Source organism: Prinia subflava, chromosome 14, assembly GCF_021018805.1.
Source record: "Prinia subflava isolate CZ2003 ecotype Zambia chromosome 14, Cam_Psub_1.2, whole genome shotgun sequence".
Classification (NCBI taxonomy): Eukaryota; Metazoa; Chordata; class Aves; order Passeriformes; family Cisticolidae; genus Prinia; species Prinia subflava.
In genome coordinates, this window is record NC_086260.1 from 3288766 (window position 1) to 3431998 (window position 143233).

At 45.3% G+C, this 143233-nt stretch overlaps 3 protein-coding genes across 8 annotated transcripts; 1 reads left to right on the forward strand and 2 right to left on the reverse strand.

Moving 5' to 3' along the window:
* Positions 1-1287: 1287 nt before the first annotated feature.
* PPP4R2 (protein phosphatase 4 regulatory subunit 2) lies at positions 1288-28271 on the reverse strand. Its single transcript, XM_063411911.1, has 9 exons — positions 28089-28271; positions 27328-27409; positions 11398-11568; positions 6842-6935; positions 6018-6055; positions 5619-5693; positions 5105-5248; positions 4562-4830; positions 1288-3610 (listed from the first exon to the last, which is right to left on the reverse strand). Exons 1-9 carry the CDS (start codon positions 28120-28122, stop codon positions 3300-3302), a joined length of 1218 nt encoding a protein of 405 aa, XP_063267981.1. The 5' UTR covers positions 28123-28271; the 3' UTR covers positions 1288-3299.
* A 4046-nt stretch (positions 28272-32317) lies between these two features.
* Positions 32318-52817, reverse strand: GXYLT2 (glucoside xylosyltransferase 2). Its single transcript, XM_063411910.1, has 7 exons — positions 52514-52817; positions 45947-46136; positions 45619-45750; positions 39711-39962; positions 38628-38751; positions 36157-36329; positions 32318-35554 (listed from the first exon to the last, which is right to left on the reverse strand). Exons 1-7 carry the CDS (start codon positions 52687-52689, stop codon positions 35372-35374), a joined length of 1230 nt encoding a protein of 409 aa, XP_063267980.1. The 5' UTR covers positions 52690-52817; the 3' UTR covers positions 32318-35371.
* Positions 52818-56490: 3673 nt separating this feature from the next.
* SHQ1 (SHQ1, H/ACA ribonucleoprotein assembly factor) lies at positions 56491-95524 on the forward strand. 6 transcript variants are annotated; one of them, XM_063411768.1, is made up of 13 exons: positions 56539-56636; positions 57609-57683; positions 58723-58905; positions 59362-59426; positions 59937-60059; positions 60649-60797; positions 61500-61612; positions 63504-63631; positions 68881-69035; positions 70089-70142; positions 71952-72075; positions 74802-74922; positions 94346-95524. In XM_063411768.1, exons 3-13 carry the CDS (start codon positions 58763-58765, stop codon positions 94992-94994), a joined length of 1824 nt encoding a protein of 607 aa, XP_063267838.1. In that variant the 5' UTR covers positions 56539-56636; positions 57609-57683; positions 58723-58762; the 3' UTR covers positions 94995-95524. The 6 variants fall into 6 exon arrangements, with proteins under 6 accessions (XP_063267839.1, XP_063267840.1, XP_063267835.1 ...); XM_063411769.1 differs by lacking the exons at positions 57609-57683; positions 94346-95524 and adding an exon at positions 75277-75780 and having other exon boundaries at positions 56491-56878; XM_063411770.1 differs by lacking the exons at positions 57609-57683; positions 94346-95524 and adding an exon at positions 75820-78486 and having other exon boundaries at positions 56493-56878.
* The last annotated feature ends 47709 nt before the right edge of the window (positions 95525-143233 follow it).

Genomic DNA, 143233 nt, shown 5'->3' on the forward strand with positions numbered 1-143233 from the left:
TTTTTTAGCCCTTTTCCTGCATCCCCCAGGCCAGGCATCAGCTGAAACACAATTCCAATTTACTCTCCCAGCTATGAGTATTTCCTGCTGAAATGTTTAAAAACAATACTTGGTGTTGCAGAGGTGCTCCAGCCTTGGAAACTTCCAGAACACAATTTTTATATTAAAAAAATAAGTTCACTTTGTGTGAGTCCACAGCAGATCCAAAAGGATTTTGAAAAGACTGTCAGTCGCTCCTGGAGCTGGTCAGCAATGCAAAAAGCAGCAATAATCCTTGCCCCAAAGCTTCGTGCTGCCTCAGGCAGCTGCAGGCAGGGACACAGCCCCAGAGGTCCATGGGTTTGCTGTCCTCAGCTCCATCTGGGACGCAGGAGGATTCCAAGCAAAAGGATTCCAGGATTTATTTGTCCTCCAGCAAATCTCTCCCACTGGGAGCAATGCCCTTGCGTGGTCTCGCAGCAGAAGTTCCTGTCCACAAATTAACCCTAAAATCCAAAAACTTCTGCTCCATTCACTTTTGGAACATTTGAGATCCAAATCCAGTCTCTACAACCCCAAATCCATGCTGCATTACAAAGCTCTCCCCAGGGCAAGCTTTCAAGTGTTCCCTGAGGTTTAAAACTCCAGCCTGACAGAGAACCCTCGATACCATAGGGACATTTTTTATTTTTTTTTTTAATCAAGAGCAGAATTAATCGTTGACTTTGACCTTGTACTCTGAAGAATAAACTCCATTTCACTTCATACTCTGGTCCCATGTGATTTTTTTGTAGCAAACCCACTCACAAAGGCCATCAAGCACCTGCTGCTGCTTTTGTGGGGTTTAACCCCACGTTTCCTTCAGGCAGCAGAAGGACACATCTGAACACAGCACAGGGCAGAGCCAGGGAATGGTTTGGGTTGGGGCAGATCCTAAAGACCATCCCAGCCCTTCCCCTGTCCCAGGGTGCTCCAAGGCCCATCCCTGGCCTGGGACACTTCCAGGGATCCAGGGCAGCCTCAGCTCCATCACTCAGGACTTCCTTCCCCATTTCCAATCTAAACCCACTCTCAGTCTGAAGTGCTCTGGGGTGTGTAAATAGGGAATTTAAAGCAGATTTCGTTAAATGTAGGGTACACATTTAGGATTATGATCTTTGCTGTGATGCTGAAGCAGTATTTCAATTATTATTAGCCTTTAAAATAAGTTGCAGATACAGAAATGGGTCAATACCTTGAAATCCCTCTGCAGGTCTCTGCAGGAGTGGCACTAAGGCTGCTCAAACAAACATCTGGAAAGGTCACAGGTGCTTAAAGAACAAGTTTATTGACAATATCGTCACAAATAAACAATCTAAAGAAAATTTCAGAAATCTCTAAACTTAGAAATTTTAAAATTTTCTCATTGGCAAAATATTAAAAAAAAAAAAAAAGAATTGTAAGATGTCACTATATTCTTAAACTTTCCCTAATTTCAATGTATTGGTTCAGTCCTTGAATTTGATAACACACATCCAACCCTTCAGCACAATGAAAATGAGTCAAAGTACAATTTTCCTTCTCCAAGGGGATCTCGATCAAGATTTTTTTTTTGCAAGCGTCTCCCTGAATCCTGTCTGCTCACAACTTGATAGGTAACATCAGCAAGAAATAACTTTATAAATAGTCCAACTGAGCCAAATTAATTCTGGTATTAATCAAAACCTAAATTTCCCCCAAACAATACAAAGCAGACCATGTAGTACAAGAAACTATCAGCATGCATTTTAGAGGTCATTTTTGTACTTCAGGTACATGAACTTAAAACCAAAGAGGGACAAGTGTGATAAAAATGTACTCAGATATTTCATAACATTAATATTTATTGCTTTATATGAATACTGTATTGAAAGCCCAAGCATTCAGTTTACACACAGAAATTATACAATTATATACCGTTTCACAATGGCAGTGAGCACTCATTACAATCTACAAAAAATCTACTTTACAGAAATTTAAAAATTCTAAATATCAAAAAGGTACAGTTGAAGAAACAGGTATAAATTTGGCAGCCAGTAATTGTGACTGGGAGGTTGCAGCTTGCATGTCTTTAAATATGGGAACTGGAAAACATTGAGTTTAAAGCAGTAGTTTGTGCTTTGAGCTGGTTTGAAAAAAATGTAACACTGGCTGTCAAAGTAGCATGTTCAAAAATATTTAGTTCACTTCCAAAATGTGATACAAATCGTGGTGATTCCTCTGCACCCTTAACCTTTGTAGCTGAGGAACGTGAGCATGGTCACATCTCCATCCTTCCCCTCCCGTGGTGTGATCAGCCCGAGGCCACCTGCAAATCCTGGAGGGACTCGGGCACTTCTCTAAGATATTCACAAGCTCCAAGAAGCACTCAAAAAGGCAAATACCTGCTCGTTTCTTCCAAGGGATTTTATTTTCAAACATTTCTTCTACAAAAGTTTAAGCTAATGTTTTGATTACAACGTTCTCAACATAAAGCACATTTTCTCATAAATAAATGAACTCCTTTCACTCAGGCACCTCAGAAGTATACAAAAATGTTGTCATTGGAACAGTTCTCTCGGAATGTGTTTGCTCTGGTGTTTTCAACAATGTTAGTACTTCCAGGGTTTCATTTGGGCCACATTTCGTGTGTTTTGTTTTCCCAGAGGCAAAGCAAATTGCCCTGAGAGGTGAACTCAGTCTTTTCCTATAGAAAAAGTATTTGCTGTATTTGTCTTTTATAGAAACAGAAAAATATACCCTTTCCCCCTTAGAACAGCGAGGGTACACGGAGGTGTGCATGCTGTGTGGAGGTGTGTGTGTGAAATGGAACACGTTTGAAACACACAACAGAAGGTTTCTTGGTGTGTATTTAAATAAAAATCCAGAAACCAGCCTGAAACCCCGAATTTCACATGTCAAATGTTGAAACTGTAACCAAAAGATGAAGTAACTGCTAGAGCTGTCAGAAAAAGACAAGACAAAAAGCTTTCTTGCTTACATACAACTAGGTGTGGTGATCTCCAAAAAATTTGTCAAAATTATAATTACCTTCCAGTTTAAAAACTTTTATTCTAAATAAAAAAAACTATACACAAACCACTGATTTGACCAAACGAAAGTTCAGCGGTAAGCAGGACCTGAAGGAGCTGGTATTCACAGTTCTTATCATGTACAACTCTTTCAAGGTTCAATCCATGGAGAAGTTTATTTTACAACCTGCTTCTTTTTGTAAAACTAAAGGTCCACTTTATTACATAAAATTATTTATACAGTGTAAAACCGGAGCCTTATGGAAAATACTGCCTCTAAGTTTATTTAAATTAGTCTTGCTCCATCGGTTCATCTGCAGCTTCTGTGGCCTCATCGCTGTTTTCCATCGGGGTCTCTGAGGAGTTTTCTGGAGTTTCGCTGGTGTAGGAGCCCAGCTCTTCTGTGTCACTGCCAGCTCCTCCAGAGGCAGCAGCACTGGTGTCACTGTCAGCAGAGTGGGAATCCTTCTGTGCCCGGGGCTCCTCAGACTGCTCCATCTGGCTGCTCTCCTCACAGCTCTCTTCAGCCGCGCTGGAGGAGTCACTGTCTTTGTCTTGATCTTTTCTGTCCGCACCAACGTTTCTGGGAGACATGAAGGACTCTAGGAACAAAGAATGTCCAGTGTTACCAAGGGATCTCCAACACTCCTTAATCCTGCTGCTTTCCACTCTGAGCTCTGCTGAGCAAAACTTCACAGCACAGCCCAGGGCAGGAAAAACAGACAAAGCCCAATTTTATTAGAAGATGTAAAGAATTAGAGCCACCTGATAGTTTGTCAGGATATCTGAACTATCCCAACACACAATAAAAAAGAAGTTATTTTATTTAACAGGTAGCTTCACTTAATTAAGCTTCACTGGATAAAGACAAAGTTTCAGAAGTAACTTTCTCTGGCTTCCCCACATCCTCATTTGCCTTCAGAAGCAGCTTTTTGGAAATTCTGAAACCATGGCTGTTTCAGGTGTACAGCTACCACAATCTACAGGAACACTGTACAGATACATGAGCCACAAAAAAGAATTCAAAGGAAACATTGAAAAATACATAAAAAATAGATTAGTCTCTTAACTGCAGTTATTTACTTTTTTTATCTTAGGTATAGAGCCTGCCCTAAAGTGAGATAACTTTTACTCTCAACAGGATGTGGAGACATTGTTGCTCAGCCTCCTCAGTGAAAGAACACAAATTTGTACCTATATTTACATAAATTCCATAATTAATATAGACAATCAAACAGAGCTATGACCCATCCCTGTTCTGGAGAAAGGATGAGAACACCTGATGATACCCTGACACAGGGATTCTTGAAGTCTTGGTGCACCCTGATTTAATTCATGGCCTCCAAAGACTCTAAGTACCTTTGCCTAAGTTTCATATTGAGTGCAGGGCCAAGGAAAAAGAAATAACAGAATTGCTAAATTATGCAAAACTGAATTACGAAGCAGCTCTTCAAGCACAACTGGAGACCTTCAGCCATGCCAGCAGCACTGGTCTCCAGCAAAGAAAATCCCAACTCCCTGGAAGTACAAGAAGACAGTGAAATGTGGAATACCTTCCTCCTCTTTCTCTGTACAGTGCTGTCTGGCACAGGTAGCATCTTTTTCTTTATCCTGAGATGTAGAGGATGCTTCTGTCTCTTCCCCCATGCCTGAAGAGACTTCACTGGAGGCAGTTTGGTTTGGTGCATCTCTGGCTTCCCCTTCCTTGTCAAATTTGAGTCTTTTTACCTCATGTCCTTCTGCTTCTGCAGGATCATCCTCAGAGTGCTTATTTTTCACCGGGCTGCTCTGAGCACCTTCTGATTCAGACGCTGGTGATTCACTACAAGCAACAAAACCAGATGCAGCTTTTACTGAAGACAAACATCCTGTACCTTGTCACACTTAAAGAAAAAAGTAGCAACTACTGTGATTTAAACCCATTAAGTGATAACAACAGAATTTGCTTCACTTATTACATAACAAACCTCCAAGTCATCACTCCTGATTTAAGACTCCATTATGCACCCCTTAGAGGGCCAGTCTTTTTTATTTTTAAAACATAAACAAAAAACCTAAGAGTAATAAAAGCTCAAAATACACTCCTCCTGACAAACCTGTGTTTCTTCTCCTCTGTTTGCTGCAGGCTGGGCTCTTTATGCTCTGTGCTGTCTGGCAAACCGTTGGTTGTCATGGGAGTCGACAGCGAAACCTTCGTCCGACTCACAGGTCTGGGGGTCCCAGGGCCATTTACATTCGATCTTTAAAATTAATAATCAAAAGTTAATCCAGCCTTGCAACTTAGTAATTTGTTCCTATTTGGCAGAAAGTAGTTATACCCTTCCTTTAAAACACCAATAAAATGAAATAAATTGATGAAGGGTTTTGCTGCTTTATATTGAATAAAACATGCCTTGCCTACAATGTGAAAATCTGATTAAAAATTTTAAGTAACAAAATAAATTCTCAACAATGAGGATAGAAAAATCAAAATACAGGGTATATGGCATACACGTTCATGCCTTCTCTATCCCCATTCCCCAGTATTCCCTGTCACACCTCAGTTTCATGGGTATTTATTCCCAGAACTCCACTGCTTTTATCCAGTAAAACCCCTGGAACTAAACTCACCTGTCAGAGTACCCTGGTGAATTTCCGGGGAACATAACGCCATTCATCCGATTTAAACTACTGGAGTTATTTTTCCTAATAAACAAAACAACAACAAAAGGTTATGAATAAAGGAACTTTAAATCACTTAAAGCCTGTTTGCACAGAATTTTCCAATCCCAAACCTACAACACTGTTTTATCACTGTCAGTACCCAGGGGCTTTTTACTTATTACCAAATTATTACATTTGCAGAAACCATCCCTGCTGATTGAACTATGGATACCAAAATCTGAACTCTGCATATCTGGCTTTTAGATAGAGCTAGGGGTGGAAAGAGAGATACATCAGACACACACATGCATCCTCCCTGTTACTAACACAAGCTTGAAGTCTCATGGAAAAGAGGATTATACTCACTCTGAAGACGGATATACACAGCTGACAACCATGACATTCTGTAATATACAAACAACAAACAAATCAGGAGTTCAGAAACAGAAGCTTCAGCTCTTGACAACATCCCAGAACTTTGAAGAGTTACAAGATTTTGGTCCTATCTGTTAAAATACCTCTGCTCCCTCTTACAAGATCAGGATTTCATTAAGTTTATTACTGTCCTAACGAGACCAGGACGTTAAGCCTCAGGCCCAAGTGTCTGTAATTTCTAACTGAGGGATCTCTGGAGAACAAAGTATTTAGAAATGCTGGAGTATCCTATTGTGGAACCACACTTTCCAAGTCTTTTCCTGGCCTCTGAAGGATCTCATGTTCTGACACAAGCTATGAAATGCCAGTGAAGACACCTGTGTGCTCTTCTGAAGGCTCCCTCTGCTACACCACATTCATTAAACAATGAAACAAAAGACACTGGAGGGAAGGGGCCTCCATTCTTCTTCACCTCTGGATCTGCTCTGAAACCCAATGTGGGAGGAAATTCCTGATGGAAAGACTCAGGGTATTTCATCTGATGATTTCTAATTAGGACTGCACACAAAAACTGCCAATACACCCTCCACATGTGGAGCACTGCAAAACGACTGGCAGACACAGCAGTTGCAGCCCTGAGATTCATTTTTATGTCTGCTGTTATTTTGAAACTGCTTTTTGCTGCTGAAAGGTATGAAAGAAACTTCAGAGCAGCCACTAGCTGTAGTGTGGCTCTGAGCCCCAAGGAAAGCAGCAGACCTTTGGGAGCAATTGGGAAGTTATCAAGTGTGGCTGTCTCTCAGAGAAATACGTACCTTTTCCACACCTCTTAGAAATTTGTCTGTTCCTGTATAATTCCTCCTAGGATCTGTCAGCAACTCACAGAGTCGCTGGATAGTGAAGGGGATGCTGCAATGAAATAGATTGATAACAATTTAATTATATTTTAGTAAGTATGACTGTTAGAAAGAAACATTATTGGTTTCTCTCCCTTACTGAGAAGGTGGAACAAAACCAGTGCTAAAATTTGTTACCAAGAGCAATCAATACTGGGTGGCACCTCAAGGCTTCCTTCTCTCCTATCTCATAAAAAGCTGTTTCCTGTGCTCACCACCACAAAACCCAAGCAGAATCACAAATGCTTACCCCACAACTCAAAGGATTTATTTAAACAACAAAAAGGAAATCACATCATCAACAGTAAACTTTCTGACTGTACTATTCCAATATACAGAACAGAAATTTTAAGGCATTCAAAACAAATTGGAGTCATACACACTAGAGCTAAAATAATCTCAACTTGTCGTTTATTTCAGGTTTTACAAAACATGGTTACAGAAAAAGCAGTAAATGCTGGAGTTAGTAGAACCATTATACTTCAGCTGTTACAAATAATCTATTTTGCTACAACTGGACAATGTACTCATCTATCAAGGAACAGACCAGGAAAATAGTAATAATAATAATAATAGAATAATAATAGTAAGTGATGTATAAGCCCATAGGAACCCCGTAAACACATATTTGTTTTTGACAGTTCTCAGTTTTATCCCTGCTGAAATGAGAAACAAACCTTTCAGTTTAGCAAGACTTTACAGACAATTCCCAGTTACCTGAGGTGTCACACACTTTCAATCCAAGTTCAATGTCACATTTTAACAAATTTCTGCCAAAAGTATTTCAGTATCTGCCAAAAGTATTTCAGTATAATTATGAAATACCATGCATTTTTACAGTTAACTATTGGAAGCTGAAGCCATAAGAATTAAAAGAGTTATCTAAGAATATTTGATACAATATAATATTTATGAACCATTTTGTGGTTGGGAATACAACTGACACCAAATCCAGACTGACATACGTTTGTGTATATTCCTATACTGTAAATATTTGTCCAAATTCCACGTTTATTATTTCCTGAGGAAGTACAGGGTATCTGCAGCCTGTGTCATGGGTCTCCAGCTTTGCTCATCAGCTAAAAAGCCACATTAGAGATGCCCAGATCTCCACAGCTCAGTGCAAAGAGGTCAGCACTGCTGAAATTCATCATCCCACATGACACTTCACTTGAACTAAAAGCCAGGAATACTCACAGAGTGACTAATATCAACAATTTAATTATGTTTTCCAGAACTGCCCAGACATTATGTTACTGAGGAAGTCCTAATCCTCAACAAACCAGAAAAACCACAGGTACAAGTGTTCCTTCTAATTCAGTTTATTACATGAAGGCTCTTAAGCTTGACAATAGTTCTGGCATTATTAATTTCCCTTCCCTTGCTCTTCACTGGTCAACCAGCAATCTTTGACACCCAAATTCTTCATAAAATCATCAAGCTTAGAAGAGACCTTTAAGATCAAATCAATACTCACAATATTCAGCTTCTGCACAGTGCCTTATTTTAACATAATTCCCAGCTTTTAAGTCACAATAAATTTACTTTATCTGTATCTTTCCATATAGGAAAAATATTAAGTTGATCTTGCTATTTCTTGTGGTGGTCATTTTGGTTTTGGGTTGGAAACTCACAATGAAAGAGATTTTGCTATTTTTTAATAGAATAGACAGTAATTCAAAAATCCATTTATTCAACAGAAACAAAAACATACAGATTTTTAAATTATTTTCCATCAGCCAGATCTGTAAGACATCCTGGGGAATCAGTACCTGGCTAATTTGGGTTTAGCTGTACTTAACTTGTCCCCTGGAATGCTGACATGTTTTGGAACATCACAACGTTAAATCCCCGAGTAAGACAGAAACCTCAAGAAATGTGCAGCCTGCAAATAACTCCAGAAGGAAAAGCTGTGTTCCTATTTTACTCTCAGCTATAACAAGTTAAAAAGAAAAAGGAAAAAGCCAACTCATTTCCCTCCAAATTCTTCACAGCAAAGTGAATTTCATGCATCGAGCAGCAGATGGCACCCGGTGTCACACAATCACCTTCTACATTTACAAACGATTTTAGCTGCCAAAACCCAAAGTTAACTCCACCTCAGGAACTCTTTCTAGTGAAAAAACTATTGTTTAAAAATAGTTCAACTTAGTTAAATATAGTTCAACAATAGTTAAAATGATTTTAAACAGAAGCAGTTTAAATTGGTGTACATCTATAAGGGATCACCAATGAAAAGTTTGTGAGCTGTGTGAGAACTGATTGTAAATGCTCAGAAATTTAATGAGTTCAGCACATGAGCTGCATGAATAGTCCTGATCTGCCCACTTAAGGTAACCACTTCAAATTCTGCACCAATACACTCAGAACTGCACTCCCAGCACTACAGTCCAGAGTGAACTACAAACCATAAATTCATTTGGACAGGATTGAAGAGGTACCTGGGAAAATTACTTGTAACAACTACATTAAATTGTAGCAAAAAAGCCCCCTGGTAAATGAAATTTGGATTATGATCTATTTTATTCATGCTGTGAAAACGTCTCTGTCAGAGATCCCCAATAACTTATCCTGGAACTTCCTTGTTTCACTAACAAAGGATAAAAGGATAAAAAAAATGGCAGAAGTTCCTACTCCAAAGCAATTGTAAGAGAATTGTAGAGAGAATCTGGCTCTGCAAACCTGTGCAGATACCATGTCAAGTAAGATATAGACAGGTTAAAAAAGCCAGTTTGTGCTTTCTGTAAAAGGCACTTCAGCTAGAAAGACCCCAAAACAGGGGTCATTCTTAATGTGTTACTTCAAATTAAAAGTTTCTACAAATTTGCTACTTTGAATGAACTCTTTCCCCCTCTCTCTTAAACAAACACTAATAAAAATATCCCAATAATAAAGTCACATCAAGTAGGTTCCCTATCTGCCCTGGTACCCTGAAATGATACCCACAGCTCTAGGGAAGCCTGAATATCCAAATCACAGCACCCCAAACCCACTGCTGCTGCTGTTTGGACAGAACTCCACATGATTCAGATTTTACAGTCACATCCTCCGTGTGGGGGTTACAGGATATATTAAATGAACCACTCTGCAGTTCCAGATCCTGAAGCATCCCCAGGCTTTGTTTCCTTTCCTTAACTAATGGATGCAGTTTGCTTCCTCCAAGCCTGGGAGCTTCACTGCAAAGTCTGAGGGAGCTGAGCACCCCCAAGTGTTCCAGCAAAGGATGAAAACAGCACAGGCACAGCCTGAGCCCCAGACTCTCATCCAGAGGTTTGCTCAGTGCACTTGGGAACAACAGCAGATAACAGCAGCCCATTCATTAGCTGTCCCTGGGAGAACATTACCCATTTTGTGGGCAACGAAGCATTAACAAAAAGCTGGGGGAGGCGGGAGAGAGGCAGACTTGAGCATAAAGGATAGGTTTGTTTTTAAATTCCTGCAGTGAAGCAGACTGGGATAAATATTGGGGAGCTGAGAACAAGTTGAATTTCACATTCTTAGAAGTCTCCTACATGAGACCAATTGTGGGGGAAAGAGGAGATCTGACTTAAGACTCCTAAACTGCAAATAAATGAAGTAGCATGGAACAATGACAGTATAAATTATAAATACAGCATCAAATACAATACTAAGAACATGTCAGTAGCCCCTCTGAACCTGAAATTTCAGAGTTATCAAGAAGGCAAGATTTAGCACATGCCCATTTACCAACAAGCTGAGAAAAATGCTCAAAGTCTCTTAACAAGTACTGAGCACCACAACCAGGATGACTCAGCTTACAGCAAGTATGTAATCCAGTTTAGAAACAACAAAAATACTACATAAGCTAGTAAAAAGGACACACCAAATAGGACAAAAACATCAGGAGCTTTATTTGAAAGGAAACAAAAACTTTCAGAATCAGGAAACCAGCAAAGGGCACAGATACATTTCAGTCTAGGACACTGTTAGCAACAGATCAAACACCCCATGTCCTTCATCAGGATCACTTCAGCTATGAATTTGAATCTGGCATAATTCAGTAATTCCAACCCAGGTACACCTTTGCCTCCTGGTCACACCCTGTTTCTCACAGCACAATTTCTCCAAAAGCCCGTGAACTGCCACAAAACAATCAGGAACTGAACACCAGAAGATCTCTTTACATTTGCTATTTCAAAATGCACTAAAAGAAATCTGACTTTACTGTCTATTTAACCCCTTAAATGTACACAGTAACATGATACTCCACTGTTTTAAAACTAACTACATATTGAAAAAACAAAGTGAATTACATCATAGCATGTCACATTTCTCATTCAGTGACACAATAATAAAGCTCACAAACTGCTGCAATGTATTTCCAAGGTCCCTACTTGCTTCTGCTCATCTATTCGAGAAAGCAAAATGAAGTCACAGAGACAGTACAAACTACAATGTTAAAATCTGGGGAAATACGTTTGTTATCCTGATTGTAGAAAACAAAGGATACATACCCATTAAATCCAGTGACAATTTTCAGGATTCTTTCTTTCATCTCTTCAAAGGGAATATATTCCACATTTGGATTGGGGGGCCCTCTTGGTTCAGGAGCTGAGGTTCTGAAATCATCCATGACTTTCTCCAGTTTGAAAATAAAATAACCTTTAAACTGAGACCACTGAACCCTGCATAAGACACAAGCAGTGAGACACAGGCGAGTTAGCCCTAAACCCAAAGCACAACAGTGTAAGTTTATGTTTGCATAACAACGCTCACCCTGGCAATGCCGCTCCTAAGATAAACGAGGCAGTAGTGTAAAGTAAAGCAGTGCTGTTTTCCTTCCTGAATTTAAAGCATGGCAACTATTTCAACAATTACATTGATCAATGTAACAGAAACCAACTGCCACTAACAGCAGGGAAGCCATTTCCTTAAAGAACCAATATCCACTGACAATGCAAACCTAAACATGAAATATATACGTGTCTATACAATGTAAATGGAGCCTACAGTGCTGCCTGTAGTTTTCACTGAGTTCGTAAGAGGTGGAAGAGGGGATACAAACAAACAAACAACTCCCACACACACACCATAAAAACCCACCACACCAAAGCACAAAGGGTTTCAAGTCTAGAATCCCAGCAACAGCATTATCTGCTTCCCTCACAAAACCTTACCAAAGGCCTTTTGTAGCTCCACACACCTTAAAAACATTTCGTGGTACCTCTTTTTCTCAAAAAGGCAAGTATTTTCTGTATCACAGTTGGCACTTGTTGATGAATAACTGAGCAAACAACTTTGACTCCTGATAAAGATTCCCACAGCAGGAAGCTGTTAAGACGTTTCCAAATTACCTCCTGCCTTACAGCTTCAAGTGTCATCATTTATAAAATTCTAGACTGAATTTTCAAGCAAGCAGGTCCCTCTCGCTGGGTACAACAGCTGAGCTGAGCCAGCCCTGCACAGAGCAGCCACAGGGGACACTCAGGGCGTCCCTGGGACGGTGCCTGTGTGAGCAGCACAGGGACCCACGTGGAAGGAACTGATTCAGTTCAGGATCGATTTGTTTCTATTCCTGTTGATGCAGGAGCTTGCACAGCTCCAGGACGGAGGAAAAGAAGAAACAGGGAGTAACAAACCAACAGTAAAGAAAGAGAGAAATGATTCTTGACATTTATCTGTAACACACGGGCTGAACCCAAACAAGTGTAAAATGTGAGCCCCTGGACAGCCCTTCAGCTCCTGCTCAAAGCAATATTAAACAATATAGAAAACACCAAATCCCACAGCACAGGCCAAGGAAGCTCTATCAGCCTGCTCACACCAGAAAAGCAGGGCCACATCATCTTTGCTTTAATTTTCTCCTTTGTCTCAAAGAAATAACTGTGAGATGAAAAGGGGGGAATACAGCTCAGGTTTATCTACAGAGATCCAAACACAAAGCCCTTGTGCTTTACTAGGAATCATAAACTTGCAAGAATAGGGGAATTCCAAAGAGGAAAGCAAATCTCTGTTTTCCTTCACAAGAGACCTTTAGGCACCTGACAACAGGAGCAATCACAGGATTCAGTGAATAATAATAACAAAAATTAATAAATAAATAAACATCAAGGTCCCCAAAGGGACTGGCATGGATTGAAGAGCACCACTGAGTCTCACTGGGTTGTCTCAGCATCCTACACCCAAAGCAGAATACCACAATGTTCCACTGTACAGCATCGGGCATTACTACTACAAATGTTGAATTAAAAAGCTGTACAGTTCTGCAGTGTTGTCACCATGAAACCAAAGTTAGTAACAAATCACAGATTTCATACATAAACACACCACAACCACAGCAAATAACCCCATGAGAGTGTGGGATTATTCCCCACAGAGCATCCCAAGAGCTCTACTTGCCTCATGAAAGGGGATTCCACTATTATTCTAAACATTCTTTGACAACCTCATTTGGATATATTTCCACACTTTAAAACTTGAGCTGTTATTTGTTTTCATTCTTACTTATTTCTTCCTAAATAATAACACTTATCTTTTCACAGACTATTAACCCATCAGTGTTTGAAACAAATCAACAACTTGATGCTTAAAATGGCAATCTATTGCCTGAAAGCAGCACCCTCCAGCTCCTTTACAATGTTGAAACTACAGAAAACAAAGATTGTAACATTTTTTCCATATTGGGAAGTTGAGAAAACTATCACTTGGATTTCAAACTACACATTTTAATTACTACTTCTCCCATTACAAAAAGAACTTCCTCTGCAACACACTGAACTACTGACACAGAAAGCATCTCTCAACCTGCATTCCAAACCAGCTGCTGACTGCAGACAGGTAACACAGCACAGGTTACACAGAGGCAGCAGAGTTTCAGATTGAACTTATCCTGCAATCACAGGGGTGCCCACAGCTCACCCAGCCACAGCCAGCTGAAATCAACCCAAGCAGCTGCTGTGGAAGCTGTGTGAGCACAGCAGAGGGGGCTCAGCACAGCTTTGCTGCTCAGATATTCTCTGTGTTTCTCCAGCAGGCTTTTCCAGCACTGTTGGATTCCCTGCTGCTGGGGCTGAGCTGCTCAAAGGCCACTGTCACACTCAGTGCAATCTCAGACAGAACTGCAATTCAAACCATAAACAGCTGTCCTGTGCATCTCCTGACAGCAGTGCTGTTAAAATAATGAACTCATTTCTGACCAAAAAACCCCAAAATTATTTCTGCAGAGACACTAAAATTTTTTCAGTTCCCATTCACTTGTGGAAGTGATCAAAAGTGTCACAAGAGCCAAGTAACCTTTCCTGTTTCACCAGTCTAGGAAAATGACGCGTACAAGTTGGCATCAGCTGAACTTTACAAACCCACGTGTCTCATCCACACAGAAAACCAGTTCCTTCATAACAATGGGTACAACTACTTGGCAATACAAAATTAACATTAAAAGTCACATATCCTACTAGCTTTCAAAGCAATCTTTATCTACACCTCTAGAAATTTTAAGTTATCCCCGTTCACTGAAAGACTTGTTGCTCAGAAAGACAGACAACAGAAGAGACAAACAAGTGTCAAATATCTGATTTTCAAGAACAAAAATATTCCACATGTATCACAAGCTTCCTGACAAAGATCTCTACTTTCTCTGCTTTGTTATACAATGTGAGAACCCAAAATCAAGAGAAAAGACCAAAGGCCAATACCAAGAGCCAAATAGAAGCAAAAGAAAATTCTTCTACTCTATGCTTTATGTACAAGCTCATTAAGTTTTATACACTGGAAAATAACTGATAAACATCTTAAGTTCTGTAAGAATAACAAATTGAAGAAATTCCATGGAGAAAATACTGTTTTCAGAGCATGCTTGTTTATAAATACTTGCTCTTCCCACTCAGGATTGCACATAATCAGCCTTTTCTTCCAAACCATGCTCTTCCTGTCCCCTACACTAGCTTGGGAATTTGTATCAGCAACTTGGAGGGCTTTTAGAGCCACTCAAAGAAAAAACTTACTGAGAACGCTTCAATGTTCTGAAACAACACCTTCAAAAATAATACTTAAAAAAATTAGCTGACCCCAAAATGTTTTGGTTCAGTGTGCTTTCATTCTAGAGAATGATGGCTTTGTAGTTATATACATTTTCTGTACATCAAGGCACCTTTCACTGCAAAATCTGGGTCACCCTGTGTAAATGTACTTGTGTAAAAAGCTCTCCTGGGCTAATGAGCCTGGAGTTCCACATATACTCCAAATCATTTAGGAAAAAATACCATCCTAAGAGTCCTCTGCTTCCCTCCCACCAGCTCCTGCACCCTCCTTCCCTTTTATCAACCTAAATCATTTGCTCTGCATATAAAAAAATCAAGAAGAAACGGATTTCAGGTAAAAAGCAACTAAAAAGCAAAAAAGTCAAAGGCAAAGGAATGACTGAAGAGAAACAATCAATCACAGCACTTCAGAACTACACTTGTATCCAAATAGATACCACCAATTTCACATTTTCCCAGGACAGACACAAATGCTGGCAGTTTAACTCAAAAATTTAATTTTTTTGTAAAAAGCAGCTTTAAAAGTCAAGCAACAAATGACAGCATGGAAGCTCACAGAGTCCAACAATTCAGTCTTTCTACTTTACCTAAATATTTTATACATGCTAATAATATGCTTTAAGGTATGAGAAGATGTTTAACACCCTAATATTGAACCCAGTGCAGTCCCTGACCTTGCAATTTCATTAATCATTAGAAACATAAGAGAAAAATGGATGGAAGAGATTTCAGTATTCCAAGACACTCAGTTGTGTTTTTAAAGTCAATCAGGCAAGCAGACAGCACCTGACCAAACAGCCAATCCTACAAGCAACATCAGCAAGCTTTGAGAAGATTTACATATAATTAGAGAGACAATGTGACAAAAGGCTAGGAAAGGGTGAGGGAAGACATGAGACATGAAATGAGCAAGTAGAGATTAAATTAAAGTACAGACTATGCAAAAAAAAAAATTGCTAATAAAATACTTTTTACAGAAAATCCCCCACAGAACTACATAAACTCCCAGAATGGGATCAAAATTAGTAGGTGAAGATAAGGAACTTAAACTCTAATACGAAAGCCACAAGGGAGGGGTAGGGAACTCCACAGTCAGAACAGAGCAACAGTAACACACTGAGTCACTGAGAGTTCATGAAGCAGCAAAAATACCTCCATTGCACGGGAAAGAATAATAAAAAACAACAACAAAAAGAACAGAGATTAATTTAGACACAATCTAACATTGTCAGAGCAGAGCCACGGAAGAACACAACCCTAAATAGCTCTGCTCTCTAATAAAAGCAATCAATCTATTTCACACCTGGACTTGAATTCCATGATTTGCTCTTGGAACTAATCCATTACTACAGATCAACAGAATTTGCCAAGCAACATCAACCAAGTTTAGAAATGCACCAATTCTACTTGATGAACAGCATCTCCAGCAGGGAACAAACAGGCCACCCCAGACAGAAAGCAGGGCAAGCAATCTGATGCAATGCTTTGATTTCAAAGAATTAGTAGCATAAAGTTGAGCAAGGAATGACTGCGTCTCTACTGACATGATTTGCATAGGATTCATCCTTCCAAACAAAATTGCATTTTACATGGAAATAATCTAATCATATCATTCCCAGAGTGTCAAACACATCCTCCCATTCCCTTATCTCCTGTTCATGCAAAATGCTCGTCCTGGAGAAACTGTGAGAGCAGCTTTCTCTCCTACCACAATGGTTATTGAGGAGAAGCAGCTCAGCATCTGCACTACTGTGTGTCAGAATTAACAGATATTTTCTTCTGACCACTGCACAAGTGTTTATACTTGATTCTTTTGCCACTTGGTATAGTGACTTTGGGAGGTGTCAATGAGAAGAGAAAAAGCCTGAAATATTTAACAAAGTTGTTTGGGCAAGACCTGACAAAATGAAAATCCCTGCTATTTTTAAAGGGAAACTATCCATGTTGAACAACTTACATGGTTCCCTCTCACATATTTAGCACTGCAAGGTTTTGCTATAACAGTGCATCCCTACACCAACACATGACTTGGAAACGAGGTGGAGGTTGGGCTGCCAAGTCTCCAGGAGTGCAGGAGACAACTCTGACTTACTCATCTCCCTTCCCAAAAACTGTCATAAAACAGCAGAAGAGCCCTAAGGGAGTGCATATGGCTCATACACTTTAGACAAACTCTAAAGATTTCAAGGTTCAAACTCCAGTAAGACTCATTGAAGCAAAGACAGACAAAACCTAAAACTGACTGAAGAACTGGAGGAAGAATTCAGAGTGCCTGAACCAAGGCTAATTCCTGAAATGGAAGTACTGCAATTATTCCATAAATCTTTCTGGAATTGCCTTACAGATTACAGGTTTAATTAAGAAAAACATTATACTGAAGAGATGTTAGGCTTCCAGAGGCCCAGCTATGTACTTAAAACATGAAGAGTCCCAGGAGTCCTGGTAGGATGTCTGTCTTCAGATTTCACAGTGTTTAAGTTCATTACAAAATTACTTGATTTAAATTTTAAGAGGATGCCATCTGTTTTGGAGAGATGCTGAATACCACACAGAACATAAAATGAAACCGAAGTAGATCATCTATTGATTCTGTTCATTGAACAGGCCATAAAAGAAATATCAGAACTTCGTAAAAGGAAATATTTCCCTCTCTACACTTCTACTATTGGCTCTCTGACAAGCAGAAAAAAAGAAAACAAAAACAAAACAAAACAATCCCCCACCAAATTAGTCTATTTAAGATGCAAACACTTTATGTCCAGCTAAACTGATTTTCAGGCAATGTCCTCAGAACACACGAAGACAGAACCAGAGGACAATCTCTGAGAGAATCACATAACATGGAACAAGAGATGTGAGTCAGTGGTATTACCTTTGCCCCCCAATTTTTGCTGGCTTACACGACACCCCCACAAGAGACCTGCTAGTAGGAAACAGGTGTTTTGAAGTAACTTGCCAACTTCAGTAATTGTTTATTTTGTGCCTTGTTCTTGAGCTCCTAGGAGATGAAAATACACTCCAAGACACAGTCATTTCCCCAGGCTGTCAAAGCCAAAACAAAGTTTCATCCAAAACAAGTAAATTCCTTTACTATTCTGGTCTGTCAATGGGATCTCCAGAGCTATTTGGAAAGTGAAAAAGCAGAGAAAATGAAGTGCACTCAGCAATCACACACCCAATTCAAACCCCTGGCAAGGCAACAAACTTTCCAGCATGCTCTTCCACAGCCTCCATGCAAGATGTATCCAACAGGAATACTGAGGACTAGATGGAATATGCCTGCTCAAATCCAAGACCTGCGTCTGTCACCAGGGAGCACAGAACTCATGCCAGGTATGAGGAACCCCAGTGTGGCTCCCTTCCTCCAGGCTGTGCAAAGAGCAGCAACGGGGAGGCAGTGCTGGAGCCTGCCCAGGACTGCGTGTCCTGTCCCCCTGCCTGTCCCCTGCCTGCCCTGTCCCCCTGCCTGCCCTGTCCCCTGGCCATGTACCCCCGCCCGGCAGTGCCTCAGCACTCAGAGCAGCTTCCAGGGATCCTCTCCAGCCTCTCGGAGCTGCAGCTGCCCAGGAAACCCCTGGACTGCAGGCCTGAGGGAGAATGAGACCAAGGCCATGCTCAGCTCTTCCCTCGGGTATCTCTCTTCTACTCCTATTCCCTCCACCTTTTTGCCATTTGACATGTTAGCTTTCACACATAGGAAAGGAATTACTATTTCATTACTTATGATATAAACAGATTGCTTCTTAAACAGGTGTGCTTTCGATTTTTTTCAGAAAATACCTCTGAAAATTTCTGGGATAAAAAGCTGCAGCACTGAACTCGCACTAAGAGGGAGATGAGCCATGCTGAGGTTCCCACAGGGATCCCAGGACTGTGCTGGCCCAGCACACACTTCACCTTGTCCTTGGTCTACACCACAAGGGCTAAGCCTGCTCTGCAGCTCCCAAACATTCCTGTGATCCCACACACAGGGAGGTGAGGCAGATCACTGATCTAACCACAAAATTAACGCTGGAGATAAGGCAGAGTCCCACGTGTGATGTGACTAGCAGGGAGCTGAGCCATTTCTTTAGGCAGCAGCACTCATTTATCAGGTAAAAGAACATATCTCACCTAATTCCAATCTTGTGTCAAATATTCTTTGTACTTTAAACTTATTTTCTATTTCCCATGCTTTATTTTAATGGTATTCTGATGCAATTCCTTTTAGTGTCATGATTTTGCACGCTGCTGCTTTTTTCACCATTCACACAGTGCAAATTAAAACGGGAAATTCCAAACAATGACAACAGATTTACACAGTAAAATCCCCCGTACACCAGTGGAGATTGGCTTCTCACATGCTTCTGGGAAGCAGACAAATGCCTCAAACATCAAATCAAAGCTTGAAGTGCTAGATCCTTTATGAGTGTTTCTAAATGAGCAATCAGTTCTAAAAGCTGAGGTGCTCCAGGTAGGGTGAGTTTCCTGGAGCACTGTGCCTTGCTGCAGAGTAGGAAAACACTGGCAAAGCACTCGTCCTGGGGGAGCGTCCTGCTCTCCTTCACCTGATAACTCATGGAAAATTAAACACTCTCACATTTTATCTTCAGTAGGATTTTACCTCATGTTACCTTTCACTTTAATTAAAAATATATTGAAGAGTTCAAAGGAGGGAAAACTGGTATTTCCCACAAGCACAGGAGGTGTTTTTCCATTTTCACTCGCTGATTGTTGTCAGCCTAAATCCAGTCTTTGCTCTCCTTGGGAGCACAATGAGCTCATTCCAGAACCAGGGAAACTGTCAGAAAGCAGAACTACCTCTGCTTCAGTAGTGTGAGCATTCACCTCTGCTGCAAATTACTACTGCTCTTGCCAGGAACAACAAAGATTAAGACTTAGTTACGGAAACAGGCAGCTGAAGAAGACATTAAAGCACTATCTGTAATCATCAAGGGACTAATTCTGATCTCTGTTGATAAATATTCGGCTGACTCTAACAGAATGCAGCTGTCCCACAGAACAGAAAAAAAATTTCAGTCCAAAATTTTCTGGGAAGTACAACTGTGAATACAGTTATCAAAAACCAAGACTGACCACAGAACAAAAAAGTACAAGATTACAACATTCTTCATTCAAAGATTAACTTCCTTGCAGCAGAGTAGAAAGCAATCCAGGACAGCAATGTTGCTTCACGTAGCATTGTTGTGCCCAGAATAACCAAATCCAGCCAAGAAATGCTGTCACTGTTAAAGGAGCTGGTCACCTCAGAGAGCTGCAGGCCACACAGAGATAACATGATCAGATGTTTACTGTATCAAATAATAAAGCTGGGAAACCAGATTAGGAAAATGCACCCTGTGCAGCTACTCCTGGATCTCTCTTGCAGTGAGTCCCTGTGCTTGTCACCTTGTGCAGCGCCCCAAAAACCCATAGGTTTCACTCCGGGCTCACTGCAGAGATCAAGGGAATTGTACTTGTTACTGATTCCTTCCACAACCAGAAACAAAAGCCACCCAATTGGCTTTTCCACAAGGTAGTTCAGCTGACACATGCTAAGCCACCCTACCCACAGGTGACCTAACCCACAGGCATTAGGTGTTCCTGCCACTTCCAAGCCAAGCATCACCAGGTATTGCCATCATGGAAATCTTGTCATTGTCTTCAAGCAGTTTTATTTCTAAGGCTGAGACCTGTCAGACATCCATCAGCTTTGTGGAAAAGCAGCACCAGTCTGGTTGAGCCACAAATTGATAATCCACCTTTCTCAAGTCAATCACACTGCTTTGTACCCCTCCTTCTGTGTGCACTATTGCCTTGTTCCTTCCCCCCATGTGCCACAAGGCACAAACCTTTCCAAAAGCTTCAGACAGCAAGAACAATCAAAGCTCAACAATTACAAAGGTAAAATTGAAAAACATCCTTGCCACTGAGAAGTGTAATATGGAGTGAACAATACCCAAATGCTTGGGAAAGTCCTTCAGATGGAATACTAACAAGCACAGCCCCCACTGAACAGATTTGAAGCCCTCTGCAAAATATCAGAGGTCACACCGAGGCAGCCACTACACCAACATCACAGAGAGGTGAAAGTACAAACCAAGAGAAACCCTGAGGATGACAACAAATCCTATCAAGCAAGGCAGAGAACTGAGGAGAAGGATGACCACAGAATACAAGTAAAAGTGATCATCAGAAACACGTGCAACCACATTAACTACCACAGAATACATGGGGAGGTTTTCTGTGCAAAGTGCCAGAGACTGGCTGCCAAAAAGATTATCAGGAAATGTGCTTACAAGAACGAACTGTGTATGGCAACAGAGAAGGAAGGCACACTAACACTGCAAATCTGAAAGGGCAAAGAGCTACATTTGTGACTAAAATCACCCCCAAAACCTCAGTGCTGCAATCAGAGTTTGCCTTTTGCCTTTCCTTACGCGTGTATTCCATAGAGAGTAATGTTTATTACGCTCAGTTCATCACACACATTTTATAATGGCAGTTAAAACCTGACCTTTACACTGTAAACCCCATTCCCAATAGATATGAAGTGGCAGCACTTAAAATAAAACACTACAACAGTGTTTCCCAAAGCAGCAAGTGATTTCATCGATACCACCACTGACTGTTCTGAAGTAATACAGCTACACAATATACACACATACAGAAATCTTTGTTTATAATAGAGGTAAAAGAGCAAGGAAGCTAAATTAGTGTTGACATAGGTACATCAGCAGGATTTCTGACCAAAGATCCTGTCCTTTCGAGACATCAGTGGATTATGAAACAGAAAAGTGTCAGTGGAATGGGAATTAGTGGGGGGTAATTCCAGATGCTGAATGGAATGGAGTTAGTGAGGAATAATAGTGGACAACAATGCAAGGAAGTTTACTCACATCTTTTGCTTTACTGAGAACATGGAAATGGAAGAGGTTTACACTATCAAAGGCACACAGCAACTTCTTTCAGAAAAATATGATCCTGCTTATTACAACAAAAACTTGAGAACTGTTTTATTTCATGTTTTAAAAAAATCCTAAGGAATTACATTCCCCAAATAGGCATTAAGATTTTCAGAAAGTAAGTTGTCTCCAAATCAGAAAAAATGCTAGGACACACATGTCGAGCAAGAAAACTGCTCGTTGAATAAAAGCAGAGGACATGCTTTAGGGAAAAAAACAGATTTAAATTTAAGCATGTGAAATAAGCCAGAGGACATATGGCTAAAAAACCCTATACATTTGTAACAAGAGAAAGGATATTATACAAGTGTTCAGAGTACATAGTTAAAACACTTACTGAGATTCAAACTTATTCTTGTAGGAATTCATGGCTACTGTATCTTCATTTAGCTCTCCTACAGCTGACAAACTATTTCACTGCTGTAATACACTAACAGAAAAGTTAAACTGATTCAAAACAGCTTAAAAGTGTAGTAAGAAAAAAATTCACTGCTACATAAAGGTACATAAAACAGCATCAAAAGGTCAAAAGTATTTTTGCCATTATCTTTGGTGGCACTGCAGTTATGTAACTTACATTTACAGTTATGTAATTTACCAAAGGCAAATCATCCCTGATCCACCTGACTGACTGCCGAGGAGGGAAGAGCAGGAACGCTGCTGTTCAACCTGAGCGAGGCACAGCAGCGCAGCCTGCCCTGGCAGAGCTGCAGCCCCCGTGCAGCACCAGGCTCCACTGCAGCGCTCTGGTGCCAGGGATTCAAAGTGCAGCCACACCCAGCTCCAAACGAGCCCACGGCAGGGCAGCCCCGGTGCTGGCGGGAGGAGCTGAGCGCCGTCAGTGCTGTGACCGAGGCTGCTGCGGGAGGCACGGCTGCCTCCAAACACAGGCTGGGGTGGGGGATCCAGCTGCTTTCACCAGTGAAGGGCTAACTGCAGCCAGGGAGCAGCAAACAGGCTCCTTTCTGAGAGGCACCGGGCCCAGGATGCCTCAAGGGAAATGTTCTTCACAGGGCACATGGTAAAGCAGTGAAACAGGGAGCCAAACTGAGGCTATGGAATTGCCCTGACAGGAGATTTTCAGAAATGCTGCACAAAGCCCTAATCAATTTTATTTAAATTTGGAATTAGCTCCCCTTGAGCACAGGAGCTCCAGTCACCTCCAGAAGTCACTTCCAACTATTCCATGATGACAGTACCAATGTCCAGATCTGCCCTACAATCACATGAATTAAACTTAAACTCAAGAAACTGCAAAACCCACTTATGTTGGCCCTCAAGGAAACATGCAAAGAAACAACTTCTGTTTTCAGGCTCAGATGAGGTTCAAACTAATATCTCATAGCTTCCAAAAGAATTTCACTACGGGAAGAAATAAAACCAGAATGTATTTTAGTGGTTGTTTATGCTGCTCTAAGGGGAGGAACGGGTGTAACTGCATCACATCCTGGGCAGTGCTCTCTACTTAAGCCTAGAAGGATTTTACAATTAATCACTTCTGCCTAGGAACTGCATTACTCCAGATTTTGGTACTTCATCACTTTCTGGATTCCTTCACTGTAACTAAGTTTCTACATTATATTTTCCACTACAGTAAGCCATTAAAAGTGCACTTTATAGGTTCCCTGCCCCAGGGCAGGAGTGGGGGAAATGCATAAAAAACCAACATAAAATTTTTGATTACTTTAGTTTTCTAAGTTTTATTTTTCACTTTAGAAAAATCGACTCTTCCTTTCCAGTCCAACACATTGGATTTTCTTGGTGAAGTACCTAAATAAATATATATATTTATATATTATAAAATATAATTGGGTTATAAAATATTTTTGCTATTTTTATAAAGGGGAAGAGTGACTCTAAACCAAAGAGAATTTCCTGAGGTGAGAGAAAACATTTTAAATACAGGACACAAGATCATAATTGATAAGTGATCTTCATATCTATTTTTAACAATTCTTCAGAAACAACAAAAAAAATTCACTGTTGCATTTCACTTCCAGTACTGCAGTGCTCTGATTTCCATCCCATCCCTTAAAGCTCTTTCTACTTCAGAAAAAATAGATAGGTGGATTTCTTATTAAAAAAAAAAGGGCACAAAACCTCATCCTGTTTCCAGAGGTCTTTCAGATACAGTTAAGTACTACGAGGAACAAATTTCCTCTCTCTTCACTTTCCTCAGGGTAGCAAGTCACACTGATCTGTTACAAACTGCAGACAAGGAGGTTATAACAAACTTCCCTGACTGTATTTGGTCTCACTAAGGAAACTCCATGTTAGTATCTCAGTAAAAAGTCTGGTTAATTGAAGAGTATGTTACTCCTCTGAAAAGAAACAAAAAAGAAAAAAAAATATTCAACGCAACTTTAAAAAGGTTGAATAACAAACTTTATATTATATTTCACCTAAGGCTAAGTCTTACCATGGCAACTGTTAAGAAACAAAAATATTTCACAGCAGCCAAGCAATCAGACTTCTGCTTCTGTCACGTCTAATATGGGAAGTTTAGACTGGCTTTTGTAAACGTAGGCCATAATCTCACCAGCAATTAAGTGAATGGTTAACTTTGCACAAGAGGAAAACTTCCAAAAGATGCAGTAAACGCACATCATTGCATGATCAGGATTTTACTGCACAGCACTGATAACACAACTAACTTACACTGATAACAGAACCAAAATTAGCAACGTTTTTATTCCACACCTCCCTTGTAAGGGAAGAAGACCTCTCACTACAATGAAGATACTACGAGCCTTATGATAGCTGCAGTGGTGGCTTTAGCACCTCTCACCCGTTGTTCCTCCCTTCCCCATCTCCCAGTTGCACTGGGTTGGAAGCAGCAGCTGCCAGGGACAAAACACGGGGATCAGTGAACTGAGCCCTGTCCAGAAGGGCGGCACTGCGAGAAGCTCCAGCCCCAGGCTCCCGTGCAGCTGCAGGCGCAGCTCCACAGCCCAAGGGAAACGGAGACCCAGGGGCTGCCCCAGACACCCGGGAAGATCAGAGCTCACCCAAACCTGCACCTGCCTGCTCCAGCTCCCTCAGGTGAGTCAGCACTTTGGAACCAGTGGGGGTGGGGAGGTGCCCAGAGACCTTACCTGAGCCTGGGCTTTCCATCTGCTGGGAGAGCTACGCGTGCCATGATCAAGCTTTGAGAACCTAAAATTCACTTTAATTTACCTCATTACTACCTTTCAAAGTAATTTACTAAGTCACCAAGATCTGCTGCAACTGTGTCTGAAAACGTATGGGGGATGAGAACTTTTACCCCAGGGTGCAGACTGCAGTTTATCCCCTAAAAATCAGTATTCATGAAGTTAAAAAGCTGAAAAAGTCATGAAGACCATATAACTCTCCTAGAACTAACAACTGAAAGCAAAACTATTTCACATTTCACTTGTCCTGATTTGCCTGAGTACTTTTTGTTTGTTACACTAGGAACAGGCTGTGACTGAGTAAGATCCATTGTTTTTCAATAATCAAGTCTGCAAACCATGGGTGTAATTACCCCTGACTAAACCATCCCTGCTGCTTGGTTTTTTTTAAACCATACTCTGAACTTTGTAAAAACCCTAACAAATGTCACTGCAAACTAGTATTTTAACTTCTCATTCCAAAGTATCTATTTATTAATGGTTTAGATTCTATTACATAAAGTTACTTTTGCATGGGTTAAAATAAAGGTTATCTATAGAATTTTAAATTTACATGTATTTGGTAGATTTGTCTATTCCAGAATACTTGGACAATGGTCAAGCTGTACCAGCTTAAAAACACATTAAGCTCTTAAAAGGCATATTATCAATCTTCATATGAGTGACTCCCATGAGATTTTAATTTTTATTCAATTTTTCCCCTGATATTTTGATATATAACAAATCAGTGAACACACAAGCATGTTTGATGAACAAATACAGGCTTTGGTAAATAATCTGAAGCAAATTTAATATTATAAAACAGTATTTCCATGCCTATCTCCAGATTATATTAGACAATTCTGATGTTCACATCCAATATCTTTTAAAAAATAATTTAATGCAACTGAAAGGTTTAAGAAGGCTGAGAAGAGCCACAGACCTCAAACCACAAAGAAAACTCTGGAAACACAGAAGGCAGGATCTGTATATCAGATGACAGATCCCAGTTCAGGGTTAAGTTTGTAAAAATAAAATAAAAAATAATAAAAAATAAACCTAGATTTCCTAAATGAAAGTAACATCAGAGAGGAAATAATGTTCCCAAGAACTCGCCCCTATAGAATCACTTTTTAAAAATTACTTTGGAATATATGTGATAGTGGCAGAAACAGTGAAAACAACCTGAAGAAATATCTCAGAATGGGAAAAATATTTAAAATGTATTTTAGTATGGGCTTACTTGGGTGCTTTTTCTGTATAATAAGCACAAAACCAAAATACTAAGCATTACAGCTGTCTATGTCTGTTGAGCATGAGCCTTCTACTCAAAGAGCAAAGTACATTTCAGAACTTGTTTTTCTCTCTAAACCATTAATCCAAGCAGCACTAGCAAGCTACCCAAAAAAAAAACAAAAAAAGAAGAAAAAAAGAAATCCACCAAAACCTCTTACAAGTTCCAGGGACTCTAGAAACTGAAACAAAGCCCGTGCGGTCACTGGCTGGTCACAGAACACTGGTAAAAGCCCGTCTCCCCTGCTGGAGCCGTAGCCTGGCACTAGGCCTCAAAAACAAGGGCGCCAGATAGTGAGCCACGCTGCGACAGCGCGGCCGGGGAAGCCTTTCCCCTTCCTGCCAAATAGCGGGCCACAAGGAAGTCAGCAGCGGCGATCCCGGGAAGGAGCGCGGCTCCCTCCGACACCTCGCACCTCCCGGGAACCCTCCGGGAAACCCTCCGGGAAACCCGGGCAAAGGGAGGGAAACTCCCGCACCGGCTGGAAAAACACGGAACTCACAGCAGCCCCACACACCCCGTGTGCAACAGCACCTCCGGAGCGTCCCCGCTTCGCCAGCGGCGCCCAGACCTACAAAGCTCTATCCCGACAATCGCAGGGTGGTTACAGAGCCCAGAAAGAAACAATCCGAGCTGCTGGTATCTTTATGTAAATAACACAATTAGATACTGAAAACACAGTTATACAACAGGGTATAGCACACACCGCAGCAGCAGCTCAACCTGCCACTTACAGAACCTGAATCGCTCTTAGAAAGCCAGGGAAAGCAACAGGTTTTTAGTGTGCTGAGCAGGATCAGTAAGACCTGACAGACACCCCAGAGCAAAGCCTGTATGAGAAGTCTCCCCTTGTCAGAGCAAACTATCAGCAAACTAAATTAATCCACACAAAATTAAATGGGAAAGAAGGAGAGCTTATTTAGCTCACTGAAGCAACCTAGAGGCAAAAAAGAATCCTGGTAGAATCTCACTGGTGTAAAATGTAAGAATTGTTTTAAGTCACAACTTAAAGGGCCACCAAAACAGTCACACTTACATCGTCTCTCCAGTCTTAGCAACATGACAAAGAAACTGATCCAGTATTGGACACACTTCCTTCTTTCCTCTCTTCTCAAAATCTGTTGGCATGAGAACGACACAAAAAGAATGGTAAAAGAAGACGGGACAGAACAAAATTTCACAATAATTTGCGATTTGCTTCAACTATCAGTACAGCTCCCACACAAACACTGTTGTGCTCTCACAACGCTCCGGCTCTTCCCATGAACTCCACCAGTTTCCCAGCCCTGAGAAACACTTATTATTTTTCCTGTGGAGAAACCGCACGCACCAGAGTAGCAAAAGTTGATTTGCAACTTCTTCTGAGCAGCTAGGGCACAGAAAGAGGCCGATTTCCTCAAGCTGAGCCCAGAACAGAGAGGGCTGGGGAGGGAGAAGGGGACAGGTCCGGGCTGGGCCGGGATGCGGGGGAAGGGGCCGGGATGCGGGAGAAGGGCCGGCCAGACCGGGGAGCCCAGGGCGGCAGCCGGGGAGACCCGAGAGTCACTGATCCCCCTCACGCAGCCCCGAGGGTCGTTGGGTAGGGAGAGCGGGGGCTCTGCCCTCCAATTCCCCATAACAATCCCCCGGCTCTCCCCACCCCGCGGGACCCCCACAACGAGCAGCCCCCTTCCCACAGCGCGGGGACCCGTCACCCTCAGCGAGGGGCGCTCCCCCCACAGCGTCTAAGGGACCTCAGTCTTCCCCTCGGCGCGGCGACACCGCTCGCCCACCCCCCGCCGCCAGCCTCGCCGCCACCTTTCAGCGCCTCCTGCAGCCTCTCGACGTCCATGATCCGCCCGGGCGATTCCCCCGCGGCTCCGCGCGGCTCCCCCGCCCCAGCGCCGCGCAGACCGGGCCGCGCTCACAGCCAGACCCCGCGCTCAGAGACGCTCCAACATGGCGCCCGCGCCGTGCCCGTGCGCGGCCCCGCGGCCCCGCCCGCCGGGGGCGGGGTCAGTGGGCGGGGCCAGCGGGCGGTCCCGCGGCAGGGGCGGGGCTAATGGCGGGCCCGCGTGAGGGGGCGGGGCGGGCCGGCCGTGAGGGCGGGGCGGGACAGGCGGCGGGAAAGGCTCGGCCGCGGTGTCCTCCCGACTGACCGGCACGGACTGCCTGAGGGCGGCTCTAGCCTTCTTTCCCGGGCGCGGGTTATCGTCCTCCTCATGCCGGCCCCGCCGTGCAGATCCTCGGGGGAGAGAACGCGGAGCCTTCCCCCCTTCACGGCCCGGCCCCTCATGGAGCTCTTGTTCTTTCCTCCCCTCTTCCAGGCTGAGAGTGACCGCGCTACCCCCGCCCACCCCGAGTCCCTGCTTGTGCAAAGACGTGCCTGTCTTTTTATTCTCAAGAAGATCACAGAAGATCCCCAGGTCGAAGGGGCCCCCCATCCAGTCCAGCTCCTGACCCTGCACAGACTCCGAACACTCCCATCCCGTGCATCCCTGAGAGCATTGTCCAAATGCTCCTGGAGCTCTGGTAGCCTTGGGGCCGTTCCCTGGGGATCCTAGGCAGTGCCCAGCACTCTCTTGGGGGACAAATCTTTTAATATCTCGCCCAAACCTCCCCGGCAGCTTCACGCCATGAATCGTGTCACTGGGCACGAGAGGGAAGAGATCGCCCCCTCCGCTTCCCCTCACGAGGATGTTGAAGACGGCAGTGATGTCTCCCCTCAGACTCCTCCAGGAGACTCCTCCCGCCTCTCCCACCCTGCCACACATTCCCTGGGATGATCCCCTCATCCTGCCACACATTCCCTGTGCTCCTGGGATGATCCCCGCACTCCTGCCACACATTCCCTGTGCTCCTGGGATGATCCCCGCGCTCCTGCCACACATTCCCTGTGCTCCTGGGATGATCCCCTCATCCTCTGCCACACATTCCCTGTGCTCCTGGGATGATCCCCTCATCCTCTGCCACACATTCCCTGTACTCCCGGGATGATCCCCGCGCTCCTGCCACACATTCCCTGTACTCCCGGGATGATCCCCTCATCCTGTGCCAGCACCCGGCTCTGAGGAGAGGAGTGAAGCCCTGGCAGAGCTGTCACTCCCTCCTGCCCAAGGTCCCGGGGTGAGACAAAGAGCAGATAAGAGGCTCTAGCCCAGCCCCCTCTAACTGGGAAACATTTCAGTTCACAGCAAATCACCTTTTCCTTCCATTTTCAAAGCTGAAACATTTAAACGTAGTCCTAGAACACAAAAAGCTTGTAGGTAGTTTCATCATCGGTTGGTTGTGTGATCTCAGGCAAATGGGTGAGGCAATCGCACCTGAGCTTCTTCATTAATGAAACATAAATGATAATTACTCCTTGTAAGGTATTTGACACACCTTGTAATAAAAATGTACACAGGATGATTTCATATTGTGTCAGTTCCCAGCCTGCTTGTAGAGTATTCACTGAGACCTAGTAATAAGAATAATCACCTTGTTGGGGAAGATGTGGTGGTTTAAACATCTAACTAAAGAACAACGTGAAACTGTTTTACAATCCACGCTGGGTTTTTTTCTTGCACTAAACTTACACAAAGCCTCCTTAAGATTTACGTTTTAGATTTAAAAACATACTTTTTGAGAGTTATAGACTATCCAACCCCTGGGCATGGATCAATAATTAAAATTATTTGTAGTATAAGACCAGCAGCTACTTCTGCTTTCAGTAATAAAGCTTAGATTAGGTATCTAGAGATCCCTGACCCAGTTTGACTTAAAGCAGTTTCCCTTCACTGATGTGTGACAGCAATTTGTAAGGTATTTCCACCCAGTTTGAACCAAAATTGATTGTTGTGCTTTAAAACAATCTGTAGCAACTCAATACAGCATTCAAGTGAGATGCAGCAGAATCCAGTGAGAACAGTAAGAAAATGAGAACAATCTTATATTTCAAGACCCACTTAGGTCTGTACATCGATACACATCAAAGGATTTACCAAAGGAGCATAAAGATTTTGTTTGGTTAAATTTATAGCTGCAGAAACCTGAGTATGGTACAATAACTTGATACTAAAATTTGTGGATCTCTGAACCATCCAAAGAAGGAAAGTTGTTTTTATTTCTGTGAAGTATATCACAGCTACCTTGAGACAAATTATGTTTCTCCTCTGAGAATATGACTAAAAATCTTTATTGTGCTTTTAAAAAATCTGGAAGACTTGGGAGTATCAGAAGATGAGAACAGCTCACACACAGTGCCTTAAAGAAAGGGGCTGAAAACAGAAAAATGGTATTTGTGGGAGTTGGTGTTTCTTTTGAAAGATTACCCACAGGAGATAAAAAAACCCAAGGAATAGTCAGATGTGACAAACACTCCAGGCTTTACCTGCCTCAGCCACTGACCCACCACATCCCCACTGATTGTCTCCTATTAATCCAAGAGCCCGTGGCAAATTGGCTGGCACAGTTTTCATTCCAAGCTGTATTTCACACCTTCCTCCCAGTAAATCCCTGGGACAGGAGCTTCCTGACATCACTCTACAAACTGGGACCAATGAAGACTAAAACCGGCCTTGTTTTCTCACCTGGAGCCTCGGGTGTGAGAAACCACGGTGCCCTTTGGAAGTGCTGAGCAGGAGGAGATCTTTCCTTGAAGGTGTGAACCCTGGGAAGGCACCTGTTGTACACAGTCCTAACCCTCACAAGAGGGAATTAACATTTTCAGGAGCATTCAGGAAAAGATGCTTCTACAAGAACAGGTCTTTAAAATAAAGAGCTGTCTCACTTGTGTCATTATTTCAGTATTAATTACCAAAACTATACACACACACTTTGGGCTATAGTTTTCATAAAGTAACAGCAGCAATTAAGGTATATTTACAGAAATGTGAAAGTCAAATCAAAATATTTTGCCTCAAAAAAAAAAATTAACTAAGTGCTTTGTTCATCTTCAATGCTGAGTCTCGTTTTGGTGTTTTGTCTCCATTTTCATCTCAAAGGAAGTGTTGACAGTTTGGTTTGTATTCTGATCTAGAATGAAAGCAAAATATCCCAACACTGCTGTCTTTTGAAGCTCAGATAGCAATTAATTACCTCGTGCCAGTGGCTGATCCCAGCACACACAAGCACTTGCCCCAGGCAAGTGGGGGAATGTTTCTAGCCTCAGTAAGGACGATCCTGGTGACTGTCCCATCCTGTCTCACCTCTGTGAGAACTGTGAGAAATTGTGAGAGGTGCTCACAATTTCCTACCATCACTTTTTATTGTACCTGATGGAGAGGAGAAAAGGATTCTCTGACAGTTGATACAGTGTCAAGATATTTTTTTCAGTTGGTTGTACTTTATTCCCAGCTTGGGAAATCTCTCTTCTCCCCACAGCATACTGGCTGGAGCCACATTTGAACATGAAAACCTTTGGATCTCTGAGCAGTGTGACTGAGTGTGTAACACACCCCACACACTCACAGCCTTCCCAGCACCCCCACACTGGGTTTGGGCTGGTGTTTTACAGCTGGCCCACCTCTGCCCGTCCATGCCAATGACAGCTTTATTCTTATTCAGAGAGCTGAGGCTGAGCCAAACACATCACCCAGCTGGGAACAGTGTCAGCACCAGGGTCTGGCTGAACAGACAGCCCAGGAGCTTGTGTCACACAGAGATGTCACAAGCAAGGACAGCACAGCAGTGACCATACAAGAATGTCAAAAAATGCATACAAAGGAGGGAGGAGAAATGATGCTAAATGACCTCCAAGGAGTGAAACAGTAAAGAGCAAAACCTCCAGTTTTCTTTGAGAGAAGGTTCTGATCTATGCTCACCATAACACAACTGGAGCTGCAGCATGACACACGAGCACTTTGGGAGAAGTTAAATGTGTTTGTCTCTTTATATCCAATATCAGACTCTTGACTACAGTAAAACTGTAAAACAGGAACATTTATCTGTGTTCCCTGCTGTCAAACCCTGTGTACACACACTGTAACATCACATCTACAAAATCTATCCCAACCAGACCAGCACAAAATCTTGTATTTAAAAGAAAGCTAGCAAATTACAGAGCCTTCTGAAATTTTCATTTATTTGTATTGTAAGCCAAAGGATCATCCTCAACCCAGAAATGCACTGCTCAGCCTCCTTGGGAGCTGTAACAATCAGTGCACTTGTCAGAGAAAAATCCACAGGCAATTCAGTGACAGAGAAAAGGGACATTTTTTACACACACGCTCGTGCTGTGCACACACACACACACTGAGCAGTTTCCAGTTTCCCCTGTAAGCAAAATGCTGGTAAGCTCTATCCATTATACCACTGGAAATAACTAAAACACAGGAGAGGAAGGGGAAATGAGGACATAAAGTCTTTGTAAGTATTTACACATCCCATTATTAAGATAAATGAAGGCTAATTAACATGGAATTAGCCACAAGTATGAAATACAAAATGAATTAAAACTGGTTTCAAAGTAATATGAATATTACAATCAACTACTGCTAAAACTAGAACATAACATGGGTTTGGAAGCTGGAGTGAAATATAAATTAAGAATTCTAACAACAACAAAAAACAAAGTTACATAATTGTTTTAAAACACTTTGGAGAGCCCAAATTATTGCTTTTTTCCTCAGAAAAAGCCCAGCAGGGGGGAACCTCCCCCATTCTTCCTGCCAGCTGATATTACATTAACAAGAGTCTTCATGTTAAAGCAAATACTTCATATATTTAATAGCTGTTGAGAACATAACTCAGTTCTTCCTAAACAAAATGTAGCACCTCCTGTGAACATAAAAAGCATTGCTTTAATCTCTAATCAGTTCATATGTAATAATGCCTTTGTTTTGTAATGAATTCCACTCCTTCATTTGAATGTGCCCGTAGTTGCAGGGTTCTGCTGAATCACAGCTTACACAACCACAGCCTCCCAAACTCCAGAGCCTCAGCACTGGGGCTGCAGCTGTCTGGGCAGCAGGACTTTGCTCTGCAGCTTTCTGTGGCTTGGAGACACCGTGGAAATCAGGAATTCAGCCTGCCCAGCATGCAGCTCCACCAGCTTCATTAGACCTGCGTCAGCTTTACCCTGATACTTGAAAATAAAGACCAAAAGCAAGCTAATACTTTATACATGCTCTCAGAACTGCTGGTCTAAAGGTTTACCTGTCATACATTATTTTAAACTTTTTAAATCACCAGCTTTATCTTCTTTTCTCTGCCTTCTGGTTCTGAAATCTTCAATGCTCATTTGGGCTATATTTCAAACTTCTCTCAGTAAGCAGAAGTGTATTCTTGTTTAAATTGGCAACTGAAACTTCAGCTGAAATAGAAAATCCTAAGGCAAGTTGGAAAGGCATCTCTGCTCAAGTTTAAATGACTTTCTGGCTCCCAGGCTTTCAATCACAACAGTAGAGCTGCCTCTGTCCTTCAGATGTCAATTCACACTCTGGTGGCAAACACTGCAGATAAGGGCTGGAGTCAGAACACACTGCTTAATCAAGCTGTGATTAAGATTTGCAGCAGAGGTGCAAACAAGGTTTCTGTTCCTGTCACGCTGTGAGGTCCAGCAGTCCTGCTGCCCCTAACTCCAAATCCCTGTCTCACCAGTCCCCCACTCAGCTGCTGCAGCCCTGCTCTCTGCCAGGCTGTGTCACAGACACTCCCACACTCCAGGGTTTGGGAAAAGCTCCCTGGAACTCCATCCCATGCACAGGCTCTTATCTGGCAGCCTGGGATGGGATAAGGTCGTGTTTTCCCTCCTCTCAGGAACTGCCACAGAAGGATAGAGAAATGTGCAAGATAAAAGGGAAACTCCTGGAGTCTGTTTTCTTATGAAACCTTGCATTAGTCCTGACTGGATAGGGGAGAATGCCCAAAACTGCAATTCCTCAGAAATCCTATTTTAACTTTGGGAATATATCCTTTTCCTTATCCACAGGCAACAACCATGCCTCTCTAACAAATGTATGATACATGTACAGGACATCCCATCTGTGCCAGTTTTCCTCTCATTAGGGGAAGGCTTCATTATCTCACCCTGCTCACCCCACTCCTAGTTTGCCTGTTAGATACAAAAGTGAGCAGTTCCGAGTCGTGGCGGATGCTTTCTGCTGAACAGACTTGAAAAGTAAGATAATTTTCTCTGCTGCTTCCTTGAAACACTCCTACACACACCCTTGGGGCTTACACCTAGAAAATGCCCTCTGGGAGGCTGCTCCTGGATCACTGCTCTTTAGGAGTGACTGCTCTTGGATCGCTGCTCTGTAGGAGTGTCCTCACTTCCAGTTCCCCAGGGAATGGTCCCAAGCACCTTTCAGCTACTGCAATTTAAATAAGCTCTTTGTGCATATCACAAGATGATGATCGTGCTTCGGAAATTTAAGCTAAATGAAGTATTTTAAATAAACATCAAAGCCATTTTGTATCCTCTTTCACTTTGAGGCTATTCATTATGATCCCAGCATAAAGATCTCAATTTCCCCATCCCTGGAAGTGTTCAAGGCCAGGTTGGACAGGGCTAGAGTAACCTGGGGTAGTGGAAGGTGTCCCTACCCACGGCAGGGTGTGGAACAAGATACCCATGATGGTCCCTTCCAACCCAACCCATTCTAGAATTCTGTGGTTCTGTGATCCTAGAAATGGAAGTGCCAGGCAGAAATACATTTCCATGCAGGAGAGGGGAGTCAGGGGCAGCACTGGCCATCTCCTAAGGCAGTGATGGAAAACTGTCTGGCAGTGGAATACTGCTGTTAACTGTGCAAGGAACAGCACTTAGAGAGGAAAATGGATCAGCAGTATCTGGGTTTGTACTCTTCACTGAAAATAGTCTTGGACTGTGCCTAATGCAATTCACATTACCAAGCCAGAGAATACATTCTTAAACTGTAAGGGACTGGGGAGGCAGGCCACAACTGTACTCCACAAAGAAAGGATTCTCCTGCTGTTCTCACCAACAATCTCAGTAGGCTTCTAGGATTTCCTGCTTTTTGTAATTTCAAGGGTTATTAGAAAATTGCAAAAAGAAGTATTTTAAATCTGAGTTTCAGTAAGAGTTCATATTCTTCCTTTATGTCCTTCATGAAACAGAGTGTAAGACTTAAAACTTCTGTGTAAGAAGAGAGCTACAGTTAGTATCTGTGGTTGGCCCCCAAGTACACAATGACACGATTTTCATACACCTTCTTCATAGTTTTCTCAATTTGCTTCAAAAATACTTGTGGAATTCTCCCACATAACGTGTGCACGGTATCCAGAAATTTCGACTGCAGAGGGTAGTACAAGGACTGGAAGAGATTGTCTTCAAATGGAAACTAAGGAAAAGAAAAAATAAAAATTAGTTTTCACTGCTTGTGAAATCTGTAAGAGAAAACCTTCCATAGGTAGGGAATGTCTTGTCCCTCTCCTGCTGAGTGTCACCAACCCCATCACTTCACACCCTGCCTGCCTGAGAGTGTGCATTGACTGGAATTTTATTATTGTAAGGAAACAGGAGTTTTGGCAAGCAGAGCTGTAGACACACAGCATCCCAAGAGGACACAGGCACCCGTGTCTGTGGACAAGCTTGTGCCCCCCATGTGCCTGGAGGCTTGAGGTGCTCAGGGAGGACAAGCTTTCCCTGGGAATTTATGGACCAGAGCTGCAGCCCCAGCATGAGAAGCTCCACTCAAGCATCTTTTTTTCTACTTTCAGTATTACATAAAAACAATTTATCATCCTTTTTGATTACTGTAACACAAAGGTGAAATATTTAAACCACCTCAAACGCATGAGGGGCCAAAACAACCCTGTTCACTTGTGTCTGGCGGCTTTTACACAAACACAACCACCCAGCCTGATCACTGGCAGAGCAAGGCGAGTGCGGAGCAGGAATCCACCCCGGCACACAGGAGTGGCCCTTGGAGGCAGCACTTACATCCCGGATCACCTCGTAGAGGGCCCTGAAGGTGGGCTGCTTGTCGTCGTGGTACACGCCTCTGTTGCCGTGCAGGATGGAGACGCCCTCCTGCTCAGCACCCCTGCAGTTGCTGCCGTACATGCAGTGGTCGGGCCGGTAGTTCCACTGGCAGGGGAACACGTACAGACACTCTGCCCGCATCAGCAGGGCACGGGGAAGGAGAAGAGATACGTCAGACAGGAGTTACAACAAATTAAACCAGCCTGGGAACGATGATCGGGGAATATTCAGGTGTATCTCTTGCAAGTATCCCCGACAGAGACCCTTCCCTCCCTCGTGGGTGACTGCACTCCCCAGCTGCTGGGTCTGAACAGACAGGACAACACAAAATCTGCGGCTGAGCACAACCCAAGGGAGCCCTTTAGGAAGCTGAAATGTTAGAATCAAACCAGAGTACACAGCAGGTGGCACTGTCCAGCGCCCTCTGCCACAGGAGGAGCTTCTGGAGGGACAGCAATGACGGGGGAAGCACACAGAGCAGTCAGTGAGGGTTACCAAAAATCCGGACTCCTCCTGGAGCCAGCATGGGACAACTCGCAAAGTACATCCAGTGTTTGCTGCTGAAGCTGTCACAGAGGCCATGACAATTTGTTACACAGCAGAGCATTAAGGGCAGTGTATTTTATCCACAGCCCTCCAAAGAGTCCACATCCATTAATTTCACAGGTCTAGGTTACGTAGAGATGAGCCTAATTTCTCAAAAAGACTCAGAACTCCCTTTTCCCTGGTGATTTTTTTTAAACTCTGTGCACACAGGGCTTGCAATCTGCTTGTCATAAATCACTCCAGTCCCTGCAACCTTTCTGCCTCAGCCCTGGGGAACAATGAATCAGGGCTGGTGCCAGCAGGGCATGGCAGAAGCACTGAAGATTGAATTCTCCCCTTGGCCTTTCCCAGCTTCCTGGGAAGCCTGCAGCTGGTCCCGTGTGCTTCTTGAAAAGCAGGAGAAAAACTTTCTGAACTTCTCTTCCCTTAAGGCCTCTTGAGCAGACCTCTCCAGAAAGGGAGAGCAGTCTTTGGAGATGGGCACAGGGAGCAGCTCCTCAGGCCTGGGTAACAGAGTTCTCTGTGGTTTTAACACACATTTATAAAAAGGCACCTGCAGCAGTCTTGGCCAATTCCCTCCCCAGGCAGTCTCAATAACCCAGAGCTTAAGATCCCAGAGAGCCCAGTTTTCTGTGCTAATTGTATCCAGTTCTTTTGTTTTCTTTTCTTTAGCAGTCTGATATTATGCAATTCATAAAAAATTCTTTACCAGTTCTGAGGAAAGGACAGACTTTCCTGGTGGTGCAGAGGAGTCCCCGCATGTGGCTTTTATAGAGAACACTCATCACAACATTGAAGTATTTTTGCAACCTTTGGGTTTTTTCCTGCATACCTGAGTGAACAGTTTGTGTCTGACTGCACAACTAATCTGGCTCCCTCTTCCTCTTTTTCCAGGAGACCACACTCCCATAACATTTGTTTCTTTTTAGAAATTAATTCCCAGTCTATTTTTCCCTAGGACTGGGGGTAATCTATGGTGTCGCAGCGACACTGATGTTTGACATCTGTCTGCAATAAACAGATGTTTACTTTTTGCATTTGCTTCTCCTCACTCCAGCCGTTTGCCTGGATTTGGGTATATCCAATTACCTACCCTGTGACTCCTTAGAAAAAAAGAAAAGGGAGCAGAATAAATAAAGATAATTCCAAATTTGTTTTATTCTTAAGATCACTGGAGGTGATGAGGTCATGCAGGAAACCAGGAGAAGCAGTAGGGATGGATACTCAGCATCCAGTGAGAAGCACGAAATAAGGTTCTCAGCTTCCCTGGGAAGTGTGTGCTATGCTCCAGTGTTTAAATCCCTGCATTTCCCACCAGCAGGACGTCGATGACATCATCTGGTGCCTGCTGAGGCTGGTTATTCAGCTCAGAGGCTGGAAGCTGCTTTAAATGAGATATTCCAATGCCTGTGTCCACTTGCTGCCTATATGAGTGCTGTTACTTATTTCCATAAATATCACAAGTCAGCTGAATTTCAGAAAAACAGGGCTTAGCTTTGCAGAAAATCTGGCACTTTCACATTCAGATAAATATCTGAAACAAAAACATTTTTGCAGCTACACCCTGGTCCAGTGACACCCTGAAGCACACACACGACATGAACTTCATCCCTTCACTCTATTAATTTTATACCTCATTATTTTCTCAAATCTCCAGAAAACAGATTTACATATTCAATGGAACCAAGTCCAAGCCCCATTACCTGCAGCAATGTCAGAAATATTTTCATAGGTTATAAATCCTTTGAGGCTGCAGTTACACAATAACTCGATGCCAGATTATTTATGCATATTAGAAATAACAAATAGTAGTTTAAAAAAGAAATCAAGCTCAAGCTATTTTCTCAACACAGATAATGATGACTCCGAGAATCATTCCTTACCTGGGTTAAAGTAAAAAATGATATTTAGCAAATCCTGGTCTCCCCACGTGATGTAATTTTTGTACTTTTGGTACAATGGATATAACATTTCCTCCCAAGTCAAGCCACCCGGTATTAAGCTGTTCTGCAGGGCAGGAAAACAAAAGCAAGGGGTTAATATCATGATTAGTGCTATGGTATCTGACTCAGAGTGGGCACACACAAATCTCTAAGTTCTGCTAAGCCATGCTGGACACCAAGGGGGAAAATGAAAATGTGCCAGGAAATGTTAACCTGGACAGGGCTGTAACAGCAGAACTCACTATGTTCATCTAATCAGGAAAACAAGGTGTCCTGGGCCCAGGTCTGATGTCAGCTCCTGCTATTCACTATCTTCCTATTCCAAGTAACAGCAGGGGAAAAAAGTGAAAAAGCAGAGAAAATGGGGGACAAGGTGAAAACCAAGATATAAAAGCAAGGAAAATTACAGACTAAGGATCATCTTCCCTGGGAATTTTTGTAGTAAGAGGAATGTTTGGATTTGTTTTTTTTTCTCCAGCTGTTCCTTAACAATGTGGGAAAACCCCCAGCACTGCCTGAGGAACCACTTGGGGTAAGGAAAGTTTTAGTGATTACAGAGTATGTGCTCAACTATATGGATCGGTCATGAAAATGTTCCCTCCACACTTACATCAGTTCACAGAGTCACATTTCTGCAGCAGGATGCAAAAGTCTATTCATAACAGATGCAGAACCCACCAATTTCTCTGGGTATTCACATCAAGCTTTCCAATTTTAAAAACAACACAGCCACTGCACTGAAGATCCTTGAGTTTGTTCTCTCATGTATCTTTTCAGGGAAATGTAAGAAGTTGGGGAAGCCATTTTTAACACTGCTACCAGACTGCTTCAGCTGCAAGTTCTCACTGCTCCTCGAGTTCCATTTACTTGAATAACCACGTTCACAACAGCTTTTTTAATCAGACATATTCTGTATTTCTCTGATTCTCTGTATGACGAACTTCATGCAATTTTACACTGAGCTTTCCAAATGTGAAAAACACACCAATCCTGAGTTTTTACAACAGCTGCACTTGCTCTCACCTTGAAGTGAGTGCTGCGGATCCGTGTCAAATTCATCAGCATCACCCCCGAGTTGACGCCGGTGGCGCCGTAGAAAGGGTGACGGGCGAAGCGGCTGTACCAGCCGATCTTGGGGACCTCGTGCTCGGGGGCCATGGCAGCCAGCTGCGTGGAGTTGAACTCCCTCAGGAGGTGCCAGATGTCATCGATGGGCCTCAGGAACAGCACATCGGTGTCCACGTACAGCAGGGAATCCACATCCTTCAAAATCACCTTCGGGGATGGAAAAACACCAGAGAGACAACAAACACAAAGATTATTGGCAAAAGGCATTTTTACTTTAAACTGATCATTTGGAGGTTACTGATTTATCAGCTAAATGTAATTACACAGAGGAACAGCAGTATCGGACTATTGGCTTGTTGTTTGCTGTGGGGTTTTTTTTGAACTGCACAATAAAACAGCTACCAGAGCACTGAGGTTGGATTAACCTTCTTATGAAGCAGCAACTCACTGAGCTCCCAAAAATACATGCAAAGACTACTTAGTACCTGTTCAGAAATTACATGTCAATAATGTATATTTACAGAGCTATTTTCAAGATCTGTAAGTGGTGAAGCATACAGTGTTCTCCACTGGCAGAAAGGATAACCCAGGAGATCAGAATATTTAGATTTACCTTCATATATAATTAATATATACAACTGTTTCACATTAATTAAAACAACCCCATTGATTACCAATGTAAGTGCAACCCCCTGAAAAATAAAATTTAGTTGTTAAACAGAAATGTCACATTAAAACATACCAGATTGTATTGTGAGCTCTGTTACCAGATTCTGTATGAGGAACCACAGTAAAATTGGTCAGGTCAGAAGGGTGCAAACTGCAAATCAGAGCCAGGACATTTCAGAGGTTCCTGTTGACCATGTTCCCCCTTGTGGCTGCCCAAATCCTTACATGTTCCTTCATTAATATCCATGGTGGGACAAAAGACTTGGTGCTTCAAGTCTTTGTAAAGTAATAAAGTCCATTACCTACAGCTGACCATCAGTTCCAACTGCATTTTTGTTGCTTTTCCTCATTATTTGCTAAAACTGTCCAAAATTTCCTGAAGGAGTGAAATTTTCTTACTTTGGTCTAGCCAAAAACTCTACTTACTTCTCTCTCTTTCTTTGAAAAGCAAACCCAAAAGGCTTTGGATTTTCACCCTATGAAACACAATAATCACTCTCATCCACCTGCAAAGGCATTAATGACAAACTCTCCTATTTATGCAGGTTACAAGACATTCTACCAAAGACATTGGGTTTTCAATAAAATCTAATGTATTGTGACTGAGGATTGCCTTTAAAATAGAGTGAACAACATTAGGATTTTCAACAAGTGGGTGAAAAATATCACCTCTAAGCATGCTCAACAGGAATCCACTAAGATGCCAAATCCGTGAGTAAAGACTTAAATGAGATTTTTCACCTGAGTGAACACTTTGGGATTCAGACTGACATTTAGTCAAGTTTAACAAATCCCTGACCTGTATTTCTGACAGGATAACTACATGTTCTTCCTACAGAACAGGGCAAGCAGGAGTAGGAACTGTCTCTGCATTTTAAATAAAGCTTATACTTACAACAAACTCTTAAGTAAACACATTCAACACAATCCAGATCTCTCTGCTGGATAGAAGATTATAGCAATTCAGCATTTTCCCACAAAAATCCCACAAACCTGCCTGTGGAGGTATCAGTAAATAAGTGACAAAAATAGTTCAATAATACACTAAGAGCTCAGAGTAAATATTTGCAGATGTTAAATATATTTAAGTCAAGTACTAAAAAACCAAACCAATAAAAAAGACAGCTACTGGAAGAGTAAATCAGTAAAAGAAAGACAGTCTGAAAGGAAGAAAAGTTTTAAGGATATCCTGGGTATTGTGTATTAATTACTTTGCAGCACCTAGGAGCCTTGATTCATAGGGACCTGCTATATGAAGTCACATAAAATCAAAAGACATTAAAAAGTGAAAAATCACGCCCAAATTTAGTCTGAGACAGGAGGTAACACTGGAATACAAGCACAGCAGAAGCAATTAGACTTTGCCTGTGGCTCCACTGCACACTGCAGACCGTGTAAGATTTTTAAGGGGGCTCTAGTGTAAAAAGGCAAGTTGAGGCATTTTCCAGCAGGAAAAACTTACCCCAGTTCAGGGAGAAGTTTACCAGGGGCCTAGAGACCCTCCTCATCCTTCCCAAGCAGAAATGACAGCCTGGACACTGTTTCTTCCAGCAGAAAAACATTCTTTCAGCAGCTTTCAATACACAAATAAATTTAAATCTGTGAAAGTCTATGGACTGTAATAATTTTCTACAGATTCAAGCAAGTATTTCAGTTCTTTGTGCAGTGTCTACCAGCACCTGACCCCACCCTGTATTCCTCCTCTGAGGACTCACATGCTCTCCTTTCTGCTGGTTAAAAGATTCTTCTTTCTCCTGTGTCCAAGGTGTTGCTCTGCAGTGACACTCAGCTGGCTAAAACAAGAGCTGTGCCACCTCCTTTAAGCCCTTCCCACTTTCATATGTGGAGTGTTAAGACTCCTTTAAAAGCTCTGAGTTGCTCACATCTCTCCTGGCTGTGCCTTGGGTAGGGGGGGTTGAATTTCACCTCCTGCAGCTGTAGGAGTTCCTTGCACAGCAGGAACCTGCAGTGCAGGTTAAAAATGACACAGAGTGACCTGAGCAGGAGCTTGGCCAGGCTGTGTCTGGAGGTCTGAGCTCACACACACCGTGCAGATACACCTGACAGCCTGGGATTTTGGAGAGGGAAAGCCAGAAACACAGCTTGCTCTGCGTGTCTTCTCCTTGCTCTGCAGGCACCTACAGCTTAAAAGTGTGATTTTTTTTTCTTTTTTCTTTTTTTTTTTTTGCAGCTATATAGAGTATTCTTAGTAAATCTGTCAAAAAGTTCTGCACAGAAGTGCCTATATTTAGCCTGGCACTTCACTTAAATACTCAATTATGTGTAATTTGATTTCACAACTTCTGTCTCCATAGATTCTCCCCGTGTTAGCAAGGTTGGCAAGGAATAACACACTCCTGAGCAAACACACGCTGGTGTACTGTGAAGCTGGGCTACCTGAGGGTTTGTGAGGGCTCATGTAGCAGCTTAGCACAGCTTTATCCAAAATTAGGGACAAATCACTAAGCTTGGTGCTAGAGTAACAGTGCTGCAAAGTTGAGTTACTAAACCTCATTGTAGTAAGAGATTAACTCGAGTTACAGCAGAGACTTTTGTCTAGATAAGGCCCTGGCATCTATTCCCACTGGGCTGGATACTTGAGCATCCCTCAAGAGGAAAGCTGTAACACAGGGATATTGCTAATCTATCTTAAAAGCTCTTAAGTAGATTAAGTGTTTTGAGAAGGGCTCTAAATATTCATCCAAAAATCATCCAAAAATCCCTTAAGCATTTCAGGATACTTTAGCTGATTGTTTTCATAGCTCCAGAGGAACAGCACAGAGCCAGCTGCAGCCAGCCTTGAGGGACCAACATCCCTGGGAGCAGAGGATGTTCCTCACCTGCTGTCTTAACACCCATGTCAGGAGTACAAACCAGTTCCCAGTGACTGCTGAGAGCATTGCCCTCCTAGTTTCATGTTAAAGTTTCATTCTGTGCTTACAAAAAGATCTACACCTTCCTCCCTGTGTCTCTGCAAATGCCCTGGATGGTTTTATTGCAGAAGATAACACAGATATTGCAGCAGTAACACAGAGGCTCTGTCTACATCCCCTGCATCTAAGTGGCAAATGTGATCAGATGTCTCAGAATGCCTCTGAAAAATGCAGGATGCTGTACAGTCCTCATTAATATTTTAGCATCCTGGGTAGACTCAACAAGTTGGGAATGTGCACCTCAACCTGCTGCCCAGGACAGAACAGTTCAATACTGCAAATTGCAGGGTCACACCCCACAGCTCTGGGTAGAACCACCGAAAGGTCCTTAACCAATTTTCCCTGGACACATTCCTCAGACCCTCCTGTCCACTTTCACACGCCTGCTGCTGCTGCAGAGGAGATTTCTTTGGCAGGAGAGGCACTTGTGAATCAAAGACTCGCATTCCACTCGGGCTTAGCATTATCAGGAGCAAGACAATTTGCACAACTGAGAGCTAAACAGATGATAACTACTGCTCTCCTGGGGTCCTCCCTAAATCCAGGCACATTTCATGCTGCTGCAGGGAAAAATGCTCAGTATGAGGAAGGATTAAAAAAAAACCCTAACTGATATTCTGCTGGTATTTATTAAAAATAAAAGTCAAACTAGTTCTCTAAACAGTAACACTTGGAACCCTCTGCTCCCACTGTGTACAGACAGTTCAAGTGGGATATCAGAACCCAGTTATCAAACACCAAAAAACCAAAATAATGGCTGGAATTAGCCAGAAAGAGCCCAAGGTTGTGTCAGCCTGTGAACTCCAGCATGAAAGCTGGGGGGTCCCACAGGACATTTGCCACCTCAGCCAGGACTACAGCTTGTTTATTATACCCACATCAACTCCTGTCAGCTGCAACTCCTCTCAGACAGCCCCTCCTACACAAAGCCAGAAACCTCAGCCTGACCACACACAGCATTTTGCAACTGTCCCCGGAGAAACAAGCATCTACAGTCCAAGCTGGCTCCTCATTCTGCTAACACAACATGCAACAGTCTAATATTCCTTAAAAGAAGTTACTGGAGAACTTCAGCAATGTGTGGGTGACAAAAAGGAATCAGTACAAGCACTGCCCAGCCTGAGGGAATCATCATGAATGCATAACCCTTTTCTGTTATCAGAAGAGTGAAGAGAAATAAAAGTTAAGTCATTCCTATGATTAGTCTCCCAAAATGCCAGAAAGTATCACAGAAGGAGAGAGATTTCTGTTTGCCCAGGACATCCTGACATTCTGTATGGAACAAGCTAACGCTTAGGGATTATTTTCCAGGTGATGCAAATATTTAGCCAGGAGAGAGAGGATCCCTGCTGCAGCTGGAGTTCCTTCCAGCCCATCTGGCCTTTGTGCTGTTGATAGTCCACCCCTAAATGGCAGATCAGCAGAACTGCTGACAGCACATATTTTCTCACATATGTATTCACAGGCTACGTATCTGGACATGCAGCTGTCTCCTGATTGCTTCCATCTGAGAGGGGAAAGAGTTCTTTGTTCCCCCCCACTACTCCTAAGACAGCGATGAAGAAATCTGGATCATGTGAAGCTTGTCACTTCACTGCAGTCACCCCAATCAACAGCAACCCACAAGATATTTTTGATAGATGTTCTCAGTTCCACAGAAATTGCTCTGTGCAAACGTTCTTTCAACTTCTGATATGCAAAATTGGTATCAACACTTCCCTTCTCTCCAAGTTTACAACACTGGGTATAACACAAGTTTTCAGTGAACTTAGAGAGTCCAGGATACAACAAGCTCTTGAATGAAATCCAATTTCAAACACACTGGAGTTATCACCTTAAGGGCAGTCCTGGAAAAAAGAAGTAAAACTGAAGGAAAAGAGAATGCTGAGAGCATCCATTTAAGGGCTAACATATGGAAAGGAAGATGGTGGATAAAGAGGGCACATGGTCAAGAATGTTATTTACAAAAGGCACACAGCACCTACTCCAAAAGATCTGCCCTGAGAGAGCTCTCACACTCTCTCTGGAGTCTGGAGAGCCTGAGAGGTTCATGGAACCAGAGACAAATCAGAAACACACATCCTTTGTTAGCCAGGAAAAAACCAGGCTGGATTTCTGTGTTGTTTTTTCACAGTGTCTTAAAGCAGAGACTAAAATTATCTTTAAGCAGATGTTTCAGCCTGAAAATGGTTTTCAAAGCTTCCTTTCTGTGGAATTAACCTTTTCCTGAAGCAACCTACTCAGAAATGCAGGTGCCTTACCGGAAGAAAGAGGCGCTGGGCAGCACATGGTTTGAATAACTTTTTCCATTCCTGAGCATTTCCTACTGAGAAGGTTATTGGGTAAAAGTTGGACTCAAACTTCTTTGTATATGAGGCAGGCCACTCCTTTAACTGAAAGACATGGTGGGAGGAAATCAGACACTACATGTTACAGAGCTTTTGTAAAAAAATGCATGCATAAGGAATTTGTAACTGTGTACAGTAAACAACATGCTCAGCTGCTACTTGTTGATGTCAATGTAATTTTTCTCAGAGATTTACAACTTGTAACTAATTTATTTATTTAGCAAATGACAAAGAAACTCACCTTCTTCTCAAATTCAGGCTTAAGGGAATCCTCAGCAAAGATGTGGAAGCAGAGCCTCCTGTTGCTGAAGAGAACCGCTGATTTCAGCATGATCAGCGTCTCCTCCAGCCGGTCCCCACATGCCACCACTGCCAGGTGCATGCACTGCAAGGATGAGGGCTCCTTTGGGTGTCTCTGCTCTCCAGGCTTCCTGAAAATTCAGGGATAGGCACATAAAAATTACTGAGCTAGACATGAAAAGAATCCCTTATTAACAGACATCAGGGTTGTTGGTTTTTTCTTCATCATTTTGTAAGAGATCGGGTGTTTTCTGGTTAGATATTTACAGAACAAGCAAATAGCACAGTAATTTCTGTCTATAGTACAGATCAATAGTGTTACAATTACAGCATAAAGAAAAAGGCTATTTTCTGTTATTTCTACATTTCTGGGTTTGCAAAAATCACTGCACTGCAGATATAGTTTAAGCCAATTTCACAGCACCTCAAACCAGACACCACCTTGCTCTGTGCAAATGACAGCTCTTTCCCCAGCCCAGAGATCACGAAGCCAGAAAAGAGTTACACACCTACCCAGCCAACTTTCTAACACAATACAGATCACAAAACTGCACTCAGCAACTTCATTTCCAAGCCCATACTGGAAGAAGACATCCATACTTTAGAAAGAAAACCCAACACTCCATCCATATGTAAATTGTTCTAACAGTTAATTAATTTTGCTATTAAAGATGCATGCCTTAATCCTGGCCTGAAGGTACTGGCAGAGTTTCAAAGGACTGCTCTCCATTTCACCCCATGCAATCCATGAGATTTTGCTAAAATAGAGATTTTTGAAAACAAATATAGTCACATATCCCAGATGAATCAGACTATATTCCAAGGGCCAAACTGTGGGGTTTTCACTAAGCACCCACCTGTGTGGGCTTTAAATACATTTCATCCAAATACAGGGAACACAGTAAGAGGCACAATGAAGCTTCCTGCTAGCCAGAAAAATCACATTCTCCTGGGGAGCTGAAGACCTTTTGAAAACAGGCTTTTAGTTCTGTGTTTAGTGTGCAGGTATGTTGTAATAAACCATATGGGACTCCATTTTCTTCATGCAGAAAAAGCAAATTCTTTATTCTCATAACATACAGTTTTCACAGACCTCGTGTGCAACACCTGGTAGTTTTCTCACTACTTCATTTATTGGTCATAAGGTGAGTTGTATGATCTAAGATTCAGGTTGTTTCCATTTTTCCTTTGTGGGTTCTCATGGAACAGGTCAAATATTTATGCAGGTGCACTTGTTTTTCACCCTGGAATAGGCTGTTGTGTTAACAAACTCAATATCCAAGATTGTTTTTGTGTGGGAACTTCGAAACTACTTAGCTGAACTTAAAAGAAGTGACAGCCTAACTATTAATTTAGCAAGGCCTAATTTCATATTTTATAAGACCTTTCTTTTATAACATTTTTTACCTGTCTGTAACATAGGTAAAAGTTGCATCCTCCAGGAATGCTTGCACCATGGTGTATCCACATTCCAACACAGATGGACTTAGCGTCCATCACACAGGATGGAGCTGACCAAGCAACCAAATCCCAGGCACAAATCATTCCTGGGGAGTTCAAAAGGCAAATCATAGATCACTGAGCTCTGGACACATCTCTGAGCAGAGGACATCAATCCCAGCCCTGCTCAGCACACACAATTACACACACACAATCACTGGAGTTAATACTACAAACAGAAGTTCGAAATAAAGAGAAAAAGGACAGCTTTAAGCTGTTATTATTTTTTTTTCCAGACATTGAAGTGCTGCTCTGTGTAACAGCAGTATTCTACCCTTCAGAGTAACCCACCTCTATGTAAAGGAACACCAGGCACTGGCACTTCACTGACTACAGAAAGCAACACCTTTCATTAAGGGTTTAAAATCTTCTGCTGTAGTCTTAATTAACCCCTAATTTCATCAGTGTATAAATAATGGAATATTACATCTCTGTGAACTGGTATTTACTTTACAACCTCTTAGTGTAAAAATCACTGAGTTATTGATGTGAATAATTAGCTGCTCACACAGATCACCTTTTCCCCCTTCTCCCTATCCGTGTAATGTTTCCCCTTAATTGAGTCTCTAAATCAAGCCACGGGAGCTGCTTTGATGTAGTTTCTGGCAATGGAATTCACTGGGAGAGGGACTAAACCCTGCACTTTTATTGCATTTCAACATTTCAGAAGCCCACACCAAAGCACTCAGCTTTCCTGGGCAGTTTTAGCCACGGTGAGCTCTGCATTTTGCAACTGTTTTGCAGTGAAAAATGCAGTATGTGTAGACAACACTTCCGAAGGACAGACTGAGCAGAAGCAATCTTTGGGGAAAGCAGAATGCCAGGAAAGCCCATGGGAGCTGGGATAACAACAGGCATCCAACACAGACACTGTGGAGGACAAAGCTGAGCCTTAGAGGTGAGGAATTGCCAACAGTGCAGGGGGCTCAAGAGCCTGAGGTGGCCTGAATTGGAACAAAAACCCAGAAAAAGGAGCTATTTGAACTACATCTTTATACTCTGGGACACTGAGGGCAATAACCAGTGAGAGAAGTAGCAATGAGGTACAGAAGAATTTTGGGACACAACATTTTGCATCTTCTTTGGAAGTACGTCAAGAAACAACAGTGGAAACAAAGGTGAGCTGCAATGGGAGATAAACAGTGCCACTGCAGGATGCATTTGACTGCCATTTTAACTTAGCCTTTAAAAAATAACAATTATCCAGAAGCTTAAGAAGGGGCAGGTGTAGCAGAGGCCAAGTCAAACTGCCTGGAGGGCAAACAAGCAGATCATGGCAAAGAACACTCCAGCTCCCCTTCCCTGCCCTGTTCATGCATGCAGCTCACACAGGGCAAGGAGAATGAAGGGACAGGGAGGAACAACAGCTGGATGAAAGGACATCCCTTAAAGATATGCAGGGCACAGCCAAGTTGTCCTACCTGTAAAATGGGAACAGCTGTCACAGCTCTGAGAATTTCCTACCTCAAGAGACTCTCGAGACATTAAAAGCTCACAGACCCACAGAGTAATGCAATCATTATCCAATTCATTAGCCAATTCTTCCTAACATTTACGTTCATTCCTTTATAGTTCAACTTGTTTGTTATAAGCAGCCTGTAGTCAGATTTTATAACCTAAATGAAATGTTTAAACACATTGAAAGCAATGCAGGGACCTGGGCCCTAAAGTTTAATGTGTTTGACAAGAAAAAAATATATAAACTGAGATTAAGCACTCCAGAAAGCATCACAAAATACTCTCAGAACACATCCCCATAGAGTGGCTGAAGACTGAACTCGATAAGATGGAGCACAATAAAATGTTTACAGCAAAGACCTTCCAACAATACAGAGCAACTCTCATCCAGTTACTCATTCATATTTTATTTACTGAATACAATTTCTTCAGAAAGGCATTGACACAGCAGGAGCAGTCTGAGTGCTCAAGCACAACAGTGTGCATTCCTAGGTCTCAAAGTTTAGATTACATGTAATTTGCTTATTAGTCACAGCCAAACTGTCTCAAACATAATTAACCCAAAACCTGTCTAAATCAATCCAAATCCATTCAAAATAATGCATTCTCACCTCATTACAGAGCCTGCTAATCTATTCAAACCTTCAAATTTATTCCTGAAAGATAATGCATGCAGATGCTTCCAAAATGCAATGCAGTTGTTAATTTTTGAAACCTTCTTCCCATTATGATCTCATTTACTTTTGCAGCACAAACAAGGGTAGATTTAGGCGTTGTATCAAAACTGGTGATTCACCGAAAAGGCTCCTTCCCTGACAGCCACCCCTGAGTCAACGTCCCAACAACAGCTCCATGACGGGAAACACATTTTCTTGCACACTTTGAAATACAAATGTTTTTAAATCAACATTTCTCACTTTGCAGCAGCTGCACAAAACTAACTTTAGCTGCTGTCAATCCAAAAATGGTTGAAGTTTCAACCTTCTCCTACCACTCAGAGAAAGGGAAAAAAGGCACTCAAAACCAGAATGAATGTTTCTCTCTGCTTTTATGAAGTGGGCTCTTTATGCAACAAGTATGAAATACTTGGGGTTTCAGTATGTTATTATCCAACTGAAGCCAAACTTGCATGTGTGTACGCACAGGCTGCACAGAAAGAGAACGTATCTTGACAGGTTGCCATGAACGGGATGTTTTGCAGTGAAAAAGTTACTTTCAGGGAAATAAATGTGCTGGCGAAGGTTCACTTCCCCAGCTTTGCCACGTTGGCTTAAGAGAGAGCATGGTCACATCTGCCCTTCAAATGTAAAACAATCCTCCTTCTTTTTGATACTTTGCACACATGGGTTTGGCACGTATTTAAAATTCTTTATATAAAAACATCCTACCAAAGGCATAGGACTTGCTACTTCCAACAGGAATGAGCAGTAAAACCACCACAAACAGTCAAGTTTTCAAAGCTAACCAGAAACTCACCTAGATTTGTCAAAATTATCTAATGACCAAAGCAAGACACAGGAATGTCACTGCTAACATTTGTGAAGCACCAGCCAGCTAATGGCACGTGCCTACATTAAGCTTTATGTATAAGCTTATGTTAAAAGAATTCTGCACTTCTTGAAACTTAAAACCTTCTGATATGTGAGTACAGAAAGCAATATTATAAATCCCAGTCAAAGTACAATTCATCCTCCCTGCAAGATGCTGATTCTCATGAAGCAAACACAAATCCTAACACCTTTGTTTCTGAGCAGAGCCCAAAACTTGCATCCTCTGACAAACCAACCTGACAAAACTGAATTTAAATCTTTTATGTTCACACAGACATCGTCATGTGCACTGTGATCACCTCCTAAGATCTTAAAACAGTCCTAATCAGATTTGTTATTATCCTGAATGAATCGGTTAGATAAGGCGGGATCTCTCGCATCAAATAAAAAAATAATGTTCCTTTGCTTATAAGGAGGAACTAAAATGATAAAATCACGGCCTGCTTCTTACAATCCAAATTCAAGCCCCCCATACTGCTTTCAGTTCAGCTTGGACCAGAGGCTTTTTAAGCCCAGCAGATCCCACCACCCGATGCCTTTCCAACCAGGCAAGCATCACCTCTACTTGAACCACTTGGGTCACACCCTCCCCACAAAAAATCTTTTTTTATGGATACGCTCACGTATTTTAGTAGTAACTAACATAACACAGAATCTTTCAGCAAATGGCTGAACAGGACCCACAGGATTGTGCTTCTCAGTTACACAAACTCCTGGTGCAGGATGGCGAGGGAAAAAACAACCACCAAACCCCACAAATAAAATTCTGAAGAAAATGCACACTTTGAATACTGAATTCCTCCCTTTTTTGCTGTTGTGTTGCAGACCTTGTAAGAAGGACTCACAAAGTCAACAAATAACCAAGAAGTTAGATAATGTCAGATTGTGAAACATGAAGATGCCACTGAGAAGCACATTGAAGTGGAATGGTTGTTCACACTCTCTGGCAGTTCCACACTTTCTGGGCTCCCTTCTTCACTGTTCTTGATTTCCATGATAATCACAGAGATATGCCTTAAAGAAAAATGACTTCAGGAGGTACAGTTGCTAGTGGAAATAATCCTGCTTTAATACCGGCATTTGAATTCTGTCCGTGGCCCACTCTCAGCCCCAGAAAACATCTCCTGCATTCAGTGGGGTAACAATGCTGGGGAGAAACCAACCGCTTTAGTAAGTTAAGGAGTAAGAGCTCAAAAAACTGGAATAGTCTTTCATTCAGAATATCTCTGTGAAATCACGGATCAGAGACACAAAGACATACCAAGTTAATTAGATATATGAGGTCACACTGACCATAATATAATTGGAATGCAAAGGGGAAAACAAGTCCTCCACCCACTGAAAGCTGCCCTTTCTCAACTAATTAGTTTTTTAAAAAATACCCTGCCTGTAAGGTGCTGGGAGAGGAAACACACCACACCACGATTTAAAACACCTTTAAAGTTCTGCTAAATTGATTTACATATGAAAAACCTTCAAAACAAAAACGCTTGAAAGCTTAAAATTTGCCAGTTTGGAACCCACTGGCACCACACTGGCAATGAGGAGCCGCCTTCCCTTTTCCCTGGAAAACCCGGCAGGCGCACTCCCGAGGTGACAGCAGCCCCTCGTTCCTGCCAGCGGGTACCAGCCTGCCCTGCCAGCCTCCGGAACAAGGGCAGAACTCAGGGAAAAGCCGATTTCAGAGGCTGCTCCCGCACAGGAGGGACCCCCGCCTCGGGCACAGGGAAAACCTTCCGTGGCATCTCTGGCAACTGCGCTGCCACGGGAAACGCGCAGGGAAAAGTTTGTACTTGTGAACCTCAGCAGCTTGGAGAGGGGTCTTTCATCAGCAGCGGGGGAAGAGCATCTGGGAGACAGAAGTCCCCGACGAACCGGCACCGAAGCGACACCGCCGAGGGGACCCGCGGGGCGGGCGGGGCACGCGTGGGGCTGGGCAGAGGCACAGCGGCCGGGGATTCCCGAGGGCAGGGCCCGGGGGATGGAGCCGGCCCCGTTACCTGGCACTGCCGCCGCCCGCGGGGCTCCTCCTCGGGGGGCTCCGGCCGAGGCGCGGCGGGCGGCGGGCGGCGGCGGAGGGCGCGGGCGGCGGGGCCGCGCTGCCCGCCAGCAGATAGAGCAGCAGCAGCACGGCCAGGCACAGCAGCGCCGCCGCCACCTTGCAGGGCCGCCGCATGGCCGGCTCAGCACGGCCGCATGGCCGGGGGCGCCCCGCGGCACGGCCGGACCAGCAGCGCCGCACGGCCGCGTCCCGCCGGCCGCATCGCCGCAGCCCGGCCCGAGCGGGGACGTGGCCGCACAGCCCGGCCCGAGCGGGGCGGGACGGGGCGGGGCGGGCCGCGCCTACCGTACTGCCTGGAGTAGGAGCCCGGCCCCGCAGCGCCCGGACACGCCAACAGCGGGCCCTGGCACGGTCTGGGTGTCCGTGTACAGAGAGGAGTGCCGGGCACGGACCGAGGATACTCAGAGGTAGCGTTGGTTTCACGGCTGGGCAGTGCTGGGAGAGCGTGAGTGTGTACAGCGAGGTGATCAGGAGAAAAAGGGTGACATCGTCTCGACAGAATCACAGAATCACTGGGTTGGAAGAGACCTCCAGGATCACGGAGTCCAATCAAGCCCTAACATTTCAACTAAACCATGGCACTGAGTGCCACATCCAGTCTTCTTTAAACACATTCAGGGATGGTGATTCCACCATCTCCCCGGACAGGCTATTCCAGTACTTTATTACCCTTTCTGTAAAAAACTTTTTTCTTAACATCCAACCTGTATTTCCCTTGGTGCAGCTTGAGGCTGTGTCCTCTCGTTCTCTCAGTTGCTGCCTGGAGAAAGAGAGCACAGGCACCTTTCAGGGAGTTGTAGAGATTTATAAAGTCACTCCTGAGTCTCCTTTTCTCCAGGCTGAACACCCCCAGCTCCCTCAGCCGTTCCTCACAGGGTTTGTGCTCCAAGCCCCTCTCCAGCCTCGCTGCCTCCTCTGGATGCACTCAAGCGTCTGCACATCCTTCCTAAACTGAGGGGCAGAGCTGGACACAGCACTCAGTGTCCTCCCTAACCTGAGGGCCCAGAAGCACATTTCCTCTGCCTGTGCTAGCAGGGAAACTGAGCCTCCCTCTGCCTTGCAGCTCCAGTTCATCACCTGCAGACAGTACGCACTCCCCATTCCATCTGCACCCAAGGCAGGTAAATGATAAAATGCAACACTTGCAGAATTGTGAAGGAGCAAGGCGCTCACTCACTTGTGGGTGGCTTTGTCCCCGTGTGACCCATCCTAGCCAGTCTGCTGTGGAACATCAGCAGGAATCACACAACACTGAATTTCACAGAAGTAAATCCTGCTTGGGGTCATAATCTGATTTACGACCTTGAAATGTACACAATGACAGAAGTACGAGGATTCTTGCTGCCCCATGGAGCTGTGCAAATATTGAAGATCCCAACACTGGAAAGGGAGAGAAGGGAAAGTGGAGCCCCACAAGCTGAGTACTGGAGGAGCCTCACGTGTCCCTCAAAGGACGTGACACTGGCATTCCCTTGGAGCTGTACAGCCTGTCCATTTTACACTGCTCACACCACGTGCCGTCACCACTGGTATCCCAAATGAACTCTGCCTTAGCATCAGTCCAAATGCAATGAAAAACTGCTGTTTCAAGAGTTCCATCCAACTCGGATTGTGGCCAGATATGAAAATGAAAATGACTTCATGCTAAGAGAAAATAGCAGTACTAAATGAGAAACTACAGAAAAACCACAATGCATAAACATATGCTCTTTCCCAAGAATATATGCACTATAATAAAACCCTACCAAACTTTATACTTAATGAAAAAGAGTACCAATGCTGAAATCCTCGAGCTGCTCAAATGTGTGATTTTTGTACCATCAATACAATCACTTTCTTCTCTAGATGTGTCAATTAAGCCCTCTTAGTAAATTTATTTTGGATTACTATTTCCAAGGTTGCCAGATTGACTCATTATTAGCTTCATGTTTCTATTTCTCAAGAAAACAGCAAGTTGTCCTAATTACTTGCCCAAAAAATTGTAGATTACACATTTTAATTCTTCTGTGTCTCATTAAATACATACCAGCCAAATTCTCTTCATCAGAAAGATGCACTAAAAGACCTTTGTCCATTTCCAAATACAACATTTTCATTACAGCTCTAAAAAAATTCAGTATGTACTTTAGAGAAGAAAGCAATACACATTCTTTAGAGATGCTGCTTCATCCTTTACTTGGATGGAAAAGTAGAATGGCTGATGCACCACTTTCCTCACTAAAATCAGTATATAAATAGTTCTTTTACAAGGAAAATATTAGCACAAAAAAAAAAAAAAAGAGAAAAGGCTGGGAGTTCTTAGGCTGTAAAAAAAATTCTGAGGCAGTCTTGGAAAGTGTCAGTTAGACAAGAATAAATTCTCAGATCAAATGTCTTTATCTTTCACAGACTTGTCCTGCAAATTTGAGTTTATCTAGAGAAGATGGTGCCTACTGGTTCATAATCCAGCTTCCCGTCCAATATACTTATTACAGATTACTCTGTAAGGTCCAAAAGTTAATTAGTGCTAAAGTTCTCTGGAAATGCATCAAAAGTTTCTGAGGACATAACTGAGGCCTTGGTCCAAAACAAATCAGCATCTGAAATTAGATATCATTAACTTCTTAACACAAAAAAAAAGCTTTTTATATGCCGTGCATCTTCAATTTCTGCATGTGAAAAACTGGGACATGAGGAAGTTTAGGCTGAAAATTTAAACCATCCATCAATTTTAAATCAGAGGGGAGAACTATCTATTTTGAAGCAAATTATTCAATTTTTGTGCAGTACTTGAACTGTTGGTTCAGTTCAGTACAAGAGTAAAGAAGTTTTCTCAAAAGAGATGTCATATTCAGTGTTCAGTGGATATTCAGCCTGGAAGATTGTTTGTCTATGCTTTTTTTTTTTTTTTTTTTTTTTCCCCAAGAAAACTTTATTAGGTGAGGTTACATAATTATGCTTTTTCCCTCCAGGAAAAATATTTGAATGCATTTCAGAGGGGGCAGTAAGCATTTTAAAATGTAGAGAATTACCTAGAACCAGAATACCTCTCATGGTCCAGAGGCAGAAAAATTAGATTAATTCCACATTAGGTGATGTATTTAATAAATTGCAGCTTTTAAATCAACTTTTCTGCTCTTGGATCTTGTTCTCCTTTATGCTGTATTTGTTTGATCCATCAGGATCTGTCCCCTGTTCACCCTGCCAGTGTTTGCATTAATCCAGTATCTTAGAAGAGCTTTATGTAATTGGGAATTCCTACTCTGACAGTGCTCGTGGGGTCACTCTTCTGTTTACTCATCTTCTACCTTATCTGCAGCAAAGGAAAAGCCAGATGAGTGTAAACAGAACAGAAATAGCACATTTGTTCACAGGAATTAGTACTGGATTAAGCAGTGGTTTCACAGAAAAGAAACAAACCATCTCCCCAACATACTCAAGTTCAATTCCCACACTTCTCTATGAAAAGCAGCTCCTGAAATAAAATACGCTCACTGTGTGAAAGATGTTTTATGCAATCGCAGGTAAGAATTCATTCTTTTTATTTGTCCAGATGACAGATTATGATTTTCACCCTAAACGACCTAGCTTTACACAGCTACACTGCCCACTGACTGCTAATCACTCCCCTCCCAACAATTCCTGCAAACATCAGGAAACCTCACCAAATTTACGGGCAGCACGAATTTACAGCAGATCTTTAAATCGCTGCACGTTTCCCGCAGAGGAGCAGAGGCGCACCCAGCGAGCGGTGAGGGCAGAGCCAGAGCTGCGGCTGAGGGGCGGCCATGAGGGGGCGGGGCTTGGGCGGGGCTTTGAGCGGGGCGTGGCTTTTGAGCAGGGCGTGGCTTTAGGCGGGACGGGGCTCTGAACGGGGCGGGGCTTTGAACGGGGCGTGGCTTTGACCAGGGCGTGGCTTTAGGCGGGGCGGGGCTCTGAACGGGGCGGGGCTTTGAACGGGGCGTGGCTTTAAGCGGGGCGTGGCGGCTTCAACGGGGCAGTGCCCGCCCGAGTGCGCATGCCCGGCTCCGCCCCAGTGCGGGCGGGCGCGGGAAGCGGCGGCGAGAGCGGCGTGGGGCTGAGTGAGTGACGCGGGCGGGCACGGCTGGGGCTCTTCCCGCCGCTGTTCCCGGGGTTCTCCCGCTGGCAGCCGCCTTCCCCGAGGGTTCTGTCCCCTTGCAGGGCCCGCTGCTCGGTGGCTGGGGGAGGATACGGCCGCAGGTCGGTGCGTGGCCCGGTGTGACGGCACCGGCGGGAGGCTGTGTCCAGTTCGGGGCTCCTCGGTGCGGGAAGACAAGGAGAGGGTCCGGCGGAGGGAGCAGAGGTCGTGAGGGGTCTGGGGCTTCTCTCTCATGAGGAGAGACTGCGGGAGCTGGGCCTGGTTAGACTGGGGAAGGGAAAACTGAGCGGGGCTCTATTTAATGTACATAAATATCGCCAAGGGGTGTCGGAGGACGGGACCAGACTCTGTTCAGGGGTGCCCAGGGACAGGACGAGGAGCAGCGGCCGTGAAATAAACCACAAAAAGTTTCGTCTCACTATGAGGCAGAACTTTTTCCCATGGCGAGCGGCAGAGCACTGAGCAGGCTGCCCGGGGACTTTCCAAGCCCGCCGGGGGTTCCTGTGTCACCTGGATTCTGTGTTTTTAACGCTGAATTCTGTGTTTTTAACGCTGGGTTCTGTGATTTTCGCCGAGCCTCTCACGCATCGTCGCTGACCCTGACAGCCCCTCCCGGCCCTGCTCCCTCTGCCTTTCCCTAAAGCACGGGAGAGGCCGGGAATGGGATTATTTGGGATACCTAGGGTTTGAATGTTGTGCCCCAGTGGTTCCTGGGCTGTAAGATATCAGGGATTTGGGTAAGACCCTCTCACCAAGAGGGGTTTGGGGTCATTAATTTGGACCAGGGATGCTCCAAGTACCAGGCAAGGAGAGCTGGGCTGGTTTTGTGGCTGCTGTTTATTTCTGAACCTCAGCCTGGGGAAAAGAACAATGCACACTGGCAAGTCATCCATGAGGAGTCCAAATCAGCTTTTGAGGTTTTGGTACCTCTTAGCTGTGCTTGTGGTGTTGAAAAAAGAAGAAAATCCATAGGAAAGTGCATCAGGTGTGCAGGTGTTCTACAAGCCAGGTGTGTCCTATTGACATACAATTCCATAAAACACCTGGCAGCTTCTCAGTCTGGAATGAGTGGGAATGTTGCCCCTGGAATCCTGTGAAATGGGGAATTTTAATACTTTTCATACATGCTAAACAAGGCTGATTACCCATACAAGAAGAAGGGTGGTCTGTTAATTTAGCCCTGTTAATGGTTAATGATTTCTGGCTGTTCACGAAGTTGTCAGAATGAGGATATATTTAGTAAAGATAACTGAAAGTGAGTGAAAAGTAGTTCTTTCTCTAATAATAGTTCTATTCTGGCTTTATTTGTGAAAATATTTTTTGGTTTAAAAGGCTAATTTTCAAAACCATGTGACCTTTTGTAAACACACCTTCCAAAACAACAACAAAAAAACCAGAACAAAACCCACACAGTCTGTAACTGGGTTCTGAATTAAACCTGAGACCAGAAGCTGTTGAATGGTCAGACTGTTGAATATTAGGTGAATAGTACTATATAAATTACTTTACTTGTGCTAAATATGTACAATGCCAGTGTATAAACATACATATGGTTCTGTGGGATGTTGTCTAAACTGTCCTTGAATCTGTTGCTCATGTTCTGACTAATATGAGTGTGCATTATACAACACAGCTCTTTTTTTGCAAATATTTCTTGTTTTTAAGGTTTTTTAAAAGTGGTTTGTGTTCAGTTTACTAGAGAACTGCAAAGGTCTAAGGTCTGCTCTGTGTGAACTTATAAATAACAGTCTAAAAAGCTGAAAAGTTTTAGGAGTGAATTTTAGTGTGGTTTTCACGTGGAATGTAACAGGTGCTTTTCTGTACTCCTACTCTACATTCAGTTTTATTAAGGTGTAGAGAGGTGGTACCTTCATGTTTTTGATAACATTTTGATATTGTTTCTGTTGTCATCAGTGTTTTTTTCTTGAGCACATGGAGGATAATTATGTTGGAATCTGAAGTGTTTTCACAGAATTTGGAAGAGACACCACTCGCTCTCATAAATCAGAAGCTACAATAATCTGTTCTTTCTTTTCCTGTTTCTATAGGGCCACACTACCAGTATTTGCTTTTCCTGCTGGATTCATCATGATAACTCCAGCTTTTGAACTGACCCAGGATCCAGATTTTCTTACAGTAAAAATCAGAGTGCCTTATGCCAAAGCTTCAGAGTTTGACATTTATTTTGAAGGGGATGATTTCAAATTTTATGCTAAGCCATACTTTCTCAGGCAAGTAGTGAAAAAAGTTCTCAAAAGTGATCTTCATAGTAGGAAATGAAGTTAATTTTTGTCCCTTCAGAATGTTCTTCATCTGCAGCTTTTATTCTGTTGACTACAGACAGCTCAGTTCATGCTGAGATTTGGTTTTTTGGATCTGGCCTCTTTGTTTCTAAGCATTAAATCACGTTAAAGGGAGTTGAAAGAAATACTTTCCTAAATTTACTGTACAATGGCTTTTTAATTGTAAATGGCCAGACTGCTCTCTGGGTGTAAATTTTGTGGAGTGTGTCTTTTCTTGGGAGGAATCCAGGGGGACTGAACTGCCTGGATTCCATTACTGTGAAAAGCAGTCATGTAAAGTCCTTTGTGCTGCTTTTGGAATGTGCCTTACATTTTTATAGGCTGAGACATTAACTTGCAGAATTAGTCAGGTTTTCAGTGAGGCATCTCATTTTTTGCCTGCAGATTGACACTTCCTGGAAGAATTGTAGAGGATGGCAGAGAAAAAGCATCTTATAATACAGATGAAGGTATTGGTTGATGTTATTGATATCTGTGTCATCAAAAATGTTGCTGTCTCCAGTAGTTTATACTTTAAAACAAAAAGAAAAAAAAACCCAATAAAGCAATAAATTTGTTGCTTGCAGAACCTTTATTACATGACCAAGACAGTAATCAGATTGGTGAATGTAGCTTCTGTGGATTGTTTGGTGGAAGGATTAAAAATTAAATAAAGCTTGCTTTCTTCTGTTGGTTTGTGTTTATATAGTGCAAGTCAGGAGACTCCAAGTAGTGAAATATTCTCTTTCATGTTTTGTCATTAAAATCCTGAATTGTTATGAAGTAAGGTTAAAAACATGTGCAGGGATCCATGCAAAATAAAATGATACCTGCATGTGTCTCCTTCCTCTGAGAAGGAAAAATGCAAAAAAAAATTCTCTGAGAAGGAAAAATACAAAAAAATTCTCTCAGAGGAAAAATGCACGTTTGTCTGTCTCAGATATTTTAATGCAATAATTATATTCCTACTTTCTTTTAAGGTACTTTCACAATTCAGTTGCCCAAGGAGGTTCCTGGCCAATATTTTGAGGGGCTGGACATGCTGACATCTCTTTTAGCACCAAAGAAATCAAGATCAGCAAAACCTTTGGTGGAAGAGATGGGTATGACAAAATCAATCTTGTTTCTACAAGGTGATACATGTGTGTAATGAAACAGTTATAGATCTATAGAGTGATGCAGTAGAAAAGTGCAGTATTTTTATTATCAACTAGTCCAAGGTGTGAGAAGGACGTGAATAAATCAAAGTATGGATAAGAGTAGAAATAAATGTGTTGCTGGTGATACATGTGTCAGATTTATAAGTTTAATTACATTTAAATTTTTCCAAAATGTGCTTTAAAAATATGCTAATGCTCTGTAGGTCTTTGTACCCCTCTAGTGGCTGTAAAACACACACACAGTTGAGTCTTCTGCTTTCTACAAACTACAGCTGGGCTATTAGCTCAAGTGGGAAGCTAATTAAAACCACAGGTTCTGGTGCATATCTTGTTTAACATCGGTATTTAACAGACAAAAATGTTTGGCTGTCTCTGTTTTTTTTAATACCTGCTCTTAATCATTGGTAACATCACTTAGGTTCTGTCAGGGCTCTCCTAGCATCAAATGCAAAACGAGTAGCACGATAAACTTCTCAAGGAAATAATAAGTATATTTCTCCGTAATAATCTTCTTTTTCTGACCATGCCATAGACACAGCTGCTTCTGCTGAGCTGTCTGAAGAGAATGAAGAGGAATTTGACTGGGAAATGGAACAGATTCCTTATGAGGAATGCACTGCACCACTGCAGCACCCCTATGGATTTGGGAATTTGCGCTCAGGGGTGTTCCAGAGGCTGCAGGTAGATGCATTTTGTCTTCTTGTCTCTCAGAAGTTCTGGCTAACTTGCTGTGTAGGCTTCTGGCTCACAGGACAACAGCTTTTGAAAAGTGCAACTCAGTTATGTAACTCTGACTTAGTATTGTATGACTTGTAGTAGTAATTACAGATCTTGGAGCAGAATTGCTGTTTATGGAGGAAGTATTTTAATTTTGTTAGGACATAAATGCTGCTTTATTACCATGAAATCTGTGAAGAAATACATTTCCCATCAGCATTAATGGAATGGGAAATAACTTAATGATGTTTAAAAGGGCACTGCAATTGCCTATTAATTAATGTACAGCCACTTCAGAGAGTGAGAGTATTCTCAAAAGTCACAAGAATGGTGTGTGATTCTTATCTTGTCTTTGTTGGGGTTGTGTGCTTTTGTTTAACATTGCAAATTTGTCATAATGCAAAATAACCTCCCTGCCTTATGATAAAGTGGCCTGAATAGACTTGATAATATCATGAATTCGAAGGAGCTTCAACTAATTGCATTTCCTTAGAATTTTGATGTTTTATTTGCATAGAGGAGCCTGAATTTGGAAGACTTGAAAGGGAGGTTGAAGCTTTTCTAGGGATTTCAATGCAATGCTGACAAGTATCCTTAAATCCTTCCTAAATAAATCTTGTGTGCCCTACCAGTGGCTTGGTGCTATGATTTTGTTCCCGTCTGCAGGATGAGCTCAGTGACGTTATTGACATTAAGGATCCAGACCAAACCCCTGCAGAGGAACGGAGGAGGAAACGTTTGGCAGCTGAGGCTGCCAAGTTTGAGCCTGATCATTACCTGTGAGTACTGGTGGACTTCACCTGGCCAGGAACCCCTGAAACACATTCCCTGTTCACAAATGATGGGATTTAAGATCACTTTTGGAAAGAGCAGCTTTACTTTTGGTCTGGTTTTGCCTCATCAGACCAGGCCTTAGTGGGTATTTTAGTATGATACTGACACTAAACATTGCTCATCTGTTTTGGGGTTACTCAACTGTTTTAATTACTGCTTAAATCTGTGTTTATGGGGGGCTGATGTCAGCTGCTGCAGAATGTTGTTTCACACTTCATCTCTTCAGCAGCTGAGCAACCCCTCCCTGCTGGCATTTTGGGTTGACAAAGTCAGAATTTTGTTTTCACCTTCTGAAGAAAAGGATTAATAACCCCCACCTGCCTTGGAAGGGGGAATTTGAGTTTTGGAATGATGAGATTTTGTCTTGGCCGCTTTGGTTTTTGCCTTCATCACATGAAACTTGTTTTACAGCAGAATGAGAAAAATGTCCAAACCAAAACTTGGTGTTTCTTTTGGGGTTCATTCCATATAGCGAGGTAAAAATGATTCTTTGTGCATTTCAGGTTAGAGTATTTCAGGTCAAGTTAGGTTCAGTTAAGTAAAATAAATGAAATCCATGAGATTGATTCCTGCCAGGTGGATCTGGTGGGAGGAAAGGGTAGTCCCCAGTGGGGAGAATTAATGCTGTGGTGTGTTCTGTGGGGACAGGAAGGCTTAACCCATTTTGAGTTGTTTCAGAAGGTAACTTTGCAAACCTGGAATTTTTCCTCAGTTGGATGTTTCAGAGGCCATTTCATGTCTTCCTGTAACACACAAAAAACCAGAAGAGCTTTCTTGAGCTACATTTCACTAGCACTGAAGTAGTTCCTAACCTCTAATGGGATGCAAATTGCAGTAATTTCAAGTTTCAATTTTAGACTCTGTGTTCTGGCCTGGTAGAGCTACACCATTTAGTTTAATGGCTGTGTCTTGGTTGTTTCAGAACAGATGATACCAGCCTTTCTTCAGGAAAAATTGTTTTCCTGAGGAAAACAGAAACTCTGGTAGAAATGGGGGCAAACAACTGTTCTGGTGGCCTTGAGGAAAATGTACCCTGGCTGATATCTCTGAGTTGCTTTGACATTGAAGAGAGACAAAACCCAAAATCTGTCAGTGTAAGAGGGAAGCAGATTTCATTCTGTGTTCAGGTTTTGTGTGGTGATTAAGAAGGTATTGAGAAGTTTCCTGTGTGGGTTTTTTTTTTCCAATTCTCAGTATTTATACCATTGTTTGGCTTGAAGAAAAAGCTCAGATGGTAAGAGGAGGCTTAGAACTCGAATCCTTTAGGATAAATCCTCCCAGAATTACTAGACTGAGATTTTTACTACAGTGGCTTTGTGCTGAGCTGGAGGTGACCTCTGTTCCACAATTCATGTACAACTCTTCTTTTTCCACCTTGTCCTTGCTTAAAGTCCATCCCCATCCCTGCTTCACCTTTTACCCTTCAGGGTAAAAGGACTACCACGACTTCTTCCCCACAGATTCCCTGGGTCTTAGGTGGGAGAGGTGCCCAATAAAATCAAGTGATTTGTCTGAGAAGCCTCTGGAGTGTTTTCCTTTAGCTGCATTCAGAACAAATCAGGTTGGTTCAGCTTCATGTGGTGCTGCAAGCTCATCAATTCCCTGGGCCTCTGGGTGGCTCAGGAAAGGTGGAGGAAGTAAGGAAGGAATACTGAAGGACAGGAGAATATTGGGGATTTTTTAATATTTTTCTGCTTTAAAATCAAAGAACATATTTCTAACATGGAAAATAACCTGGAGCCAAGTGAGATGTATTCTATGGATGTGTTACTATGTACCCACATATAATATGAATTGAAATAAATAGCATGTGAAAGTTCTTTCTATTTTCCCTAGAGCTGATTTTTTTGAAGATGAAGCTATTAAGCATCTTTTAAAGTACAAACCCTGGTGGATTGATGCTCATAAAAAGATGACAGCCTTGCAGGGAGAAAGTCATCAGGAGCATGACAGTCCTGCATTTGGTGAGAATATACATATATAAAAATATATATACTTACACATATGGTGCTTGAATGATAATTGCTGTGGTGTCATGTTATAGATTATTGTTCTTAAAGGAAATTTATTACTCTAATACTTTTAATATTTATTACTTTATGGGTCTTGGAGAGCTTTTTTCCAAGAAAACTCTTTTTGTCCATTTAGAAAGCTGAAGGGATGTTTCCAGGGTGAGGAGGTGACCTTGTGGGAACTCTGCCAGCAGATAACTGAGCCTGCCTCCCTGCACACAGTGATTACAGAAACCACTACAAGTTACTATTGTGCATTTTCTTCTGTTGTTCTTTGTTCATTTCCTATGTAGTATGAAAATCTGATATTCCTAAAAGAGATGATGATAATCCTTCACCAGAAATTCTGATAATACCTGCACTTCCACATTTTCTCTGGGAGAACAATAGGATTTGGGTAGATGTTGTGTATTTACTGTGAATGTAATCTGATCTTCATTCCTGGTGTCTTTTTCAGCCTCTGAAGCCAGAAATTATTAATTATGTCCGTCATAAACACTTGATTTAAAAAGCATTGGACAAAGGTACAAGAGGCTTGAAAATACAACAGTGAGGGGTTCCTTTGTTTGTTTTTATCCATTCACTGCTTAGTAAATGAAACACTGCTCCTGTTTGCTTGGCTGAAGGAATGTAAATAAATTGAGGAGTTGCTGGATGATTTTATTGATAAGCAATGTTTCTCCTCTAAATTGAGGTACTGAGAAAAACATGTCTATTGTTGAGTTTTAGGAACAGCAACAGACAAACTCCTCAAAAGCCTGGCAAACCTGCTAATGGAAATTACACAGAAAATAGACTTTATAAAGGATCATCTTTGCTCCAAACCATTTGTTAATGGTTTTGTTGTTTGCTCCATCTATTTATTAAGAATGATCAAAAAAAAGCTCACCTTCATGGGGCTGACTGGAGAGGCTCATGCAGCTTTGTGATTTTTGAGGAAATTTAAGTAACATAAGAGGCAATCTGGAGTCTGGGTGATGTTAATGACAGCAAAGCCACCCTTTTCCTTGGAAACACCTCAGTTTTGGTAACATTTGTGCTGTTTAAATAAATGACTGAAGTGAGTGGAGGTTCCTAAAGCTGAGAGAGCTGTGGTGAAGGAAACCACCATGAGAGGGAGTGCAGGTTCTGCTTGAAGTTCTCCTGTGACTGGAAAGGCAGCAGGGCAGGAGGTGGCTCCAGGCTGTTCCACCTGGAATCTCAGCAGCAGCAGGATGCACCCCCTTGGTTTTATGTGGCTTTACCCAGCCAAAGGAATGGTGCAGTTAATCAGGAATTCCTGTCTGTCCTGTGTGAAGGAGGGATTTGTTTGTCAATAAAGACTTGTTGCTCCTCAAGTTAAATGTAAAAGTGAGTTTAGGGTGGGAAAGAGATGTAAAAATTAGCAGGTTCATTAAAAGTTTATTTTCATATTCAGAAACACTGAATGAGAGGGTTTTTTTCCTTCCTTTTCTTGATTTACATTGATGTCTTTTCAGTTATCTTCATTGGTTTCTTAGAATCAAAAACTTGATTACTTTTGTCTTTATAATGTCTTTGGCTGCAAGAAGTAATTAGAAGTACAGATGGCCTTTTTTATTTTTTGCATGACATTGCAATTAACTGAAGATTTTCTTTTGTTGATTACTGCTCTTATATTTATCCCTGGTTATTTTCTCTTTGTTTTTACATCATCAGATTCTTCCAATGCCTCATTACCAATTTTCCCCCCTTTTTGGTTCATCTCATTAACATTTAAAGTCTTCATCTCTCTTCTGTCCTTACTTTGAATCTATTTTTATTTGACCTTTTTACTTTTTCTCCAGCTTGTGTGCATGCTTTGTGTATTTTGCCTTTTTAAAATTTTTTCTTACCCCAAGTGTCTTTTCTTTCTTTTGTCCTTTTTGTGCATCTTACTGTGTATTCTCTTCCAGCCCTTTTTTTTCACACTTACAATGTCTTACTCAAGTAAAGTAATACTTCATAAAGCCTTATTAATTACACAGCCTTTCCCATGAGGGGATAAGATTTTTGGAAAGCTTGCTTTCTGCTGCTGCTGAAGTTTACATTAGTGTCTTGCTTCTACAGATTCCAGATGAAAGGATTTGTATTTTCTAACAGTCACATTCACTTTAGTTGAAAGTTCATTTTTATTCTACTTCCAATTGCACAACTGTAAAAAACTCCTCTTTAGGCAACACAATAATCTTCAAAGGCTCAGGCTGACATATGTATTTAATCTAACATTTATATGCTCCAAGGAGATCTTATTTTGTTCAGGGTAACCTCTCATGCTTACAGTGACTGTTCTCTTTCTTATTTCTTTATAGAAAGAGAAGCAATTTCCTTTCAAAGTTCCACCTTTCAGTGAGGCTTGGCTCAAATATATGCCATTGCTGGTGGATTCATAAATTTAAGATGGATTACTCTTCTTTTTTCATCAAATTTCTGCAATTGTGCTGTCTACCTGCTTTGCTCAGTTTTCAGGGCTTTGCATCATTCCTTCCTGGCACTGCTCTGCTGCAGAGCAGGTTTTTGTTGTGTGAGGAAATTCTGCTTTTTATTCATGCAAAACTCTTAATGATCAGTCCCCACTGTAAAATATCTCAGGTTTTAAAAGGCAAGAACAGTAGGAGGAAAAGAATGATGTATGGTGTTGATATGTTTGCAGGAACTGTGGATATCTTAAAGAATAGTAGTAAAAATGAGTATAAAGGAAATTGTGAGATCCAGGAAAGGCTGTCCAAGTCCAGATTCTGTGGAGAATGCCTGGAGGAAGGAGGTCAGAAGTGATGTGGAGGAAATGTGCTGGAAATGTTGATTTGAGAGATGGAGGTGGAGGCTTGAGTGGGAAGAAAAGATAAGTGGAGGAGATAAAATTTGGATGGAAGAATTGCAAAGACAGGAGAGGGCTGAACAAACCAGACTCGAGTGACCATAGCTACTGTGAATATGGGTGTGCAGAGGGGATCGATTGGTGGTTTCAGGACTTTTGGCTCATTTCCTGAAAAACTGAGGCTCTTCTGATCACAGTCTACCTGACCACAACCTGCAGCTTTCCAAAAATGACCCCATGTACGAGGGGAAGAGCTTTTGCTGAATCTTCAGTGCCACCTTTTGAGGGGCAGAGTCTGCACAGGAAAGAAGTGGGAAGTTCTGACCTCTCCTACCTCAACAGATGGCAACAAATTCAAGCAATTTAACAGAAAATCAGCTTTATTACTTGAGTTACTTAAGTTTACGTTATTACTGAGTATTTTTAAGGCAGTATCCAGCACTGGGGAAGATGCTGACTCTGCACCAAGTCTTTGGGTGACTCCATTCAGGGTAGTGCTGCCTTTCATCTTGTGATGGCTTAGGAAGAGCTTGAAATGAAACTTGTTTGCTACTGATTAATATCAATAACTAACTTTATTCTGACTAATCTGCTCTCTGCTGACTAGTCTGCATCTGATGTTGCTGATTCCTTAACCTACAGGGGTAGAAGCACACATTTAAAAACCTTAAAATTGTAACATAATATTCTAGTTTAAAGAAAAAAAAAGAGAAGGAGGGGTCAGTTCTGCTCAGTTCTTTTCCTTTGGGAGAGCTGTGGGATTCAAGACTTGGCTTGACAGGATCATAAACTGAGGCTCTGCTCTCCCCAGCACATTCTCAGAGGTGCTTCCTGACCTGTACGTTCCTGGCTGACCACTGAGTCAGCTCTGTGTGGGTCCACACATTTTATCTAAGTGCCCCTGACACGCTGAGAGCTGGAAGTGTCATAGTACTCTCCAGATAGAGATCTCCCAGTGATTTAAGTGGTGTTATCACAGTGTAAAATAGCAGTAGGGCTGGAACAAAACACCCTCTGGCTGTCAGAGCTCATCCTCCCCTCGGAGATTAAACTCTGCTGCACTGACACTCTGCTGGAGGACAATTTGAAGTATCTTCTGTAATATAAGGAATGGCCAGCTTAAAACAAGTAAAAGAGGTGATTAAAATGTTAAGGTCATGTCTACAGTTTCATCTGTCAGAAACTTTGTGAGATAAATGTCTGACTCCTTTAGATGTGGATGTATTAACACACATTTATACTCTGGCATGATTTTGCCACTGGCAAATACACAAAAAAATTTAAATCAAAGTTACAAAAAACTTGCCAATTTAACTTACTTGATAAGTAGCAGCAAGTGCTGCTTTGCATTAGATTAATACTGATTGTGGTACAGATTGTTAGCTAAAATTTGGCAATGTAAGTGTACAGGCTAAGTACAGCAGTAATGTAATTACAATTTTAATTGTTCTGATAATTTCACACCATGTACTTGGAAGTTTTGAACGGGGAAAACAAAGTAGGTGGTGGTTTGGACATGTTAATAATGAGTTTCAGGCCTGGATAATTAATTGTTCAAAAACTTCAGGCAATGGATAGAATTTTTTTTTTAACATTCAAGTATTTTCTCAGAGAAAGATATTTTATTTAGAACACCTGGCACTGTGCAGCAACTTAATGAACATCTTGTAACATTTACATTTGGCAATTGTCTAGTCTACGTCTTGTTTGCTGTTATTTAATAGACCTGGAATTTTTGTGTTTATGGTTCAGTTGTAGATGTTGTGATGCTTCAGAGTTGGAATTTTAAAGGAAGAAAACTTTACTGCTAGATTTCATGAGTTTCACTGGGAGTTTCTCTGCTGTTTAAAAGTGAAGTGTGGTTCATGCTTCCATTGAAGAATCAACTCACAAAGCAATTTACTGATGGAATACAGATAAATCACCTGTAGTTGTGATTCAGGAGTGATACTGACCTGCTTTGCATGAACAGAAAAAATAGAGTTAGAACTACCATAGTCTTTCCAAATTGTCACTTTGCCTCTGGATTTTTGTCCCATACAATATGGGTTTAAGCATCCTCCTTTTACTCAGATCCTGATTGTGCATTTATCCCTGTATAAAATATCCAGGCATCCACAGAAATCCTTGGCACTTGGGAAGGTTGAAAATCATCAGTGTGTACATGCAGTGCTGTGCTGGAGCTTGACATTGACACAAATATACCAGAGCTTAATAAAAGTTAAAAAGGAAAGTGAGAGTGATTTAGGCTTTTTCTTGAGTGACGGGTGATTTGTGATGAGTTACACACTCCTTTTTAAAGACACTGTTGAAGTAGTATTACCACCTATTAAAGTGAATGTGCCAGCTTTAAATTCAAAATCAATTATCCTTTTATTTTTTATAGTTGTCTTCTCTGAGGAGGAGAGGGAGCAGATGAGAAAGTTCACAAATAAATCTTACCTCCTGGATAAAAGGAGCCGACACCACGTATATCTTGGATTAATTGATATTCTTCTGGCATATTGCTACGAGATCCGTGTCAATGAAGGGGAAAAGAATGTAAGTTAAAAAAGCAAAAAATATTTTTTAGTCCACCTAGTGCTGGACCCTGTACTGCCATTTAGGGAACTTACCTTTTAAAGTGAATTTATTTCCAGGCATTAAACATAGATGATGAAGTTAAAATGAAAGACTTTATTTCTCTAGATTTGGTGCACATGGGAATGAGTAGGATTTCTAAACACTTGTGTTCTTCTGCAGCAGCACTGTAATAGGAGAGATGTGGAGCTTCCAGACAATTCTGATTTGTGTATCTTGGTTTATACAAATGCAAATTTAACAACATAATTGTTCTTTTTTGTTCTGTGTGGGATACCTTGCCCAATCTGGGGTTGTTGTTGTGTTGCATGTTAGAGCTGCACTGAATTGCAAATGTGCCAAGACCACAGTTGTACAATTCTTTATTGGTTTTGCAGTAACTGGATGATGTGTGTGGAAAACACACTGAGATTTTTTTTTTTCTCCTTTATCCCTCCTACCTTTTTTTTATTCCTATTTAATAGGAAAACCAAGACATTCAGGCCACACAAATCTTTACTAGAGCCAGGATTATAGATCAAGGCTTCCTGGCTTTTTGCCCCAGTCATCCCACTGGACCACACTTCCACTCAAATACTATGAATCTGTCACATATTAAGAATAATGACATTTTACATGTACTGCTGGCTTCAGGAGCCTCTCTGCAAGCCAAAAGTCTTGAGCTGTTTTTGTGAAACAAGGCATTTGAGCTTGGATTTTGTTGATTCAAGTCTCTTGCTTTGTGCAAAGGGACAGAATTCCACTAAAATACCATTTCTCGGTGTATTGCCATTATATTTTAAAGATTTTGTGCATGGGCTGGATCATCCTACTATAGAAATCAACTCAGTTACTCCACATCTGCATTGCAATATAATTTCTAATGCTGTCCTGTGGCCATTTCAATGCACATATTATAATTACTGCTTCTTATTCACAAAGGTTCTTAAATTGCTGCCAGAATGTTATCTTAAGTAGTTTGCCAGCAATGTTGGATTAGAAAATACTTGTTTTACTGCCTTCTCTTAAAATCAGGTTGAATCATCTTGGAATATCAGGAAACTGAGTGCAACATTGTGCTGGCTGGAGGTAAGGTAAAAGTAAAGTTGTGTTATGTTCTTGCTGGATTACTTAGGTTTTTTTGGTTCTTTATGTTCTTTCTGTGCCAAGTTTGCTCTTTCAGTATTGAAGATTATTTGTATATCCTGTTTTTAATGATACCACAAATTGATTTCTGGTTTCCAGAATGCAGTGGGCACGTGTTGCTTTACCTGCCCCCTTCTTTTCAGCCTTATTCTTGGAAAAATAAAGGTTGGAAAAGATCCTCAGGTGCAGCCATTACCAGCACAATCACCATATTCACCATTAATTCACATCCAAGTGCCACATCCCTGTTTTAGTTGCTGCTCACCCTTTGGAACCAACAGAGATTAGAGGAAACCCTGAATTCCATTCCCTCCACGTTCAGATTGGTCACTGAAAGCACCCAGGCCTGCATAAAGACATTGTTACAGAGCTGGAGGTGGAAAGGACTTGACCTGGCCTGAAATCCATTAATTCTCAAAATGCAGGAGGGTGGAAAGGTGACTGTCCCAGCTGAATCCTAAAATGACTGAGCCAAGCCTCACTTTGCAGGGTCAAAACTGAAATTGGACAGGACTTTTGGGGCCAGTCCTTCAAACTTTTCCACTAGTGTTGAATGTTATATTCAGTTATAACTTGTCCTGTGACAACAAGTTTTCTTGTATTTTGAGTTCTGCAGTAGCAGGTTACGAAGGGTAAGTTAAAATTACCTGATTGCCTTAGTTCATGATTGTTTTTCAGATCCATGATCTGACATAGTGAAGGATTTTTCTGCATGTGCTTTACCCTATGATAGAGCAGTTTTTGGTGCAGCCTGTGCCAACAGTGTATTTCACAGCTAGAGAACTCACAATCCTGGCACCAAGCTGATAATAACTATTTCTGTTAGACAAACCATTAGGACTGGGAGTTTTCATCATTTTGTACAAAAAATTGCCTCAGCTCTGTTGTTTGAGCTGACTGCCATTTTGCTGACCATGACACGTACACACCTTGGCCTCTAAATATTAAATCACAAACCATAAATGATTTAAATGCTTGCTGGTAATCCATTAAAATGAACAATGGTCATTGGTAGTCACAGGATGCAAAGAAGTGCTGGCTGTCAGCAAAGTGCTTTTATTAATTTTAATAGATTGAGAGTTCAAGATGAAAAAGGGGGGTTTTATTAATTAATAAATGGAGCATTTTGTCTTGAAAAGTGAAAGCCGGAAGGGAAATCACTCTTAAGAAAGTATTTAATAACTCGTTAATGCCTCTGGCCTGAGTAAATTAGAGGTGCTCCTCACTCATGAAGGAGGACAATGAACTGTTCTCCTCAGGCAGGTATATTTATCCCTGCCTTGAATATCTAGAATTTTCATGAAAAGCAGAGTCATGTATCATTTTTAGAGATCTTATATGTACACATGTATTTGGTTAATATCATATGGATTTAATTTTTCTTTTTTCTTAAAAGGCTTTTTATAGCGTCTCCTTAATACATATAATAATGTGGGACAGATGTAATTTATGGCTTTAATCTAAAGGATGGATAAGTCTTGAGTGAGATGTTTTATTCCCATGTTCTCTACGTTCTTTTTTTAATCCCAAACCACTAAAATATACAGGACTGTTATCTTGCCATGCAGACTCAATGTGCAGTCTTGTTTCTATTTAACATGTACATTTCCATATCTATTCAAATACAGATTTTTAGAGGCATAATAAATCAAAATGTGCTTCCCTCCCCACCCCATTCTGCTATGGCTTTTTTCTTTAAAGGAAAACAAACAAGCACACAGACTAATTCAGATTTTTGACTGATGCACACAGAGTTTCTCCAGCATCCACGATGTCCTGGTGTCTTTTGGAAGAAGAGTGCTGTGCTATCCCCTGTACAGGCACTTTGAGCTGGTGACACGTGCCTGCAGTGACACAGTCATGATTCTGCAGCTGGGTGAGTGTCCAGGGGCTGCAGGTTGTACAAACCATCTTTATACCTTAGCTTGTTCAAGTTACCTGCAGCTTCTCTATTTAGCATGAGTTTCTTTGAGAGAATCATTCCATTTATTTTTTGGACAGAAGGATCACTGAGAAGCAGTGTTTCATTGGTTTATTTTAAATGCTTGTGAGTTGCAGGATTAAAAACCCACGTAAATGGCAATATTAATCTTTACTACTGCCAAAAACTGTTGCTGATTGCAAATCCCATTGACATTCTAACAGTCAGAGAGTGAAGTTTCAAGGGGAAGATGGATGCTGTCCCTCCTCACTTGTCTGCACTGCCTTATGTTGCTGTTCATAAGTGTGAAAAAGAAAATTCTGATAACAAAACTGCAGTGATGCAGTGCTGACAGCCTATGGGGTTTTTTTTTGAGGAGGACAGTACATGAGAGGTAAGAAATTTGCTTTTCTTTTAATGTCACAATAAAAAATAGTGTTGCAGTGAACATTCAGTGATCCAGTGAAATATTACCTGACTAAGTTATTACCAGGATGTTTCCATTTAAAAGTTTGTAGAGTTCTTTTCTTGTGTCTCAGAATACTTTTCTATTAAAAAGAGAGAATAGCAGCAAAGTTCAGTTTATCTTTAGATGAATGCTCCTCCTTGAAAATGTGGAAAAACACACAGAAGTCTGCAGGGAAAAAGAATGTAAAATAAAGATGTATGACTTAAACTTTTCTTCCAAGTACACAGGATGAAAGCTGCTAGAATTTCACAGTGGTGTAAAATGGGATTATCATATCAAATGGCACATACAGAGCTGGGGTCAAATTTTATCCCCATTTTGAAAGAGTCTGTGGAAGGAGGACTGGATCTCTGAATCTTTAAAATTCAGGTTTCAGGTTTTTGTCTGGCAGCTCTCTCAGCAAGGAACTCCAGAAGGATCCAGTGATGTGCAGACACATTCTCTGACTTTCCCATTACACACACATTGGGAGCTTTTTTATTTGTACTTTTAAACACAACCAGTGGGGTTTTTTGAATTATCAGGAAGTAGTATCTGCGCATAAAAAGCAGTTTATTTATTGATCAGTAGAATGCAGAGCTGTAACTATGCAAGAACTGTTAAATCCCACGGGCCCATGTTCTAAAAGCAGACACTTGATAGTTTGCAGGATTCCCTGTTTCAAGTCTGGCAAGATTTGCTGCCTCTCATTAGAGACCCATTAAGCCACTACAATCCAAAACTTTTAATTTATGAAGAAAGACATTTTTAGTTGGGAATTAGTGTAACATTCACTGATGTACATTGTTCCTTGGCAGATGAGTTACAGGAGTGGATGTTGGAAATGGCTTGGGCTGACAGCTTGACAGCTGAAACCTGAAAAAAATCAGCAAAATTTTAATTCCACACATCATTTCTCTGTAAAAGAGCACACTTCTTTTTAGTCTAAATAATGATGTTTGACAAGCATTGATGGGGATACAATTTAGAAGTTATTAGTTATATTTGGGGTTTAGGTTTTCTTTGCTGACTTGGTTTCCAAAACCAGTGGGTTTTTTCTGTTCTGTTTGCCATGGCTTTTTTCTCTCCCCATTCCTCCTCCTTATCGCCATCTTCCTCACCCTTAACTTTCATTCTCTGTTATTTTTTCAGCACGGAATTACTTACAAACAAGCAAACAAATTTTGCACTTGAACAGCAGGGGGAGTTCTCATCTTTTTTGTTTCCTTTTTTTTTTTTTTTTTCTCCTCTCCTCTAAATCTGTAAAATGTAATTTCATCCCTGTTCAGGTTTCACAGCCTAGGAGGAGCCAGCCTCTTGGGAGAAGGTTATTAGATTCCATTTGCAGTGGTGGCTGTTTTCATTTGAATGTAGGGATTTTTTTCCCCACCATTAAACGGTGAAAATACTTTTTTTTTTAAGTGTTCCAGCACTTAACCCTTTAGCAACTGTCCCAGAAAACTAAGCGGGGAGATTCCAGCTAATTGGAATGTTGCAGATGAAGGAAAAGTCAAACTGACAACAGAAATTATTTTGGTTGTGGAGTGAGAATACATTTTTAATCTTTTACTGTATTTATTGACTGTGTGTCAAATGGCTCCTTCCTGAACCTGAAGTGATATTTTATTTTCATTTTACCAAACTATTCTGTGACTAGCAGAAGTAGGAAAAGTTCTCCCTAATTCCAGGCCCTCATCTGCTGTTAGGTAATCCTTACATTGCCCCACACAATTCCGTGTGCTTGGCCCTGCTGGGAGCTGTGTGTTCCCAACCTTATTATTTCCCAGCACTGGTATTTGTGTAGGCTTAAAGGGAAAAATTCTCCTTTTAAGAGAGATGATGGGGCATAACTTCTTGTTATTTGTGAGCTACTTCTCAGCTTAGTTTTTCTTTTTAAATACAGTGCCCTGCCTGTCTGTGCCAAAGTTTGGGCCAGCAGAGTTTGGAGGAGCTGGGGGAAGGGGCTGCTTCAGCTGTGGGGAATTACACGCATGGCTGGGCCTGCAGGCTCTGCTCTTGCAGAGACTCCTGCTGAATCCAGAGGCTCCCCATCCCCAGGGATGTGGATGCTGAAGGACACAGTTACAGTGCTGCTGTTCCCAGCCTGGGAATCCACCCCAGTTCCCAAGGTGGCCGTGGATACCGTGGTTATTAAACCGTCAGATGTGCGGTGATAAAGATCATCTGCTCTGGTTTCTTGGGAATCACACAAACAAAAATCTGTTTCCTGCAGGGAAAGCTGCAGTTTTGAAGTGTCTGCTAAACATTCACAAGATTTTTATGGAGAGTGACCCTGCCTACATCCTTAATGATCTCTTCATTACAGACTATTGCATCTGGATCCAGAAAGTCAAGTAAGTTCTTCAGTAGTTACTGATGTGGGAGATGCTTTTAGCATACTTCATCTGTGAACAAATCAGACAAAATAAGTACAAAAATCAGTACAAAAACAAATCAGTAAAATAAGCTCTGGCTCCTATATGTGGGAATATGATCATTTTCTTCATTTAGTAACTCTGTCTGTCCAGCAATTCTTGATACAGGAGCAAAGACATTCAGTGCATTTTTTAATACAGTGACACCATTGAAGAAGGGAGGGAGGAATTGGATTTTAAATAAAAATGTGAATTTTCATTAATATATTAATAGGGATTTGGGGGGAAAAAACAGCCTCTGGGGAATTCTCATTCTGTTGTGATCTGTCTTAGGAAGAGGAATGTTTATGTAGCACTTAACTTCAGGATAAAGGCTGGAAGGAGCTCCCAGTTCAAAACTGACAGCACATGCGAAGCATTCCCAGCTGCATGGAACATTGATTTATGGGCTGTAGCAGTTGCACCAATTGATTATTAACACCAGAACAAGTGTCACAAATCCCCATGTGCTCTGTGCTCCTGCAGCTCTCCCTGGCACAGTGGGAAGGTTTGGCTTCCATTACTTGAGAGGAAGGAGGGACTCTGCCACCTCCAGACAAAACTTCTGCACTTGTGTGTCTCACCTGTGTTTTTAATGGGGTCAGCATGGCTTATTTCCAGAGGTTTGGGTAGTTTGCAGCCAGACTGGTTGGAATACCAGCATGTTTTAATGCCTTAAAACCAGAAGTATCAGTAGGAAAACAGTGGGAAGTGGATTAAATGATTAAAGCAAGCTGCATGTTCAATCTTACTAAGCTTTATATTGTTCTTGTCAGATTTATTCTGTTTTTCGTACAGCTTTTGTATTATTTTTCCTTCCTTTTTATATCTTCACAGCATTCTCTGAAAGCCCACAAAAGGTGTGAGTTGGAACAGGCATGACTAATGACACACAAAAAATGTCATTGTTTTATTTGTTGATACAGCAATGCAGACTCCTAAACCAGTGGCTAAAACAATCTTTGTGTTTCACAAGAGACTGTGGAGGATAAAATATCTGCAGTGCACACAACACTGAAGGGGATACAGAGGGAATTTGGTAATAATTGTGATCAGAAGGGGGAACGAGACAGAATTAGCCTGCACGGGCTGTTATGTTTAGTTGTGACCTTAGCAGCACTTCTTGGAGAATTAAAGACCCTCAGTTCATAGCTGTTCATGATGGTTTGTAGATGTTGATTCTTATTCTCTGTGTGCATTCAGTGACTGTTCCTATAGGTAAAAATATATAAAATACTTTAAAACAATTACAGGTGTTTCCAAACATTTTGATTCATCAATCCTGCTTAAGTCCTGAAACAGCCAGTTCATTTTACACTCTCATATTTGAGGAGGCCCTTTTCAGCCACACCTTAAATGTGTGGGAAATTCACCAAGTAGGGGGAAATTCAGGTTGAAGTTGAGTAGAAAAAGTGCAGTAAATAAAGGAGAAAGCTATTTCATGGGTCTTTCACAAAGAAATGAGTCATTAAGCAGTAATACCTGTGCTGCCCATATCAATGAATATAATGTCTAGCAAGTCAGTCATAAAACCCAGTTTTCTTTAAACCCAGCCCAGGAAAATGCACAGTAGCTATAAGTGACTGATAGATTAACACATTTCCTCCCAGACTCTCACATTATGTCCCAGTTAAGCAGAACTGACAGCTGCTGGAAAGAGGGCAATTAAGCTATCTTATTGTCAGAGTGACATGGCACAATGGCTGTCTGTCATTAGGAGAGCAAGGGAGAGAGAGGAGCTGCAGAACCCAGTCCTATTTTTAGGCCTGAATCAGGACAGCATTTAAGCATATGCTGCAGTCGTTGCTGTGCAGTTCAGCAGTGTTTGAAGTTCAGCAAGTGCAAAGGGAATGAGAACACTTGGTTTTGTTCCTTTGTGTTGAAGGGAACAGCTCAGCTCACTTGTCACTCAGGACATCGCTTGACAGTGATTTGTCTGTTCAAGGCAGGGGGTCCCAGCTCCCCAGGGTGAGGCACTGGAGAGGAGGGTGCTCAATCTTCCCTTCCAGAGGAAGAAAGTTGTGACATCCCTCTGGTAATTCCCTTTGAAGCCCTGGCACAGGGTGCCCAGAGCAGCTGTGGCTGCCCCTGGATCCCTGGAAGTGTCCAAGGCCAGGTTGGAAAGGGCTTGGAGCAGCCTGGGACAGTGGGAGATGTCCCTGCCTGTGGCTGGGAGGTGGATTGAGATAAACTCTAAGATCCCTTCCCACTCAAACCAGTCTGTGATTCTATAACTGCTGTTGTGGTGGAGGAGTTTTGGGAGGGGAAGGTATTTATAGATGTTATTGTGGTGGTCTTTCAGTGTTGTAGTTATTTCCATCACCAGCCATTCTGGATACTTCCCTGTTTTGTTTTTCAGCTATTATTTGCTCCATACAGACTTCACTAACTTCCTTTGTCTCCATTTCCTCCTGTCTTTTTGTGGCTGAGGATACTCTCAAAATCCATGGAAGATTTTCCTTTTCTTCTCCTCTTACCCTGTAAGCAACAAACTCCTGGTGGAGGCTGGGGCCTCTGTTTAAACAGTTAAAACAGACTGTCGGTTGTTTTTAGTGAAGAATCTGGATACTTTAAAACCAGCTGGAAACAAGCTCTTCAGCTCACCTGTGCTGGCACAGATCTCTGGGTTTAGGAAGGAAGTTTGGCACAGGCAAAACAATAATGTATAAATCCAGTGAAAGAGAGCACGCAGCCCCATTCCAGATGAAGAGAAACACCCCTGTAGGTAGTAGCTTTCAAATATTCCATGTGGAAACAAAATCCTTGTGGCCAGCAGCGTGTCAGTAGCTGATTACAAATTTGGTTTGAGATCATAGTTTGGCTGTGGGTAAATTAGATGAATAAGTGAATGTGTCACTGGGCTGGCAAAAGCTGATTTATTTTAAGCACAGTGTATCCGGAATTGGAAATTATGAAGATGCTGAATAAAACACAGGTGGCTAATAGTCAATTGAGGATGGGGAGTACAAGTTAGGTCTGGAATTCTAAGGGGTTTGGGGTTTTTTTTCTTTCAAAAAATTGCTTTATTCAGGTGCCTGTTAATAAGATAAAAGTAGATTCCCAAATGTGTTGAACAATAGAAGATATTAACAAGTGTAGCTAAAACTTCATCTTTCTGCTTGCAATCTTAAAGACAGTTTCACCTGCTTTCTAGGTTCCTAGTATTTCCTTTAAGCTGCTTGTGAAGTGACTATTAATAATTCCATCCATTGTGTAAAGTGGCATGTAAATCCTTTTAAGTGTTGTTAGGTTTTGAAGAAAGGGAGCATGTTGCTCAGCCAAACTTATCAGAAAGGAGGGAAAAGTAAATGTTAACCTGGGTAACAAAAGCTTGACAAAGACCTATGGAGGCAGCTTGTGGTAAATCTCAGCAGGTGGTGTCAACATTTCTGTTGAAAAGCCAGATGCAGCCAGATGGAAAATTGCATCTTTAACCCCTGAGGTCATAATGACATGTCATCACTTCATTTGATCCCCCTGCTAAGTGAGCTTATCATCCACCCTGCTGTCACTTCTGTTATTGCTTTCATTTCCATAATAAAATTAAATTTAATTTGCCTGGTTTGCATGCTTTTGTTCTTTAGGTCCGAGCTTTTACAAGCCACTCTGATACATATGGCAGCCTCTCCGAGGTGAAATTAGAACTGAATTTGTGTTCTAAGTCCGGGGTTTTCTCCATCTTTCACACCTGCTTTTAAGCAGAAAGGGATGAGGGAGAGGAGGATTTTTGGGGATGCAATATGGGCAGGGCAATCCAGGTGTGCATTTACTGCAGGAGAGTTTTTCTCCCTTGTGTCAGCAGTCTGTGTCTGTGACCCCACAGGAGCTGTGTCCTTTAGAGGAGTCAGAGTAGTTTACCCACTGTCTCTTGCTGTGCTGAGGTTCCTTTGTGTGGCCTGATGTCTTTCTGCAGTGTTTTGTGTTCCCCTTTGTGCCAGGCTCTATTCACAGGGTGTTTTTTGGCTGCTGTTGTGCATATGTGCCTGCTGGCCATGACATGGGTGGGAGGCTGAACAGCTCCCTCCAGTCCTTGGCCAGGCAGGCAGCACAGGCAGTTCTGCATCCCTGCTGAAGGGAACGGCTCCAGCCCATGGCAGTTTAAAGTATTTTTACCTAATATCTGCATGCATGTTTAACTTTAAACGTGTACCACTTTAGCATTTGTGAATGTGCATTTTCTGTGTTCCTGAATAGGAGGTGAAGCTGTGAGTGTTCCTGGCTGTGTTCCAGGGTTTAGTGCTCTCAGGCTGGAATCACAGAATGGTTTGGATTGGAAGGGGCTGGAAAGATCATCCAGTTCCAGCCCTTTGCCATGGACACTTCCACAAGAGCAGCTCATCCATCCAGCCTGTCTTTTGTACAGCTGTTTGCTTCTCATAGTTTTATATTTTTATGGGTATGAGGTGTGCAGGAAAAGGTTTGATCCCATGTATATTTTTCATTATCACTATTTTTCTACTTTTTAAGTTAGCATAAAATTACAAAGATTATTGTTTGTGTTGTATTTTGTAGTAGCTTCAACACGTGCAGTGAAGGAGAGCTGTGAGCTAAGACAGCTGAGCTGTTAAATTGCCTTGCTGGGTTCTTTGGAACTGTATCTGCAGCTTGATTTGTTATCCTTCACAAATACATGCTCTGCACCCTGAGACAAATGTGATGTTGCTAATTTTGGTGACTGTAGGTGTAACATGCCAGTTCAAGCATGGACTCCTTGATTTAAAGTAAAAACCAGGATTCCTGGTGGCATTTATACAGTCTCTGTAGAAGCTGCTGTCTTTATTGGAACTAACTAAATTAAAATCAGAGACTCCTGAGCGTGTCATATTTGCCTCTCCTGCTTTGCAGGTGAGACAGCCCCTGAAAGGTGGGTTGGCCTCGTAGGTCTGTTCTCCTCATCTCTTCCTCACAATCGAAGCCTTGTCCTTGTTACACTGTAATTACCCAGTCTGAAGCCAGCAGGGAGTTGCTGCTTGATGTGTAGGATGTGAATTTCTCCTAAATAACTGTAGGATTAATTACATTCACAGCGTGTCACGGAGGTGATGAGATCGACTGTGATTGTTCAGGCCCCCTTTTCTTTTCCCCAGGTCTTCTGAATTCCTTGTTTAATCAATACAGTGTAATGTTGCCCTGAAGTGTTTAAGGCCTGACGCTGCAAAGGCATGAAGGAGTCCAGGACTTAGAGGGGAAAAAAAGATTTGTGAGTTAGAGGGTTTTTACTGCCTGTGTCACGTCAGATCCTAAAGTGCACAAGGGAGTAAAGAACTCAACTTTCAGTACTGTAGTTTCAGTCCCTTCTATTGGTTTTACCTCAGGCTTTTGTTAGATTTGGGAAAATTATTTTCTAACATATAAATCATGCTTCAGCTTCTGTAGTCAAATACGCTCTTTCAATGAATGTAAATAGAATTTGAACATACATTCCAATGGCATGTTAAAATAGTTTGTGAAATGGATCATTTATCTGCAAACTGAAGAAATTCGATTTGGTTATTTCCTAAAATCTGGAAAACTTTGAAAAACGTTTCAAAGTATGTAGAAAAGATCTTGGTTGTGCCACTTTTGGAGCTGTTTCTTCTTGGCATTTTTGTTTTCTTAAGTGTTTTGGGGTTTTGAAAAGCTCGAAACACTTGAAAAGACACAAGCCAGGCTTTCAAAAATCTTTTGATATTTGCTTCTCTGCTGTGCTTGTAGGGTTGATAGTCATAGGTTAATAGAATGGTTTGGGCTGGAAGGGACCTTAAAGGTCATCCCATAGCACTCCCTGCCATGGCAGGGACACCTCCCACTGTCCCAGGCTGCTCCAACCTCAGTGTCCAGCCTGGCCTTGGGCACTGCCAGGGATCCAGGGGCACCCACAGCTGCTCTGGGCACCCTGTGCCAGGGCCTGCCCACCCTCACAGGGAGGAATTTCTTCTCAGCATCCCATCTAAACCCACTTATACTCATGAAGTCCTATTTCACCTTTATGGCATTTTCGTGTTCCTAGAAAGGATTTAATTGTAACCTTTGAAACTCAGGACTGTCCTACTAAATGAGGAGTGAATGGAGTTACTCTTGTAGCCTCAGCACCTCTACTGTGAAAATGCTGAGTTCAGACAGGAGTATTCAGGAACAAAACTGCCCTAAAAGGTTCTCAAATGGTGCACTGCTAATGTTAGTTTATTAAATTTTTGATTTGTGATGGGGGGGAAGAGGGAATGTGTTAACACATAATAAAAATGAATTGGTGCTTTAAAGCATTCTCAAATGTTAGAGGAATATGCTAATTTTCAGCTGTTAACCTCCTGGATCCAGCAGCCGTGATTCCAAAGAACAAAGGCATGAGCAGTAATATATTCTGGATGAAAATCCTGCCTCTTGGCTCTGTGGGATTAATCTGATTTGTACAGCACGTTTAAAGCACTCCATCCAGTTGGGACGTGAGGGAAAATGCCCCTCGTGGTGTTTGTGTTACAGGGCCATGGGCAGCTGTTCCCTGCTCTGCCTGCCTTTGCCTTTGGCTTTACCTTCATTGCTGCCCATGTCAGCCTTAGTTTAGATGAGGCTGCAGTAGTTTCAGGTTGGATAAAAACTCCAGTTTTCAGAGTGTGTGGTGCAGAAAAAAGCCAAATTGTTTTCATGGTGCTGCTTTGAAAGCAGCTTTGCCATTAGCATGTGTTTTTGGCTTATGTTCTGCTGCAGCCAGTTGTGTTCACTTACCAGGTAGTGTAACAACCCCATCACAAAACCCCTTAACTTGATCTGTTTTCATCTGTTTTTTAGTGAGAGGATTATATTTTTGATGCTGGCTTTTTAATGATAATGTCACTGTAGATGCACTGAAGCCAGGTAATTCTCTGCCTCCACTCCCTGCAAAACAAAAAACCTCTTATTTTGAAGGTTTTTAATTTGAGGACTGTTCTTTTCTTTGCTGTTCTGCTTTGATAAGAGCCATGCAGGTACAAGGACAGACCCCAAAGCCTTGGTGCTGCTCGTGGTCACGCCTGGAACACGGGGAGGCAGCTGGGGTTTCTCAGGCTGCACCCTGCCTGTCCCGTGAGGACTGAGCTGCAGTAGCTCAGGACTACAATCCCTAATTATTGTAGCTCATGACTGCAATCCTCAATTATTGTAATTCCTTCTTAGCAGGTTTTACAAGCTGGCATTACTGCTGCTGGCAGGCAGTTCTGTGTGCTGCCTGCTTGGAGTACTCGTGCTGTGCTGGGTTTGCTGCCCATTCACTTCCTTGGTGGCCTGGAGTGCTGAATTAACTTCGAGCTGTCCCAGCTGCTCTTACCAATAATGAGAGTGGCTACTTCAGATGGTCTTTGAGATTAATTTAATGCATGTTTAAAAATCTCTAAGAAAATACATAATGTGTCCTGTTAGATTTTTTTTTTTTGGTGGCATTAAATGTTATTTATTTGAAGGTGTACAATGAATTGCACAGGCTGCCCCAGGCTGGCCCTAAGTGCTTATTTGAACAATGTGAATTTTGATACAAGTGAGTCTAAAATGACACACTCTGTAAAAGCTTGTAGAGCACAGTTATGGATTGGAGAATAAAAGACAGTTGAGGGCAACAGCTTCAGAAAAATAGGTTGGGTGATGCTAGAGAGCAGTTTGAACCTGAGCAGGTGAGAGGGTGAGTGCACTTGAGCTGAAGAAGCAGAGTAGTGTCATTTAGAAGAAGGAAGTGGCATGACCTTAAAATGCATCATTTGTAAGACTGTGTTAAAACACTGATTCCAGTGCTTCTTCTAAAAGATGTTGAAAAATGGAGAGGATTAGGGGTGAAAATACTTCATGAATGTAAATGTCTGAGTGACCAGTGTTAAGACAAGACATCAGAAAAACTCAGGACTGCATTGGTAAGAAAATTAAACGTTGATCAGGACTTGTCTACAAGTATGATGGGACAAAGATTTCAGGTTTTAGCCATTGAGTTGTAATCATAAAATAAATAATACTGTCTATTTGGACAGGAAAAATTCAGACAGCAATAAATTTTCACATTTCCCTAGTGAAAAGTAATTGAGTTGACTCCTTCTCCCTGTGTTGTTGGATAATTCTGTACAGTCTTACTTGTTTCTATCAAAATTGCACAGCACAGATAAACACCTTTTGGTTCAAACCATAGCTCTGGGTCTGATGCAGAAAGTGTTGGAGATTCTGAGCAATTTATTATGCTACTAAAACAGGAAATGCTGTCATTTTCCTTAAAATTTAGGTAGGACTTTACCAGTTTATCAAAGGCTATGTTGACTGTTGGTAAAACTCCCTAATTTATTTATTTTCATCCCAAGTCCTCTGCTCTTACACCTTAGATCACAGTTCTTGGATTTAAAATAGTAACTAATAATTTACAGGCACATTCTGTGTGTCTCCTCTTTCAGTGTTTTGATGCATGTTTTTAATACAGTTTCTATTTGTTTGTTGCCAGTGCCTCTCCTTAGGTCCTGCATCTTGTTTAAGGCCTGAGCTGTCACTTCAGGTGTCTGTAAAGCAGGAGGTGCACACACAGAGCACTTGTAAATAACAATACCAACTAATACAGTGCTCTGACTTAAGAGCCTTAAGGCAAAACACTGCCCTGAGGGCTCAGAAAGGTGATAGACAGGTGTGTTTTATACCAGAAATTCCCCCTCATGTATGTTTTAGCAAGCCCTGTAAAAACATGGATTTTTAACAAGGGATTTAATCTCTTCTTCCAGCTGCTAGCTGCCGTTTCCTTTGATGTTTTTGCTCTCCTGCCCTCTGTTGTTTTTTCCTATTTATTCCATCACTTTTCTCTAGCTCAGATGCCTCCAGGCTGTGTCTGAATGCACCTTGCTGTGGGCAGAGAAGGCAAAGAAGAAAGCCATGTTTTCCCCCCCTCAGGCTACTGCTTTGATTTTCCAAAGTTGTTGGGAGGCAGTTCCTGTGTGCCTGCAGAAGGGTCAGTGACCTGTGTCGTGTCTTTTCAGGCAGCACAGCTCTGCTGAGTGCATTTCTGGTTTGATGAGGGCAAGGATGAGCTTGGTGCCTTTCTCAGTCCATGGAATGTGCAGCTCTGGTCCAAGGGGGAGGTTGAGCTCCACGCTGGGAGCATCTCCCTGCTTTGTTTCCAACCTGCTCAGCAGCTGGCTTAATAATAATAATAATTTCTAGGAGGCATGATCGTGGAATCATGGAACAGTTTGGGTTGGGAGGGACTTTTACAGGTATCCAGTCCAACCCTCCTGCAATGAGCTGGGACATCTTCAACTCAGGTTGCTCCAAGCCCTGTCCAGCCTGGACATAAATATTTCCAGGGATGGGTCAGCCACAGCTCCTCTGGGCAACCTTTTCCAGTGTTTTATCACTCTCATTGTTAAAAACTGTTCTTAAATCCAATCTAACTGGACCCTGCTGCAGTTTCAGACCATCCCCTTGTTCAGTCGTGCCCCAGAGCAGCTGGGAACGAGTTCCCAACCACAACAGGGGATGAGGGAGGAGCTGGCAGCAGGCTGCTCACCTCAGGCCCTTGCAGAAATCTGCTTTCCTGGCAGGAGTTTGCAAGATGCTGGGGTTTGGTGTCTTTTCCTGTTCACACTGTGTGAGTTGAGGATGGACTGAGAGTGAGGAGGCTGCAGGTGGTGTTTTCCCCTCAGCAGTTCTGGGTGTCAGTCACAGTGAGGGAGCAGTGAAAGAGTTAAACTCTGATCAACACCGCTGTGTTGTTTGGTGGATAAATTCCATTATAAAGGGGAAGGATCATGTTGGAGTAATGTTTGTAATTGTGCCTTCAAGCCTGTTCCCTGCCATTGTTGTTATTTTTGTAATACAGGACTTTGCTAGCATTATCCTGACACTAAAATTCACATTTTCTGCCCTGCTGTGTGAGTACCTTTCACTCCCATCCTGTAACACAAATTGCTGATTTGCAGCATGAGAAGAGCTTTCTCCTGGATCACCAGCAGTGATGGTGAAGACCAAGTTCTAGGTAATGGCAGCAAAGAAACTTGAGGGAGATGAGGCCAATACAGAGCAGTTGTCAGTGTTCCATTTCTGTAACACAGCCAGTATTACTATCATTTTATAAAATCTCTCTCTGCATCTGTTTTGTGGTGAGTTATCTGTTCATCTTTCATTATTTGTGTTGATCATATATGACTTTGGAAGCTGTGCCATTATTAGATGTTTGGACTGGCTGCAACTTAGTGGAGCTATTTTGGCAACAGAGCCCCGTTGAACTATTCTTAAAACATATAAATACTCTTCAGTTTCTTTTTATAGTCCAATATTAATTCCAAGTCTGTTTTCTCTTATGAATATTTTCATAATATCATCTACATAAGTAAGCTGTACTTGATTTCTTTTATAATCCATGATCTGTTTGGTTTCAACTTATCAAAAAGACCGAGTAATGAAAGTAAGATGTTATATTGGAAAGCTTCATCTTTTTTTAAAATATTTATAAATGTGAAGTTCAGCTCATGCAGTATTTAGATTCATTATGAAAGAAGCACTGTGGAATTTCAGAATAAATATGGGGGGAAAGTTACTTGAAACGTTCAGACTTATTAACATAAAAGAAGTCACTTAAATTGAAACGATGTTGCTATGTTTTATATTTGATTTATGGTTAACAAACTGTAATACTTTAAGCTATGTAGATAGCAGCTCATGTTTACAAGACTGCCAGTTGGATTGCAGTGTAAGTACATCACTCTTGGTTTCAGAATCCACGTAATGCCCTTTGAAAGCCAGAATTCCAAGATTAAAGCATTTTATGTTACCCTTAAGCCCTCTAGATTCTCCCATCAGCCGTTGTTTATGGGGCAGGGCTGTGTTTTGTCACCTGCACAGTTTGGGGAGGCTCTCATGCCCAGAGAAGTCTCTTGGTGCTGCATTTCTGCTCCTCTCCATTTGACGTGGGGGCATCTTGCTCACAGCATTTTCCAGAATTTTTGGACCCAGCACTCATTTTCCAGTGTGATTTTCCTGTTTGCAGTGAAGATTTGCTGTGCAGGGAACGCTTTTCCAGTCCTGACTTTGTCTAATGTCTGTGAGGGAAGGAGTAAAAAAGCCTTTATAAACCTCCCAACCCACGCCTTGTGCTCTTGTCCCTTCCCCACGTCCTTTGACACCTCCACCAGGCACGAGGTGTATCCAGAGCAGGAATCAGCATGGATCAGCTGCTGGTGGGTGCCTGCCCTGTCCTGCCTTGTCCCAGGAGGCTCATTATTTATCCCTCTGCTGATTTTCATAAAATACTCAGGAATTCAAAGATCTTTAAATTCTGGTTGCTCTTAAATTTGATGAAGTTGCCTGCTGTTTCCAGGAGTTGTTAGAAAGGAAATGATTAGCGGTCAGTATGGACATGGACAGTGTAATTGTGCAAAGCTAGGTTATTTAGGCTAAAAATCAGAGTTCATCTTGAGAGACAGCATGAATTCCTACCTGCATAAAAGATCTTGCACAGACTGAGCACTTTTTTTTTTTTTTTGAGCACTGAGTCAAAGTTTAGAAATTAAAGTCTTTGTGTTGAGGAGATGGTTTGGTTCTTTCCTATGAAAACAGTGATTAATCCAGGACTAATTCCTGTGAACAAATGTTGTGTTTTTGCTGTTGTGTTTACACTCATCTGTCTTTTGTTGCAGATAAGGTAGAAGATTAGTTAAAGTTTAGGTCAATTTTTACCTAAGTCCTGAAGAAAATGGTCCTGTTTTTCCTTTACTAAAACATTCTTCCATTATCTTCTGTACTCATTGATCAGAGCTAATGAGATTTTAATGGAGTTATTTATGGCTTCTCCCTCTTACTATAAAAGTGTATAATAAACTGAGCACATGAAACTGTTGGATGGTGCTGTTTGTTTTTATCTCTGTTAATTGTACAACCTCTTCTGTGATTCTTTCAGATCTCCTAAGCCAGGCAGGGTATGATGAGCTAACCAGCTAATAAAGGCTGGAAAGAAATTTAGTAGAGGTTACTTATTTATCTTTCTGATGATTTTAAAATATTTTCTGTGCTCTTCTGAGGGCCTTTTGCTGCCATGAAAGGGTTCAGGTGCTTCGTGTATTTTTCAGTTCATGCCTTAAATTTTGTGGTAGTATTGTTGGGATTTAACTTTTAGCTTAAAAGGAATAGTTGTGTTCCCAGCTGTGGATGAAATAAAATCTGTACACAGATTGCCCAAACTTGTGTGGAATTGAGGTAAAAGTGTGTAGTAAGGTACTTTAGCAATAAAAACAGTGTGAAGTTAGTTGTTGTCATGGTCTGTAATACAGCAGTGTGCATGACAGGCAAAGTGGGTGGCACTACTAACACTTCCCAAGATTACTTTCTGCTCTGAATTTCCTTCAGAACTTCTTTTGGAGTATTTTGGTTCCCTGATCCTGAACTTGCTTTTTCAAAGCTATTTCACAATGATTGGAGGTCACTGACTAGTGTATAATTGAAGCACTCATTATAAATAACCTTGAAAGTGAAATAATAAATGGTGGAATATGTGAGATGCTATAAAACACATTCTAAAAGGTGTAATTGAGCCTTACTCTCTTGTCTCCAGGCAGATTCTGAGCCTCAAGTTCTTTTGCAACCCATGACTTTTTAAAGAGTGCTTTGGGCAAATGGATGGTGCCTTTAGTGTGATGAGTTTCTTATTATTGCACCTAAATGTCCATTTGTGAGGGTTCTTTTCCCGAACTGGGGGGGTTTTGTGATCTAACCTCATTGTTGGACCATTTATGCAATTTTGTGCCTGTTGACTCGAGCTGTTTCTGCATTAATGAATTCTGCTTTAGTATTCAACGCCATCATCGTTATTGCTCCTGTGTCTTACCAGTCAGGGCTGATCAAACCTAGACTCTTTCATGTCTTGAATATTTTATTAAAATCAAATTGTCTGTCAATTCTGTATCATAGGAATTCAATCTTTTTTTTGTTCTTTCAAGCTGCCTGTCTGGTGTGGAGGGATGTTTCTCGTTGTTTGTTGCCTTTCTGAAAGAGTTGTGCTACTTTTGGGCTAAACCCCTGAAGTTTAAGTTCTGTTACAGCCATTTGAGAATTTCCAGTGCTTTTTCCTCCACCCCTGGCTCTCAGAATATGCTGATCAGTGACAGGGTGATCTCAGTTACCAGCTTCAAGGTTTCCCCAAAGGTCACCAGTTTGGTTGCTCCAGTAGCTGTTCTGGACAGAAGCTGCATCTGAATTTTGGAGCAAATAATAATTTATTTTCTTCTTGATGGACTAGTTGGGTGCTTTGCCAGCTGTGTCATTCTTGTATGAGCTCACTTTCTTATCTTCTGCTTTCGTGTTTGGCTGCAAACTCGTTGAGCCTTCTGCTTTGAGAGAACTTGGGCTGTAGAGTTACTGCCATAGGGATATTGATTTCCATCAGAATTGTGGCACAGTTCATGTGAGAAGTTCATTTGGCATTATCTGGAGACTGGATGTTGAACAATGCCTCTTCATACCCCTGATGTCTGGGCAGATAAGGCTTGGGCTGGAAGACAGGGATGGAATCAGCAAGAACCACTGTGGGCAGGGGGAAAGTGAGACCATCTGAAGGGTGTGGAGAGCCTGTCCCTTTGCAGGTGCCCTTTTGTTCAGTAGTGACACGCCCTGCAGAAATACCAGCCATGTCCCATTGCAGCCTGTGCTCAACCAGTCTGCTGGCAAGGCAGAAAATTTCATTATTCCTTATAGTTCCAGTGACATTTCAATGTCTCGCAGATAGTAAATTTGCACACTCTCTGTCTCTGAACTGCTGAGACTCTGGGATAATATCTGGTGATGTCTGAGATAATATTAACTCTAGAATTGTCTTAATACTTGCAGTGCCTCTGGCTAAATGAATAATTGTGGGCAATTGTAAGCAGTGCTGCCAGGTATGTAATTTGGAACACATTTAAAGTGGGGATACTGGTCTGGTTGTATTGCTTGGTGTCTTATCTGCTTTATCAAAGAAAGGCTGTCTGTGAAACTTTCTCTCCTAAGTCTGAGTTTTGCCAGGCCTTGTGGAGAAAGGTAGTGTAAATATTGCCTCTTTAAACTTGGTAACTTCTTGTGTGTTAAAGACACAAAATGAAGGCTCTGGTGATGCAGCAGACAGGAAGCCTCTCATTTGATGCAGCAGCTTTGCTGTGAGGTGGATCCTGTGTGTGCAGAGCTCCTGCTGAGTGGAGATAAGTTAAATAAGAGCCCTTTCTGTGTGTGTCAGGCCTGCTGAGGGCACAGCCCTGCTGGTTTGTGTGTGAGTGCATCCCGGGGAGCTGCTGGCAGGGACACGTCTGCGCCTGACGCCTCTGCTGCCTCCCAGACTTGTTTATCGTGCCTGCAAGGCTTACAGATAATTAATGGAAAGTGTTTCACACTCTGGAACAGGCCTTGTCAGCCCTGTGGAGCTGAGTCCTGCCAGCACGAGGACTGATTCCCACTGGAACACCGAGTGGGGCCTACCCACATGCAGGCAGCATCATTTTTAGTTAATTCCAAGATGAGTTAGGTCCCGTTCAAACACCAGGCTGGCCAGCAGAGCTGCTGTCAGTGTCTGTGGTACTGAGGGTCCTGTGCTTGCTTCCTTTCCTGCTGTGCTGGGGCAGGAGCAGCCTGATGTGCCCTGGCAGCTCAGAGCTGTTACTTGGCCAGGACTGAGCCTGGGGAGATACCAGGGAGACTCTGCTGGGTTGTGCTGTGTCTTACACCTTGTTTACACTGAGTACTTCAGAGCAGGGGGTGTTTGTATACATCTGTGAATGCAAAGCCAAATTGATGAGCCAGTAGAAATAATCCTGCTATTGTTTACAACAACAAAGGCACGCTGGAGCTTGTGCCTGTGCAGGAAAAGTCACTTTCCATTCCACAGCAGGATGTGACTGACTCCAGCTTTGGGAGACTGTGCTGCCAGTGTGAGTCTTTTCATAGGAACATGGAATGGTTTGGGTTGGAAGGACCCTAAAGATCAGCCAGTGACACCTTCCACCATCCCAGGGTACTCCTGGCCCTGTCCAACCATCCCTGCCAGGGATCCAGGGGCAGCCACAGCTTCTCTGGGCAGTGACATTCGCTCCCATGTTTACAAATAATTTGCAGAGTTTTAGATCTGTAATTCCCCTGCCATGATTGAGTATGCAGTGCCACCATCATTCAGAATGAGGAGCAGACTGCTGATTTTTATGTTTTCAAGTTCTCTTTGAGTTGTTGGATCTTTTTAACACAACTGCTAAAACAAGAGTACTACAAGTAAGGGAAGTACCAGGCAGATGGGAAGGTCTAAGCAATTAACACTGTTTCTTTAAACCTTTTTTCTTACATAGTGCTCACTGATGGACATAGTATACAGAAGCACAATTATTTTTTTCTTCATCATTTGGGAAAAATGAGAGGATTTTATGGCTTCATGTACCCTCCCACCAAGTCCTGAATTTATTTTTTACTGTCAGTGACTGGGTTGATTTTTGTCCTCCCTTCCAGCTTATGTGAAATCATCCTTGGAAACAATCAAATCCCTGGTGTCTGTCTGCAGTGAGACTTCTCCTCACAGCTCTGTGTTCTGGATTTAACAGCTGTCTTGACCCTTCAGCCCCTGGTGCTCCCTGTACTCCCTGGAACAGAAAGCAGAACTGGAGCTTGTAGAAGTTTGGCTTTACCTGGAGCTGTGTCCTGCTCTGTTCCCATGCTGGTTGTCACTTGTGTCCCATCACCATCTCTTCTCTTCATGCTGCCACAGGTGGCCTTTGCCATAAACCCCTCATGATTTCCCTTTCCTGTTGCTACAATCCTCTTTTTATTTTTCTCAGACTTCTATCCATCTCCCTTTATTTGCTAAATCTCCTTTGATTCTTTGTTCTTTTCAGCCCAGTTTCACTCCTTTATAATCTAATATCTGTAGAACAAGATTTTTTTCTTCTTCTAGCACCTGAAGAAACTCTCCTGTGCCTAGACAAGGATTACTGTAGTTCTGTCTTGGAATTTTAATTCCAGACTACATGGACAAGCCCCAAGATGCTTCTCTTATCTGTTCCTCAAAGCTATGCATTAAACAAAACATGCATCTGATCAGTTTAACCTGTAATTAAACATTTTCCTTAAGCAACTGACATCGTGATAACTAATAATTATCATGTGTAGCACCTTTAAAACCTATTATGCATGTTTATGTAAGAACACTATTACCATAATAATAAGATATCATTACCACAAATGTGCATACTGAATGAGCATGTCTTAAAGTAATCATGGATTCCATTAATCATACTTGAAAAATTAAAGTATTTGCTATCTAATGTCTCAAACACTACTTGAAAGATTTTGGAAACAGCAGGGCCTGTTTACTGCAGGTCTCTCATTCACAAGATCTCGTTTCTGGTGTCTCATTTTTTGTTTTCCTGAATTGGTGCTTATCTTTACCTTGGGAATCCATCACCTCAGAGAGCCATGTTCTCTCTTTAAAAGCATTTCCATGTTGATTTTTAGACTTCTTGCCTTGTTTCTGTCCAGGGAGTGCTGCCACCTTTTCTTAAAGCTGATGTGAAATGCACTGCTGAAACTTGGTTCTCCTTCAAATTAGATAATTGCCTTAAAGGTGATGAACTGGTGGCTAATTGTAATTCTCTTAGTCCCTTGCACAGGGGCAGAGAAGAAACAACCCTTCTTCAGGTGTTCTTTGTTGTTTGGGTTTCTTCAATACAAGATTCTGGAGTGGGGAGCGGAGGTTTTTGGGTTCCTGTATAAAATTGTTAAAGGGTGACAGTTTTGCCTCATACTGAAAAGTTGAGCTCTGTAGATTCTGATGGAGACTGGATGAGCAGAGTGAAAGCTGGGAAGAAGCATTTGACCTACTGAGAAAACTGAAACCAGACTTTTCTGTACAGTTAGAATATTTGGGGTTGGAAGGGACCTTTAAAGGCCAACTAGTCCAACCCCACTGCAATGAGCAGGGACATCAAATACCTGATGTGGCCAAGAGCTAAAAAACCAACTTAATTGCTTTAGAAAGATCATTCTTTTATCTGTCAGCAGGACCATTTTGATTTTAGTAGCACAACGTGTGTTGAGTCAAACAAGTTTATCACTGTGTATTTTTTTTTCTTAACATTTGGCATTAGGTAACCTGGAACAGCAAAATATTTATTAATGCCAAAAAAGCACGTTAGGTCATACAACTCCTCAATACTTGATGCAGTTCTGTGATATGTTTCTGTATCTTACTATATAAACTACATTATAAGAGAGTAGTGAAAGAAGTGGAGAGAATTTAAAGGACTGAGAGTCTGGAGGAGGGAAAATAGTAATGATAAGGTAGAAAAAATAGGCAAAAATAGGAAAAAAACCAAAAAAATACAGGATTAGGAAACAAATGAGCAGATACAATGGAAGTGGGGAGAAACAGGACTTTGAAATTTGCTTTTCTGTCATAATGCCAGCAGTGGAACAGGGGGATGAGACAGGCAGTGGAAACTGGGGGGAAATTGTTGTGCCAGCGGGTGTGTCATGAGTTGCTTATGATGCCAACAAATTAAAGAGAACCACATAAAATGGGCCAGAGCAGGGTTCTGTGACAGGGCACAGCCACCCTTTGGAGCTCCTGTGGCAGGCAGGGATCAGGAGAGGAAAAGGAACTGAACCTTTGTGTTCTGAGCAGCTCTCACAGGGGGAGGGGGCACACACAGAGTTAAAGGAAGGAAAGAGGCTGTTTAAAAGCAAAATGCTTGCTGAAAGGGATATAAACTCCTGTGACTCGGGGTATAAATCAGCCTCTCCCCAGATTTCCCTGCAGCCACTTGTTTTGTTGCCACCTACCTGCAAGGCTGCATGAACTTCTCAATGTATCACTTGGCTTCTTTTCCTTTCTCTTTACTGATGGAGCAGGGAGAATGCTTGCTTTGTTCCCAATTAGTTTGGCAATTTCTCAAATCCCCCATAACTTTGAGAAAAATGCAAGTCCTTGGCAAAAAAATGGAGGTAAATTGCCAGAAAGAAAAGATGATTCTAATATGTTTTTAGAGTATGGTACCTCATTTTTTTATTAGAGGCTGGTAGGATCATGTTGCATTTAATTGTTAGCTTTAGATTTGAAAATTCTAGAAATAGAAATTGTTTTCTGTTGCTTTACTTCTGGGAAAGTTACTTCTCGGTTTCCTAGTCTGTGGGTTGAACTAAGGAAATCAACTGTGTTTTAGTCAAAGTTTTTAAAGCATTTAAATGTGGCACGGTCTGTAAAACGTGTAAGAAGCTGCACTGAATTTCCCTTCCCCCACTTAAAAATACAACTCCTTTAGGAGCAAAAAAAAAAAAAAGTGGAAGCATCTATGTTATACTGAGTAATTATGCCCCCTGGGAAATAGAATATAAAGATCTTTAAAACCATTCAAGTGAGAGAAGGAGCACTTTAACTTCTGCCTGGCAGGAGCCGTGTATTCCATCCCTTGCTCCGGTGTCAGTGTGTCGTGCCTTGCAGGTTCACAGCTCTGGCAGAGGAAATGAAACCCAGGCAGTTACTGCAGGATTTATAGCAGACCTGCTGCTGCAGGAAGTGGTGAAAAGCTGATTGATAGTCTGAGGCAAAACTCCACAACAAGAAACAGGATGTATGTTTGGGCTTTTATACCCATTTTCCCCTCTGCCCTCACCCTCCTTCATTTCGAGGCACTCTGGTGCTTTTTAGTCTCTGTTTATAAATCCACGGTGCCCTTTTCTGGTGAGGCACGTGCTGGCTTCCAGCACTCGAGGAAATGGATGGGGCTGGACAGAGGTTTGAAGCCAGTGTGCTGTGTCTGCTCTGTGAGGGGTTTTTATCTGAATTGTCCTGTTACTCCTGCTGAATCACATTTCACTGAGTTCCAGAGAGGGGTGAAGCACATCTGTAGCCAGAGTCACTGAACATCTCCTGTGGTCGTGGGTGCACCAGGCTGGGCGGGAGAGCAGGAGCACAGATCACTAATCAGCCCTGTTCTCTTGGTTCATGTGCATTTCACAGGGTTTATTTATCTGGGATTTATCTGGGAGGGTAGGAAACCAAAATGGTTTTGTTGCACATAAACTGCAGCCAGCCAACCCTGTGCTTCAGAGTGTGCTGCTAAAGAGAGCAAACCTGAAAGGTTTGTTCTGAAATCTCTTCTCCCTCCCTGGGCCCTGCTGAAGCATCCAGCAGCAGGATCATTCAGGATGGTATCCTCAAAGCCTTGCAGTGGGATATTGTCTAACCTTGTGGGAGAACTTACCCTAAATAATGGTAATTATGAATCCTTCTGACTTTTTTTCTTCCTGTAACATCCACTTTTACAACCAGGGTTGAAGAAGAAAGTTGTTTGCATACCAAGCAAACGGAAGAAATGTTTAAAATTCATGTTCTCATTATCAAATGGGCAAGTTCTGTTTGTCAGGTTCAATAACATCTTGTTCTTTGTTAAAGGTCAAAAAAGTTGGCTGCACTCAGTGAGTCCTTGCAGAAAACCACGCTCAGCAAGTCCCACGTGGGGCTGGAGCTGGAGGAGCTGGAAGCAGCAGCAGTGCTGGTACAGGAGGAAGAGAAGGCGTTAAAAGCTGCTGGCACAGTTTCCAAGCAACAGCTGCTTTGCTCTGAGTCGGAGACGAGTGACTCTGAAGAATCCAGCAGCACTTCATCATCTGAGACAGAAGGCTCTGATTCAGATGAGCAGGAGTCCTCGACCAGCGAAGATGGGGAAATAAATTCTTCCCAAGGCGTGCTCCAGGAGGAGAGGACAGCTCCACTTATTGACTGTAATGGATTGAGGCAGGGCACAAACACTTCAGCGATGGAGGTCAGTGATGGAAAATCAAAGGTTTCCCTGCAATCTACCTCTCCTGCTGGAAAACTGGTAGAGGAATTAGAAATGCAAATCCACTCTGCAATGAGACTTTCAGAGCAGCCTGAAGGATTGGCTACTGCAGGCTGCATTTCACAGGAACAAGAAGAAAAGCCTGTAGCCGAGCCTGACAGATTTTCAGAAGATGCTCCCGTGAAGGGAAATTTCTTGGAGGTGTCTCCCAAGCCAAACCCGTTCCTTTTTCTCTGCAGCACAAATGAAGATGAGGACTGAAGGAGCGTGCAGGAACACAGTGTGACCCCACAGGCTCCCAGCTTGTTCTGTAATGAACTGTCCCAAGGCTGTCCTGTGCTGCACAAAGATGTTTTTCTTTTTTGTTGAAGGACAAGACTGCTTTGAAAAGAATTGATAAGACTATGTGATACTTTCACAGTTAATTTTAATTTTTCTCCAATTCAACAGTCTCACATTTCATGTGAGGATATATTATTTCAATAAACTTCTAGAAACAGTTTTCATTAAGCTTATTCAGTGATAGAATGATGTCCTAATCAAATAGAACTGAAATGACTCATTTTAATTTTCTTTAGCCATTGGGATTTACTTGAAAAATATCCTCATTATGTTTGTATAAACTTGTTTATGAAATTATACTGTTATTTTAAAATGCTTCATGGCAAACCACTTCAAATAACGGTTATAAATTTAAAAGTTTAAATAGTGATGGAAATTATTTTAAATTATGTAAATTCTCTTATTTTTTGGTACAAAATAAAGGAAATTTCTATGCCATCAATACAAGATCCAATGGTTGTGTCTTTTATGTCTAACAGATAGAAGTTTATATTTCTGCAGTTCTTCCACAAGTTCTTTCAGCAGTTTTGTCATGTATTCATTCTTTTGTGCTGTTTTTGAAGTGTTTCTATGTGTGGACACTTCTGTTGCTGTTTCAAGAACAGAAATCCCAATTATTTCATGTTTTTCTGCTGGTGGTCTCAGTTCCACCACAGCAGTGTTAGCCAGAGTGAAGGAACAACACAGTTTGTGGATCTTGGAACAAGACTGACAGCAAACCTGGCCTGGGTAGTCCTGGCTTTGTTAGTCTGGCCCACAGCTTTGGCCAATTTATTAATCATTTTTCCTTTTAAAATGCTCAGATAATCCAGTCATGTTAATGCAGTTTGTTAGCTAATTTATGTTATTGAAATCAGGTGCCTGCTCCCAATTATCTGCTCTTCTGTTAGCTAATTCCTGCAGGAGCTGGGAAGGTGGAACATGGACTACCACGTTTGGCTCAGCAGGAGCACAGGCTCAACAGGAGCATCTGATTCACTCCTCTGGAGAAGCAAGTTTTGATTACTTTTCAACCTTTTTTCTATTAAAAAGATGTATAAAAATCCTAATCTAAAGGACTTACTTTTCACCAGTGCTGTTCCCAGCCGGAAATCAGCAGGTGAGCTCTGTTCCTGCACCAGCTCAGCTCAGTGAGAGCTGCAGCTCTCACCTGCCAATATTTTTTATGTTCTTAAATACCTGCTGGTCGCTTAATCAGTCTCTGTGTTCTGTTCCCTGGGGGAGAAACCTTTCCCATCCTCTATGGAAGGGAGCTCTTACTCTTCTAAATGCCAGCAATAAAATCCACACTGGAGCTGCCAGAGCCTGAGAGAAGGGGGAAATGCACGTCAGGAGAGAAGAGCAATGGTCCTGCTCTCCCCAAATTCCAGGGCTGAACTCAGGAGCTTCTGCAGCTGAACAGGGCCTGAAGAAAGCTGTGCAAAATTCTGTGTTTTCTGCTCGTGGAGCTGATAAGGGATGTTGATTGCTGTGGGTTGATTGATGGCAATTTTATATGATCTCTGTAGGGGTGGGGTGTGAAGTTTTTGCATGTGGGGTGATTGGAATTTCACCTGAGGCTGTGAGTACCCAGTACAGTGGAGTGCTCAGGATGGGCAGGGTCTGTGTGAAAAGGAAGCCTTGCTTCTCCACAAAGAATGCACAGAGACACTTCTAAAAGAAGAGTGGGGCTTTAGTGCTGTTTAGCCAAAATTGAGGCTCACTGAGTCCGTGAAGTATCAACACCTGGGAAAACAATACAAAAAACACCCCAAACACACACAAAAAAAAGGAATTCCTAAGAAGTCACATTTATTTAGGAGGGAGGGAGGCCTTTGCATCCAGGAGTTGGCAGGAAAAGGATGAAGATGTTTTAGGGACATCCTTTTTCATGTAGTACTTCACAACTAAGGTGTTAACAGCAACAAGTGAAATACTGGAAACCATCAGGAGCTAAACAGAAGCAGGTTTTGATTTTTATTCCCTTTTCTCATGGGAACAGTGCCACATTTTCCTCTTTCCCCAAATTAAAAATTAGAGCTGAATTGATTAAATATCTTTCCTTTCCCTGGCTTTTCTTAATTCTAAACAGATCTGTGAAAAGCTCGTAAAGGCTTTGCTGCACGTCAAAACAAGAAAGCATCGATTAGAGTTGATTTACTGCAATAAATGATAAATATGGCCAAGGCATTGATTCACAGCCCTGAGTGAGGGGGCCGGGTGACCCTCCAGCAGTGCCACAGCTGAGAGTTGTCACAGCCCAGCCATGGCTCAAGGCTGCAGAAAACAAACAGGGAAACATGTCAGGCAGATAAATTGCTCTGCTGTTTAGAGCTCTCCGTGGAGGCCATTTGTCTCCAAGATAAGGAAGAATGCACTCCAAAGCCGGGGGGAGATAAGCTGGGAGAAGAAAATGAATGTGGAGCCGCTGAGTGGCACAGGGAGCAGAGAGGGTCCCCAGGCCGGGGTGGCTGCAGGAGCAGGGGCAGCACCAGGGAAGAGTCTCAGGGGGACTTGCAGAGCCTCCCCAAACATTTCAGCAGCGGGGGATATTTACACCTTTACAGCAAACAAACAAACCGTGTCAGCTGTCTGAGTCACCCGAGTGTTTCCTGAGCCTGTGGTGGAGCTGTTCCTCCCCTTTTTCATGGTACGTGGGCACATGTGAGGCATGATTTTGCATTGACACAACTCTGGGTTTGTAGTGTTGTGGTACCCATAAATCAGGCTATTTTTATATCCTTAGGTTTTGGAGAAATAGCAGTCCCACTTCAACAAATGCTGAGGTTGGTGACCTGACTGAGATCAGATCCAAAATACACCTGGTAATGTTGCTTTGTATTTCTTTAAATGTTTTCTCATAAGCCACCATACTGCAGCAACTGAGCACTTTTGGTGGCACTGCGAGGATGCTCGGAGACAAAAACAAGATGTGAGGACTGAGATGGTGGCAGAGCTCTGTTAAGGACAGCTCTGAGCCAAGAGCAGCTCATTTCTGTGGGAGAAGTGGATCAGCATGGAAAAGGACAAAAGTTTCAGGTCTAAAAAGCAGCAAGGTCAGTAGGGGATAATGTTACTTCCCAGTGACCCCAGGAGCTCTGTGGTCAGTCCCTCTCTTTAATGTTGATGTGTGCCTAACCCAGGAAGGTCCAGGCTCTGGAAGGGAAGCACAGAAGTAGAGTAAAAAGAAGCAAAACTCAAATCTGGCAGTGGAGATTTCTCTGTCTGCCACTGACTTGTGCAGAGCAAGGGCAGGAAGCTAAAATCTGCCATTTCTGATGTATTCTTGAATACATTTCTGTGTATCAGTATCCAAGTGACTCAAGGCCGTCGGTGCCTTGGGAGCTGCAGTGCTCACCCACACCAGCTGCAGTCACTGCTCCTCTAAATCCCTGGAAATTTCACAAAGCTGGCCAAAATTAGATCCCAGAAACCTCCTAAAAAATGTAATGTGTCTGAAGGCTTGGCCTCTGTTCCACTGTGTATCAGCACCTCCATAAAACACCTCTGAGCCCTCTGTCCAGAGCATCTGTGAGGCCTCAGCACCACCTGAACAAGACTTTGGTGGCTCTCAGGGACAGGTCCTTTCCTCAGGCAGTCCCGGGGCACAGCTGGCTTTGAGTCCACAACCCAGGATAAAACCAGAGTGTCTGCAAGACCTGGCAACAGATCCCTGACATTTCCTCCTGGCAGGAGGCTCACCTTCCTTGAAGAGCCCAGAAAGGTAAAAGCCTCTGTCCCTCATCCCTGATTTGGCCTGTACCCCTGTTCTCCATGCAGAACCCCCTTCCTGAGTGTCACCCTGCTCCACCAGGTCCCATCCCTGCTCACAGGATGTTTGTCCACAGCACACCCCCTCTTTATGTCAATATATTTTATTTCATATAAATTTTATTTTCTCGTTCTGCCGCTGGGATGTGGTGAGACCTCACCGCGTCCTACTTTGCACGGGGTGGAGAAGCAGCACAGAGCAGCAGCTGAGAGGGAGCATCGAGCCGGGGCTGACCTTAAACAAAGCCTGGGGTGCCTGGGGAGAGCAGGAGGACAAGGCTCAGCAGCCACCCCTGCCAGGAGCCAGCAGCTCTGTGTGTGTGCCTGGGCTCTCCCTGGGCTGCCCAGGGAGGGCAGGAGGACAAGGCTCAGCAGCCACTCCTGCCAGGAGCCAGCAGCTCTGTGTGTGTGCCTGGGCTCTCCCTGGGCTGCCTTTGCAGCCTTCGCTTTGTGCCTTCGCTCCGGAGTCACTGCTGGGCTGAACGGCTGCAAACATCCCTCTCCCTCATCGTGGGCGTGTGAGAGATTTGGGAGGGTAACTCGTAAATGTAATGAGATGTTTAACGCGTAAATCATCCGAATATCAAGAGGAGAACGCGTTCCCCTCAGCTGTGCCCCGAACAGTCCAGGTGAGTGACCTGCTGCTGCACCCCTGCCATTACATCCCATCTCCTGCCCGCAGTTCTGGCAATCAGGCAGAGATGTCCCATTTCCCGCAGTAAATAAATCGGCGTCCGTGTTTTGCCTTGATGTGACTCCACCTCCTCTAATATGCTGCATTGTCCATTGATTTGCCTAATTATGTGTATTACAACTGCGCCAGGCGCTGGGGAGCAGCGGGGGTCCGCGCCGGGAGAGGAGGAGGAGGAGGAGGAGGAGGAGGGAGATGCTCCATCTGTTCCTGCGAGCTGCCGGGAGGAGCGGCGGCAGGGAAGTGGGAAAAGGAGGGGAGGAATTACCACAGAGTGCAGGTGCCTCTGGAAGGGGGAATCCCACCGCCAGGTGCTGGCAGGCGGCTCTCCTGAGCTCCCCACGTGTTTAATTACCCTACAGCGAGCCCTCCCATCTCCAATTAGAGCTGCAATTGCTACTGAAGCCTTGAAACGAAGCGGGGAGAAGAGCAGGGCTTCATCCATCTCGCTGCAGAGACCTGCAGTTCCCATCCGGCAAGATTCATGCCCCATTCGGCCGAATTTAAAAGCCCTTACCTGGAATGAGGTGATTAATTTTAAAATCCGAATGTAGGCGTGCAGCAGACAAGGTCAGAGCACCCGAGCTGTGAATCTGGGTCCCGGTGAGGACATTACAAAAAAAACCAAGTGCGATTCTCTGTGCTGTGGGTGTAAGAAGTTGCTCAGGGCTGTGGGAGCAGGGGATGAGCTGGCAGTCCTTGCTGACCTGAGCAAGGAGCTTTATTCTCCCACGGCTGCTCCTCCTGTCCCCTCCCGGGCCGCTGATGGATCGGGGGGGGCAATAGGGCGATGCTGCTCCTTCTCCTGCTGCTGCCAGCTGGTAACTCAGCAGATCAGGCTGTCAGTCCGACCGCAAAATATCTGAGGGATAAAAACTGCCCAGGACCTGCTGTGTGCCGTCATGACAGGGGCTGTAACATCCTGGCAATAACACACCTGGAGGGAGAGCGCTACCAGAGTTAAAGTCGTGGTGTGCATCCTGTGGTGTTTTAAATTGCCTTAGCACTTTTCTGTGGGCTTCTGCACCCCGGGGCAGTGCTGTGAGGGGTCACAGGCAGTGCTGGGAGGGGTCCCCAGTGCTGTGAGGGGTCACAGGCAGTGCTGGGAGGGGTCCCCAGTCCTGGGAGGGGTCACAGGCAGTGCTGGGAGGGGTCCCCAGTGCTGTGAGGGGTCCCCAGTGCTGGGAGGGGTCACAGGCAGTGCTGGGAGGGGTCCCCAGTGCTGGGAGGGGTCACAGGCAGTGCTGGGAGGGGTCACAGGCAGTGCTGGGAGGGGTCACAGGCAGTGCTGGGAGGGGTCACAGGCAGTGCTGGGAGGGGTCACAGGCAGTGCTGGGAGGGGTCCCCAGTGCTGGGAGGGGTCCCCAGTGCTGGGAGGGGTCCCCAGTGCTGGGAGGGGTCCCCAGTGCTGGGAGGGGTCCCCAGTGCTGGGAGGGGTCACAGGCAGTGTGTGGGGCTTGGCTGTGCCCAGGTGATCCTGCAGAGCCGGGGGGAGATCCCAGCTGCACCCACACAGGCTGCACCACAGAGCTGCTGCAGGAGCTGTGGGACTGAACTGGGGTGCCTGGCAGTGCTCCAGTCCTTTATCCACGGTGGGAAGGATTAGGCAGGGATTTGGCACAGGGCGCCAGTGGAAAGTTGACTTTTACCTTCAGATGTCTGACAGAAACCCCATCGGTCTCAGGGGTGGAGGGGTGGGGGCTCTCAGAGAGTAGGGGGAATAGCACTGCCTAAAAATTGCGATAAGTATTCCAGGAAGATACTGGTGCTAACATGATTATGCTCTGAAATCCTGAAGGTTTGAGCTATGAATAACTGCAGTGCTACACCTTTCCTGAGTCTATTAGACACCAGGTTTGAACAATGTTCTCAGGCACTCTTGGGGTGTCCTGTGCAGGGCTGGATTTGGATGATCTGTACAGGTCCCTTCCAACTCGGGATATTCCAGGATTGTGAATGCTGAAACAGCTTGTGGAGACTTAATACCCTGCTCTTAATGACCCTAATGGAAAGTCCTAAATCAGACTTTGATTATAAACTGCAAAGCTGTTGGGTGTCAGTGCAAAGCCAGCAGGGGCGGGGGAGGGCATGTGTGCCCACACAAGCGTGTGTGTGTATGTGTGTGTATGTGTGTGTGTGTGTGTTAATCAATTTGCTTTTCAAAGAGGCTAAAAACAGAAGCCTGAGGAGTTTCCCCTGCGAGGTGATTTCCCTGGATGCTGCTCCTTGCGCTAATGGTATCCTCTCAGCAGAGAAAACATCCCACTCCAGAGCTGAAGTGGTTGGCAGGAGCTGTAATTAAGGTGTGAAGAGACTTTCCACACAAGAACCTGCCTTCCTGTGCCGGGCTCCTCGCTCAGAACAGAGACTCTTTGGCAATTGCCTTTTACACATGCCTTGGAAGCCTGCTCGTATTCTTGCTATTCTGTTTGGATTGCTAATCCTCCAATTTGCACCTTAAATCCCTTAAAATAAAACAAGGGCAGAAATGTTATCGCACTGATTTGCAGTAATAAGTGTAAGAGAACAAAATATTTGTAATGTAAATATTTGTAATACAAGTATTTCTGGACCAAACTTTATCCAAACCTCTTTCTCAAACTGCAATTAATATATTTTTTGAAATACTGCTTGTTGCTAGAACAGTAATTCTGAAATTAGAAATATGGTTTAGATATTTTTTTTCTTAAAGAATTGTTGGCTTTATTAATGAAATAGAGATTTATATGGGGAAAAGAGAAATTAAAGAAAACAGTGATGTATTAGCTTGGTAGGAGAAGTGATTCAATGTGAGGAAAGTCACAGAGCAGTCCATTAGGAGAATCTTGGATTTTGGTGAGTCATGGGAAGATATTTTCATTGATAGTGTGAAGCAGACCCTGGTGCACGTGTCTGTGGGAATGCAGGAGGCTGGGAATGCCCAGCCCTGAACGTGTGGCTGCTCAGGGATCCACATCCTCCTTCCCCATGGGCTCTGACCTCACCAGGCCCTGCAGAAAGGGCTGGAGCTGCAGTAGCAGCTTTTCCTGGCTGCTAAAGTTGCTTTAACACAGCCTTGAGTTCCTTGAAATTGGCTGGGTATCTCCACTGGATCCCACCCCGGCACCATGAGGGATGAGGACAGGTAATTTTGACTCATTGCTCTGTTTCCTTGAGCGACCATGGGCACCTCCCTTACACTCCTGGCACCCCACATCCCTTAAGATTCCAGCAGTAAAGCTCCCTTGCCAGGCACTGGTGCTCCCCACCCGCAAGCAGGAAAGAGGTGAAATCTGTGTTCATATTCTGTTTTTCCTCTTCAATTTACATTTTGCTGGCGAGTTACAGGTTAATCAGCGGTGCAGAGGAACTGGGTGATCTGGTGTAACTGGGCCTGAGCGCTGGAGCAAGGCAGTGACAGCTCCAAGCTGCCAGGGCCCTGCTGGGATATCAATATTAGATGGAGGCTTTACAGATCAGGGAGAACGGGCCGGGTGAGCGGCAGCGGTGGGGAAAGTGCAAATACCCGGAGACATCCAACGCTGGGAATGTGGTTTGAGTGCTGAGCTGCCCCTCGCATTACACACGCAATTACAAGCTGTGTGGTGAGCAGATGGGAGCTCCAGGGAGCCTTTAAGCTGGCGGAACGTGCGTGAGGGAAGGCAGGAGGAGATACCCAAACCTCCCCTGGAGAGCGCGAGCCTGGATCCGCTCCACGGGCCTGCGATGGAACTCTGCTCTGGGGAGCTGCAGGCTGCTGCTGCTGAGCTGAATCCACCCTGAAATGCCACAACAAGTGTCTGTGGAGCTGGCTCTGTGCTCAGCCACAGGAGAGCCCACAGGCTGTGCTGGCCTTTCCTCAGCATTCCTTGAGCTCCAGGAATTCCAGGCTGTGATGAGACTCCTGGGCGCTGTCATGTGCTGGAGGAAAGCCCCTGTGAGGACAGGGACACCGTGACTGGACAGGGCTTTGCTTTTCAAACTCACTTGTGGCTGCTGTTCTGTCCTGAGCTTGGCTTTGTGTCATTTCAGCAGCCTGGCACGGTGGAGCCCATGGAGAAGGAGGCTGGGAGCTTGGCCAGAGGTGAGACCACAGCTTTCCTGGCCTCGTCCCTCGCTGGTGAGTTTGCATCTTGCTTTGGGGAATACGGACAGGAAAAAATGGGCACACGTGGCTTAAAAATAACCTGCTGAATTGCAGTTTCCATCAGCTCCAAGAGGCTCCGAGGTGCCCAGCAGTGGCCTCTGCCCGCCGCGGGCGGGGTGGGAAATGGAAACGCGGAGATTTCACAGGCGACAGAAGAGCTCCATGCAAAACACACGGCACAGCTCGAGGGAAAACGCCTGCCAGTCGCCAGCCTGAATTTTCACTCCACCCTAGTCCAAAACCAGCCCCTGGCAATTCTTTGCTGGCTGAGATTAATCCGTGGGCGTCTTTAATCTCAAGCGCTGAATGGGAGCAGAGTTTCAGTCCGTGCGAGCCCGCCCGCCTGCGCAGGGAGTTCTGATCCTCTTTTCCCGTTACTTTTTCCCTATTGCTACAACAATTAATTAAGAACGGTTCTGCTGAACCCTGTTGATTCATTTGGCACTTGGAAGCTTAATGAGGTGTGAACCTGCAGACTGCGGCATCGGTGTAGCTGACACGGTAATTTATATCAATTGCTGTGATTAGTGCGGGCCCTCAATCACCGCAATCTGTCACAGCCGGACGGGGGGACCTCAGCGCTGGGCTTCGCTTACACTGCCAGCAATATTCTCGAGGTGCTGCTAACAGGGAAAATACAGCTCGTGGGATGCTTTGAGAACTGCAAAACACGGATTTGCTGTGGTAATAACCTGTACTTTTCTTTCCTGAGACGGCTGAGATGCAGCCCTGGTTTGCAGCGGCGGGGTCGGGGTGCAGGTACCTGCCCCAGCAGCGATTTGGGAGGGTTTCCTTCGAGGTCAAAAGGTCTTGTTGCTTCAGCCTGTCGTGAAAATCTGGCTTCAGCTGGCTGTGAAAATCGCTCTGTGGGCTGCCGTGTTCGCTGTGCTGTGACGAGATTATTCATCAGAAGCTCCAACTTCTGCAAATTGAGCCCAGGGCCGTTGGAGCCACCCCGGATCTCTTTGCCCATAACATGGGGTGGAGTAGGGCACAGCAAGGGCTGTGGGACCTCTCTGCAATCTCACCCCCCAGTTATGTCCTTGGTGAGGGCACTGCATCCTATTAAATTCCATATTCTGAAAAAAATCGTGGAATCACAGAATGGGCTGGAAAGGATCCTAAAGACCATCCTGTTCTATCTCTGCTGCCATGACAGGGACACCTCCCACTGTCCCAGGCTGCTCCAACCCCAGTGTCCAGCCTGGCCTTGGATATTCCAGAGATCCAGGGGCAGCCACAGCTGCTCTGGGCACCCTGTGCCAGGGCCTGCCCACCCTCACAGGGAAGAATTTAGTGTTAATTTAGACCAGAATTTCTTCTGGTCTAATCTAAACCTGCCCTCCTTCAGGTTCTCGCTACAATCCTTGTGAAAAGTCCCTCTCCAGCCTTTTAAGCCCCCACAATCACACCAATGCAACTATTTCGAGTTTTGGAAACATCTCAGTGTTGAGACACAACAAGAAAGAGAAGGACAAACTCTCTTTTGGCAGCCTGGCTTCAGCAAAGCCTCCACAACTGAAATCATCATCTCTGCTCTCCAAAATTACCTGCTTTACGGGTTGAAGGTCCACTGCCTGCTGCTGCATCATCTCCAGGTATCCCTGCCCACACCTGCCTTGTTTGCCGTGTGAGGATGGTGCTTTGTGGCCACCAGGGATCCCACATTGTCACATCCTGGCTGGGGACAGGGGCCAGCATGGGCAGCAGGTCCCTGGGAGGAGCTGGAGCTCAGCGGGATGCAGGAGTGGGGCTGTAAATCAGCCCTGCCAGCGGGGAGTGGTTTAAATCAGCCCCATTGAGCTGGTGTGGTTTCAATGGAGCTGGTGAGACTTTTGTTTATTTTGTGCCTGGTTAATGGGAAAATAAACAAAGCACCCCCCTGAACTGAAACCAGACACGGGAGAAACTGAGCTACACCAAAATAAACCCGCTTTGAATTAGTCCCTTAAGCTGGCTCTCCAAACAGGAGAAATGGGTACATGAGTAAATCTAACAAGCTGAACAATAAAGGTAAAGATCTTTTTTAATGGTCACAGAACCAGCAGGAAATCTTTGAGTTGATTTTTCTGGAAAAGAAAATTCTGCATATGCAACGTTAACGCTTTTAAACTGATCAGTGAGGCACGGGCACATCATTTCTGTACCACTGCAGATGTGTAAGCTAATTTTAACACCCTTTCTATTTTCAGCACAGAGTCCTTAGAGTAAGTGAGCGTTTGACCTGTAACCGCTGAAAGTAGTGTTCACTTTGGGGCCTATCTGTAGAGAAATATAATTTATTTTAATGATATTTAAGCTAATGAGCTTGGCTAATAGATATTTTTGAAGCCCTTTATAGGGGTTCAGTCATGGGACAACACGCCACTGGGCACAAATGCTCATTTACTCTGTGAAATGTCAGAGAATGGCCCAGCTATTAGTAAAGTGCATTCTGTTTGATTTTTAAGAATATATTTCCATAAATTACTGGCCCTAGAAATGAAATAAATCAGCCAGCTATTCAGTGAAATCTTAAATGTTAATTGAGAGTCCTGGGAGCGGCTGGAGCCAAAGGAGAGGAGGAGGTGGGGGATCTCCCTGGGTGCTGGCTCAGAGGCTGCCTCACCCCTTGGCTTGGCCAGCAGGCCTCCCATGGATGTGTTATCCCCAGGGCTGGATTCACTCCTGCTGCTGGAGATCCTGGCAAGAGAGCTTCACATTGCTGGGACACTGTCCTGCCATCCTGGGTGCCACCACTGGGCAGGCTGGGGTCAGCTGGGCGGGCTGGGGCTGCTCTCCTGAGAGACTTGGACAGCCTGGAAGGGAAAAGTAGCCCTGAAGGAGGAGGAGGAGGATTGAGAAACTGGCTGGGGCCAAATGAGTCCCCTGGTCTGGGTGCAGACACTTGAACTGCACCATGTGTAGGCTGGTGTAGGCTCAGCTTCCTCCCTATAGACCTGCCTGAATCTGGGGTACCAGGATGGTTCCTTGCGTGTTCTTTTTTAATTTATTTTGCTCAATGCCAGCTAACCAATGTTTCCCATTGAGGGAAGACATTTTTTCCACTGGCACCAGCGTGAGCTGGTCATGATTTCAGCAACCCTAGAACTTTGCAGAACTGGGCAGGGAATATGTATCAGCAATGTCAATGCGTCAGGGAATACCAGAAAGGAACAGACTTTGCAAGGACTATTTTCCTGCCCTCAGGCAGGTTCATCTGTGTCAAAATCACTCCTAGAAACTGTTTATTTAACCCCTTCCTGAGCTTTGCCAGCACTGGAGGTCCCACAGCGTGTCCCTGCCAGCACTGTTAGAGTTTTGGTTACAGCCTGTGGTGTGGATGTGTTGTTACACAAGTGCTTAATAACAAGGACAGCAGGTTTCTCTTCTCTCCTTATTAGCAGCAGTGCTTTGAAACTCCTTCTGCCCCAGAACAGCAGAAGCAGAGGGAAGGGGCAAGGGCAGCAATTAAATCTGTGCCAGAGCTCTCTGTGGGCAAACCCTGAGGCTGCTCAGGATTCTGGCTCTGAACCCCCCCCATCTCCTTTCCTCTTCCTTCTGTCAGCTGGAATGGTCTGGGCTTGTGCTGGGCATCCTGCTGCCAGCCTGGCCCCGGGGCTCCTCTCCCCTGGCCAGGCTGATGCTCAGGTAAAGCTGTGCCACCTCCACATGCCAGCAGCCCAGGCTTGTGCCGCTCAGATGAAAGATTACAGTGATCAATTTGGTGAGAAGGGAGATTTTTCTCCATCTGTCCACCCTCAAGGCTCTATTTCTTCACAAACCATTCCCCGAGCCATCAGGAAAATTGAAGCCGTTCAGAAACGGAGGAGATAGTTAACCCGAAATGAATGAACATCCCACAGGCTGGCTGGAGCGGGAGGGGAGCAGCCAGCCCAGCCCACTCTGCTGCACCACGCTGGGCTCTGCAGAGTGCCCCAGATGCCGATGTGTTCACCAGCATCGCTTTTCCCCGAGCTGCTCCGCCAGCCGAGCGCATCCACAGCCTCGGGGATGCCCCGAGCCGGCGAGGGCAGGGCTGGGACCAGCCCCAGACCGTGCGGGGAGGGCTCCTCGGCAGAGCCCGGGGCTGGCGAGCTGCTCCTGGCCGGCCACAGCCCTTTCCTCCTTTGGAATGCAGGCTCCGAGCCCCGGGGCTGGCGAGCTGCTCCTGGCCGGCCACAGCCCTTTCCTCCTTTGGAACGCAGGCTCCGAGCCCCGGGGCTGGCGAGCTGCTCCTGGCCGGCCACAGCCCTTTCCTCGTTTGGAACGCAGGCTCCGAGCCCCGGGGCTTGCTGCTCGTTCAGCAATTCTGTTTATGTGTGATGCGGCTTGATTGGTTCGTATTTTAAGGCAACAGCAAAAGATGGAGACACTTCACAGGGTCTGTGTTTGTGCAGCTTTTGTGTCCCGTGATTCCTGTGATTCCAGCCCTCCCGGCATCATTAGCACCCAGTGCAAATATTTTTGGGAGTGGGAAGGTCAGCTCTGGAGGGTCAGGGCAGGTTTCCAGGTGGGACCTCAGGACACAGCACCTGCCTCCCTTTCCCTCTTGGGGTGGATGAACCAAAGGGTAAAATCCTCGTCCTTATCCAGGTGTGCCTCCCTCCCCAGCCTGGCTCTGGCAAGGAATTCAACTCTCTTCCTGCTATGACTTCTTTTTTTCCTTTTCCTTACTGCTGCAATGGAGACCATTCATATAACCCCACATAAGATTCTTGCCAGCCAAAGATCTTCAGGCCATATCCCAGAAAGGCCAGAAGAAAAGGGGTGAGCCACTGGATTTGGAAACATTCCACACGAAAAATGCTTTGGATGAATTTGCAGGTGAGGCTGCTGAAGGAGAAATCCAAGGGTTTTCTGTGGTGCACGGGGTGGTTTTCCTGAGGGCCAGGGATCAGGAGTGGGAAGGTGCTCCTTGGAGAAGGTGGGAGCTGACCTCAGCCTTCCTCTTCACCCTGTTCAGCCTACGGATGCTCCAAAGCCGTGAGGAAATGATGGCACTACATGATTTTATTTTTGCCTAAAGCTGAGTTTCTGCCAGGAAAATTTCTCCCACGTATCCTGAACTGAGCCTGCGTGGGCAGCCCCCAGCAGCTGGTGCTGTCTCCCACCAAAGCCCAGTGGCATGGCAGGAAGGCCAGAGCTGCATCCCAAAATAATTTAGGTCCTCACAAGATGGAGAGCAGTGAGCTCAGCCTGGAGCAATGAAAACCACTTATCCTGCAAAGACATCCCTGGAGTATTTTTGGGTGATGCTGGGGGATGATGGTCCAAGGGAGAACCTTGTGGGAGCACCTCAGCCCACTGATGCTGCAGGAAAGAGCTCAGCTCTTCCCACAGCCACCATCTTCCTGCCATCCCTGTGTCCCTGCCATCCCTGTCCCCATCCTCCTGCCATCTCTGTGTCCCTGCCATCCCTGTGTCCCTGCCATCCCTGTGTCCCTGCCATCCCTGTCCCCATCCTCCTGCCATCTCTGTGTCCCTGCCATCCCTGTGTCCCTGCCATCCCTGTGTCCCTGCCAGCCCCGACCCGCAGCTCCCTCTGGGCTTTCAGATGCTTCTACAATGCCAGCAAGGGTTGGGAGCAGCATGCTATTGTAAGCATGAATGCAGAACCAGTCCCTTTCCTACCAGCTGTCAAAAAGTATTATTTAATCTCAAATAGCTCTCAGTAGCTTTTTTTTTGTTGTTGTTTCCTCTAGTTTGTTTTAAGAAGGTTGTTGAGTGTGAGAAAGCAGGAAGCAGTGTCAATAACACAGTGGGTTTTTTTTCTTTTCACAGACACCCTTTGAACTCCCTTTACTCTGTCTCCCCTCCAGTTACATTTACACACCCTATAAATAACCTTCCAGGGCTTTGAAATGCTTTTATTAAAGCTAAGAGTGGAGATTTTTTTCCAAATCCAGTGTTATTTGCTGCATTATCTGTAGACAACCTTCAGCATAATTACTATAAATGGCTTTAGGTTTTAACCCATCCCTGTGTGTGCTGAATGAGAAGGAAAACCAGGCAGGGAAGTGGCAGAGGCTTGGGAAGATGATGGATGTGCTGGGACCCCATGGCCCCAAGTCTGTGGGGTCTGTGGGGTGAGGGGAGGTGACTCCAAGCCTGACCCAATTCACTGTCCCTGTCACCCCTGGGGACAGCTGCCCTGGACATTTGCAAGGCCCTACATGAGCCCTGCGTGTCTGAATCCTGCAGTCCCTGCAGTGACAGCTCTGCTGGGGGCATTGGGACCTGAATTTGGGGCTGAAGACTCTGGCTCCATGAGCAGGGTGTCCCCAAGTCCAGCCTGCCCTGCCCAAATCCCTGCAGGTGCAAATGTGTCCCCTCTGCACCCAAGGAGGGAACCTGCACCAACATCCTCATGTTTGGGGTCAGTTCAGCACAATCTGGCTTTCTGGGGTGGATATTTCTGTTCCTTAGTTGTTACTCTAGGCTTTACCTTGGTAATTCCCAATTTTCACCAATCTAAGCCAGAAAATTATGGTTTTCCATAATAATTCCCTGCTGCCCTGCAGGGCTCTGTTCCTTGGGTTCCTGTGCCAGAAGCATTGCAGATTTGGCAAAAAGGTTTTGGGATTTCTCTGCTCTGGGTTTCCTTCCTTCCCACTTTCCTTTGTGGCACAGCAGATTGAGGGGAACCACCTGTGCAGCTTTTACTGACCCACATTTTGTTCTTCTCCCTTTAATTTTATTTTTCTATTAGACATCACTAAAGCTGTGGCTGGAGAGTGCTGGGGTTAAGTTTTGCTGTCTTCTGGAGCCCAGTCCCTGGAAAACCCCCACGTCCCCTTGTGCAGCCCTCAGTGACAGCAGATGGAGCTTTCTGGAAACCTAACGAGGTGTGAGACCCCTCCCTCCAGCCTTGCAGCCCCCAGGACTGTTTATCTCTGCCTCTTACATCACTAAATGATGAAAATCTCCTTCACCATCATCAATCTTCAGTTTTCTGTGCCACAGGGCTGATGCAGGGAGCTCTTGCAGCTCACCTGGCTGGGGGTGGCTCTGCCCTGATGAATGTCCCTTTGGCCACCTGCCACAAGAGCTGGATCTAGGTGGTCTTTGAGGTACCCACTCACCCAAACCATTCTCTAATTCTATGATTCTGTGAATTTGAAAGTCAGGAAGTTACAAAACCAACCTGTGATATTTTGAATTAATTGAAATATTTCTCTTTTTGAACACGTTTTTCTTGTTTTGCTAATAACTACAGAGGTACAGTTAAAAATCAGCTCCTTAATATGATATTAACTAGAAACTTAAACCTTTATCATAATATTAAATAGAAGAAAATATCGTGACTGTGGTGGATTAAACAGTCTTTAATGCATTTATTCCTTCACACTGGATGTCACTGTTTGGAGGTGGACATTTTGGTAAAGGGAATGAAAACCAGACAGAAAAAAAAAGGACTCTTAGGAAAATATTATAACTGCCTAAAAGTAAACCCACTAGTCCTGAAATATTTATAAAGACATTGTTGGTATTATTAAGATGATGCATATTGGAGGAATTGAAGGAAGGAGGAATTTTCCTGACCAGTGTGCTGGGAGCCTGGCAGGTAATTTTCTATTCTAGATGTGGCTTTTGCAGGCAAGTGCGAGCGATGAAGGGCATTAGCTAAATAAGAGATGATTTAGTGGTGATGGCACTGTTGGTCCACAGATCCCACAGCTGCTAAATTTCAATATAAACTCCGTAACTCTGGAGGCAGAAAGAACTGAACACGCACAGGAGACTGTTTCTGAATATATTTTTCCCCCTCTCTCCAATGAAAGGCACAAATAATAGCATATTTTTCAAAGTACAAAGCACTTTACATTGCAAATAGTTGCATTAAATTTACATTTCATGGGTGAGTGGCCATAGCTGCTGCTTGCCACATCCTTGCTGGTGACACTGCAGCAGTTGGACATGATCTAGTGCCCACTGGGCTGTGTGTGCCTGGGTTGTCCAGAGCAGAGGGGGCCGAGGGCAGAGCTCTTCTGAGCTCTTCAAGCACCTCACACAAAATCAGAAGGGAGAGGAGTGGGAGCACAGCCGCTGGGAGAAAGCCTTGTGCAGCAAGGTAGTGAACTCTGGGCAAAGCCAAGGGGAAATCCATTCTTCCAGTGCTGGGGGAACAAGATTCCCGTGCCCTCGAGGCCGGGGGGAGTGAGACAAATCCTTTTTTCAGGGTAGCAGCCGAGGCGTGCGCTCCCGCCCGGCGGTGCCGGCCCGCGGACGCGCGGTGCTTCCCTGCAAAGGTCAGCACACTCGCTGTCCCCGTTCCCTCCAGAGGTGATCGATGAGATGCAAACCCTGTGCTGACAGTTGCTGTGGCCATGGAAAACTCATTTTCTGCTGCTCCTCCCTGGGAGGTTCAGGATGCCGCCGTCACCTCGATAACAGCTGTGCCCCTCCTGCCACCCTTCTGGTTTGTGCTGGCAGAGAGAGTTTTCATGGAATCACAGGATCATTTAGGCTGGAAAAGACCTCTAAGACCATCAAGTCCAACTGTTAACCCAGCACTGCCACTGCCAGTCTGCAAATGCCACATCCACATGTCTTAAATCCCACATCTCCAAGTGCCACATCCACGTCTTTTAAATCCCTCCAGGGATGACGACGCCACCACTGCCCTGAGCAGCCTGTTCCAGGGCTTGACAACCCTTCAAGTGAAGACCATTTTCCTAATAGCCAATCTCAGATAATTTCCTGTATAATATCCAATTTAAGATTTATTTTCACGCCCTCCTTTGAGGAGCTCCCTGTCGGAGCCACCCTGGCAGTTACAGGCTCCCTGATTTTCCTGCCTAATCAGAAAAGGTTGCCCTCCCCTCCCTGTCCCTGCAGACAATTGCTGCTGTGTTTGAGGCTGCTGACCAAACCCTGGGTGCTCCCTGGGGCTGGGTGGGTTGTAGGGATGAGTGTGCAACCCCCTGGCTGTGATCATGACCCTCTGCCACCAGCACATCGTGTCAACAGGAGCCCAGAGCTCCTTTACTGCCATAAGAAAATGTGGGGATTTTTTTTCTCCTTTCTTTGTTTATCTGCAGCATCCTTGATGACTTTTCTGATCAGTGCCTACCGTGGCTTTCTCACTCAGTGCATTGTTTCATTTCTGGTCTCCAGGTTTACTGTTTGTCATTTATCTGTGTTGGCTCTGGCACCTGCGAGCCCGGGGTGTGCACCTGAGTCACTGCTCACCTGCAGGGAGGATTCCTCCTTAGCTGCTGTGCTGGCATTTACCTTCCTGGCAGCCTCTGCAGCCTGCCTGGTTCGTGAGGCCAGGCTGAGTCACAGCTGGGTTTGCATCCATGGAAAATCAGTGGAGACCTGAGCAGGCACAGCAGGGTCTGATCCCATCTCCAGAGAGCACAGCAGAGCAGGGGTGTCAGCACAGGGAGCCCTGGTGGGAACGTGTCCATTCCAGGCACAGAACAATCATTTATCTCCTGTGGGATTTATCCCACTGTGCTTTGTGCCCACCACTGCCCACACTCACAGATTAAAAACCCACGTGGGTTTGCCAGCCTGTGCTGCAGCCATGACTTTGCTGATGTGTAACTGTAGCTGCCTGTTGGGATTTGCTCTTCCGGATTTGTTTGCAGGCTCCTGGGAGAGATCTCTCATTTTATGAATGTTTTTCCTGCACGCTGTGCTGCTGTTCCCTGGGAGCAGCAGCGTGGCAGCGCCGTGTCCCTGAGCCTCACAGTGTCACAGCCTGTGCCACACCGCGGGGCCGGCTCCTGCCCGCAGCATCATCGTTTCCAGAACCGTCCCTCTATGAAAAAATCTCAAGCAGTTCCTTAATAAACTAGTTCAGCCTATAAAGTATTTAACTGTTGTGTAATTTCCTGGCAAGCCAGCAGGTCCCCTAATAAATGCAGGAGCGTCGAGCTGGCTCCCGGCCAGCACTCAGGCATCCCTGGCCACTTGCCCTGTGCCAGCTCGTAAAATCCTCCCTTGCTGGCTCCCCTTCCCGTCCCACAGATCCCTGTGGTGGCACAGCCAGGTAGGGGGGGTCTCTGTGAGCCCCCCACATCGGAATTAAGACTCACTGCCTGTCCTCTGCAGGGAGGGGCTGGCCAGTGTCACCAGGCCACCGCGGCCGCAGCGCTTTGGGGACTGAACCAGTTTTTCCTCCCGTTTGCACACACGGAGCCCTTGCCCCGGGGGTCGGATGGTTTCTGGCGCCTGCAGCAAAGCCACAGGAAATATCACAGCCTTCAGGGGTTTTCTCTGGGTTTTAGCAGTTTCTCACCTTTCTGGGCAGGAGGAAAAGCGTGGAGAAGTGATTCATCCCACCCCAGAAAACCAAGCCAGAGCACACCAGGGAGCCAGCCCAGCCTGGGGCACAGCGCCAAACCTGCCGTGCTCTAACCAGGGTCACGGCTCTGGGGCCTGATCACACCCCTCAGCCTTTAGGGTCTGATCCCAGGGGCCTTGTGCCTCCCCACAGCGGCCCAGCCCTTCTTTCTGTCTATGAATTCCCTGCAATAATCCCCAGCTGGGCCTTCCCCAGGACTTTCTCCCTCCAGGCACAGCTCCTTGAGTGCCCGTGGGTCTGTTGGGGTGCTGGTGCCTCTGCTGGGGTGTGGGGGTTCTGCTGAAGTGCTGGTGGGTTTTTTAGGGTGCTGCTGGCTCTGGTGTGGTGCTGGTGGTCTGCCAGGTGCTGCAGCCCCCCATCCATGTGCTGGCCAGCTGAGGGAGGCGTTTGAACCGGGAGGGAGGTGGGATTGGGATGCAGCTTCAAAGGCTCTGAACTGGCTGCCAAGAAGTTCAAAGTGGCAGATTTGGGGGTTGTTTCAAGCCTTGATTCCTCATTTTCTGAGCTGCTGGGATGCTGTGGCGGGGTTTGGGAGGCTCTGGCAGCCTGGCTGGGTGTGTGGCTGAGAAATAGGTCCTGTGTTTGCTGCAGACCCCTCCGGGCAGGGGATGATGCCTGAGCTGGTGCAAGCCTGGAGGAGGGAGGAGGAGGAGACCAGATGCCTTTCTGTGTGAAGTGAATCCATCTGGCCACAGACAGACAGACAGACAGACAGACATCCCACACTGGGCTGGGTGGGTGGCAGAGGCTCTCTGAGGATGGGAGGCTGAAAACACCTGGGCTGCAATGTGAGATTGTTGTTATTCACCTGGCAGTGAGGCTGGGCACACTGGGCACACTGGGCACACACAGGGCACACACTGGGCACACTGGGCACACACTGGGCACACACAGGGCACACACTGGGTACACACTGGGCACACTGGGCACACTGGGCACACAGTGGGCACACACTGGGCACACACAGGGCACGCACTGGGCACACACTGGGCACACAGTGGGCACACACAGGGCACACACTGGGCACACTGGGCACACTGGGCACACTGGGCACACAGTGGGCACACACAGGGCACACACTGGGCACACACTGGGCACACTGGGCACACACTGGGCACACACTGGGCACACACTGGGCACACTGGGCACACACTGGGCACACACTGGGCACACACTGGGCACACACTGGGCACACACTGGGTACACACTGGGTACACACTGGGCACACTGGGCACACTGGGCACACACTGGGCACACACTGGGCACACACTGGGCACACACAGGGCACACACTGGGCACACACTGGGCACACACTGGGCACACACTGGGCACACACAGGGCACACACTGGGTACACACTGGGCACACACAGGGCACGCACTGGGCACACACTGGGCACACACAGGGCACACACTGGGCACACACTGGGTACACACTGGGCACACTGGGCACACTGGGCACACAGTGGGCACACACTGGGCACACACTGGGCACACACTGGGCACACTGGGCACACACTGGGCACACACTGGGCACACACTGGGTACACACTGGGCACACACTGGGCACACACTGGGCACACACTGGGCACACACTGGGTACACACTGGGCACACACAGGGCACACACTGGGCACACACAGGGCACACACTGGGCACACACTGGGCACACACAGGGCACGCACTGGGCACACACAGGGCACACACTGGGCACACACTGGGTACACACTGGGCACACTGGGCACACTGGGCACACAGTGGGCACACACTGGGCACACACTGGGCACACACTGGGCACACTGGGCACACACTGGGCACACACTGGGCACACTGGGCACACTGGGCACACACTGGGTTCACACTGGTCACACACAGGGCACACTGGGCACACACTGGGCACACACAGGGCACACACTGGGCACACACAGGGCACACACTGGGTTCACACTGGTCACACACTGGGCACACACTGGGCACACTGGGCACACTGGGCACACACTGGGTTCACACTGGTCACACACAGGGCACACTGGGCACACACTGGGCACACACAGGGCACACACTGGGCACACACAGGGCACACACTGGGTTCACACTGGTCACACACTGGGCACACTGGGCACACACTGGGCACACAGTGGGCACACACAGGGCACACACTGGGTTCACACTGGTCACACACAGGGCACACTGGGCACACACTGGGCACACACTGGGCACACACAGGGCACACACAGGGCACACTGGGCACACACTGGGCACACTGGGCACACTGGGCACACACAGGGCACACACTGGGCACACTGGGCACACTGGGCACACACTGGGCACACACAGGGCACACACTGGGCACACACTGGGCACAGTGGGCACACACTGGGCACACACAGGGCACACACTGGGCACACACTGGGCACACACAGGGCACACACTGGGCACACTGGGCACACACTGGGCACACACTGGGCACAGTGGGCACACACTGGGCACACACAGGGCACACACTGGGCACACACAGGGCACACACTGGGCACACTGGGCACACACTGGGCACACACAGGGCACACACTGGGCACACTGGTCTGCCTGGGTTCCCTGTGACACCACCCCAGAGGACGATACCTGACCTGGGCTGCCTGCACAGCAGGGTCTGCTGGAAGTCTTTCTTCTGCCTGGAATCTCTTAGGATTGTCCTAGATGACCTCTAGAGTCCCTTCTAACCCTTCTAAGGATTCTTTTATTCCACATTTTGCCTTTTTGTTTTTCAGACCCTGCACATCTCCACAGAAACACCCATTTGGGTGTGAGCAAAGGTTAAGTTCCCACAGCCGTGCGTGAGCCTCCCGTGTTCAACCCCATTAAAACAAAGAGAGAAGGAGATCTGCTGGCACCAGGCCCTGTGCAAAGCTCACTGAGGCTGGGGAGTTTTCTGATAACTCTGAAGACTTTGGACCCTGCCCTTTGGCACTTGTGGCTGAGTGCCCTCAGAAGGGATTTATGCCCAGTGGGTGCGGGAGGGAGCTGCTGGGAAACCCCTTCCATTTTCTCATCCACAGAGGTTTTTTTGTATTAACAGGTATGTTTGGGGTAGGGCAGATAAAACTCCTGCAACACTGTTATCTGCATTTCTGAAGGAGAATCACTTACAGGCTCTCACAGCGTTTGAAAGGATGAGTTTGGAGGATGCAGATTGTGCTGGGGATGGTTTGGATCTGTTTGGATCATTTGTGCCAAGACAGAGAAGCAGCAAAATCATCGTGCTCTAAATGCTCGTTGGAAGGATTTTGTTCTTGTGAGATTTTTGTTAATTGTCTTGTGGTAGGGGGTGGCATGTTTGAATTCGGCAATTCCTACACTAAATGCACAAGAAGGTAAAATCTACTGGCAGGCCATCCCCTAGAAATGCTCCCAAACACCCACCTTGAGCCCATTCCTCGTCAGTCCAGGTGATTATGGCCACATTTTAGTCCTGTATGTGTAAGTCAGTGGGATTTACATGCACATTCTCCCCACATTGAAGACCTGAACACCTGCTCAGTACTCTGAGAATCACAGCTTCAGAGCACAATGATAAAATTAGGATTTTATTCACTATTTTATACCAGCACTATCTGTACCTAATGTGGGGTTTTTATCTCTTTCCAGGCCAATTTCAGACGAGTTTCTTTGCTTGCTCATCCTGCATCTGTTTGCTCTAACCAGCTTCTGCCATGGAAGGTTTCCTTTGGAAGCACAATCCCACGAGAAAATCAATTGTGTTTTTGTTTGAAATTGCACAGTTCTCCATATTTCCTTATCTTTAGCTAAGTGGCCATCACCTCCTAATTACAGTTTCCTCTTTTTTAACTACTGTGCTCAATTTACAGCCTAATTACTCTTACCTTGTTTGTTTAATGAAGCCTACATAATGATTCCTGTGATCTTCGTGAAACGTTACGCTGGGATTTTACTTTTCACTTTATAAACTGCGATTCTATATTAATATTTTTAACCTCAGGTTTCTAATCATAAAGTCATAAGGAGTTTAATTGATTTGAAACTAGCCATGCCCTGAAGTGTGTACATGTCAGATTGATTCAGATTGATCCAACGTGTTTAAATAAAACTCATGCCAAAAATCCCATCTCACCTTATGCTACCAGATATTTGCCCAAAGCCCTCCGGTTACTTAATTATGCTGCCATCTCAGTGTAATAAATCATTGATTAGGATGTGGTTTTTATGTGTTTGTTGTCGTTTGGGGAGGCAGAGAAGCCCCCCAGTCCCACAAGGCAGCACGGGCACATCGTGTTGGAGGGAATTGCTGCAAATCCTTGTGGTGTTGGTTCTGGAGGCTCCAGTCACTGCTCACTGCAGCAATTTGCAAGTGTCTGCTCACACCCTTGTGTCTTCTCACAGTTTGGGTCAGTCTGGCTGCTCTGAGAAGTTATTCCTGCAGTTTAAAGAAAGGAACAGGAGGCCAGAGGGAGAATACAAGGTGTGGAGCCAAGCTGACACAGCAGCAAGCTCTGAGTTCAAACCCAGTGGCCTCCCTGGGAATCCTCAGTGTCCGATCTGCTGGCTCTGCCTTGCACATGGACCTGCACACAACATTTGGATCTGCTGAGGTCTGACAGCCTCCCACAAGACCCTAAATTTGGCATCTCTGGCTGAGGGATGCAGCAGCCACTCCTGCTGGTGAAAAGACCCAAGAAATACCAAAAATCACTGCTTCATGGGGAACACTCTGAAGCCACGGAAATGCCTTTGGGAAAGTAAGATTTGATTCAAGCAATCCAAGAGGTAATCATCAGCCAAATCAAATGCTGCATTTTTAGCTGAGCCTGCCTGAGCAGTGCTCAGGTTCTGTCACCATCACCAGGGCATCTTTCCAGGGTCCCTCCCCTCCCCTGGAATTGTCCACACGCCTAGAAAAGCCTGATGAGCTGATTGACACGAGTACAAATTTATGAAGTAAAACAAAGACAGTTCAATCTAGAAAGATGGCAACAGATTTTTTATCTTTAATTAGACTTCAGTATTACTATTGAATTTTTTATTTATTCTGTAGCTGGATTAGATTTTAATAAAATGGCTACATGTGTCAGCACAGATGAGCAGAGACAAAACTGCTGAGTGGCCTAAAACATGTCAAAGTTGATTACAGTGACTGGTACAATCAGAAGTAATGAAGTCAGTTTTGGTTTTAACCATCTTGGATTATTTTATTACAAATTTCTGCCAAAAAGCATTGGCTGAGCTACGATCTATATTAATGCAAAGGTGCATAAATAGATATATAAAAGCCCAACAGGTGGGTGTTGAACCCCAGTAAATATTTCCTGGCACAGCCCTCTGTCACAGCCGTGTCTCCTTCCCAGTTCCAGGGGTGAGAGGTTGTGCCTGGGGTGAAGACTTTGAGCTGGGTGAGGAGAATCCCACAGAAAAGCTTCCTTGGAGTCCTGGGCTTTGCTGCTCTGCCAGAGGCAGCAGAGCAGGGGCAGACAACAGGGGTGTAGTAAAATACAAAAATGCTGTTATCAGTCAAGCACCCGATTTCCAAGTTTCAGGGCAGATTTCCTTTGAGTTTCAAGTTTGTGCTCCAGAGTGCTCTTTTCTATGTAGATGACACTAATTAACTAAATGAGGTCTGTTCCTCACAGACAGGACTCGTGGATTCAAAGAAACCAGAAATTAGAGCTCAGAAAAATCATGTTTGTTTGCTTTTATGTAACTGTTTGTGGCCTTTAAACCATGAGTAAGAGAGGGGTTTGTGCACACTGAAAGTGTCATGGAGGTGTGACTGCATCTTGTCTGCGTCACTTGTGTGCTCCATGTGCCACCTTGGCCCACAAGAGACACAAAAATCCTGGCTTAGGCTGTCCTTTCTCCACAGGCCAAACAGAGGGGTTGTGCCTTGATTCCAGGGCAGAATTCCCCGTGGAGCCCTGGTGCTTGTGCTGCCCGTGCCGGGGCAGCCCTCTGCACACAGTGTGTAAATCACACATCTCCACGTTGCCTCACTAGTAAAATACTGGAGCTCCAGAAATAATGTGCATTGCTCTCATGAGAATATTTTTTATCAATTGGCCCATAAAATCCACCAAGGAATTATGTGAGTACCGATATATCTCTCCCATCCTCCCACTGATGAGAGCGTTTATTTGGTATAGACGAAATTGAATTTTAATTTGTTCTCCTTCACGCGGGCAGTTTTCTTCTCCGGGTGTAAATATGGTGCTTAAACAAACCAATGAGTCTTCTGGGACGTGGCTTATGTGCATCACTACTCTTCATGCCTTGGTGGCACTGGCTGATGGCAAATGAGGCAGTCCAGTGTGTCTGTGGCCAGCCAGCTCTGTCTGAGCCTCCTGAGCAGCACGTGCCTTGTAGCCACTGCTGGATACATTGGAAGGGACAGATTTCCCTGGGTGGCCTCAAATGAATTTATTTTCTCATCTCAAAATGAATTTATTTTTTGGGGGGGATGAGGGGCAGCCCTGAGTGTCCTCAGCACTGTCTGCGCCCGCACTGCGGAGTTACAGGCGCTGCAGGCAGTGGCTGTCTCTCTCTGTATGCACATCCTGAGGTTTGCAGACGATGCTGGCACCTGGGGACATCTCTGTGCTGCCCTCATGGCTCTGACATTCCCCAGGTGCTGCAGGTGACATCGCCCACACGGGGCCTGGGATGCTCTGACAGCACAGACGGTGACTGACTGGACAGTCAGTGCTGTCCCCAGCCTGGATGGTCACTGCTGTCCCCAGACTGGACGGTCACTGCTGTCCCCAGCCTGGATGGTCACTGCTGTCCCCAGCCTGGATGGTCACTGCTGTCCCCAGCCTGGACAGTCACTGCTGTCCCCAGCCTGGACAGTCACTGCTGTCCTCAGTCTGGATGGTCACTGCTGTCCCCAGCCTGGACAGTCACTGCTGTCCCTCAGCCTGGATGGTCACTGCTGTCCCCCAGCCCGGATGGTCACTGCTGTCCCCAGCCCTGATGGTCACTGCTGTCCTCAGTCTGGATGGTCACTGCTGTCTCCAGCCCAGTTGGTCTCTGCTGTCCTCAGTCTGGATGGTCACTGCTGTCCCCAGCCCGGCCAGTCACTGCTGTCCCCTAGCCTGGATGGTCACTGCTGTCCCCAGCCTGGATGGTCACTGCTATCCCCAGCCCAGTTGGTCACCGCTGTCCCCCAGCCCGGACAGTCACTGCTGTCCCCAGCAAGGATGGTCACTGCTGTCCCCCAGCCCAGATGGTCACCGCTGTCCCCTCTCCACACTGACCACAGTGCCAACCCTGCCAGCAGTGCTGTGGGCTGGAGCAAACCCTCTTTGCCACATAAGGAGGGAGGATCATGGAATCACAGAAAGGTTGGAAAAGCCCTCTAAGGTCACAGGGTGCCATCACCTCAGCCCCCCTGTGTTCACCATGTCCTCAAGTGCCAGCTGCACACACCTTTTGAACACTTCCAGAGAAGGTGAATCCACCACTTCCCTGGGCAGCCTGCTCTAGAGCCCAGCTGTGCTGGAGGAATTTTCCCAAATATCCAACCTAAACCTCCCCAGTACAAATTATTTGGCCCACGTGGTTTTCTACATCTCACGGAGGGTCTGGGGCTGTCAGAGGTCTTGGGGGGAAATGTGGAGGAGGAAATGTTTCCATGGTGTCCTGTGGTCCAGTGGAGCAGCAGCAGTGGGTGCTGGGGGCTGGTGGACAAGGGATCCATGGGACCTGACAGGCAGCCAGGCTGCAGGCAAAAGGGACAGTGACACCCATGGAGCTGGTGGTGGCTCCTGCAGAAAAAACAGGTATTGCCCAGCTGGCCCCTGGTCCCAGCTGCCCCTCAGGCTCCAGCCAGGGGATCCAGCCTGCAAACCAACCCATCCAAACACTGCTTTTCCTGGTGCACACATCTAAGCTGCAGCCCCCATGGCTCTGCAGAACAGGGCATTCCCTGCTGCGCTGTAAATTGAGCACTCCCTGCTTTCCCTCCTTCAGGAGGAGCCCCAGGGTGATGGAAAGAGCCCAGGCACGCTGCGTGGCCCTGGGTCTGGCAGCTCGGTGCTGTGAGGGCTGGAAGGGGCCAGCAGGGGTTAGGGATGCTGGCAGTGCGAGGACAGGATGATTTATCCCGGTGGCTCCTGGCAGGGGGATATCTTTATCTCTGCTGAGCCCCACAGCTGGCTGATGGAGCACAGCTCGCTCTCCCTGATAAGCGTGTGGGCAGCATATATAATTCTTGCAGAGCCTTCCTGCTAACCTAAACAGAGATTCTGCAAACTTTATGTGCTCGGAAGATAAAAGGTAATGAGACTCCATACATTTCCTGGCTGAGCCCCTTTACCAACCTTTCAATTGCTTCCAAAATGCCCTGTCGTAACCTCTCCATTAGAAATAGATTGGCGGTCTTAATTCTCCTCTTATCACAGACAGCTCCGAGGGGAGGGAGCCGTGTCCTTCCCCTGCTGCTCTCCAGGAGAGATTTGCTTCCCGAGCCAGCTGTAACCCGGAGCAGGCCCTGTGCAGATGGGGAGGTGGCAGGGATTTGTGGCACTTCATAGATCTGCACTGATGGAGAAGAATTAAAGGAACAGGGGAGCATTGAAAACAGACTATTGTGTTCCTGAGGTCGGGCTATCACGTTTTATTTATCATTTAAAAATACCGTGCCTGCTGCCCTTTGAAACCTGCTGAAATCCAGTCCTGCTGGAGCTGTCCTGGATTTGCAGAAAAGAGCAATTTCTGTTGTTCATTAAAGATGCCATCCGCTCCGTCAGCTGTTGGGTTTGGTTCCAAGCAGCTCAAAGCTATTTTATGCTTCCTGATTTTTTAAAAACTGTGGCTGATGCCCACTTTTCTTTGCTCGTGGCTCCCTGGTCAAGCCAGAGAACAGAATCACATTGCTTTAGCCTGGTCCCATGCTGGCTCAGGAATCCAGGGACGCTTCCCAGCCCTGAAGCTGCAATCATGTTTCTATCACTGAATTCTGTAGTTCCTGCTCTGTTTCTGGAAGTAAATAGGCCAAGGTGAGGTAAATAAGCTGGTACCTGTGCTTTGTGCCCTGTAGTCTTTCTGGGTCCGCCTGTGGCTGATCCATGAGCAGGTCCTGGTCCTGGGATGCTCCCTGCCTGCTCTCCTGCCACAGAGGCTCCAGCTGCCCAAGCTCCACACCGGGGCCACCTGTTGCTGGTCCAGGCTGGGATGTGACATATAAACCTTTATCTGACACATAAACCTCTCTGGGCTCTAGTGAGGCAGATGCAAGGTGTGTTCCCTGTTTTCCAGGATTTTCAGGGTGGGTGTGCTGGGAGCAGTGAGATGTGCCCAGGAGATGATTCCAGGCTGCTCTCTGCCATCTGCTGGGCTGGGGCAATCCCTTGGACAGGCACAAAATGAGACTCCTGAAGGTTTGGATGGATTTATCAGGCTGTGCTGCTCAAATAGCCCCAGAGGATCTGCCCAAGGCCAGTGTGACCCTTGCTCAGGAGGCTGGTGAATGGGAGCTGCTCCTCCCGAGGCATTGCGATGCAGCCAGCCAAGTGCCAGAGTATCACCAAATGACTATTGATTTTCTAGCAGGGTGTCTGAGCTGCGAGCAAGAGAGCTGCTCTTTAGCCTGGCTGCATGTTGTGAAGAAGAGAAAATCAGCAAAGTGTCACTTACAGACTCCAGTGTGCCTTGCTGACCCCGCACAGCCTGGGTGCCAGTCTCGCTCCCAGGGCAGCAGCAGGCATTGGAGCTGTTCTGTATCCTGGGGATTGAACACTCTGAGGCCTGTGCAGGCAAAGGGAGCATAGGGTGCTTTGCTTTTTTGGGGGGTTGTGCCCACAGGTGACAGTGTGAAAGTGCCCTGAGGCTCCTGAGGCAGGTGTGTGGCAGGAAGGGGGCTCGTGGCAAAGAATCTCAGAATGGTTTGGGTTGGAAGGGACCACCTCATTCCAACCCCCTGCCACAAGCAGGGACAACTTCACCGGACCAGGCTGCTCCTAGCCCTGTCCAACCTGGCCTTGGTCACTTCCAGGGATGCCCAAGCCCTTTCCCGTGGGGTTTTGGTGGCTGTTGCTGCTCAGAGGTTTGTGCAGTGAGTTGCACTCTCTGAGGAGCAGCTGGGAGTTGTGTAAGTGCTGCCATCAGGACGGTGCCTGTTGCTATAACTACAGTGCTCAGGATCCTGCCTGGCCAGCAGCACTCCCAGCGTGGAGGGAGCAGGAGGGCTTGTTTGATTCCGTGTTTGTGGTGGTCAGTTAGGGTGGAATTGCATCCTGAAAATCAAATTCTAACAGATTTGTGTCTGTGCTTCAGAGACCTCAGGAGGAGATAGGATCTCCAGTGTTTGGGTGCTGGCTGGCACAGTCCCACAGCCACTGTGCCACAGTGTTGGCAGCTCTGGCCCTGGTCCAGTGCCTCCCTGAGCTGCAGGGCTGGCCTACAGCAACAGGCAGGTTCATCCTGTATGTCTGTGTCAGGGCACTGGAACAATGCTCCCCTAGCTCCTTGGGAACTTTGAGCCAAGATCTAGCACTTTGTGCTGCAGAGAGTGCTGCCTCAGTTTCCCCTGTCTCTCCAGTAATCTCACACCCACCCACGTGCAAACACAGCTCCACCCCCGTCTGTAAGGAAAATGTGCTAAGGGCCACTCTGAGCTGTGTGGGCAGTTCTGTCCTTGCTCCTCCATCCCCACTGCCCCCACACATCCTGGAGAGCCCTGCCTGTCCCTGCCATGGCTGCTTCTGCTCAGGGATCTCGGCAGTGGACCAAGTTCCATTCCCCTCAGGCTGGAGGGGTTTCCCTGAAAGCCACACTCCCAGCACATCTGATCACCATGCTCTGGCCCAAACTGGCATCTTTTGTATATCCTGCTCCGATCCCTCCATCCCAGGCATCATCCCAGGGATGTTTTCCAGCAGAAGGAGCCTTGTGGCAGAAGGAAAAAGTCAGTTCCGCCTTGGCAAGTGCCCCATCAGGAGCGATGGCCAAAACCCACCACCATTTCCTCCCACTCACCCTTGAAGCTGCTGCATCTGGGGCACGATGGAGGCAGCAGGCAAAGCCCCCCAGGGCTGCTGCACCCCAAAATCCCTTGCTCTATTCCCACCTGCCCTAGAGCACTCAGCTGGCTGTGAGGGAGAGCAGAGGGCATGAAACCCTCTGCAGAATGTGTCCAGGCAGGGTCAGCATGGTTTGGGACGAGGTTTATCTGCTCCCATCAGCTCCTCCTGGGCTGCAGCAGGGCGAGGGGGCTCTGCAGGGCCAGTGGTTTGAAGCTGTGCTTCATTTGGGGCACTGGGGGATCCTGGGATGAGTAAAACCTCCTAGCAGATCTCTGCAGCTTGAAGAGATGTGTGTGCATCCTCTGCTGCCGTGCAGTGAGGATCTCAGGCGGGTAATGACTTTCCTTGGCTAATTTAGCCCCTGCCCAACTCTGACTAATTACAAGCCCTTTTAGCTTTATTCTTGCGTAACCCTTTAAGTGTTTCCTTTGGAAAAGGCGTTGCTTGTGCTAAATGCAGAGCCTGTGAGCTTCTCAGAGCCTTTTTTCCAGGATAGCATCAAATGCAGGCTGCCAAGAAACCAGGCTGCAACACGTGTGGAAGTGCTGCTGAGCCAGCTCGGGAGTGCCCGGGGCAGGGATGGGGCCAACAGCAGCCAGCAACTTAATTTTCCTCTTCTCCTTTATATGGAGGGAGGGAAGGAGGAGGAGGAAATGTGTTGGACATCTTCTGGCTGCACTTTGAACTGAGTAATAAAACTGTACCGAGGGATTGATTTTTGGTGCCTCGAGGCACCTCTCGCAGGGAAGGTGTGGGATGTAAATTTTCCTGTTGGGTCAGACTTTGCAGCCAGGCAAGGAGGGAGTGTGGGGCTGCTGCCCTGGCCCCTGCTCTAGCCCTGCTCCCACATCTGTGGGGTGATGATGTGCCCAGGACTGTTGTTTGTCACAGGCTGGGCAGGGGAGTCCCCAGAGCCTGAGAGGCTTCTTCTCTCCCAGCTGTGCCCACCTAGGGCTGCTCTATGTGCAGGGGTGGGTGCTGCAGATGTGCACCCTGCATTTGGCACTGCTTGATGAGCTGGAGGTCATTTAGATTCGTTTTATAAATGAGATGGAGCAGGAAAAGGTCTCCCTGGGGGATCCTCTCTGGAGGGGGCAGATCTCGGCTGTGGCTCCCTAAAACCAGCAGCCTCAGCAGCAGACTGGTGCTGCCTCTTGCCCAGCACCCTGGCACGGGTTGGGGCAGCTCATGCCCACATCTGTCCTGATTTGGCAGCCTGGGGAGGCAGAGGCTGGGCAGGGAGGGGAGCTGGCAGTGCCCTCCTGCTGGGCAGGCTGTGATCCATGCACAGCCTGGGAGGTACACAGGGTGTTAAAATAAAAACAGAATGTGTGGCATGCACAAAGGTGATTTATGGCAATAAGCAGCCACCAGAGTTATGAAATGGGTCTGACAATGGCTTGGTGTAATAAGCTGCGAGGAGAAGATGCAGGGGGGAACACGGGGCAGAGTTATGCAGGGATCAGTAACCCCTTCAAAATTCATTAACAGCACAGATTCAGTCTTGATGTTTTAATTATCTGCTAGACTCAATGCCCTGGACAACCAGTGGCTTATTTTCTCTCCTGGGCTCTAAAACAGGAATGATTCTCTCTCTCTGCCAGCTTAAGGAGGGATATTGAAAAAAGCCAGCGTGCAGGCTGGGGAGATGGGGAAAGGTCTGGGTGTGTTCCCAGCATCACAATCACACACATCACACACATCACACATCTCCTGCAGCCCCATGGAATACCTGGCACCCACCACACCTACAGGACAGGGAGGTGTGTGTGGCACGGCCGTGCCACAGAGATGTGTGTGTGAATGTAAAAGAGTTATTTAGCAAACCGCCAGAACTGGAGGCTAAATGATGGTAAATGCAGCAGCTGTTGGCTTCTATTTTCCTCCAGCAGCTTATCAGAGATCATCTCTTCAATCAAAGGCACTTAAAAAATCTTTGACAATCAATTCATATTCTCCTCTGTGCCGGGGAGAGAAGAAATACTAATAAAAGACCTCCCATGATTGCCTCTGTAATTTCCTTTGTACAAGATAAGTTTAGGTCCCAGTTCATAAAGTACAACACGTAGGACATTAAGTTGTTGTTTTATTCAGAAAAATGCTGCCAGCCCCTAAAGAATTCAATTTTGTGATTCATAAAACCTTTATTCCACATCTCTGTGTCACGCTCTTTGAATACATAATCCCAGACAGACTTGATTGGTGAAAAGATAGTCCTATTTTTAGCTTGGAAAAACATCAATATAACAGCAAGGAAAACTTTCCTTGCAGAGCAAGGAAAAATATAAGATCCTGAAACATTAGGTAACAACAAAACACTCATTAAAACTGCTGGCTTTATAGAAGCTACCTGGAGCCAGGGAAAAGCCCGTTCATAAATACTTGACTGGCACTTTGTAGTGTCGTTATCCCTTGTTATCCATGTCCTTGAAGTGTCTCCTGCAGGAAACAAGGTGCAGGTTGGGATCCCTGGGATGAGGCTGGAGCTCCCAGTGCCAGGGGAGGATCTGGGGCACAGGAGGGGAGGAGCTGCTCTGCTCCTGCCCGAGGGGTGCAGGGGGCACCACCCGAGAGGCTTCAAGGCTGAGATGTGGCTCTGCTGCTCGTTTTTAACCTTTGCACCCCACTGAAACAGGCCTGCAGATTTTGTGCTGCTCGGGGATCTGAGCTTTGCTCTTGAAGAATGAGCTGGGCTCTGCGGTTTTATTGCCTTTTCCTTTTGGTGCCTTTCCTTTGCTCAAGAGGCTGGCTGCCTCAGAGCACTGGAATTGGGATGCTTGGGATGCTTCAGAAAGCAGCTCCACTCCGCTGGAGAAACAAGCCTAATAGGAAAATGCAAATTCACCAGAGAGCAGGTATCAGGTGGAGATATTCTCCCTGTCCACGTGTTTGTGCTTAAGATACAGGCATGTGGATGTGCCAGCTTGGATTTTGCTCTTTCTCCTAATTGTAAGTAATGGGAAAGCAGATGTTTAGGGCCATATTCAAGAAGGCACTGAGGTATCTAATGGCCACTGAAGGGCTTGTGAGCCCCAAACACACATATTCCACTCCCTTCCTCCAAAACCACAAATCCCAAAATGTTGGGTTTTTTTCCACACGATGCTCTTTCATCAATTTGAGATCAAACAAATGAGCAGATGGCAAAACTGCACCTGCACCACCTCTGCCAAAGCCTCCCCTGGACCCAGCTCCCAAACCTCCCCAGCTCCTCCTGACAGATTTAGTGGTTTATTTTGTGATTTGAATTTTTCAACGGGGCAGCTTTGTGCAGACAGGTACAAAGGTGCCCAGCACTCCCACCCTGATGGGGTCCCCCCCATAAATCCCCAGGATCCCCACTTCTGCCTCTCCTTCTGCCTCTCCTGCTGGGAACAGAGCTGTTTGTGTCTCCTGATTGATGGCAGGCATAAAACGCTGCCGCGGGGACCAGCGTGGTTTATTGCCCTGTAATCCATCCCCGGGGGGAGGTGGCTGCCCTGCGGCCCGGCCGTGATTCCCAGCCGTGCTGATGGATGGCTCCAAGGCCACCCTGTGCCCCGCTGTCCCCAGCTGTGCCCGCGGTGGGACGGGGCTGGCAGGGGGGGAGAAACCCCTGGGCCTGCCACAAGGGCTTGGTTCGGGCTGGAGCTCTTATGCCACAGGGCATATATATGTATTTTTATATATATTTATGTATACACCGACATCTCAAGACCCTCTCCTCAGGTCCGGGGGGTCGAAAATCTCCCAATTAATTGGAAATTAGCCACCAGGCATGCGGGGAGCAGCAGCCTGTGGGCATCAGCAGCTGGCTCAGGACAACAGGTAGCAGAGGCAGGGTGGTGCAGGAGCATCCCAGCCCCATGCCTGACCTTTATGTGCCCGGGAAAGGAGAGCGATAACTCACAGCAGCACTGCCACCACCGCCTTAATTGGTCTCATCTCACGAGCGAAGATAAAGGTCGTAGCTGAGCTCGTAGCTGAGTTCAGCCAATATGTTCTCCATATGGACAAGAAATGTTGCTTTTGTGTTAGCCATGTGCTGAAGTAGGGCTTATTTTTTTTTTATTTATTTTTTTTCCACGGGGTTTAAAACTTAGATGTAGCTAAGCACCAGTCATTAAAAGTAGCTCCAGCTATGAGAAGAACTTGCGGTATTTATAGGCAGTTAAAAGAAATCGCTGCTTCCCATTTAATGCTCCAGTTCAGCAAATCGCTTAAGTGCAGGGTTAAATCGCAGAGTGTGATGAGTCCTCCCCACAGGGGCATGTGTGCACCTTCCTGTGCCCTCCGAGGGACTTTAAGGTGCTCTTATGAAGGGAAAAGCAATATTTATGGGCTTTACTCAGTGCTGGACTGAATCGAGGCCATTTTATTAGGAGAGAATGTAGCGATATTACATCAAAGCCGGTGTTGTTTATAAAGAGCTACAGCCCTCCCCTGATGACAAGACAATTGTGGGGAGTGATCAAAGAGGGTTGGAAAGCTACGGCGGAGGCATTGTTTGTGGCACAGGGGAGAGGACTCCTCACCTCCCCTGCTTATCTCCTGCTGCTCCCGAGCCAATATTGACACGGGCTCTGAAGGGCACGGCGTGTTTAAGCAGTGCTATTTAACATAACAAACACGCTAATCATTGCATCAACACTCCTGCCTGGGAGATCTTGCGTGTCTGAGGAGGGCTGCAGCCCCTTGGAGCTGGGGGCAGGGGGGACCATCCCCTCCTGAGCCGCCTGGAGAACGGGGGTGCCCAGCAGGTCTCCATCTTCTGCCACCCTTCTCCAGCAAGCCCTGGGTGAGCAGGGCAGGGGCACCGAGGGGAACACGGATTTTGGGAGCTGGAGGCTGGTCCTGGCGCTGAGCACCGTGTCCTTGCTCTCTGGTGCCAGTGGGATGAACTGGAGGGTCCCGGGATGCTGATGCCCAGAGGGAGCAGCTGTGGGACATCTCCCACACCCTGCAGCCGCTGGGCACGGCTGGAACCTGGGCTGGAAAGCTGAAATCTGAATTGTAAAGCCAGTCCTGGAGCAAGGAGGCAGGGACAGGGTGAGGCAGGGGGTTGACATGGAGATGAGGGGTCCCTGCAGCCCAGCCTGGCAGGGACATTGCCAGGGAGCCCCGGCTGCACAGACCTGCTGGGACAGGGAAGGGGTGGCAGAAGGCAAGGAGGGAAGCCAGAGTGTCCCTGTGCTGAGGAGTTCCTCTCCAGGTCCCACTGTGTAGGTCCAGGGATGGCAAAGCACATTTCTGAGGGCTGTGTTGCTCTGACTTCCTCCATCCTTTGCAGAAGTATTATTATTATTATTAATAATAATATTAGTAATAATAATAAAAGGAACATTTCCTTTTTTGGATTTTCCCTGCCTTTTTTAGGATGTTTTTTTCCTTTTCTTGGAGTGCTGGCTTTCTTCAGTATATAAATGCCTGAATAATCTCAGCTGATCTTTCCTCACTCTCCTCTTGGGACTGAGGTGTGGAAGATAAAATTCCTCCCCCTCCTTCCTGGAGACACAGTTTATCCAAAGAAATCCTGTTGTTCTCTGAAGAAATGCTGTCCAGAGGAGCTCAGCACTGGTGCCCAGAGCAGGTTCCAGCCCTGGGCAGCCCGGGGAGGAGAGAGCAGGGCAGCATCCTGCAGGGATGGCCCCTGGGCTTCAGGGGGGTTGAGGTGAAATTCGATTGCTTCCTTTGCAGATGGCAGTAAGGCTGTGACCCAAGGGCTCGGGAACATCTCCGCTTCCTGAATTTGCTTCCCTTCGAATTCTCAATGCCAAAACCAAAAAAAAAAAAAAAAAAAAAAAAAAAAGGAAAAGGAAAAGAAAAAACAAAGGAAAGAAGTAGCAAGATCCTAAGATGTTTTGGTCTCACAGCACTGGGAGCTCAGAACCATTTGTGTGGGAGATGGTGAGGGCAGCCCTGCCCTAAATCAGGGCTGGTGGGGCAGACCCACTTTGAGCTGCCTGGGAGGAAAAGCCTGCATCCAGGACCACTCCTCCTTCAGATATCTGTGAAAGCTTTGAGCCCTTGAAATCCATTATTAAAAACTCTCTTTGACTTCAGCAGGAGCAGGATTTCATCTTTAGTCCGAGTTTTGAGCAGAGAAGGGATTTCAGCTTGGGGAAGCTGGGCTGGATTAATCTTTTGTGTATAGGCTTCAAACATCTTTCACATTCACTTTAGCTTTACCTGTGTTGAACCAGGAAATAAATAATGGATATGGGAAGTAGGGTAATGCATTGTGGCACTGAAACCCTGGAGATGGCTGAATAATAAATAAAAGCCTTTTATCAGTGGCTTATGTCCTCGCTGGCTGAGTATCAAGCTGGGCAGCGAGAAGAGCAGTGCAAGGGTGAAGGGAGAGGAGAGGAAAAGGCAGCAGGAGCACAGCAGCTCTGGGGGAAAGCCCCTGGGACAAACCAAGGGCAGCAGCAGGCTGCCAGTGCACTGGTGAGGATGGGGTTCTGTGCCACAAAGCAGTGACCCCTCTCAGGGGGCTGTGACCCTTTACAGGCCAGCACTGAGACAGGATTTGGGGAGTTTTGCTCATTGCCTGGCTGGGAGGTCCCACCATGCCCTGCCAGGGGAACATCAGCACCTCCAAAATTTAGAGGGGAATTCAGTTCAGAGGGACTAGTTTAGAGAAAAGTGTTAACTCCTGACCTCCATCGAGCCTGGAGTCATGAATTGCAGGAAATGCCGGGAGGGACCACAGGGAAGGGGAGGACTGAGGGGGGAGCTTGAGGCTGAGCTGAACCCCGGGAGGAGAATGTGGTGGAAAGACCCCGGACCAGGACCCTTTTCCAGGGAATAGAAGCCAGCCTGTGGTCCTGGACCATGCTCTGGGAGCTGTGTGTACCCCCAGAGCCACTCAGCTGCTTCACACAGAGATGCCTTGGAGCTGACAGGAGGCGTTGGCAGCTACAGGCGTGGATTGCTTCTCTCTCTGCACATCTGTCTCCAAACCCTCTAACTGCATTGCTGCTATTTGCAGCAAACTCCCCATCTTCTACTCAATGTTTGTCTCTGAGGAGCCATCCCAGGGGGGCTGGCAGGTTTCTGGGGCCTCTTGGCCCTGTGTATGCTCCTGGAGGGTTTGGGACATCTGAGAGAGGGAGCAGATGGGGACTCACCCCCCAGCACTGCTCGGGGGAGGAGGCACAGGGTGATGAAAGCACTTCCCAGTGGAGAGGAACACGTGGAGGAGTTTGTCTCTGTGAGAGCCGGTGGATCCCAGATAATTCCTGCGCGTCCCCGTGGCCGCTGGCGCTGATCGATGCCATTTGTTTGCCTTTGGGGCAGAGGGTATCGATCCCTTTGTCTCCCTCCCTCCTAGCACCATACCAGGTGTCTGAAACGTGTCCAAGTTGTGCAGGTGCCAGGCCCAGTGGCAGCTGAATTATCACCTGGGTCACTCGGTTGCTGTTGGAAATGCACAATAAGCTCCCGGCCATGAAAGAGAAAGAAGAAAAAGCTGAACAAAACCCCCAGCAGCTGCAAGCCCTCTGTGCCGGCTGGAGAGCAGCGTGGCCAGAACAATGCTCTGACCCGTGGGCCTGCTGGAGAGGGTGTCCCCATCCCCTTGGGGCAGGGACCCCCACACCAGGGCTGCTGGCAGGGCTGGCTCCATGTGGGTGCTGCACCCCTGGGAGGAGGCTGTGGCTCCCCAGCTGTCCCTCGGGATGGCTCTGCCTGCTCGGCAAGCGGCGGTGGCTGCGGCACAGCTCTCCCCCTCCTCCCCCTCCTTCTTCTCCTCCTCCCTGCAGCTCTGCTCTCATCCATAAACAGCCTAATGCAATTCCCTCCAGCCTGGCTCTGCAACAGGTACCAGCTCTAATGAGGATAACTCGAGGGGCTGCGTGATGGCTCCTGAGCCAGCTGAGCCTTCTCATTGCTGGGCTGCTGGAAGGTGTCCCTGCCCATGGCACAGGCTTGGAACTGGAGGATTTTTAAGGTCCCTTCCAATCCAAACCATTCTGTGGGTCTGTGTTTCTGCTGGCTCCCATCATGATAGCTTCACTGGCAAGGTTTGTGCAGGTGAAGGGGCCCATGGGCCACCTTGCCAGCAGTGGAATTCCACCCTGTCCAGCCAGAAAGGGGAGCAGGATGAGGCCCTGGGTGCTGGCCCCGCTGGTGTGAGTGCTGTCTGTGCTGCGTGTGGCCAGCCCTGTGCATCAGTGCATCTCTCCATCCATGTGCTCTGTGCTGTGCGTGTGCTGAGGGCACACAGCAGCAGCAGCCTCCCCTCTCAGGCTGCTGGATCCAGCATGGTGAATTTTCCTCTGACAGTCAGGACTTTGCCAACTGCTTAAAACTATAGTGGGTGCTAGAAATGAGCTAAAATTTGGATTAAAAAATATATATATATATTGCTGTTTCATTCTTTTGTGCTGTGGTCATTGAGGCTCCACGAGGACCAGGCTTTTTGGGGCAACTTGAAGAAGCAGAAGAGAACTGTACACAAGACAGTCAGAAAACTGCTGGAGATGGGGGCTTGGTGCAAGGTGATTAGCATTAATTTCTCAATCAGCTAACGAGAGAGACACTGCCTTTTCAATGCTAGCAGAGGTGGTAAGAACCAGGCCTGGTGGTTCCTCTGGTGCCAGCCAAAGCTGAGTGACCAGAAAGGCTCAGCCCACATCACTCAGCTGGAGTCTCCCTCCTGTCTGAACAGAGGGATGATCTGGCAGCATCCCAAAGCACCCAGCCTTGGGATGCTGGCACTCACAGGAGTGCTCAGAACCCCATCCCTTGAACAGCCTGGGTTCAGTGGGAGTTGCCTGAGCAGCCCCAGGAGCACAAACGAGCACTGAAGTAGCAAAGCGTGTTATTCCAGCACAGCAGAAACCATCAGCAGTGCCCCTGCTGGGGCTGCAGAGGCAGGTTTAATGCCTCCTTTGACACACAGCAGAAGCATTAATAGGAAGCAAGGAGCATTTATCAAACACCTGAAGCATTCACCTCTGTGCAGCTGATGGGAGCCAGCTGCAAATGTTTATATGAGTGCCCTTGCCGGGGAGCAGAGAGGGGTTTCTCCTCTGCTGTGAGGAAATGGTGTCAAAATTGTGAGTGAGAGTGTTTGGGCTGGGGCTGCTGGGCCCACTGATCTGTGATCTGTGACCCTTGGGCTGGGCATTGTGATGGGACATTGCAGTGAGTCAGTGCTGGGCTGTGAATAAATGGCCCAAGAAAGCTCAGCACAGGCTGGTTCTGGAGCCCCAGAGGGCAGAGAGCAGCTCTCCTCAGGTGTTACACCACGCTGACTCCATCACCCCGGGCAGCAAGGGGAAATCCCAAACCAGGGATGAATTTTCCCCGCAGCAGCTGCAATGCTTGCACTCACATTCCTTGATGGCTCCTTTTCATTTTCCTGTGGGAAATTGTAGAAAAACGCCTTCCTCCTGTGCCATGTGCCACTGGGGAGCTCCCAATTTCCCAGTGCAGCTGGGAATGTCTCTTAGCAGTGCCAGGCATCTCACCCCCACAGCGTGGCCCTTGGGTACCCGTGCTGTGGGAGGGAGACAGGAGCTGCAGGGCCCTCGGGAGCTCTTGCAAGAAGCATCTTGCAGATGTCATGATACCAGCCTGATCTGCACTGCCAGCTGTCGTGTCCCCAGGCACCTTCCCTGTAAGAGGACGTGGGGGGGGACGAGTGCCACAGGAGCAGCATCACCCACGAGTGCTGGGGATGGTCACCACGTTTGTGCTCTTGCTGCTCAGCCAAGCAGCGACTTCCACAGCTGCTCTCTAGACATGATTTAAAATCCTGTGCACACGTTATTGCCATTCACCAAAAGGTATTTTGACAGGGCTCTGTGATACACTAATTAGAAACAGTCACTTAAAATCCACATCTGAAATGCATTGTGGAATTGAGGTTCAAGGAGTACAGGTTTGCTACAGACACCAGATTCCTAAAGAACAATTTCCCACACCTAAATAATGATGTTTTCCATCATGTAACATCCATTAGCTATAACTTGGCAGTTGCATCCATCATAATATGGTATTTCAGGGAAATAAATGAGTGTATTTTTCTCTCTGAGAACCAAGGCAAAAATATCTCGCTGCTGAAATATCGAGCAGGTTTATACAGTGAGACCAAGTGCAGATTCCTGCTCTCATACATTGATTCAGCCATTAACATACAGCATAGACTGGTCTGCTTTCTCCTAACCCTGTAACTACAAAACTAACATTTTCATAGTTACTTCTTATTAAGGTTGCTTTTAAATCACGCAATCAGCTTCCCAGCAATGTTATTAAACAATATCACAACTCTGCCAGAACCAGCCTGTATTTGTGGCTGTTCCCAGTAGCTGAAATGCTTTTTAGTCTCCTTGTCTTGGGAGGGTGTTGGCTTTCCTTTCACTTTTTAAAAGCATTTAAATTGATTTTTCCAAGTTCTTTCCCACCATACGTACGTGCCAGCAGGTCCCTGATTTTCTGTTTGCAGAACGGGGACCGGGGTGCTGCATTTCAGGAAGAAGAGTGACACAGCTCCAAACACATATGCTTTCCCTGTTTTCCCCGTGCTGTTGATGGGAAGAGCATTGACATTCCCGTCGTACTCCGTCAGCGTCACTCTGCTCCGCGTTGGAGCGGGATGAGCCAAGGAGGAGGAGCAGGGGAGGGTTGTGCTGTGCCCCGAGCAGCACCCCTCACGTGTGCTGCCCGGGTGTCCCTGGGTGCCTGTCCTCTTGCATTTTTCCAGCTGTAAACTGGGGATGAAGGCAGTCCTTCATGGGAGGGATTCAGGAGCAGCTGCAGCGCTGGCAGCACAGTGAGCGCCAGGTAAAAGCTGCGCCTTGCCAGGCTGAGGGCCTTCCCCAACACCTCCAAGGTCTGGGGGGATTTGAAGGGGATTTATCCCCTTCAGAAGAAGGAAAGGGCTCACCTGGGCTTGATTTAAAGCTGGTCCAGGCTGTAGTCTACCTGCATCCATGAGAGTGCTGATGTGAAACTGCTCCTCATCTGGGAGGAGGAAGAGGAGGAAGCAGCAGCTGCCACACGGGCACTGCCTGTTCCCTAGGAGCCTCTGGCCCTTTGAGGGATGGTGCATCATCTGCTGGGGTGCAACTGAGCTGTGGGTGAGGTGAACAACACTGAACAGTAATGAGCAATCAAATATATCACTCCTTTCATGCTCCAGCCCCAGAATTTGCCAGCTGGGAATCCTTTTCCCTGAACAACAGTGGGGAAAAAATGAGTCAGAGATTGGGGATTGTAGTGGAGTGTTACTCTGTCTTGTTCTGGTACTAACACCCAGGAAATGTTGTATAAAAACTAGTGTGTTGAGGGATGGAGAACCCTGGGATAATTGATAAACAAACCACATACAAACAGCACAGACTTTGGAAAATGTGCCAGTTAAAGATTTCCCGTGATATAATCACAGGATATTTAAAAAGCTTGATTCTCAGCAAGCCTAATAAAAGGGCAGTTCCTGAACCTCAGCTACAAAGCGAGACCCCATGCTGGAACAACACGAGCACTAATCTCAGGCTTTAATAGACTACAAGAGCTAAAAAATGCTCCTGGGATGACAGGAGCAGCAGACACCTCATGGAGCGAGTGAGCAGCAGAGAGAAACAGGCTCTGGAATCAGCATCTTCCTCTCTTCCACCTAGTGATGATACAGGAGATGGGGAAACACCAATGGGATCTTCTTCTTCCAACAGTGCAGCCCCCACTGATTGCTAAAGCAATAAAATCGGCCTTTAGTCAAGCACTGCAAAGTTGCATAAAGCATATTTGATGGATTACACCTATCAAAACTTTTAGCGAGAGGAACAGTTACAATTAACAGGCTGCGAACAGGATCTTCTCTGCAATTTTTTCCTTGACATCATCAGTAATTACCTGCACTAAACGTGCTGCTGCTGCTTGGCGGGGGCCTGTCAATCAAGAGGCAGCTCAAACCCAGAACATCATAAATTTGCTGTCGTAAACTTTGCTGCCAGACTGAGAGAGCACTGACAGAAGGGTATGAAGCATCTGCAGGGCTTCACATCCCTCCCCAGGCTCTTAGGGTTGAGGATGAGGGAAATTACTCCAGGGCTGTGCCACACACACCAGCTGAAAATGCCAGTACTTCCAGCTCTCCAGAAGAGCCATCCCACAATTACCTTATGTGAGCCTGGCAGTTCCCTCCGCTGGAGAGATACAAGGTTATTAAGCAAATATGATTAATGAATAAAAGAACCTCTGGCATGCTGGAACGAGGCTCTGAGGCCTGTTGGGCTCCAGGAGGATTCATCAGCTTGTGCTTTGGGAACTGCGTCAGATTTCTGCAGTAATATGATTAACACGCTGTGTAATGGGCTAAATCCATCCCAAGCGTCCCTCCAGTTAAGCCTCTGTGTGGACACCTGGGATGAGTTTGGCCCTTTTGCAGTGGAAGCACTCGACAGGGCTGGAAGAAAGGCGGCACCGAGTTTCTACTACAGCTGGGAAGGGGGATGGCACAAAGGATGGAGAGGAGGGACGGGTCTGGAAGGGATCCAGACCAGCCCCTGCCCTCAGCACCCTCCAGAAGCACAGGAGGGGTGTAGGTGGGAGCCTGCTGTGCCATGCCTGCCATCCCCAGGACAGCTGGCACCTTCCAGCGAGGCCGTGGAGCTGCTGCCAGCGGCGCTGCCAGCGCTCCCCGGCTGCGGGAACGGGCAGGATGCGGAGGGAGCGCTGCCTTCCTTATCTGCGGGGCCAGATTGCGAGCAGCTGCGGGCAGATAAAGAGCGATGGAGATCGGCTGCAGGAAGGCGTTTGCTTGCCCTGCAAAGCGAACTCGCTCTCCCTTTTCCCGGCGCAGCCAGGCTGCCTTCTGGGCAGGGAATCTTCTCTGCCGCGGGGGTAAAAGCGGGAGGGTGGATGATGTAAGGGCCGGAACGCCAGTGAGTGATTTCAGTTTATTTGCACAGTACTGCTTTATCTCAGCCTGTCGGGGCTGCTGCTGCTTCCTATCTGCCCCAGCCCGGCATGGGTGTCCCCCAGCACCCTTGCCAGGCTTGGCCACAGGTTTGGTCCAGTACTGGAGTGTTTTTTCATAGGCAGGCTCTGTCTTGCTCTCGTGTCCTGCACTGCATTAATTGCAATATGATACTCCTTACTCACTCCAATGTACCTTCTATTTTGGTTGAGTTCCATGTTTTTGTGCTGTTTTAATAATTTGCAGCGAGTACCTTTGTTTTCCATCCTGTGGATGGTTTCACTGTGGTCCCTTACAGGTCACTTCAGCCTCGTAATTCCCGAGCAAGGAATGGAGCCTTTAGAGGAACTGCCTAGAAAGGGATTAATCGCAGCCAGACCTCGTTAAAATCCTGTTGCCACACCAATTCCCCACACTTACAGAACCTGACCACAGTGTGAAAATTGATATTTATGCTGAGCAGTGTCAATGCTCTGCCTGTGCACCGTTCCCTGATTTACTGTCCTCTGGGGGTGTGAGCTCTGGGGATGCCAGTGAGAAGTGCTGGTCCATTTCCAAGCCCCCAAAAATGAAATTACTGCCCACCTGGGCCCTTCAGCTCCAAATGTGATCAGCACATTAATGCTGCTGGGTTCTGTGGATGATCAGCCTCCAGCTTTATTGCCTGATTTCTTGCAGCCTGGTTCCTGCAACTTGTTGAACTGGGTGAAAACAGTAGCAGAACAGCCAGATTTTGCGATAGGGTTTGAAAATGTGCTTTAAATTAATTTCTCTCAGCCTGTGGTCTCCCTCTGTCCTGCTGGATAATGGGGGACAGCCTTGGCACAGTGATGACAGAAGGAGACCCAAACCACTGGGGAAAGTTTTTCCAGAAGGGACATGACCCTCCAGGATTCCTGGGGACCTGTCTTTTCCCTGAGCAGCATATCCCAGGGCTGGCTGAAGAGTGCTCCTTCCCCAAGGTCTGTAATGGGTTTCAGAGTTTGCTGAGACTGATAAAAATCTCTCTTAGCTACCAGGATTATGACACAACAAAATAGAAAAATTTTGTGATTTTCTCTACAGTGGAAAAACTCTGCAAAATAAGTGTCTGTTGGCTTTGAAAGTCCCTTGCTCCAATACTCTTACCAGATGGCCGAGTGCTCACAGGGATGTGGCTGGTCTGTGTTTGCAACCCTTTAGCTCCCATGGAGATGTGGCTGTTTGGTCAGGAAACAGCAGGTTCTGCCTCAGATCGTGGCTGTGGTCTCTGTGGCTTTTCAGGGTGCAGGAAGAGAGAGTGGGAACCCCACATACCACACCTGGCAGGGTACAGCCTGCCCAGCCCCATGGGATACCCAAAGCACTGCTGTGGCAGTGACACCCTGCAGCTTTCCCATGGGATGCTGCTGTGGCCTGGAAGAGCATCCTGCCAAAAAGGATGCCAAGGCAATGGGCACTGAGAGTTCTAATGGTCCTGGTGTGACCAAGAATGGATCTGTTAATGTAGTGCCTGCAACTAGGAAAGACAGGCTTATTTCTGTACCTCCCAGGAGACAGGCTGAAGCTATTATAAAGTTATTAAGCTATTATTATACACAGGTATTAAGGCTGAATGAAGAAGTCAAGTGATAGGAGGGCATACAAAAGAGGTGCCTCAGAGGTGTGCACCAGAAGTCAGGGAAAGGGATGGGGAGGTGTATCTGCAAGATCAACCAGAGGCAGGGGAGATAAACCATAAGTCACCTCTGAGGTCCTGACAAGGTGTGCAAACCATTTTATTCTGCCATACAGCTGGTTTTTGAGGATTCCTGCAGGGAGCTGAGCCAAAGTGCCCTTGTGCTGAGGACATCCTACTTACCAGATCACTGAATGCTGTTGTGCCCTGCAGCATGAGCAGGGACCAGCCCAGCTCCAAAACCCAGGGGAAAGCCCACCTGGGATTGCATTTGTTATGGGCCTCTGCAAGGATTATGTCACAGTGTGCAAAGCTTGTGTTTTTGGTGTGAGCAAGAGTGCAAAGCCTGTAAGGTCTGACTTCAAGCAGCCAGCTGAAGGAGGGGAGCTCAGCGAGAAAGGAGGATGCCTAAAACCCAGTGTGGTTAGTGTTCTGGATCCACTCAGAGCTTAGAAGCTCTAAACACAGTGGGATACAGCAGCTGGATCTTTTTCCAGCAATCTGAGCATCCACCACAGGGAGCAGAGCCAGGGCTGTGACACACGAGTGCAAAATGTTAGTCAGAAAGGACAAATGGAATGTGAAAAACCACCAGAAACTCCCAAAGTGGGTCAAATTCCTTGATGCATCTAACAATAGATGTAGGACAGGAAGGACAGGGTGGATTCAGTTGTGTGCCCTCCCGTGCCTCCTAAAATTTGGGCCTGAGTCCGTGGCGGCGAAATTCAAAGCAGGTGGCTGAAACTGTGGAAGCCGGCGGCTCCAGCTCTGCCTCCTCCACCCGGGCCTGCCTGGCATAACATTATCTTCACGCCTGAGCGAGGAGGCCTTGGCTTATTAAACTTGCAAACCTGCCTCGTGCTGGCCCTTGGGTACCCCGGGCTGCCGTGTCTCTGGAGCAGCCTGTTCTAATGCTCCTTTTACGCCACGAGCCCTCCTTAATTGGCTGGGGGTTCCCACCAGCACTGCCAGCGCAGAGCGAGCGGTGGAGGGAGGAAAAGCTGCCAGGCGCAGCTCCCGCTCCGTGTTGGTGCATCATTAGCTCACATGTTGTCTCTCTCCCCGAAGACAAACACGCTGTGTAGCCAAAAAGGTCTGTGGGGAGGATGCACAGCGAGATCCCAGCGCAAGAAGTAAGGGGAGCACAGGTAGTTCTCATTCCCCTGTTTGGTTTCTCTGCTCTGCCAAATCCCAGATTTTCAGTGGTATGGGGGAAACTTGCAGTGAAATATCCTTTTTTTCTTTCTCTCTGTTTTAAAAAGAACATCCTCCCCCTTCCTTGCTTTAATCACTTTAAAACAACCCTAGAGGAGCGAGACTTGGGTAAATAAATGTGGGAACCAGGGGAGTTCTTGAACTGTTAAAGAAATCAATATAAATCAGAGTAACCTTGCCCTGATGTCTTCCTTATCACCTCTGAAGCTATACCTGCCTTTGTCTAACAACAATCTCAGTTAATTAGATAATTAATCTAATTATCTAATTAGGTGGAATCACTAATAGCTATTCCACCTAATTAGGCCAGTGGCTGTATCCCAGCAGTGGTGGTTCTCTCTTTCTGGCTAACCCTCCACCTTCTGCCATGCCTTGAAACCAGGCTCTGACACAATTCACAGCTCTTTGTTTGCTTTAACCAAAACCACCTGGAAGCAGTTTTACATTTTTTACTCAGGCTTCCCTTGAATGAAAGCAAGGTGGCCAGTTGGAAAGTAGAAAAGGAAGCTCTCAGAAGATTAATTTTTTTAGCAATGAATGCAGGAAGCTCTTCATTGTTTTAATTCATTCTCCTGATGTAAGATTAATTTTAGCTCTGAACACAACAACCTGTTATGAATTGATCCTAGGGAAGTCTATTGCTCTGAGGCTGGGGAAACAACATAAGTAGCTTTTCCCCCCCTTTATTTGGACAAGTTTAGCTAACTCATGGCTGCAGTCCTAACTACAGTCTCTTCCCTGCAGAAATGAGGATTGTGCTCCCGCTGCAGCTTTCCCAATCCATCCTCTGTGTGACAGCAGGAGGGAGCTGGCAAGAACTAAAACCAGCCTAAGGCCCCTGGTCCCCTGGCAGCAGAGTCCCCCTGCTCATCTCTGCAGGGATGCTGTGGCTGGCAGCCCCATGGTGCTGGTTTGGATCACCTCTGTCCCTCCACGAGCTGCAGGTGCCTTCAGGCCTGCAAAGCTGCCATACGGCACTTGTGGGTTTTTTTCCCTTTAATGCCTAAATTGGATTTAAAGGCATTTTTGTACATTCCAAAACAAATCAACGTCTGTCTGCAAAGCAGCCAGGCTTGGCCCTGAGAAGAGATGGATGTGCTCACCCCTCCCACTCAGAGCTCTGCTTCCCTGGGATCCCACCTTATGCACAAGGAAAAGCCCTTCAACATCTGAGTGGCCAGGATCTGAGACTCTTCCATCCGCAGGAATGTTTGGTGGTTCACTCCATCCCTACCTGTCACTGGAGAGCTCTGCTGGATCCCCTGTGACACCTACAGCCATAGTGGGTACAACCTGGAGCACCACTCTGGTTGGGCTCAGAGGCACAGAGACCATGGGAACCCTGGCTGGAGTCTGGATGAGGTAAAAGGGCCAGGTAGGTTCTGCAAGAGCATTTCTGCAGTGGACCCTTCTCTCACCTGGAAATGCCTCCTTCCTGTAGTGCTCTCAGGTTAATCTGCTGCAACAGCATCCAGATCTATGATCTGGTTCTGGGGAGAGTCCTGCTCCTGCCTGACTGGAATGATGGGCAACCCACAAACCCACAGCTTTTCATTTTGTTTTTTCCGTGTTTGGTTGGGATTTTTTCTATATGTATATGTAACTGAAATACCACAAAATGTCTCCTTGGGGTAGCTGGATTTTTCTTTTAAAAAAACAAGTTATGTATTATATATATATATTTTGAGCTGCTTGGAACAAAGTTGTCTCAGCATTCTCATTTTGAAACCCCCATATTGAGGTGTTTATTACAGAGTCGTGAAAATCCACATTTAGTTGAAACTTGGTGAATGTTTTTTGGCTTGAAGCAAGTTTTCTTTTGAAGGGGTTTACTATTAGGTGTTTAAAGTTTTTTTTCCCCCTTTCTCTCTATTCTTCTTTTGAAAAAGCAACACCTTCCAGAACTGGGTTCAGAAGCAGAAGGCCAGCTCTGCAGCAAGTGTGAAAACTGTGAGTTGAGCACAGAGCTGCAGCCATTCATGCTTTTTTCTGACATCTGTTAAGAGAATGGGAGGAAGGGAAATCAGACGATGTACTCTATGAGAAAAGAAGCTTTGTTGTTGTTGTTTTGGTGAGTCCTGGGTAGCTGCACTCCCCTAGGTACCAGTGATCCCAACGCCAGCTGCACAGAGCCCAGCATCTCTGGCTGCCTGGAGCTGGTGCCTTCACACGCCCCAGAGCAGGCAGATCACTGTACCAGGGAGAAAATTGAGCGTGCAGCAGGTTTGTTTCTGCTGTGTGACTTAGATGTGTATTGAACAACAACATTCCTGACAGGGGCTGGGATCATGTTGTTACAGTTCCGCTGGAGTAACACAGCTACTGCTGCTCTGGTTCATGCTATGGCCTCACTATCGATGACAGTCTATACTTTGCTTTATACTCCCAGCTTCTCTGCTTTTTCAGGTGTGCAGACCCATTGTTTCCAAACTCGGGCTGTGCAGGTAGAAAACCAGGTTTATGCAACCCCTGCTAGCAAACTGCACAT

Excerpts from the sequence above, each read along its gene's own strand:
- SHQ1 (XM_063411765.1), top strand. The coding sequence starts at position 58,763 with ATGATAACTCCAGCTTTTGAACTGACCCAGGATCCAGATTTTCTTACA. Across the intron at positions 59,427-59,936 it reads ATCTTATAATACAGATGAAG|GTACTTTCACAATTCAGTTG; the intron begins GTATTGGTTGAT and ends CTTTCTTTTAAG. Across the intron at positions 70,143-71,951 it reads CAACATTGTGCTGGCTGGAG|AGTTTCTCCAGCATCCACGA; the intron begins GTAAGGTAAAAG and ends TGATGCACACAG.
- PPP4R2 (XM_063411911.1), bottom strand. The coding sequence starts at position 28,122 with ATGGACGTCGAGAGGCTGCAGGAGGCGCTGAAAG. Across the intron at positions 6,056-6,841 it reads TTCTAAGAGGTGTGGAAAAG|AATGTCATGGTTGTCAGCTG; the intron begins GTACGTATTTCT and ends TGTATATTACAG. Across the intron at positions 5,694-6,017 it reads TGTGTATATCCGTCTTCAGA|GAAAAATAACTCCAGTAGTT; the intron begins GTGAGTATAATC and ends TTTGTTTATTAG.
- GXYLT2 (XM_063411910.1), bottom strand. The coding sequence starts at position 52,689 with ATGCGGCGGCCCTGCAAGGTGGCGGCGGCGCTGCTGTGCCTGGCCGTG. Across the intron at positions 45,751-45,946 it reads AGCCTGAATTTGAGAAGAAG|TTAAAGGAGTGGCCTGCCTC; the intron begins GTGAGTTTCTTT and ends CATGTCTTTCAG. Across the intron at positions 36,330-38,627 it reads CATTTTTTACTTTAACCCAG|AGTGTCTGTACGTGTTCCCC; the intron begins GTAAGGAATGAT and ends TGATGCGGGCAG.